We start from the raw sequence: 121,896 nt of genomic DNA on the forward strand, positions 1-121,896 counted from the left end.
CAACAACTGTGCCAATTCATTGAAATTCCCCTCTTTGTCTGTCTAATTATGCAAATATATTAACCCTATCCAAAAAGAGATATAAACTTACCGGTATGTATGTAGGTGTGTTTCTTCATGTCGGACTTCTGATGGAATCGCTTGCCACAATACTGGCAGGGATATGGCCGGGTATCGCTGTGTATCAGCAGGTGAGTGGATAGTGTCGAGGAGCGTTTGAACGACTTGCCGCATTGTTTGCACTGCAACAGAAAGAAAGAAAAGAATCCGAATTGGAGCACGTTAAATATTGATACAAAATAAGTCAGAATTCCTCCCCAGCTCAAAAGAAAGAATTGTTTATTCAGCCTGAAATCGAAATGGAAACCCAAACTCGAAACCGAAACCGAACCTAAAAACGAAGTCGAAAACGAGTCACAAAACTGTCGCGCAATGTCGTGGCAAATAAAATCTCAAACAACATAATAATGTGTGTGTGCTAAATACTTATGAATTAAACTAGATTTGTGAGTGTGCAAATATTTGGCAACAGGTGACGAGAATATTCTGGGAAAAACCCCATGGATGGGCGAAGTGGGTAAAGTGGGGAAGGTGGACAGATCATGCACATGAATATTATAATAATTGTGGAGTTTATTTTTAAGAAACAGCTAAACAAACAGCAGATCGTCTCAATGCTAAATATGATAAATAAATGCTAAATCTCAAGTAGAACTCATTTCTCCGACGAACAAAAGAAATGATGGAGCTAAAGGCTGTAGATATGAAATTGAAATTGATATTAACTCGTCGTCGTTGTCGTTGTTTGTCGGCCAAACACAGCTGTGGGGCATTACTCGAGGACTGTTGTGTCGACCTATGTGTGTGTGTGTGTGTGTGGACAGGGACCACAAGCTATAAAGTTGGGGGATCGTAACATCTTCGCTGCGAGATTAAATGTTTGCACAGTTTGTGTTGCTGCAACATGCAACAGTATCTAAACATTGTCGCTCCCGTATTGACACAACTCAATCCCAATAGCCCCATGAGTTGAGCTGGCCTAGCAATCGAAGTGCTACGTGTGTGACATTTATAACAACAGCAGCAGCAGCAGCAACAAAATAATACTTAAAACCTTTCGAAAACCTACGCATATTGTAAATTGACACAAGTGTGCCTCAGAGAAACAACAATTTCTTTCTCTGACTCGTTTTTTTATTCCCATATTTAATTTGTTGTCGGTTTTTATTTTGTGTTTTGGGATTTTCTATTTGCGCATTGCATTGGATACATTGCTTGAATGTGTGGACTGTTGGCTCGAGATGGTATCCAATCCCATGTTGCCAGCCAGAGCTAGACAGAGGCCCAATTAGTTGGCCCATTGTTACATGCAGTCTGAGCCATAATGTCAATTTGCTCAAGTCGCCCCCAAAACGGAAGTTGGCAAAAAACAAAACTCTCTCACTGCGTAGCGTAGAAACCCCAACAACATGACTCAGAGCCGAGCTCTCAGACTTCATCAGACCCAAATGCTGAGTGTGGCCCAGCTTAGCGGGTGGCCCTCAAATTCAACGACAACAGATGTAAAGACTTACAAAAACGCGAGCTCAAAAAAAAAAAATGAAAGGACTAAGATGCGCCTGCGCCAAGGACTTGAGCAACTGTCTTTGACCATATGTCCAGGCTCTTGGAAACCCCATGAGGCTATCGCATTTCACTGCATCGACCCTTACCCCGACCCCGACCCCGACCACGCGTTGCCATTAAATGTGTGAAAAAATAAACGAAAACGTAGTTGGCCGACGCGGGTGTTGAAGTGCCTTTGATATAAACAACAACTGACAACGGGGGTAGTCAGAGCAAGCACATACCCTCTAGATATCTTTAGTACCCTTTTCGTATCAAGTTCAAGTCACAAGTCGCAATCGAAGCAGAAGTCGAGTTCGTGTGGTCGTGTGTCCCTCTCGTGTGGCTAATGTGGCAGAAAATGCTTAACAAAATGACAATTATGATTGGGCCCAACACAAAACGAAGAGAGCCAAGCTATTGCCGTAATTTCAACATAAATCTTCAGCGAGGCAAACTCACTCTAAATGAAATGACGTACACATTCAGTTCGGAATAATCAAAATTATTTGATTAACTAATTGCGTGATTTCGATTGTGCTTAATTGAATTTCCATAGAAAGAGTTTATTACACATTTCGACTGACGGTGCCACTTTTCCAAATTGAAATGGGTGGTTGGCATTACTGCCATCGATAGCTAAGCTGGGCGACAATTAAAACGCAGGACAGGACCTTCAAAATATGAAACAATTAACACGGGGGAATTGAACGAGTGGAAGTTCGAGTACCCGTAAGTGGGTCGGATAACAGACACGCAATGCAAACCGATTCGTTTTGAATATTTATATTTGAAGAAGACTTTTTGTGCAATTTATGAGGTTTCCCCAGCACAACGAAAGGAGTCGAAGGCACTCTCTGATGTCACGTAATATTATCATTAGTGGCAAAAGGACAAGGTTTTCACAACTTTTTGTCAGCAGAGATTGGCTACAGATTCAGTTCTTAGATTTCTTTTTGAGGATATTTGCAGTCTGTGCACTTCCGTTATGCTCAGCTTCCACAAAACATAAAAAAAAAATCTTATTGACTTCCCGTTTGTTCGCTTACCTGAAAGTTTCGTCCACTGGGTTTCTCCTCGCACTCGCTTTTTATATACGATGATGATGAGGAGGACGAACGAAGTACAACATCTGTGGCAGTTGAATCAGGATGTTGCTGCTGCTGCTGCTGCTGATGTTGCAACTGTTGTTGCTGCTGAGTCGTGTGTTGTTGCTGTTGGTGTTGATTACGCATATAGCCATACTCGGCGGCTGCCACAAGTCCCATGAGAGCGGCAGCCGAACGGTTGTTATCCTGTTCGGCCTCAATCTTAACCTGCTGCTCTTGTTGCTGATGCTTTTGTTTTTGTTGTTGCTGTTGATGTTGCTGCTGCGACTTCAGGTGCTGTGTGAGCAACTCCAGATTGTTGCCCGCGAGGCCAGCCATGAAAGCACTGCGATGCGCATACAGCTGCTGCTGCGCATTCTCAAACTCCAGATCCTGTGCCGCATTTGTTTGCGGCGCCAGCGACGACAACGGCGACTGCAGCGACGATATCGAGGCAGCCGAACGACGTTCGTACTTGAACTTGCGCACTATGGGATCCACTTGCTGCTCCTCATCATCCTCCATCGGAGAGTTCTCCATGCGCGTGTTGCGCTCACACATCGAAGCCGGCGACCAAATGATGTTGCCTTGTGAGCGACGCTGTTGCGGTGTCATCGCATTTGCCGTCTTTAGATTCACAGCCCTCAGAGGCGGAGGCGTCACATTGCTGAGTGAACCGAGTTGCAGTCGCTGCTCGGCATCGCTGAGACTGCGTCCGCTTAGACTGCCACTGCTGCTGCTGTTGCTGCTGTTGTGATCGTGATGGTGATCGTGATCCTGCTCCTGATCGGAGTAGACAGTGTGGCGTTGCTTGGTGCTAAGATTCAATGGCATATCCTCATCTACCTGCTGCTGCAATGAACTGTTGTTGCTGCTGCTGATCAGTTGCTGTTCTTGCTCCTTTTCGGGGGTCAACGCATAGTCGCGATCGCGTGGATTTAGTATGACGGAGGCGGGTGATTTTGGCGTCATGGGTGTCAGCGGTGTGCCCAGCATCGAAGCTGAGGAGAGCAGAAACTGTGGCCATAGCAAAGCGCTCGAGTAGAGCAGCGGATTGTAGAGGAAAGGCAGATCTGCAAAGCGACAGAAAGAACAGACACAGCGCACAAATTAAGCCTAAGATACTTTGCCAATAGATAGATACTTTTGTATCTAAGAGATTGCAGCTCATTTGCAGCGCCTTTAGAAGAGATCTTCGCACTTCGGGACTTACCTCTGTTGTTGAGCTTTTGGGCCGCGGCAGATGCTATCACAGTGTTGAAGGCTGAGGCTCGCTGCATCCATTGCTTATCGAGCCCTGGATTTGCGTAGCCCGCCGGACTGGGCTGCGAGTGCGGTGATGGCGGTGGCGACAAATGATTCATTTTCATTTCTTTTCAATTCAACTTTTATTTTGAACACTGGCTTTTTTACGTTTTTTTTTTTTTGCGACTTTTTGGTCTAGCCTTGGCAATATTTCTTCACTTTATTCACTTGGCTTGCAAAATTTCTTATGCGCCGCAAAAGATATTTTCACAATAGAAATTTTCTATAATTTATTTTAGTTTAGTTTTCTTTCTTTTTGGTAAAATTGTTGCTGAGGATCTTTGAGAAAAATCTTGTTGGTTTTTACTTTCTTTTTGGTAACAGATCAAAACTTGGCTCACTGAGAGACGAACACGTCTGTATCGCTCGGTGCTTCGCACCTGACTGAATCTTTGGCCGACTGTGCGGTTCTAAATTGAGCCAACGGTGAAGCGAGTGCCACAACCAACTTGGCCGAAAATCGAGGCTCTCTCTGTCTGTGTGTGTGTGTGTGTGTAAGCCGAATCAAAACGAACCCTCAGTGCAGTCGTATTGGTGGCTTCAATGTTGACTTTAGTGGTGGCTCAAGAGCCCTTTTGTACTTGAGTGTCTGTGTGAGTGTGTGTGTGTCTGAGTGTGTGCGTGTGTTGCCAACTCTGGTTTTTCACCTTTGGCAGCAGTTGGCGGCGGCTGTTGTCGTTGCTCTTGTTGTTGCTGTTGTTGCTGCTGCTGCTGCAGTTGTTGTTGCTGTTGTCCTGCATGTTGTAAGGGTCAAGACACACAGTTACGCAGCGCCTCTGCTCTCCCGTTCTTTATCTCTCTCTCCCTCACCTCTCTTCCCTTCTTCTTCTCTCTATCAGTTACTTTGATCGTGCGCTGCTCATTGTTGTTGTTGTTGCTGCTGCTGCTGTTACTGAGCTGTGGTTGTTGTTGTTGCTGTTGTCGCTGCTGGCAGCACGCGTTTCTCAACTAATTGGTATGCAGTTAAAGTTTGGCGGGCGTTTGTTGTTGTTTTTGCTTTGCTACCTTCGCCCCGCTGTCCTTTTGCGTAATGTAACTGTTACAGTTGCTGCTGCTGCTGTTGTCTTTGTTGTTGTTGTTGTTGTTGGCGCAACTGACACCAACTGTTGGCTAGCTCTGCGATTCGTATTGGGATTGTGACTCAGCTAAGTCGCATGCCTACTCAATTGAAACAGACGAAACGAACGAAGGATATTTGTTTGCGAGGGTTGAGCAACTGTTCAGCAAACAGTGATCTGTTGTTGTTGTTGTCTCTCGAGGGTGTGAGGCTTTCTCGGATATATACACACATAATCCGATTAACAAATGCTTAAGCAAATATACAAATGATCTTAGTCTTTAAATGGATAAACCCCATTTTGCTCTTCAAGTGTTTTATACAATTTCTAATACAATATTTGAAATGTTCGGAATTTGCAGAGTGTGTGATTATGTTAATATACTTATTTATTTATAAGCATATTTACTCAACATGGGTTTTTTATTTACCATATTGCACTCACTGGGCAAAGAACTTTGGCTGCACATACGAGTAGAACTTTCAAACTTCTTACCTGAAAATAATATTACAGATTAAGAGATACCAACAAAAAGTTAGTTCTTATTGTCAATAAGTAAGATTTAAAGCATTGTACACATCTTTTAATGAAAATATTGAATTCTTTTATTTTTCAAGCTCTTTGGCTGTTTCGGAATCATTTTGCTGTATACTAAGTTAAGGACTAGCTGCATGCAGAAGCCGCAAAAAATATTATTTTGGAATAAACTACTTTTTAATGAAATTTATTTTGAATGAATGAATCCATCTGGTAACTTATGTAAGAAAGATTACAAAAAATCATGATTTGAAATTTATTTAGTTTTAAAAAATTATACATTCAAATAGAATACATTTTTTTTTGCTTGAAATTATAGCTTAAAATACATAATTTGAAAATTTGTGGTATTTAAATTTGACTAAAGAGCAATACATTTTTGTTTGTTTCATTATTTATTTAATTTAGAAGTTGTTTGTTATTGTAATTATTTAGTAGCTATATTCTTTATAAATGTATGGTAATTAAATTTGACAAAAATCAATAAATTCTTTTTTGATTTTTATCATTTATTGTTGGCTTAATTTTGAAGTTCTTTATCGAAACGTGTTTCTTATTGTAATTACTTACATTGAAAAGTTATGGTATATGAATTGATGTAAAAAGCAAAAATTTTTGATTGATTTTGATTAGCTAATTGTTTACTTAATTTATACAAAGGTTCTTCATCAAAACGTGTTTCTTGTTGTAATTATTTACTTATTATATTATATTAAAAATTTATTTCTGCTAATCATCAACCAAAAACATATTTTTTGTTCATTTTAATAGCTACAAAGGAATTTTTGTAAACCGCTTATCATTAAAGAAATTATGAAGAAGTCAGAAAGCAATTAAAAATCATAGACGATCACCTGCCACTTGTTCGCATTCCTTTCCTTTCTAGATGCACCTTTTCTTATAAGTATGTGTTGCATCGTTCGGTTGGTTGCTTTTCCTTAGTCGTTCGTCCTGATCGCACAGTATAACATACATAGTAATATGTTCTTCGTCCTGAGTGCAGTGTATTTCAGACCTTGCTGCGCTTGGTCGCCTCGTGTGCTAAGCAATTTCCAGTTTATCTTGCTGTGGCCCACACCTGCCTAGGTTACGCCTGACAAGAAAACGCGGGCACACTTCTTCTTGTCATCCATTTAACGTTTCACATTTAGCGTTCCTGATCTTCTCTGCTGTCTGTGTCTTGCGTTTTTCCTTCCCTTTGGCGCAATTTTCTCAGTCGGTCGAACGCCTTTGCATGCATTTAAAGGACATGTGCACGGCATTACATCAGTCAGGCAGGAGTCAGAAGTGACGCCAGGCTGACCGACACCCCCGATGACATTCCAAGACACGAGCGTGCCACAAGCCACAATAGCTCGACCTACGAAGCATGCCAATAGGGTTTATGTTCGCTCGCTCGCTCTCTCTATGCATATAGTTTAGTTGCCCCGCTAGTCATTCATTATAACTACGATGAGGGCTGATGGTTGGTTGCTTGCTTGGCCGATTCCCCTCGTTGCGCTCGAGAGCGTAAGGAGCGCGTGCCGCTCTTGATGAGCAGATCGCAGTCGGAGGGTTGTCAGTGACAGCACATCGCGAACGGTTTTTGTAACGGATTCACCTTATGCCAGACGCGCGCACATTCATCATCGTTCGTTTGATATGCGCAGTCGCGAGTGGCACAGGTAAAACGTACAACAACAACAACAACAACAGCAGCAAAAAATGAGATACTGAGTGGAATCGTAAACAATTTCCATTTTGTTGTTTACGACTACGACACATTCTCATATTTTCATTCCCTCTCCGACTCTTTGCCAAACAAAAACAAATCCCACATTTGCTTCTCGAATGCCTTTACACTTGGTCGCTTGGCTTGTGGATTGGCGCGCGCTTGTCGCTGATTGGCCCAGCTACCGAATGGGCGTTGACTTCCTCGCCTCTCGGTCTTTCCAACCGACAACTGTCAAACGACAACAGCAAACGGGTTTGTCTGTGTGTGTGGTGATTGTTTTGCTTGTGTTGGTGTCGCTTAGCCGAATGCTTACCTGAATGGTGAAGGTGAGTTTTGAGTTTAGACCAAGTCTTTGTGCTTTGCTTTGCTTTGCGTTGTTCAATGCGTGCATTGCATTGCAGCTTAGTTGCACCGTTAGTTCAACTGAACTGAATTTGATTTGTGTTCAGCGGCTGCCAATGATGTCCCATTGAATGGCAGCTTTGCAAAACGGCTTTACTAGACTGCTTTAGGATCTACCAATGACTGGCTGAGAACGGCGCTATTATATTCCAGCAACTTTCCTAATGTTTTGAATGTCAAGTTTTTGTAACAAATGCAATTAATAAAGTAAAATGTTGGTTGAAAATTGCACTCAAAGTTAAATTTATAAATAGTAGAGCCTTTATATAAAACTTAATTAAAAGCGGGTTAATTCACAGAAAGAATCTCGATCTTAAAACATCATTTTTAGAAGCTTAGAGAGAATGCATTATATCATTTAATAAACATGATTTATTTTCAAATTAAGTATAGTGTATACGACTGTATTGCTTACTATTTCATTAAAATTGTATCCTAAAATTTGACATAAAACGACTTCTTTAAAAATATTAGGATAGATCAAAAAGTAAGGAAAACATAATATATTTAAACGTAATTAATAAAAATACAAAATATAAAATTTAAATGTAAAAAGATTTTTTTGTGATTTTTATATAAATAATATAATTTGCGATTTGATTTGAAGCTTGCAATTTTACTTAGAAATCTAAATTTTTTCATAAAGTTATCATTATCCTTTCTAATAAATCAAGGTTTTTAATATGCTCCATAACGAATACAGTTACCAAAGTCGGGAAATACTTGTCATTATTGTCGATTATATTTTTCTTTTTTTTTGAGCTCTTAGATTTATATTTGCAAAAATTACAATACATAGTTAAATAGTTATTGTAGCTTTGCAACCAATTTACTTTAAGATTTTTTTTTGGAAATAACACTTATATTATTAGTAATTCGCAATGTAATGCAAATATACCTTAAGTGTGGCCAAATGGATAGCAAATTTAGGATCAGCAATTAGTTGTTGGTTTTCAGAAAATTCAGTTGCTTTCGTACGCACAGTTTGCAATGCAATCTTCACTGATTTATCGCACAATCCGGCATCATGTTTTAAGTGGCCAGCCTTTTAAGTGCCTTCTATTTGTCTCACAGTGGGTGCTGGCAGTTTAGTCTTTTGGCTCGGGCGCATTGCACAAATTCTTAACAACAAATCAGACGGAAATCTGTAATAAATTTATTATTATGTAGATGTGCCCTAGCTAATAATAAATGCAAAAAGGCGCTGGCTACTGGTTATGAGCACGACCAGAGCACCATGAAGAGAGAAAGAGAGAGGAAGGAGGGAGAGAGAGAGAGAGAGGGGCATACTTCTTTGCTATGTCCACTGTCCACAAATCGGAATCTAAATGGGTCCTGGTCGGCGTCTCCAACTTTGCTGCTGCTGTTGCAGCGACGGTTCATATCGTGCAGATTGTTGGCAATTATTAAAATGATAATTGCACAAATCTGGCTATCAATTGACGACCATCGAAGACCTTAGACCATAGCGAGACCAAAACGAGCAAGCAGCCAGCAGCCGAAGCGAAAGCCACAAAACAAAACAAAGCATAAGCATAAGCACTCGGCAATACTGTGGACGTAGATCTCCAACGCATTGCAGTAGCTGTGGCAGCAACAGCGCCGCATGTTGCCGATGTTGCCAATGTTGCCCAGCCTGGGCCTAGGCTGAAACCTCGTTTCGCTCTTGGCCTGACTCTTGGCTGGCTCTCGGTCTTCGTCTTATCATGTGGCGTTGCTGCGGCTTGCAGCTTTTGCTATAGCGAACGTTGACAATTTGGTATTAATTTAAGACAACAGCAACAAGCCTCCTGGGCAGGCCAGCAGCTACTAGGCAACGCCAGCCGCTCGACAGTTGGCCACTTGGCTGGCCAACACACACACTCACACACACACACTCCAACAAGACGGACATTTACATGCTGTTGTTGCTTACTCTCGTTGTTGTTGTTATTGTTGCTGCTGCTGCTGATGGCGAGCTGCAAACAATGAAATCTGCGTAGTTTACTGTTGACCCGAGCTGAGTAGGACAGCAGCGCAGTGTGACCAGCTTCGTTTTCCGACAATTTGTTGGCGATTGCATAGCTTCTACATAGTGAAAACTGAATGAGTGTCGAAAGATTATGTTGGTCGAAGAAACCATTTAAGTAATTAATAGAGGGACAAAACTATGAGTTAATGCTAAAATGTCAAGCAGATAATATGATTTTCAAAATCAATATTTAAAGTAAAATATTAATGAATGAAAGCTTTGAATGGACAACACTATGAGTGTATGCTACAATGTTAAGCTTAGCAAGCAGATAATATGATTTTCGAAATAATATCCATATTCAGAGCACAATATTAATACATGTACTGTTGGGGTAGATACGTCAATATACATACATATACATAATAGCTACATATGTATATTAAGAGAGTCCAAATGAATTTTAATTTAATATCATAAAAAATAAATATTACAATATATTAATTTTCATCTGATTATTAATTACTCCAAATCTGACTAGGAAATTGCGTCCAGAAAAAAATAAATCTTAAGCTACTTAACTTGAAAGCTGAGAAAAAATGTTAACTTTGGATTTGATAAACAAGTTATCTGAAGAGCATATTCATATTGGGTTAATTCGTAACTCCTTAAAATATTCTTAAAACTTCAACACGTTTTTCGCACAATAATAGATTGATTAATTATTTGATTCTCCGTATGTATTTCCTATCATCTGGTCACACTTTCCAGGCTCAGGCTGAGCTTAGTCGCTGGCTATTGTTGTTGCGCCTGCGCGAACGCTTCAGCTGCGCACAATTATAAAACAAAATTGATAAAATTATTGTCGAGTCGAGGAAGCGAAAGAGAGCGAGAGCGAATGGGAATGGGAATAGGAACGAAACTGGGACTGGGAATACGATGGCGATTAGCTTAAAGCCAAAAGGTTGAAGTTGTCCACTGACCACCGCGAAGCGAGGCGAAAGCTTGTCTGCTCTGCTCTGCTCTCCTCCAGTTGCGCACCCAACGCATGATGAAAATCAGCGACTCGCAGCAAAACTTGCAACTGGCAACAGACAACAGACAACAGAAATTGGAATTGGAATTGGAATCGGAATTGTAACTGGGCTTGGGTTGAGCGCATGGAATGGAATGGACGTAATACGGTAGCAGAGTTTTGTAGGTGGCTTCGCAATTGCTACTTAAATTTATTTCAATTTCATTTGATATTAATTGCAAATGGCTTTAAGATTGAATTCCAATGCTACCATTTTTGGGAGACGACATACAAATGGACCGAACTTCTCACTCGACCCCATGAGTGACCATGGGACCATCGATGTCCCAATGTCCCGATGTTATGCTAGAGTTGTAGGCAACTGCTGTAAGTGCTTGTTAGGATTGTTTGAACTGTGGACTGGCGCCACAAACAATTTGCTACAAATAAGGCACCGACTGTGACTGGGCCACAGTTCAACAAGTTGGGGCAGGGACTGAGACTGGTCTTGCCACTGGCAGTTCACCCGCACAAATCTCTGACAGTTTGAATGTTGCTGTTGCTACTGCTGTTTGTCGTAATTAGCAGCAGTCAGCGAATGCAATTGCAATTGCAATTGCTGTTGCTATTTTGACCATTTAAGGCTGTGCGAAAGTTCAGTGGTCCCGCAATGCTAAACTTTCCAAATGCAAAAGCCCACACGCTGACACAATTAAGCCAAACACATGTCGTCGCACGGGCAGATAAGCCATTTATTAACATTTCACAAGACTCGAAATGATGCCATAATCTCCGCTTACGGTTGGACAGAGAGATCAAGCAACTGTGCGGCAAACTAAAGATGCAAAGATATATTGTAATGCAATGAAAGGGACACAATTGCCAGTCGAATAAAAGTGTCATACGTAGTACAGTGAAACTTGCCTAACTGCAACCCTAGTTCTCATTGAGTGAGTAATAATTGTATTTAGCATTCAATGCGATCACTTCAACTGTAGTTAGAGCAACTACACACAGAGAGAGATAGAGAACGAGACACTTAAGACTTAATGTGACTTGAGCTACTGTTTGTAGGGAGACCACCGCCAAGGAGCGCCATCGCTTGACAACCCCAAAAGCTAAAGCTAAGGCCATGCCAGGCCCAACAATTGAACTGCAATAAAACAATTTACCCAATATAGCGCAGCCCAAGAGCAATCGCAGTGCCAGTTATCCAGCCATCCCAAGCGCTACAAGCTGGCCAAGCTGGCTATCCAGGCTATCCACGGCAACTCTCTGAACATTTATCATTGAAATGTGGCGTGCTGTTGCTGTTGCTGCTCTGGCTGCTGTTGCTGCTGCTGCTTTACGCAGCGACTGCGGCGTTGGCGGCTTCGTCGGTAGCTTTGCGGCACCAAAACGAGACCCGATCACAGCGTCTCTTGACTTGGCGGTCGCTTTGCATATGCCTCCTAGACTCCCAGTCTCAGTCTCAGTTGCAGTTGCTGTTGCTGTTGCTCTGCAGTAATACTGTTCTGGCCCTGTCTCGCAGTCTCAATCTCTTCTGGCCTGTTTGCTGGGCGGGCGGGCGATAAACTAGGCGCACCATTCGATGCCGGGGCAATCGCGTAAGTCAGTGTCAGCGTTGCCCATAGAAAATCAATTCATTGCTCTGAACAGATTTCTCTCCATAGCTCCCCTTAGCTCTCTCTCTGCCTTCCGATATCTCTTTGTAGCTTCTTCGCGCATCTTCATAACGATTGTTAGCCGCTCTAATTTGCATATGTTTTGGTGCTTGCGACAAAGGCTCTCATAATTGCTTGATTTAGCGGGCCATTCATGAGCTGACGTCGACATGAGGACATGGGGACAACGTGGCGGATGAATGGCGGCGGCGCCAGACGCATCCATTTGACTCTGCTTTGTTTGCTAGTGTAAATTGCAGACCAGTTTAGACTGCAGCAAACGTCTCGCACTTCTCTTTCTAGCCTTCTATCTTCTGTCTCCTTCTAAATGTTACGCGGGTGTCTCAGGTCTGTCGTGTAAATTGCCAAGCAATTCATAAATGTCAACGCGTTTGGCTTGCAACATGCAAATGGAGTGGAAACTCCGACTGCGACTGCGACTGTGACTGCCTGGGCTGCAAGATTTATGTGCCCTCTTGCTGGGCCTTTGGCAATTAGAACTGACTATTCTTAGCAAACACAAAACAGCTAACTGCTTTTCAAACTTGCTTATATTAAGACAGTTGTATAAATAAATAACTTATGAATGTTATTATTATTATGTTTGAAGAATTAAAAATTAAAACTTAGGCTTAATTAATAAATCGTTATTTCTAGCACTTATTAAACTTAAGTTCTTACTACAAAGGATTAGGAACTTATTAACAATCATTAAATAAAAGTATACAAGAAAAGACTTCATTAATTGAAAAAATATCTGAATGGAAACTAAAATAAACGAATAGCTTCAATTTGTCCAATTTAAAAACTGATTTTATGTTTTCTTTGAGCGTGTTTCATTTAAGATACACTAAATTGATAACTTCGATTCTCTCCAAGTTACTTTTAAATTCTCTTCCCTTTTTACTGCTTTGACATTTAAATTTAATAAAGATACTCGTTGAAAATATGGCTTCATTGACATGATCTTATTACCATTGCAAAAGTTTTGTGAAACTCATCAACATATTACCCTAATCCCTGTTTTGAGTTTTACTAGTCAAGACCACATCTCATCATTTGGCTTTTTGGTTATTTAGTCAATTATAACAACGTTTCATTGATACTTCGATGCTGTCCTCAGTGCTATCAAAATATTTGCATAAGCAAACCTGAATTACAGTTGCTGCACGAAGCGTTTATTCTACACACATAACATAGCAGAGAAAAAACTGGAAGTACGAGAGCGCAGAGAGGTGCAGGGGAGGACGAGGCATCAGCAGTAGCGGCAACATGCCGCGTCATGTGTTGGTCAAAATCGAGGCAGAGGCCGAGACTGAGACAGAGCCGCAGTCAGAACCAGAGCCAGAGTCAGGGTCCTAAGCTGAGAGCTGAACGACGACAGCAGGCACGCGCCCCGATCTCAGGTACACAATGCACAGCTCGGATACTCGAACAGCAGCGCCAGAGAAGCAACAAAAAATGAGCAACAAAAAAGGGAGTAGGGGCAACTCAAAAACGAAAAAAAAGACTGAAAAAAAGGACACAGAAGAGGAAACAAATGCAACTGTTGAGCCAAGCCGAGCTGAGTTGAGTTGAGTTGAGGGTGAATAACCCAAAGGAAGGCAGAATCTCATTCTAGCCGGGCTTAGTTTATAATTTGGCAGGAAGAAAAAAAACTTCAGAGATGCTATCTAATATCTATCTGTTGGTGCTGTCGATCAAATTACAGTTCCGGCATGGTCAAGATTGGCATTTAGTTCCGCTGCGAGTTTGGGGATAGTCCACGAAAGTATGATGATAATGTTGAAGCTGATGATGCTGCTCCCCAGCAACAGCAGAAGCAGCAGCAGCAGTGAATGATTTAGCTGAGCTCTTGACTCTTTTGGACTGCCTGCTTACCTTTAGCTGAAGTGCAACATATGGCGTTCTTTTTGCTGCGGCTTCAGCACAACTGACGCAGGATACGCAGGATCTTGCTGTTGTTGCCGTTGTTGCTGTTGCTGTTATTGCTGATCTACCTACGCTGAGGCGAGGCAACTTCCTTCTTCCTTCAAGAAACTGCATGCGCATGCGCTCATTGCACTCACTTGGTAACAATAATGAGGACGAGTGCGAGTGCCTTTACACAGTTTCTACTTTGGGTAGCTCCAACTGCAGGAGATCAATCAAAAATTGGTTTCCACAAGGGGCGCTACTTCAACCCTCGTCCTTGTCCAGCTAGAGCGACTTTAGCTCGCGCATCTACGAGTTTGAATATCTCTCTTGACTTGCATTCACATTCGATTGTTGCCTATACAGTTTTTGTTTTTCCTTTTCTGCTGTTGTTGCTTCTGTTTTTTTTTCTTTGGTTTTTGTTTTGTATATCGTATATGTATTTGAGTGTGTGGTTGCTGCACCTGCTCCTCTGCGCCAGGAGCAGCAGGACGCGCGTCTTTTGACCGCAATCGTTGCAGGTCGTTGCATATACAAAAGCAAAGGCTGCTTACAACAGCAACATCAACAACAAAAAAACAACAGGTTACTTTGACTTAGGGCCAAAATCGTCGTCGTCTTTTAAGCTTTACTGTTAAGCTTGGCGCGCTTACATGACTAGCGGCTCTGCTCAGGATCTGGATCCTTCTTGTGTGCTCGTGCCACGAAACCGCACGCCGTTTGCACAAATCCCAGAGCCCCTTTTCCCAATCCCTTGCCCTTGCCCTTTTCTCTTAGCTTTGCTCGTTATCCTGCGTAAACCACTTTCGTTTATTTTAATTTAGCTTGCGGTCGTCCTCGTTGCCGTTGTCGTTGTCGCTTCGCAGAGACTGGGGAGCGAGTTTGCCGTTGAATCCACATTCAGATACAGCTACAGCTATGGCTAGAAGGTGCCTGCTGCAATCTGACAAGCCACTAGCCTCTGCCTGGCCTGCTGCATTTAATAACTGTTTTTGTTTTTTGTTGCCGGTCAATTCGAACTCGTATATTGGCCCCCGAGAGCTCACGACTCTTGACTCCCGAATCCCGAGACTTTCGTGGTTGCAACTGTGCAGTGCGTTCCACGTGCCACTTTTTTTTGCTTTTTTTTGCTTGCTTGCTGTTTGCCGCTCGAATTTGCAGCTTGCCACATAACGCGGCATCGCCACCGGTTGCTTTTGCTGTCGCTTATCGCATAAAATGACGCGTCTTGAGCTTAATTAATTTTTATTTATGTTAACGAGCATTCGCCTTTTTTCGCTAAATCAGAGCCAATGCTGAACGTGAAGCGCTCATTTCAGTTGATCGTAGGCTTGGCGCAACATTTGATTGCAGAGTGCAGCAAATGGATTGATTTCCACCAGCTGTAAAATGATGAACCATTAAAATGCATACTTTCGACGATTTTATAATATAATTATCACCTACCTGTTCTCTGGCGAATTTGCTGCCAAGCTGCGCGGCTGCTTCAAAGTCGGTGCGTGCAGCGTCCAAGTTTTCCAATTTTCTATGCAATACGCCACGTTGACAATAGGCGTGGCATTTGGTGCGCAGTTGTTGTTCGGTTGCAAGTGTCAGAGCACGATTTAGATCCTCAAGAGCATCTGTCATATAGAATTTGAATTGAGAGTACATTAAATATATATTTTTACGATAAATAATCGTTTCCGCTGCATAAATTCATTCAAATTTAACGGAAAACACACGCTTACACTGTACACTGCTTAGCTGCAGTGCAAGCAGTGCTAACTTCACTGGCGCCATCTATTGTTCAAAGATAACATGCAGTAAATACAGAGAGGTTGCTGCTTTAGATAAACTGATGGTGAGTTCCAGCAAACTTGATTTCAACCATATTTCAGAGTAGATATTTGGTGATAATAGTTAACAACTGTTTCTCGAATATTTACCGTTGTCACGTTTGGCCAAGCGCAATGTCTGCGCTCGATTATTAAAAACGGAGGCTCGTTCAGAGAACCGCAATGCCTCTGCGAATTTCAGTAGTGCCTCATCCAATTCTCCCTGCTCCGTTAAACGCACTGCGAGTAGTTCAAGTTCTCTAGATGCTTGCAGATTTTCCGATTCCGGCTCGACATCGATTAGCTCCATTTCGGCCTGGATAGCACCATTGTGGGGAACGAGGCCACTGAGCTCCAAGGGATTGAAGACGGACTCCAACACCTGCTGATCGTGTGCACTCAGTTTAAGATTAGCCTGCGGCATATTAACCTCGTTGTTCCGTATGGATTGAGATTCTATGTTAAACTGAGGCCAGTTTGTTGATCAAAACACGGCGCATTGCTATGTAAAACAGGCCGTTTAACCGGTTCATCAGTTAGGAATCGAAATAATCGAAAGATAACATAACAAACTACTCGAATGCACTGCAAGAAAATGGTTGTTATATAAAAAAACGTTTTGTTTTTATTTTTCTTTCTTTTTTTATGTATGTATATGTAAATACCAAGGACAATATCATTTGTTTTCTCTTGTTTTGAAATAATTTAATTAATAATATAATAATAAATCAGCGCTTCTTGAATCATTTCATATCATATATCATATCATTTGTTTGTTTTTTTTTAGTTTTTTTTTTCTTTTTTAATTTTCATTGCTATGCTAATGCGTTTACTTTTTTACGTTTTTTTAGTTTTTAGTTTCTTTTTTTATTTTTGTTACTTTGCTTTTAAATTTTGATAAATACAATTACATATTATTAATTTTCAATAAATTGTTTTCTTTCTTAATGGTTTCCTTTTAAATGTTTAACTTTATGCTTTCTTCAATATTTCTTGACTTTACAATATACACAACTGAAATAAATACTCTTTAACACTATGCACTATGCGGTTTAGCTCGATCTTTTGCGTTTATGCCTGGTGTTTTCGTCTTTCTGTTCGCCAAATTCTTGATACTTCCTAATTAGGTGATTAACAAAAGGGGCAATTGAGAGGTGTAAGAATAAATATATGTGTGTGTGTGTGTGTGTGTGTATGTCTCGCAATGAACCAAGTTAACGTAATCTGTGTGTACTTTAGAGGCAGAAGCAATGATGCTAGAAAGCTTTTGACTTTACTTCAGAAATTGTCGCGTTATTTCGATTCCGATCGAACCGAAATTTTACGGCAATTTCTATGCAAAGCCAATACAATATATGTACTATATAACATGTATAGTTTATAAATATGTTTCATCACTTTAAAGTTTACTATGTTTGTTTCTTAAGTAGTTCCATCAGGGTTGCATACGGTGCTTCGTTTTGTGTTCTTTTTCTTGATATACCTTGTAAGTACTACGAGTACGAGTATGTATGATAAAAATATAAAAGTGAGCATTGAGATTTCATCTTGTCTATATAATTTAGTATGAATGTATATATATATACATATATATATATATATATATATATTACAAGTCGTACGTGTATACATATATATTGCAGATATATAACTGTTTGTTGTTATGTACTAGGTGGCACAGTTTTTTCTTGTTTTTGTTGTTAGTTGTAATTGTAGTTGTAGTTGTAGTTGTAATTGTATTTTATGTAGTGTAAATGGTCTGGTCTGGTTTTTAAAAAGAAATATGAATATAGTAGTTTGTCAGGGTGTCCTCGAGTTTGTATTGAGATAAATCATATGTAGACAAATGAGGGACAACTAAAAGGCGAGACCTTAAATTATAGTATAGAGAAACTTTTCATTCATATAGAGTACATTGAAAACATTTGAATATGGGTTTCTTTTGTTTTATTTCTATACACATTTATCTACAGCATTCGATCTCAATTATATGTAAATATGTATATATTATAAACATGTACGTTTATACCATTTAAAAGTCTAGCTCAATCTTTTATACAACAAGTTTTTGCTGAGGCTGTAGCTCTGCTAATATCAACTAGTATACGCTATTGCTATTTACGTTACGATATTACGTGGTACGTGTTAAGTTATGGTATTTATAAGCTGGGTTTCCTTTTGGTTTGTTTGTTTTGGTTTGTATTTTTTGTTTTTGTTGTGTTTTGTTTGGTTGGTTGGTATGAATAAATGCCTTTTACCCTTTAGCATAGCATAATAGCTTTTGTTGCTCGTATTTTTAAATAGTAGCTTCATTATCGTTTTCATTATCAATATCATTAGCATTATCATTATCATTATCGTTTTCATTTACGTTTTCATCAACATCGTCGAATTGTTCTGAAATGTATCTGAAATTGAAATTGTTTCTTAGTTTGCTTCAAATTGCTTGTCATTGTCATTACTTTAGATATAAGTATATGTGTGAGTGTGTGTGTGAGTGTGTGTAGATACATAGTTAGTATACGAGTATGCTCTATATGCGACATATATGTATGCATTAGTATATTTAATGTACTTGTGTATGTATCCGCATGTGTGTGTGTGTGTGTATGTGTTAAAGTGTTAATCTTATGAATTTGGTATCGTGTTCATGTTGAAGTTAAGATTATGTAAGCCTTTTTTATCAGAATTCTTTTTGCTGCAATTTACAATAAAGTTTTTTTCGGTTAAACACTTTAAAGTTTAAACCATTTCTTTTTTATATACGTTTTTTTTAGTTTTATGTTTTCTCGACCAATGTAAAGTTAATTTTGAATTTCGAAATGTTGTAATTTTGTATTTATACACGAACAATTAATTCATATGATAGATTACTAACAATAACGTAACAGCATGTGCTTGTCCCTTATTGTTGTAGTTTAATTTAATTTAATTTAATTTGTTTTGCTTTAGCGTTTTAGTAATTTAGCTAAAAATGTACATAACTAATATACAGCAAAGCGTAATTACATAATAGTCAACAAAAGTACAATTACAATATAATTTAGCATTCTTTAAAAATTCATCGGTTCTCATCTGTGCTCACTTATCGAGTGGCGCATTACATTCAATACAATACAATACAATATATTACGTACTCGTACATACATACATATGTTATATATAGAGAGAAGATTTTGTTTTGCGGGGGAAGGGAGAAATACAATAATAGATCTTATCAGATGTAATCAGTTTTTCGTTTTTGTTTTTGTTTTTAGTTGGTAGCTTAATAATGAAAAAAACAAGCCAGGCATAATTATATTTTGTTATTTCAATTACACAATTAGACACAAAGATAACATGCTCTTGACACAAAAAGGAAAAAATTGCTCATACGTATAGTAATTGAAATTCCTTTTTCATTCTGGTATTTTCTTTGACTAAACACTTTATGCACACACGACAAACAAAATCAACAATTTGCCAAATGAATTTGGATAATTGGGTACATAATGTGTGTGTGTGTGTTCTTTTTGATTTTTTGTTTTTGTTGGCTGAGCGAAAAGACAAGATAGACAGAGAGAAAGACGGAGAGATAGAGGGAGATACAGCGAGGGAGTTAGTAACTATAAGAGAGCGAAAAATGTATTTTGTTTAGTTTCCATTTTCATATTAAAAAGTTATAATTTTTTTCATTTTGGTTTTCTAATATTTTACAATAAATGTATATTAAGTTCTTGCACACATTGTTGTTAAGTCGTGCTTTTTTTTAGGTGTTTCCATTTTTCATTGTTCTTAATATTTTGTTGTTTTTGTTTTGCTCGTTATCGCGCCCTGTCGGCTTTTAACATCGTTTTAACTTTTCTTTTAATGCTTTTACTTAATGCCAATCAACCTCAAATTTTAAGCGTTCGTTTTCTCTACTGCATATTCTTGTAAATGTTGTATTTTAATTTGCTAGTTGTTTAATGGTAGAGTAGCGTAGCTTTTTTTTGTAGATTTGTAGATTTTGTTTTTATAATTCGTTTACCATTTGTTGTGGATTTTTTTTTTGGTGAGAGGAATACAATTTTGCAGCTGTTGTTCTTGTTTCTTAAAACATTTAACAAACATTCAAAAAGAGTGCAGTGTGCAGTTTAAATTGTACTAATAACATTTTTCGATTAACTTCATTAAATTTTGCGCCATTTTCTTAGATTGTTTTTGCTGATAAGATTTTTCTTTTCATAAATTGATACTGTATTCGTGTGTGTGTGTGTGTGTAAGAGAGAGTGTGTGTATGTGTGAGTGACTGACGACGTGTTGAGGACGCACTGCTTGCACTACGCCTGCTTTATCGACACTTTGCCATAGTTTAATGCGCGGTATATTTATGGTATTTTTTTTCATATCATTCTCTAGGTTTACATTTTTACATATGTTTTGCAATTGTATGCGTATGTTTTACGTTAGTATGCATGGGTGTTTGAGTGTATGTATGTATGTTAATTGTGTGAATATTACGATTATTTTTACAAATTATTTGCTTAGGTGGGCTTCATATTTGTTTGTTGATGTTGTTGCTGTCGCTGCTAATTACATAAATAGTCAAGCATTTTGCGTGTCAGTGTCTGTTGCTGCTGTTGCTTCTCTTGCTGCAAGTGCGTTGTTATATGTATGTGTGTGTAATGTGTGTCTGTATGTGTGTGTGTGTGTGTGTATTACATAACAAAAGCAGTAATTTATTATTTGCTTGTTTCTTTTTTACAGTGTGTGGCTTTTTCTTTTGCATAATTTATGTTTTTTTCTTACGGTTTAAGGATTTTTATTTATAACTTGTTAAGCTCTGGTTTCGTTTCTTCTCTTCATCTTATTTAATTTAATGTATGCCATATTTTATTTGTTGTTGGTTTGGGGTTTGTGGGTTTATCTTAATTTTCTTTCGTTTTTTCGTGAAATTATATGTTTTTGCATTGATTTTTTATACTTTATGTTTTTGGTTTTTGTGTTTTAAATCATTTTTAACGACTAACCATTTAGACTACTTTTCTTGTTAATAATCATATTATTAATACGTAATACAATAATATGTTTCACAGTTACAGTGTATTTAGAGTTTTACACATTAGCGTGTGTTACGAGAGTTTTAGAAGTCCTAAGTTCAGTTTTTTAAGGGTCTACTTTCGGGTTATACTAAGTATTCGCTGCCAAGAGAGATTTGGCGAGCTCTGTAGGATAGAGGTTTCATCGGATTTCACAGAATGGGGCGTGACATGAAAGCTGCTCTGGGATTTTTATATTTTTTTTTTAAATTTATTTTTTTTTTTTCATATAATTTAAAACGTTTTTTTTTGGCAGTGTAATTTTGGTGTTTTGATATTTTCGAAAAAAAAAACAAATTAGTGGAAAATTTTGATATAGGAAATCTTTAATATAGAAATAAAGAATAAACTGTGTATTGAAATAATTGTATTTTTTGAATAATATAATTCCAATGCTTTTAAAATTTAATACATAATAAAAAAAATAATATATTTTGTATATATTTTTTTTGTAGAGCAGCTTTCGGACTACAACAAAAGTACACTGGCGTGAAGATTGTTTATGACAGATTCGTAGATCTCTCAAAGAGGAGCAGGGTGGGGGGCGGGAAAATTTATAACGAGAGCTCATACAACAACATTGAATTGCAAATTCGTTTACAGCATTTATCGAGTTTTCCAATTTTCTTTGGGGTTTTTTCCCATACTGTATTAAGCGATATTTGTGTGTAGAAAGGCGTGAGTGAGAAACATTGAGACACAGCGGGGGAAACCAAGAGGGAGTTGTAAGAGCAAAGAGACAGTTGCAGGTAGAAGTTGTTTGTTTGTTTTGTTTGTTTTGCAAATTTGTTAGCACAATTTAACTGTTTAATGCTGAAAGCCGTTTGAAAGAATGTTCCAAAATTGTTCCAATTTAAGCTGTTGTTGTTGTTGTTGTTATTTGGTGTTGTTTTGTTTTCAATTTGTTTACTGGTAAACGGAATTATTATGAGTTTTGTAGCTGTTGCTGTTGTAGCGCTGTTGTTGCTGCTGCTGCTGCTGATGATGATGATGGTGATAATGAGATGATGAGGATGATGATGATTGCTGCTGATGATGATCACGATGATCGTGGTGATCGCGATGATCGTGATGATCGCGGTGATCGTGAAGATCGCGATGATCATGGTGATCGCGGTGATCGTGGTGATCGCGGTGGTGTTGATGTGAGTGTTGTCCGTGTGGGTGTTGGTGGTGTTCGTGTTGGTGTTCACGTTCGCGTTGCTCGCGTTGTTCGCGCAGTTGTTGCTGCCGCTCGCGTTGATGTTGCTCCCGTTGCTGTTGGTGTTGCTGTTGGCGTGTTGGTGTTTGTTGCTCGCGTGTGGGCGTTGCATGTTGCTGCTGCTGTTGTTGTTGTTGCTGCTGCTGCTGCTGTTGATGCTGCTCACGTATTGGTGTCGTTTCCCGCGACGCTTTTGTTGGTGTGTTGGTGTTGTTCAAGTGTTGCCTTTGTTGTTGTTGTTTTGTTGTAGCTCCTGTTGGTTGCTGCTGTTGTTGTTGGTGTTGTTGAGTTGTTGGTGTATTAGTAGGCGTGTTAGTATGATAGTGTTGTTGTTGTTGCGATTGCGATTGATGATGATGATGATTGTTGAGCGCAGTATTACTGCCATAATTGTTGTTGTTGTTGCTGCTGTTGCAATGTAGCTCATGAGGCAGTGGCGGTGGATTTTTAGCTTTTGTCAGCGGTATTGGTGTTGGCATTGGTTTTGGCGTCTCCGTTAAATCGATGCCCCATTCATAGAGGAACTCGAGTTTTTGTCGTTCCAATGGGTCACTAGCCGGCAGGGCAAGCAAATGTTAGGCTTCTAAAAATATTAACGCTGTTGGCTTCGGTTCCAAATTTGATTTTTTTGCTTCGACAACTAAGAAGGTTATTTCAGCCTTTTCACGATTTGCAAAGCATTCGGCTATCAATCGAGCAACCTCCTGAAAAAAATGAAAGGAATATGCATTAGAAGGGTTCTACTTTTTTAGATAATGTATTCAGATTTATTCCACTCTATGATGCTTACCTGATGATGTAGACCTTCCACTTTAGTGCCGTCTACCTCCAGTATTAACTGCCCGACTTCTAAGCCGCCCGCTTCAAATGCCGCACCATTTTCCTAATTGTATTCGATTTGTATTAGAACATTTAGTATCTTAAAATACCATTTAGTGAAATACTTACATGGATATTGATTATCCTAGGAAGCGGGTGTTTTGTATTAGCACCACCTTCGATAGCAATACCTAAAATTGGTTTGGTTTTCTTAACTGTAATGTGTAAGTTGCCTCTATGATCAGGTACGACGTTTGGATTGTGTTCATGTGTTTGTTCAGTCGTTGAACCACCGTTCTGCTCAGCTGACAGACGCTGCATGGACTGAGGATCATGAAACGAGAGTCAAGCATAAATATCATCATTGAAAACTAAGTAAATTCAAATATGGTCCGCACTTTCATGTTGAGTTTCTTTTTTTTTTGTGTTTAGTATCAATCACTAGCCTACGATCACTAAATATTATTTGTATAATGTTAATTATAATGAAGATCAAATGGTGTTTATCAAAAAGTTAAAGTAAGGTTTTGTTGTGGGTTTCAAAAATGGCAAGCAAAGCTAACTTTTGTATCGTAAAGTAGTTTTGTACAACGAATTTGAAGTAGAGTTGTTATTGTTGTTGTTGTTGTTGTGTTTACTGTAGTAGTTGTATTTGTATTCAGGTGTATGTGGGATCAAACAAAATGCAACTTTGATTCTAAGGAGGCCAATTCAATGAATTTTTCAAATACATAATAAGTTTAAGTATATATTTTAATGGTTTTTGGTAAGATTTTTCATTTGGGTTTTCGTGTTTGAATGGATCATGAAATGTTGTTTGTTCTTGACCAAATTGTACATGATTTTTTGGCTTTCAAGTGTGTGCTCTTGTATGTGTTAGTTTTTTGTTTGAAGAGTTAAAATTCTAAAATAACTATGCTTAAATAAAAGTTGGTAGAGAGAAATAGAAAGAGAGAGATAGAGAGCGAATTTCAATGTCAAACCGCAAACATTCTTTGATTATTTTGTTGGCATTCTCTGCTGTCGTGGCTCGGTAAACACAATTAGTATTTTAGTATATCAATTGTTTTGATTTGAAGTTGAGTTTGGTATATTTCGTTTTTTTTGTATTTTTCTGGTATTATTGTGTGCTTGCATGTCGCACTAAATGGTAGCACTCACCTGATGCCTTCGTACACCTTTATCGCCCAGCAAAGTGCCGCCTTCTTCCTTCATATCGAAACTTCTTGAGAGTTTTGTGGCCAACTCCTAATTTTTTTTTTATTTCGTTTTTCAATATTTTGTTTTGCGTACGGTCACATTGTTTTCAAGCCAATTTTATGGTGAGTGCGCAAAGTTTGAAACAATTTTTTTTTGATTTTTGATTTTGTTCGATTTTTGTTGTTTTTTTTTTACAATAAGTTGAATGTAAAATGAAAATAGTAGAATATTTGCATAAGAATTTGATTGTAGTTTTATACTAAGAATTGTTGCTAGATATAAATTGTAAATGGAATAGTTCTGGTAGTAGTAGTAGTATTTGCTTCTCGAAATATTTGATTATCGTGTAATAATAATAATTTCTGAATTTGGCAACGACAAGACGATATTGTTTCCTTGTTTTTTTGAGAGTGTTGTTTGTTGTTGCTATTATTATGATACATTTGAAGTAGTTTCTTTACTTGCAAACATTCAGAAAGATCGATTGAATTGAATAAAATATATATTTTATTGTATGTATATGACAGTTGAGTTGCGTATAGACGTAGTTGAGAGAAGAGTGGAACGTACTGTAGAGTGAGGGGGGAGGTAACAGAGGAAGAGAGTGTTTTGGTGGTAAAGAATGCACTTTGAACAGCAAATGTAAAAGCTTTTTTCGTGCTTCGAGTGATATAATTCGATTTGTGAATACCGATTTAATTTGAAATACACTTGGGCAGTCAAGACTGAAATCCGAAACTTGAATACAGAATTTATTTATGGAATTTCTGTAAATTTATTACAGTTTTTTGAAAAGCAGATATAAGAAATATTTGATTGGACAAAGACAAAGCACATTTGTATTTCGCAGAGAAATAATCGAACAGGACAAAAACGTTTTCACAATATTAGAGTTTATAACTATGTTCAAATATTATATATATATAATTTCTATATAGATTATTGCCTAAGTGTGTGTGTGTTTGTTGTGATCGTGTGTGTGTATCTTTGGGTGCAAGTTATGAGAATGCGAGTGCTGGTGTTCTGTATAGAGTCTGTGTGCATGTGAGTTCGTAGAGGCATTACAGCTATACGGGATGTGTATATATAGGTAAGTATTATTATAGATTGTAAATATTTTACATAAAAACGGCTTGCAAAATGGCAACTAAGACACTTAGAATTTCGCTAGTAATTTGACTAAATATGTATTTAGCTAGAGTTTCAATTAGAATCGATTGTTATTGTTGAAAAGCGCTAACTAAGTAAAACTTCAGTAACTTGGAACTTATTTTACATATCTAAAAATTGAACTACAGCTATGTGTGTGTGTGTGTTATTAGTGTGTGTATTATGTCTGTGTGTGTGTGTGTGTGTGTGTGTGTGTGGAGGGAATCAGCAGCTAAGATTAAGATACAGGGAATAAGGAATCGATTAACGCAAATGTACTTACAAAAGATTTATGGGAGGGGGAAGAGAATCAACAGACTAATTATAATTACAGGGCAAATGATACCAAAATACCAGTTACATTTCAATATATAAAATCTGAGCTACAAATGAACACAAAAACGAAAATGAATTAATTATTTTTGCATGTGTGTCGATGCCATTTGGTGGGGGGGTGGTGACGGTGGCGGTGGTTTATTGGCGGTGGCGGTGGCGGTGGTTTGGTGGTTGTGGTGTTTAGAAATCAGAAATTAGAAATTAGGTTGACTCATGCGTAAATGTGCAAATGTATTTTTCAAGCTTTTTCTTTTTTTTTGTTTGTTTTGTTTTCTTTGCTATATTTTAGTTTTTAGTTTGAATTTTTTGACCATTTTCTTTAATTTGCTTTGACGTTGTTTTAAACGTGTTGCATTATTTATCATTCTTTTTGTTTTGTTGTAGTTTTTATTTAGTTTCATATACTTACATTGACAATTACTTTACAAGAGACTAAAGAAAACTCTAATTAACAAAAACAATCAAAACCATTTTAGTGTTTAGCTTCTGGGTGCGCCAAAGGAATAAATTAAATGACAAACATTGAAAATGTGTGTTGTAATTACGTTTACGTTTACGTTTGATTCGGCTCTATATAGACTAGACATAAACAAATAAATTCAAGTCAAGAGTGTGTGTGGGCAAGCAATTGAAACTGAAATGAACGACAAGACGAGACCAAATCGATGTCGATGTCGATAACGATCAAGAACAAAATTAAAACACAATTCCTACGATTACAACATAAAAAAAAGTGTGTGGAACAAATGGAAATGCAAATTTGTTGATTTTTTTTGTTTTTTAATTATTATTAAATTGCACTTGCAGTGTGCTGAGTCTTGCAAGGCACATACAAAACAGTTAGTTAGTTAGTTAGTTTAATTATTTAGAGAGAGAAATAGGCAGACAGAGCGTAGAGTGGTTAGAGAGTGTGTGACAGAGCATAATATAACATTATAGCAACAACACTATTTCAGGCTACATTTGATTGATGCGCAGAAAATGCAACGAGATGCAAATTCAAAACTCGTTCAAACATTGGCAAAGAAATGTTGTAACACAATTTTTGTTTTGTGGTTGCTGTATTTTTTTTTCCATTACTTTGTATTTCGTTTTTTTGTTTGTTTGTTAATTGTTTTTTTTTGTTGGTTTATTTTTTATAGGTTTTTATTTTCGTTAAACGAAAAATACATTGGCACTTACAAGAGGTCGTCCCCAATACCATGATTTGACACGTTGTGTTAAACCACCCAAATGTGAACGTAGTCCATCTAAGTAGCCGCCCTGAAATGCACACAAATGAACAAACGAGAACAATTTCGGGGGGAGCACGGGTAAAGGTTGAGAGAAAGAGCACACAAACAATTCAAATCAAAAACCAAAAACCAAAACTCGAATCAAATATCATTTGGACAAACAATAAAACTATGATCACACAATTGATGTAAGAGTATGATAAGGTGGTAACCAAAAAGGTGCCAGAGAGAAAATAAAAACAATCGTAAAGAGAAACTAAAACATTGAACGGATTCTGGAGTTGTCGTATGTGATTTTTTTGTGGGAAAACTGTTGAGCAAAAGAGCTACGCTATATTTCGCTCATCTTTTAAATACTTTGTTTATTAATTAGGCTACAATTGAATACGCTTTTAGCTCTAGCTAATGAGGATTTAATCAATAAAGTTTACAGGTATTTTACGAGTGTATCTAATGTTCTATATATATATGTATTTCTACTACCCTGCCGGGTCATGAGTTGCTAAATCTAATCAACTACTCGTATGACCAAACTGTATATATTTTTATGGGGGTCATTTTGGTAATTAATTTATATTAATTAGCTACTGGCATGTTGTTCTACGTATGTATTATCAACAAATTACAGTAGATTATAATTAGTTCAATTTCAATGTATACATAAGGCAATCATCATCAATGTTGCTAGCTGGCAACAATGTTGCTAGACACAATGTTGCCAACACACAAGTTCTTATGCTAAATCGCCGTTGCATACTTTCAGGGGGGCGTCGAAGTTGCTTTCGAAAAACTTCCGTTGCTTGGGGATTTCCTGCTTTAATTTTTTTTAATCGAAATTTGACTGGAGCTAATAAAAAAAACATGGTCTATTAGCTAATCAAGTGGGCGATGTTTTCGACCTTTTGTTTTTAGTTTATTTTTTGGTGGGGGGAAACTCATTAGCAGCAACACCATCTGGCATTGCATGGTAATCCGCATTTCCGCGACCATTTACAACTACAGCTAATGGTCGAGGAGTACGGGTATATAGAGAGCCGTAAATATCATCAACAACAATCACAGAGCGAGAGCGCGCGAGAGAGAGACAGAGAGAGAAATAGTAAAAATAGCGCTAAATATTTACAATGCACTGGGCGAAAGACTTTTTCAGCAAGTGAAGCTAAATTGGCTGCTTCCTTATTGTATTTCTTGTTGTTATGAAGTAATTTTTGTATTTGGTAGTGTTTGCGTGTGTATAAATGTATGTGTAAATGTGTGGAGATGTGTTTATTTTTGTGTGTGAATACAAGAGAGTATGTTGTTTGTCTATAAAAGATAGTTTTGAAAAAAGTGCTTAAATTTTAACAAACGACGACGCATACGAAAAACGAATGCAAAGCGAACGTAAAGCGCTTACCTGTTCCTGTTTTCATTTCATATTTGTTCATCATTCGTTAGCCAGCCCATGGAAATGGCGAAGAAAACACGCAAAAGAGAAAAAGAGAGAGAGAGAGAGAAAAACATAAATAATATTTAACAACAATTGCAACTGTAAATGAGTTTAACAATTAGATTTCAAGTAACCCAAAAACAAACCAACAGCAACAACAACAACGAACGAAAAATGTTCAGTAACAAAATAAAAGAGGAATAAACGCTAACGATGCTCATCTCTTTTCAATGCCAAACGTTGCCATCTTCTGGCCATCAACTGCGGCAGTAACTAAGCAGCAGAAAGAAACAAAAGAGTTGAAGCGATTTTCTGTTTACGTCATGCAAGAGCAAAACAAAAAACGCCGACAAACTGCGGCGACCAAACAACAGGCAAAGACAAAACGCATTGCATCCGCAGCAGCAGCAGCCACAGCGACAGTGACTGCAACTGCAACAGCAACAGCAGCCACAGCCACAGCCTCACAGCTGCAATGCGTCAGCTGCAGATACAGTATCTCATAGATACGCAGAAGCCCGCTGGCCATTGCGTAAAACTTTACACACTCGCTTACAGCTCACTTACTTGTATATCTATCTAACTAACTTACTTATACATACGTAACATACATACATAAGTGCATACCTAAAATGATATACTATACCAGAGATATAAAAAACACATTTACAGATACAGATATAGATACTCGTACTTATGTATTATTTTTCTATAATAATTTTTAGCCATAAATATTGACAATCTTTGGGCAATCTGCATCATTTATAATTGTTGTTGCCTTTGTTGTCGCTGTGTGTAATTTTTTATTACTGAGCCATAAAAAAGTAACTGAAACGCAGACCGTCAGAGCCGCTCAAAGAAAGCCACACACACGCAAAGAAAACTACAAGAGAGATGAATAACTCTAATGCGAGTTATTTAGTAGCAACTTTGCATACTCTTTCGCATGAGTATTATCATAATTATAGTTATTATTTCAATTATTTAAAGATTTAATCTTTGGCCTGTAGTTGAACTTAAAACATTTTGTAAAAGAAGCAAAATCAAATACTGAACTAAAGCTAAGGAAAAAGATGTTTCTAACAAATGAATAAAAAAATCATTCTACACATATTTAAAAGACAAATATTATTCTTTTGTTGATAAGTAAGTTAAGCATAAAACTTAAAGAATTGAATTCCACAATGACTTTTTTGCTGCCCATCGATCAGTCACAATTTGAATGAACTTAAAACATTTTGTAAAGCTAAGGAAAAAGATGTGTTTAAGAAGTGAATAAAAATCATTAAAATTATACAATATCAAAAAAATATAGTGCTGTCTTTTTTAATTATTAAGTTAAGTATAAAAGTAGTAAACACAAAATTAAGGAATTGATATCCATAATGACTCTTTTTCAGCTCATCTAATAGCTGTTGACAGACGCAAACTTAATGCTAAATTTCTTATGCCTTATGTAGAGCAGCGTCCAGTCGGTGAAGTTGTTACCGCAGCTGCTGCTGTTGCGGCGTCTAGCTCTGCCAACATCACAGTTCGGTGCTGTTTTGGCTGCGTCTGCATTTTCAGTTATTCAGTTTTTAGTTGCGCGTCGTTGCTTGAAGCGTAAGGTTGGCTCAGACTCAAGCTTAGCGAGAGAGATAGAGAGAGAAAGAGAGAGAGAGTGCTGGCTCACAAAGTCGAAAACAGAAAACCGAAAACTTAAACCAAAAGCCAAAACAATAAACACCAGAGACTCTGCGGCACACTGGGAGACAGCTTCTGCGGCTGAGTTCACAATTTCGAGATACAAAACGTGCGTATAAATAGCGAATTACGTGTAAATACTAAACAAAAATAATATGAAACTTGAAATTGTTTAAGCAAGTTGCTACAAGTTGTGTGGAGTTGACAAATTTCGCGTCGAGTTGCCGCTCATTTCGCGCTCTGTTTGCTGCAAATTGTTGCATAAACAACCGACAGAGCTTCACTGCCTAAAACCAAAACGAAAACCAAGACCAAAAAAAAAAAAAGATATATATACGAGTGTGTATCGTATATATTATTTTCTCGTACCCAAGTAGAAGAAGTTACCTGGCTGCGTTTACTTATGGCCAAGCGTCAATTGCCCCAGGCCGCTAGGTGATTTTTTTTGTGTTGTGTTTTGTTTTTGTTATATCATCATTGTCTGTTTGCGTTTCTTAGTTGTTGTTGCAATGTTTTTGCCGCAAGACTTCTGCAATCTTGACTCACATGTGTCACAACCCAAAAGAAGATGCAGATGGAGATGTGGAGCTGCAGTTGAAGGCAACTGTGGCAACGTTGTTTTTTTGTCTTTTGCATTTGCATTCAATTAACTTCTATTTCTCACCTTCTGCCAGTTTTAGTCAGTTTTTGTTGTTGCTGTTTGCGCGCTAATTTCTTTTGTTTATGGCTGTGTTTTTAATTGCCCTGAGCCACAGGCAAAAGCCTCAGTAGACTCAAAAGTCAACTTCGGATTTTTTTTTGCGGACTGGTTTTGCAATTAAGTTGCTTTCAGTCTTCTTATTACCCTCCGCCGCTAAACGAAGTTCAGATTCTAGTTGTCGTTGCTAAACATTTCGACCTAGAAAAGTCATTAACTTATCCAAAGGGAAAGCATTTTAAATCGCTTCAAAAGAAAACAGCTGCCGGATGCGCATTAAAATTAATTTTCACTTAGTTCGTAAACAATTAAACAATTGCAATTAAATATACTTATCGGTCATTAAGTGGTAGCGTAAAAGATGAATTCGTTTTCCAAAGTTTTTAAATGAATTGAATGTTTTTAATTTTTCACTAATTGTCAAAAGCAATTCATTATGACAAATCAAGCGCAGCGGACTTTAAAGTTAATATCAATTTAATGATACACAATCTCGAAAAATGTCATCAGACAAATTGCAAAAAGTTGCAACCTTGAAAAGAGGTTTTGAAATCGACTTTAAATTGGCAAGAGTATTGAAATGAAATCCATATACGAATATACAAATATAATAGCTGAATACGAATATTTTTCAATGCGTATCTAATAGCTGTTGGCAAAGTCTCGTCGAGCGTCTAACGGCGCAGATAGTCGAGTACTCGCTGCGTGTATCTATGAGATACAAATGCGACTTTTCAACCGCTACGCATTGAGGTCAATGGCATTAGTGTATCCGTGAGGCTGTCTGCGCTTTGGATTTGGTTACAAATCCCAACCAACTACACATACACACAGATACACACTCACACACACACACACACATACGAAGAATGCGACGAACCGCTGCGAAGTTTGCAAAGTCATAAATTTGATTGATTTTAAATTGTTTGCCCTAAGCGGCTTACAGAGGGGAGCGAAAAAAAAGAACTGCTGACTGACAAAACTGCGTGGCTGAAAAATGGATTTAAGAAATATGAATGAAAAGATGAAAAATAGTAATAATAATAATAATAATAATAGCAGGTACGTCAGAGCTAGAGCTTCGCAAGAGTGAAATACAGTTAAATGGGTTGGCATTTGGCGTTAGTTTTCATTATTGTTACTGCTGGAAAATTCTCTTTCTGTTATTTTTTTGTTTGTGAAAGTTTTTCGCCGCCTTTCAACGCGTCGTCGCATCGACTTTTCCTTCAAAAAGAACCAGCAACTTTTCTTCTTCACAAGTCGATTTTCATATTTTTTTTTTTTTGTTAACTTTTTCAACAGCGTTGCAACGCAACAACTGAGTAACTCTTTAATTTTTTGTAAACAAAAGGTGCTCAGCTAATTTGCTGTCCAATTCACACCATTGTCAGCTAGAAGATCATGAGCTCATGAGATATTGAGACACCGTCCGATGTGATTACTAATAATATTCCCCCTGCAGGTGGGGGGCAAAGTTGCGCATTGACCTACAAAATAAAAGCGAAGCGAAAGAGCTGCTGTCAGCTGACCGATCATTGAACTGTTTGTCAAATCGCCCCACACACACACAATACACAACAACACAATATCGCGTTGTGCAATATGATTAAATGGGAGATTGAGTAAAGTGGGTCACAGACCTCGATTTGAATAGATGGCTCAAAGAAAACTGTTGTTCAGTTGACATTGTATTCGCTTTGATGTCGATGTCGAGATTGAAAGCACAATACACAGCGCGATTAATATTTTAAATATTGATAGAACAGAGTTTGCGGGAGAGTTGAGGGAGTAGCAATCAATCAAATGGGGAATATTGACAGCAATTGCTAAACATATTACGTGCACACGTTTTAGGCCAATTAAATGTGACACTAAATGATGTGGGCCAAAAACATATACACACACACATAACCATAAAACTGAATGCTGGACAGCGATAATGTCACTTATTAAAACTGACAGCAGCAACCAGACAACAGCAGCAACAACGACAGATGCTTAAGGTTCGTAAGCAAAGAACGGTGAGAACTTTAATGATGTCTGGCTGGCTGGTTGGCTGGCTGGCGACGTAACAGTAAATAAAGTTGCCAGAATTGACACTACTACACACACACACACACACACATACACTCTACTGAATACAATTGGGCTTCATTAAGCTGGGCGCCGACAAAGAGTTGCGTCTTCTCTTCGTCTTTTGCTGGCTTAATAGGCAGGTTGTTTATGTTTTACAGCCATTGACTTTTTAGACCGGACTTTGGTTGTACGCATCAAAATGATTTATTTAGCGTCTATTTACATTATAAACAGCATTTTTCGAGTTGCTTATTTGCCGCTTTCGTGGTCGCAACAGCAGCAACAGCAACAACAACAACTATTTACTTTCCATTTATGCTGCTCAAGCGAGCAGCTCTGAGCTCTGAGCTCTGCTCTGCTCTTGACAAAGTTTTGTACCTTATTTAGTACGTTTCTCTAATGACCCACTTTGAGTTTTGGTCTTTTGCCTCTGCATCTGTGCCGAAGTCGTTGCCTCTGCCTCTGCTTCTGCTTTGCTTGCCTGTAATTTCAACAAAAAGTGAGTGTCGCATTGGCCAGACATCCACAACAACAGCAACAACAACAGCAAAGAGAACAACAGCAACGGCAACAAAAAGTTGCTTGTCTGTTTTAGTTGAAATCAAACTGGTTGCTTGCTCAGCCGGTCGCCGTTGTTGGTCACCGCTCAAAGAAGTCGAACTTGCTGCCGAAGTCCAAGTCGCTGTCGAAGTCCCCCCTCAAAATCGAATTGTGTCAGCTGTGTAAACAGGGCTAAGCGAGTACAACTCGATGCCAAAGAGATATGCCATCTGCAGTCGACTCGACTCGAGTCGACTTGAAGTGCAGCTCCCAAATGGAGCTAGACAAAAATATTTGAGCTAACACATTGAACTTGCTGTCGATGCGTTTGCCTTGTGTTGATTGTTGGCCGAACGCCTTTTGCGGAAATTATAGCAATTTTCATGTCTTCTGGCCGCACATGCAACAAGCCGCAGTCGCAGTCGCAGTCGGAGTCGCCTCAAATTTACTTTCACTTTTTAGCGAGCGAGCTCTACTCTCTGCCGAAGCATAATGACTTTGTTATGCGTCTTGTTGCAGCGCATATTGAATAACATGCTCTCTATATTTGATCTGATATCCAATTGAGGAGTTCAATGTATCAATGCAGCCCTGGCAAACTAGTCCGAGCTGCCAAAGCGTTTGTCAGCATTTGCAGCAAAGTCAACAACACTCCACAAACTGTTTGCAACTTGGTTAAACAACAACAAATCAGTCGGATCATTAAAACAACTTAACAAATCAACACAGGGGCGGACAGACAAAAAGAGACCAGACCGGGCAAGAGTTTCGTGCCAGCCATGGAAACCTATTTGACCGAGATCAAACAATTGCGCATACCACGCCCGAAATTCGAGCCGAACAGCTGCCATCAGCAGCACCAACATGCAACAGCAGCAGTAGCAGCGGCGACAACCGCGAGTATGACACCGCCCTCCCCCCATCACCAACATCATCACCACCACCAGCATCATCATCACGCCCATCATCAGTGGCGACACTTTGTTCGGCCCTTTACGCCGCCACGTGATTATCACTTGCCGGTTGTTGGAGCAGCCGTCGCCTGGTCGCCAACGGAGGACAACGCCACGCACGACAAAATGTGAATAGCAACATCGCGAGAGGTGGGAGGGGGTGTGTTAAAGGGGCGTGTGTGCGTATCTGAGTGTGTGTGTGTATGTGTGTGTTGGTTGTGCGGGTCTGCGGTCTGTTTGAGCTCAATTGGTTTGCATTGTGTTGCATTGGCGTCAGCAGCGATTACGACTTTATATCGTATTGATTACACTTATTGGCTAAAAACACTCACTCACACACACACTGTCTTACACATTTACATGCTATAAAATATACATACATATATATTAAATACATAAAGAGTTGAAAGCTCTCTCAATATTGCATAATTTAGTGCTTAAGTTTAGTGTTTACTGTGGTAGAGTTTAATTGTATTATGCAATAAAGAATCGAAAGTGTTTTGAATGAACAAATTTCTGAAAATTGATTTGGGTATGTAAAATACGTAAGTATATATTGTATATATGGTAGCATAGTAAAGTAAAGTAAGTATAATATCAGTGTGCTGACAATGATATGAGCTTCATGGCATGATGATCGAAAAGACAAACTTGGGAAGGCAACCTGTATACCATTCTCCTCCATTAACAACTCAGCAGAGTTTACTCTATAAAGTAAATCCAATTTGGCAATTTGCTTTTGCTTACTCACCGCATCTTGGTCATATTCCGGTAATAGGGTTTCGCTGCCCCGGCGAGTTCTATGCTCATCACAGCCGTATTCCTAAGCCGGGTGAGAAAAGCAAGAAATCATTTTTGAGGCTATTTTTTTTTTGTTTTGTTATTCGTATTTTCTTTTCATTTTTTTTTTGTGTGTGTTTACGATTTACTTTAAGCCAATTTTATTTTGCACAACAAAATTCGTTGCTCAATTAGTCTACAACTGTTTAGCAGCCAATTAGACAACAGTCAATAAAAAAAAAACACAAAACCGTAATAAAAACGATAAAACAACATTAGACAATTGGACAATTAGACGTTTAATGACACATACACGAACATTTAAAGAATTTCTTTCACCAAAAACGAAATAGAAATCAAAAACAAAGTGGAAATAGAAATTTAAAAGAGTTGAAAGAAACGAGAGGCAGAGACAGAGACAATTCACAATAAATGACACGAGACATTAGACAATAATATAGCAAATAACAATAGCAGAGCAGAGGCTTTGGACGCCTTTCGATTTTTCAATTACGAGACTCGAATGTCAATTTTTTATTTCTTAAAGGCAATACAAAAATAAGTATAAAAATAGCAAAGAAAGTGGAGAGTAGAGTAGGCAAAATAATTGGTAATACATAGTATAAAAAGAGTTACGAGATTGTTGAGAATAAAATATTATCGTAAAAATATGGATTATTAAAATAAATAATAACACGATTTCAATTTCATTGCGTTTCATTTCGATTTTTGAGAATTTCGCTAAACCAATGGGAAAGTTTTTGAAAAGTGAAAACTCGTCGATAGATCGTAGATAGATTATTGGTCATAGAGAGAGAGAGAGAGAGACAGTCTCTTCTCAGTGGAAACAAGAGTGAGTGAGAGAGAGGGAGAGAGGTTGATAGATTGTAGAACAGAGATTTAAGTGGTGCCAAATCGACGCTCAAGCTCACGCTTCATGAAGCACGATAGTTGCAAGTGGCAGTGAGCAGCGAGCGAGTTGCAAGTTGCAAGTTGCGAGTTCCTGACCTGTTGCTGATTGTCTTTGGCTTGCTTGAATTTGTATTGATTTGGTCCCAACGGCTGATAATGATGACGCATAGTGTTTCCAACGACGCCACCGGGGCCACCCAGATGACGCAATGAGGTATGTTGGAGTTGTGGTGGTGGTGGTGGATAATGTTGTTGTTGTTGTGGTGTGGATTGTTGTTGTTGTTGTTGGTTGCTTGCTGCATGTGATGTTGCTGGCTGATGATAATGCTGTGATGCTGGCTGTGAACGATGCAGTATTGGTCCCGCCGACATGGGACGATATGGCAACTGTAGAGCGGGTCTGTCAACGGAATTGGTAACGGAATAACAATAACGATAACGATAACAAATACAGTTACACAACATGTCAAAGGATCAGTTCTTTTTTATGTGTGTGTATATGTTGTAGTTGTGGTTGGTGATGGGTCATTTTTTGAGTTGAACTGAACTGAATTGAATTGAGATTGAGGTGCTCTCAGTGTTTTGTTTTGTTTTTTTGGTACCGTTTGTGAATATCCGTTACGGTCATGCCCAGCCCAGAGTCCGACGAGGGACTGCGTCCGGTGGCAGCGCTTACTTCCATATCGTCAGCTGTAACCTGTTGGAGGAATGGAATGGAACGAACGATTTTGTTTTGCATACGATTCAGAGACACACACAGAGCGATAGAGACAGCGAGTTGGTGACAGTGATAGTGAGAGTGATAGTGATAGAGAGAGATATAGTGATGGACAGTTTTGGAATATGAAATATGATGGCCAGAGCGAGAGAGAGAGAGAGAGAGGCATCTACTGAGCAGAGAGAGAGAAATGCTGATATCGTTGATCGAGTTGGGAGTATTGTGATATTCAGTGCAATTGTTCATTTCATTTCGTTTCGATTAAGTGCTTAGTTATGTTGTAAGCATAGTTGTTTAGGGGTGAGATATCGGTATCGGTATCGGTGACTGTTATTTCGATTATTGTATTGTTTCAAGTGCATTTCATAAATATTTATAGTACTTATATATCTGATTGGTTTATACATTTTCGCAATTTCATAATTTACAATTCGATTTTCTTACACATCTAATCCTAATCCGATGAAGCGCTTTTGTTATCGCAGCGCTTATCGATAAATCGAGTTTGGTGCTGCTTCCTGTGAAGCAACTGTACCCGCTACTTAAAAAATATTTGCATTATATATACGTTATATTGCCTAGAATAGAGAAGAATGAATGCAACTACGAAAAACTGCATTGATTTCATTTTTGTTTGCTGATTTTTTTGTTTGTAAATAAAGAAAGAAAATTGACATTCGTGTTTTGTTGTTTGTCTCCAAAACATTTCGATTTGGCTTTGTCAAATTAAATGAAAGACCGAATTGAATCAAAGAAAAGCGAGTCTGAAAAAAGCATCTCAAATTGAAGAACATGCAGCAAACAATAGATTGTAAAAAGCATTCACTACTCTTAAGTAAAAATAGAATATGTGTGTGTAAAAAAAATGGAGTAAAAAAGTTTTTCTTACTCGCACAACAATTAAACTACAAGTTTTGCTTTATCTGACAAGTGTATTTTGTATTTGCAGTATTAAGTATATTAGTAAGTAAGTGGCTCTAAGAAGTTTTGTTAGAATTAAACTAAAAATTACATCAACAGCGACAACATTGAACGTCAACAACAATATCTAGACAAAAATTTCGAGTTTTTAAAACACGTTTAGAGGGCGGAACAGAGACAGAGACGTAGACATATTGATACGATAAATAGTAAGTTATATATATTTAGAAACTAGGCGAGAACTTGAGTTATATATTTATATATAGTAGTTCATAGTCTTTGAAGTTGTTTAACATGCGCAGCTAGTTAGGTATATATTGTGTCTGTGTCGTAGAATAAATCTTCTAAAAAGCTTACCGGCAAATCACGTGTGGGGTCTCCTTTACGCTGTAATCGAAACAGAGAAAGAATTAATCATATTAATTCATGAATACAAATACTTAAGATTAACGATTTAGTGAATCGAACTTACCCTATGCCTATCCACGCTATATGGATCGCGTTCTCTGCGATACACAAGCTCATCGTACCGTGTACGATCCTCCGGAAAGACGAGCTCTCGAATTTCCGTCACTAGCGTGTGCTGCAAACGAAGTCGAAGTCGAATAAATATACCACAACTCTAAGAAAATACTAAATATCTTGGCTTACCTTTTCGTACGTATCTAACATCTCTAATAAGACGGCAACAAAGGCATCTATGGTCATTGCTTTCGCACTATATTCGGCAATATAATACGAAAGACTTGCAAAATGATGACGTGGCAGCAACGAGCGCGCCTTCTCCTCCACCATGGTGGCAATTTGACCTTTTCGGCGTGCTCTGCAGAAAGGATAAGAATCGTTTATATATACTATATTATATGTATATTCATTTATAGATAATCCTCACCTCGTGCCCGTTGGACTGTACGCATCCCAGGGCTCCATTTCAATGGATGTGCAGGAATGCGGCACTTTGCCCACGTCACGTATCACCAGCGACATGCGCTTGTGATACTTCAGCTGACCAACGGCCTCGTCGTGCGTCACATCGAGAAACGACTGGCCATTGACCTCGAGTATCTCGTCGCCAATCATCAATCCGGCACGATCAGCGACGCTATCCTTGTCGACGCCCGTCACAAAGATGCCCAGGCCGTACTCAACGCCGCCGCGTATCATCAGCCCCAGCGATTGTCCAGGCTCAATGAGCAGCTCCACGCGGCGTATGCTGTTTAGAATTGAAGGATATACATGATAATTTGATGCACAATGTTATATGGGTTATTCTCTGACGCGACAGTGAAAATAACATAAACTAAAACAATTTTAAAAACAAGTGAAGGTTATTCTTAAAGGCTTGGATTAGCAATATATTTAGAGCTAAGATTGATTTTGGGAACTTGTTTTGTTTTACCAAAAAAATGTATAAATTCGATAATTTTTTGTTTATTTTTGCAATTATCAGAACAGAAAACAATTCCAAAACCATTCTTAGCTCTAATTAGAGTACTAATCTAGAGCTATAAGGATAACCTTTTCTTACTTTTAAAATTGTTTCGGTTTATATTTATTGTCACTGTAAAATCCGTCAGAGAATTACCCATATATGGTAAATCCTTACCGATCGCGTCGCTCGTTGCGTCTGCCACCATATTCCATGGGCGGCGAGGCGGGACGACCATGGCGATCCATCCAGGAGCAGGTCTGGCGAAAGGGCAGACCCGCTCCGCCGATGGCCGCCGCCGCCGCTGCCGCTGCCTGACCCGCCGCAGTCTGTGGTAGTAGAGGTGCCATCGATGCGTACATCGGATCGCGGGAGGGCGGCCCGAAGCCGTGGAGAGGCGCCGTCGAGTTCAGCGTAGGCGGCGCTCGCACCGTCATACTGATTTGACGTGACGATTTCAATATCTGCACACATCTCTGCGTTAAGAAAAAATGTGGCAATAGAAGAGACACAAAAGAGAGACAGAAGATGCAAGCAAAAACTAACGAACGATAGAAAAAACGGAGCAAAGAGGAGAGCAAAAAACGTCTTCGAAACCAACGAAAAAACTAAACTCGAAAGCATTGGGTGGCAAAAGAGAAACCAAAAACTCAAAAGAAAATCGAGTGATTAATCCAAAATGAAAATTCAAATAGGGTTTGCGTGTGTGTGTGTGTGTGTCCATTTGCTTATAGCATTCTACGTTTATGCATAGAACATATTTATTATGTGCTTTTGCTGTGGATTTGTCGGTGTCTGTCTGCAGGTTTTGAATTTGTTATGTGTCAGAAGTTAGTATCTCACATTATTTTAATTGTTGTCGAGTCTCTTTTGCGTTTAGCTTGTGTGCAAATTGTTTGCAACGTGCGGTTGTCTGTTTGAAATTGCATTTTGAAATCCCCTTCCACCCTCCCGTCCCTTGTGTTGACCACAGCAAGTTTTGTTGCCTTCTGTGGTTAGCCATTTTGGACAAATTGCCAGCTCCAAGTGATATTTGTGTTTGGTTGCAGCTTTTGCTAATGCTTTGACACTTGCCCAAATATTTTCCCAAAGATTAAGCATGTCTAATTTGAAGTATTTTGCCATATCAACGAGTTCAACGCGTCGTATGAGTAATATGCATTCTTTTTGAGCAAGGATTAGACTATCCGAGTGCGAGATGTGTGTGTAAGTGTGTGTGTGTGTATTTGTGTGTGTGTGTGTGTGTGTGTTTGAAAGGAACTTTTACTCAAATTCAAATAAATGGATATAAATAAATAAATAGAGATGTATTTTAAGAGTAATTAAAGTGAATGCGACTAATCTATTGCCAATTTTTTCTCAGTGTATATTTGTATTAGTGTGTATTTTAAACGTAAGTATTTTTCTTTATCGTTTAGTTTTATTTATACAAAAATGTTTCATGTTTTATATTACGTAAAGTGCACTGTATTCAAAAAAAAAAAATGTACTACAGAAAATCATTCAGAGCAAACGTATTGCGAGCGAGGAAGAGCGAGAGAGAGAGAGAGAGAGATAGTCATTTCGCTCTAATACTATTGGCAAACAAATTGTGTCGAAAATGGAAAACTTTAAATTGCCAGGCATCGTGAGAAATAGCACAACATGTGCTGTATGCCAGTCGACGTCTCCAAGTCTCACTTTCAGTCCCAATCCTAGTGTTAGTCGTAGTTGTAGTTGTAGTTGTAGTCAAATGTCCTTTGCATTTGATACAACCACGCACACACACACAGTGGTAGCTATTGCTTACTGGTAGCAATATGAAGAATTATATTGACTATCATAACGTGTCACATAAAATATTCCACAATAAATTGACTTTCGTTGTCAGACGGCAGCTGTCTAACTTTCTTGCCTGCCTTTTGTTGTCATCGTTGTTTTGGGCTATAAGTGCCAGAGGGTGTTACAGATAGAAAGGGGGCAGGGGACTGTGGGTACTTTTGCCAAAGTGGCGCACATAAAAAGCGATGGCCTGAAATGCAGTGAACGCCTCTTATCGCAACTATTAACAGGCAAACAAGTAGCCCATCGTAGCGAAATCACATTAAAAATCAATAAAGTGTACAATTAAATTATCTTTTCGTATATACACTATACTATAGTGTACTCATAGAATAGGCTTCTGACGTGGCCCAGGCCACTTTTCTAAAACTTGTAACCCCTTTTAACCTCACACTCTTTCTCTCTCACGTTCGTTCTTTCTCTTTTGATATTGCGCTGTTCTAATAAGTGTGCTCTAATCGATTTTCGCTAAAGAACAACATTAGCTACTGAAAGATATCAAAAAGATTGTATCGATAGCAACAAAAACCAAAAATGTATATATATAAAAAAGAACATATGCAGGTTTGCTCACCTTAAGCGCCTCCTCGTGATTGATTGAAGTGAATGGCGTGCCGTTCACCTCTAGGATTGTATCACCGGGTCGCAAGCCGGCGCGTTCCGCCACCGAATTCTCCTCGATGCGTGAGATGTAAACACCTAAGCCTGGTGATAAAAAATCAAAAAAAAGACAGAGCATAGAAGATGGGCGAGGGAGTGAGAGTGGGAGTGGTGAAATGGGAAGAAAAGCACACAAAATCAATTAGCAAGCTGTGCGTATTAAACTTTTAATAAAAGACACACACAACCCGCCACACCTTTCACCCGCCGTACAATTTGGCCCATTTATTTTTGTTGTTTTTTTTTTATTTTTTTTGGTTGGTTTTTGGTTTTGTAAGCCTTTTTCATTAAGCCTGGCCAAAGGTGTGCAACTATGTATGTGAGTGTGTGTGTGTGTGGCAACCATTTTATGTTTAATTTATAAAGCACGTGTGTGTTTGCCTGGCCTGAAAGCAGCTGCACAGCCAAGTGAAAACAGAGACAGAAAGAGACAGAGCGAGAGAGAGTTCATGGATACGATAAATTGATAGATGGAAGGGCCTCGCATAGAGGGCTTGGTGACTTAAATAGATTTTTTATCGATTTTAAAGCCGTCGCACGTTGAAAACTAAAAATAAAATGGCCGACAGCGTGTGGAGGGACCACAACCAGCTGGTGCAAAAGGTGGCGAGGTGGCAAGGTGGCAGCTGGCCAGTGGCAAGTGGCAGATGGGCATCGCATGAGGTGACCAGCTGCAAAATGCGCTGCGCTGGGCTGTAGTTGCGAAAATGTCAAAGCTGCTGCTGCTGGCGATTTGTAGCAGCAAAACGAATCGACAGACAATAAAATCCAATTGAAAATTAAATTGCATGAAATAGTAAAAAAGTTACACGTATGTGTGTGTGAGAGTAAGAAAAAGGCCAAAGCAATTGCACTTGAAGTAAACTGGGCGGAACAACGAATCAACACGGATAAAGTCTGGGAGTGACAGCAAATGTTGCTAGCTAGTAGCTATAAGAATAATCAAAGTCAAAGGCAGCGCTACAAAATTTGTTGCATACTTTCAGGCGGGCGCAGTAATAAAAAGTCTGAGAGTTCAAAGGCAGCGCTGCAAAAATGTGTAGCATACTTCCAGGCTGGAATAGTAAGTGCATTTGAAGCTCTTACCTGAGTCTTTGCCTCCTTTGACGCAGATGCCGAAACCATGATCGATTTGCTGATCACGCGACATGGAAACAGTGCGCGTCGTAAGTTCGTGTATATTGGGCACACTTCGATCCCGATCACGTTCGCGATCTCGATAGATCTGCCAAAAAGGAGATAATACAATAGTATTCAATTGTTTATGAAATACTTTTTAATTACTCACCTGATGCGTCGTCGAGGGCGGACTGCTGGCTGGACTGCGTCGCCCTGTACGCTCTCGATCGCGATCCCGCGTCCCGCCGTTGCTGTAGTGATAGCTACTCGTAGGAACTGATGACGACTGTGTGGCGCCAAACATGCGCAGCACCTGCTCCGGTGAGATGGGCCGCTTCTTGTTGCCATTGCCCATCGCCGAGGCGCCATGACGTCCGCTGGCCGCCGTCGATGTGGGCAGTGTGCCCGCCGTGCCAGCGGCCATGTGACTGGATGGTGAGGAGCTGAGATACGCCGAACCGCGACCCGGCAACGAGCCACCCTTCGTTGGCACACCCGCCGAATTGTAATAGTAATGCGGCGAATGTGGTCGCTCAATGATTGTGTACGATGTGCCCGGCGGCGAATAATAGAGTCCAGAGCGTCCGCCGCCTCCAGCACCGCCGCTGCCACGCAACGAACTGGTGCTATTCCCCACACGGGAACCAATGCCGCCGGCACTCCCGACGCCGCTGCCACCGTAATGGCCGACGTGCCCCTGTCCGTGTCCGTGTCCGCTGCCAGGTGGCGGACTGATCATGCCAAAGGCCAGACCAATATCCTCGGCCTCGTAACTGTTTGGCGCTGCCGCGCTGCTGCGTAAATGGTGTGCACTGAGGCCGGCTGAGCCGCCCGTGGGCACGCTCGATGATGACTGTGTGGCGCCCGGAACTCCGATGCCTCCGATACCGATACCGGCCGCATTTGCTGCTGCTGTTGCATGGTAACCATAGGCGCGTGCACTCCAGCGTGAGGGTCCAAGATCGCATAATTCGGCATAGTCATTGCCAGCTGCGCTCATTGTCAGGGGGTCACCGTCGTATGGTATACCACTGCCCCCAAGGCGCATTACACTGTCGGCGCTGCTGTTGTGAAAGGAATGAGAAGGCGAAATGTTAATGGAATGGGCACAGTTAGTTGGCTCTTTTTGGTTTTGGTTAAACAACAGAGAATATAGGTTATGCCCCAGCTCCTGCAAAACGGCTGCGAGTTGCGAGCATATAAGTCAACGAGACTTTTCTTTTATACCCGGCAATCAAATGGGCACAAGGATGCCATAACTTAATGGGAGTTTAGGTAACTGCCAAGTGGAGACTGTCATAAATTATGTGCAATAGATGTTCGGCTATTTGCATTCTAATGTCTCAGAAGCCATAAAAGTTAAATGCTTTCAATTTGAAGACAAACAGTCTTTAAGCTTAAGTGAAAATACAATTTATTTTAAAACTTTGCTAAGCATGAATCATGCAACAAAATCGTCGATGAAACTCTTTTTGTGGAATCATGTTAAGCTGATGCAATCAAATTGTGCTTCGTTTCAAGCTATTTATTTTGGATTTCGACCTGGTGAAAAGTACAATACATTGCATTATCATTTGTTTATTAGCTGGTGTCCTTCATAATTTGCAGAAATAGTATAAATTAGTCGTAGACACTGAACAGTCGCTTGCAAAGTTGTTTTGTTTGCAAACGCAGTCACTAAGCCGCAACTCAGCCAGACTCTAGCTGTGGTTCCCATTACAAACAATGGCTTAATCTCCAGAGTCATATGTTTTCACACACACACACACACACACTGAGATACATTTGAATACGCACAAGTATGGCCCAGTTGCTCAATGGCTGGCTGGCTGACTGCTGCCACTAACTGGGTACAAAACCATCCTTTTGTTTGGGCCTTGCCGCGCGTTTAAGTGTGTGTGTGTGTGTGTGTTCGAAATCAATAGAAAGAACTTGCGCCCCTCGCTTCATTCTTCATTATTCATGCGCATATGCCAACTTTGTCCCAAACAACAATGCCAGTCCACCGCCCTTCTCCAGACCCTTCTCCTTCATCAGGCCATCCGACCATCACACAATCTCTCGCCCAGGCGGATACAACGTCAGCGGCAGCGGCAGCAGCGGAAAGCGTCGCTCATAAATTCACAGACAAAATTGCCCAGCTCACACTTTGGCACTCACTCGCCGGACCTGCTCAGATATTGTTGTTTGCCGAGCACATCAGGCTCTTTGTTCGCTATTTGCACTCTCGGTTGCAAGCGATTGATCATTTGGTAAATATTCAATTATCGACATACAAGCCAGAATATGCATATATAACACATTTATCACAAAAAGTCAAACGAACTGCTCTCGATGTACTTTGCAATTATTTTAGAAATATTTCACCACTGATACAGCTAATAAAAATTGGAAGCATTCAAGTATTTAACCTTGATGCCATTTATAAATAGATAAATTGCAATTTTAGCTAATAATTGTCGCAACCTGCAAGAATTTAAAAATAAATGAATGTTAAAATTATCACTGATTTAGCTAATATAGTTTGCAACTTGAAACCTTGAATTCATTTTGAAATAAATAAATAAATTTCCAATTGTCATTGGCAACAAATATCTCAATTGCTCAAAGCCATTCTAAACAACGGAGCTCCTAAATTCGACAACCATTTTGTTGATTATTTAAAATAGTTCATAGTATCTGTGCCACCATTTTGTTGATTTGATTAACCGCAGTTTGCGTGTTTTGAATCATAAACGACACAACAACTGAACAAAGCAATCAATCAAATTGCTTAGATATGGCCAGAACACGTAATCGCTAATTCACAAATTAAAGCAATTATAATGATAGCATTGATCTTATCTGCAATTTATTTTATGTTTTATTTTTTCTTTTGCTATGTCCCCAGGTACCACAGAGTGCAAAAAAAAAAAAAGCAATTGCTTGCGCTGCAAAAAATTCACTTTTATTGGGCTACCAGGCGTATGATGAATGTGGCAATTATATTTGATTTGACCCACAGGAAACGAATATGCTTCGTTTTATCTTCTTTTCCATTTTAAATTGAAATTTTAAAATTTAACGACTATTCACATAAAAAATAAAACATGTTTGATATTTGAATATTTGCCAAAAATTGTTTATTGCTAGCCTTAGGGAGAATTTTTTTCACATATTCTGCGAATATTGGCTCAAGCTTTCATAATTCATAAACAAAGTTTATGAACCTAACAACAATTAATAACATATAACTATTACTAGATTAAGAATATATTTCTCTATCTTGCGTGGAATATTATTGTGAAATAATCATATAGTGAAAATAATCATATACCAAAACATTTTTTTAATTTTGAGTCTTTATGAATCTTATTGCCCTTTTATTAGTGCTAAGAATTATTATGGAATTATTTTTCTGTCTTAGGATAATTACTAAAATTAAAACAAAACAAAAACAATTTTTACAAAAACAAAACAAAAAATGAAGAAATCTATATACTTTATCGTAAAGAAGAAAAAGTTCTTGAAGTCAATCTTAGCTCTAAAATTTGAGCTAGTACAGAGCTTTAACAATAACCATAATTTATTTCTAACATTTTTCCAATTAATGTTTGTTTCACTGTAAATACCAGAGACTTTTTTCGCCAGAGAATTACCCATATTTAATTTTATAAATAAAGCCTTAAGTTTTACTTGCTCGATAGAATTTCGCCAATCGAATTATAAATATTTACTAGCGCGTGTTATTTCATTAAAGTCTTAAATTATTAAGGCCGTGTTGTCCAAACTGCTGGTTCTTGATACAATTTTATTATTGTTTGACCACTGCACTCTGACTGCTAAATGGTAAATGGTAAATGGCTTTATGACGGCCAACGTCAATGCGTCGGCCATTTGAAATATCAAAAGCAAGTAAAGTGTGAGTGTGAATGTGTACATATTGTACGCATATGTAAATGGCAAGCAATAGTGCTTAGCCCTAACAAGCAGCCAATAATGTCCTTTTTGATTTACGGATACACATTTGCATTTGTTTCCACTACAAATTGGCAAGTAAGCACTCAATACAAGCAAACAAATGAATATACATATGTGTATTTATATCGTCCGTATGTATCGACATCAATAAGAAGCATCTGGCTACCATATTTGGTATGTGTACACACATATGTACATACATACATACATACATGTGTATGTGCATTTGTATATTTAACAATAAATTGTGAGTATGTGTATTTTTTTTGTGCTTGGCTTGGCTTTGTTGTAGAATAAACAGCATGCTCCAGCGTATTTACTCATGACCTTGCTTTGCAAAGCCAACAACAATGCACACACACACACTCACACACGCACATACTGGCTAACTGGATACCAGGCCACACACATACACACACACACATACACACGCTGGCGTTTGGCGCTTTGCGCTGCTGTCACAAGGACATTTTTCATGTGCGCAATGTGACATTTTTGGAATTTGTTACTCTGGTTTGTGCCAGGCGGCGTCAACGACAGCAGCACAGTGTGGCAAACACACACACACACACAGACAAAAATGCACTGCGCAAATAAATATTAATTAATACCGCGACTTTTCAATCGATAACCGATGTCAAAACGAAACTGTGTTGAAAAACGCAAAATTATTCAGCAACTCAATTTGCAATGATTCTCAATTGTTGTCTGCATAAATTTGCATTTCGGTTCCACTGTGCATTGTTTTTGTGTCTGGCTGGCTCTCACTGCTACTGTTGTTGTTGTTGTTGTTGTCATTGTCAATGGGCGCTTGGTTTTTGTTTGATTTGAAAAATAACTTGTACCTACACACACACACACACATGTGATTCTTTCTGTCTCGCTCACTCTTTTATTTTGCAGCTTTTTGGCATTTGCATTTCATGATTGTCGTGTGTGGCTGTTTGTTTTCTCATTTTATCTGTGGCTGCTTTATTTATTATTCGCCTTATCGTTTTGTTTCGTTTCGTTTCGTTTCGTTCTCTGCTAAACTGCAATTCTCACTCTCGTTGCTGTTGCTGTTGTTGTTGTTTGCATTTCTGAAATAATTGCAAGCACAATTATGTCGGGACATTTGTTGCCGCCTTGGCTTCATTGTCCTCGCTTACTTGTCTCTGTCTCTCCCCCTCCCTGTCTCTCTTTCTCTCTCACTTGTTGGCGCCGCCATAAGTATGCTATAAAATACTTTGTGCGTAAGTGAGCTGCGCTTTTATTTATAAATAATTGATGTTTAATATGTGCTTGGCACTTAATGCCAACTCCTCTTAATAGTTGCTGAAGGCATATTAAAACATTAAGCAGTCAGCCAGTTTGCCTCCATTTTATATTGCTTTGTGCTCTTTTTTGCTCCCCTCTTTTTTTTTTGTAAAATTTAACGCTGACTTTTTTTTAAAGGCTGCGGGGACTCTGCGTGCGACATGTTGCATGTATGTATGTATATGTGGATGTGTGTTGTGTTTGTGTGTGCGCGCGTGGGGAACGTTGTACCCGAAGCATTCATCAACATTTTCAGCCGTATTTTGGCAGAGCAACAAAAAAAACGAGAAAATATTCTGGGAAGTAATTATGATAAATGCAGGATGTCTATGTGTGTGTGTGTGTGTGCGTGCTAGCGTGTGTGTGTGTGTGTGTGAGCTTCTGTGTGTCTGGTTTGCGGCATGTCGAACTTGTAACTGGGTTAATTGCGCGTAAAAAAAGGTAGCGCAGCACACAAAACCCACACACACACAGACAGAGAGAGAGAGAGAGAGTCGCAGTCATGCGTCAGCATGTGAATGCGCCCATTTCCGCTTGCTGTCAATAAATCTTAAAGATCTGACATCTAAAAGATTGCCATAAGCCAAGGATAGCCAGATAGCTTGCGTAACTTGCAAAACGTGAGATCACAATAAATGTGTTCAACACGAAAAAATTCATTTAAATTAAAGTGGAACAACAGAAGTTCATGCCAACTTTAATGCGGCGCAAAATAAATAATTCCACATACAGACAAAAACAAAAAAAGAGATGAAGAAGATGGTGGCCAACCATGCCAACATTTCTACACACAAGCTGACGATTGCCAAGGGGATTTGAGCTCTCAGCCTGTGGGATAATTATGTCACATAACACACTCAACTGGGCAGAAGACCACGACGAACACAGAACACAGAACACAGTACGAGAGCAACAACATTGAATAAAAATAAACGCAAGCCAAACAAAACAAAGCTCCATAAAGTACACACACACACATACACACTCTAGCGTGTATGTATACACACACAGACACTCCCAAAAATAATGCTCACGTACATGTATTAATAAGCTTTGAGCATGTTAAAGCTCAATTACCTGCACAAGAGCCCGTTGGCTATTTAAGCGAACCGAACTCTGAATTACGAGTACAACACACACATACATTCATATATTACAGTATTTATGTATGTGTGTGTGCGAATCTGCTAATAATCATAACGAAATTTACTACAAACACACGTGGGCAAGCGTAAAAAAAGAAACCATCGAACTGTTGAAATAAACGCTTGTGTTTGACCAACAGCGAGTTGAACAACATATCACGGCTGAATCTATTGATTTTTAAAATGTAATTATATGTTGCTTTTATTACAAAGTTAACAAATAATTGTATCTATGGGACAGGCCTTTCGGTTCAGGAAGTCAACACAAAAAAACGAACTAGAACTCTGTGCTTATCGAACAAATATCCTACAAAAAATGGCTGCGACTGAAGGGTTTTATTTTCTTTGGTCGAAATATAATAGTATATCGATATACCAAATAAAGCTTTAGGTATATAAACTTGCAAAATTATAAAATTATTATCTCTTTCACGCTGTTTTGTATTTCTTGAAAATATAATAATATTATACATCAGTATACCAAATATATATCTTGGTATATTTTAGTAATTTTTCAGTATAGTACTTCAATATACCAAATACATGTCTTGGTATATTTTTGTAATTTTTCAGTATAGTACATCAATATACCAAATAAGTATCGTGGTATATTTTTGTAATTTTTCAGTATATTATTATCATCAATTTTAATGTACCTGTTGATGTTTTTATATTTCTTTGGTATATTATAATTGCAAGTTTTAAAAAAAAGTCGCTTTCGCTCTGTTTTCATATTATTGAAAATGCTTTGCTTTCATGTTTTTTACACTTTAGAGAAAAATGTAGACCCGAAAACGATTTAAGCAAGCACATTTTCAATTTAAAAATAAAAGCAGCTTTTGCCGTAAATTGAAAGCGCATTCCTAATGCCAATGAAGAAAATTCATCACGTACAAAATTCGTAGCGTATTTGCAAGCTTGTGTACGTGTCTGAAAATATTTCTGCGAATATATAAATTGAATTCTATTCCACCACAGGGTATCTCCAAGTCGTGAACACGAACACACGTACTTTCAAAATGCAATACTGAATTTCCAATTGTCATTTATTATCGAGATTATACATAACATATTTGTAGCCACGACGAAGCGAGTGCAACCCAGTTTATCATAGTCAATGCAGCAAGAAGCACAAGAATTTGTCAAAGAATATGTTTATTGCGAATAATCAAGATAACATATGCCATTTTTAGCCAAGTAGTCGTTGCTGTAACTAATGCTGACAGTAAGAATTTCACATGACGCGCCTCTTGGATATGCAACACATTTTTCACTTTGAGTTTTTTCAATTTGCTTTTGAAAGGAAGCCGAAGAAAAAACTGTAGTAAGCACGAAGAAGAAGTGCAAAAGGTTCCGGGGTTTAAAAAAAAACACTAAGAAATGAAATAAAAAGAAAAAGTGGAGCGTCACGTAGCTGGCAAACAGGGAAGGCAAAAGAAAATCTGTTGTAATAAGATATGCGCCATGCATATGCATAAGTTAAGACAGCAAAGGTATTTGAAAAGTGTATGTAATATGTGAAGAAGAAAAAACCAAAAACAACCGAAGAAGGAACGAGAAAAGCAACAAACACAGCCACGAAACGTCGCTGACTTACATGTCAACTATTGATTTTTTAATTAAATATTAATGAAGCACGAAAAAGAAAAAAAAAACGAAACGAAAAGAACAAAGCAGAAAGCACGCTTCAAAAGCGAAATGAGAAATGCGAAAAGTAAAAAGCACAAAACAAAAAGCGAAAAGCAAAAAGCGAGACTGTCGACAGTTCAACTGCCTGCAAATGGTAAAGAGAATCGCCCCTAACTTGGGAATGTCCTGACATGCCTGAACGCCTTAAGGTATGCTCCTCTAAATAATGAAAAGACAGCCGCGTGACACAAAGAAAGAGAGAGCCATGTGGCCCAAAAAAGAAGAAGAAAAAGTATAAGAAAATAAGACAAAAAGTAAAAGTATGAATACGAATAAAAATAGACATAAATACAAAACAGCGACTAGGGAAGCGAACAAATTACGAATTTTTAATCACACGTCGCGTTATGCAAGCCAAAGAAAGGCGTGTCCCTTGGAATGGGGTCCCCACGAATAATACAAAAAAAAAGAAATATACCAAAGCAAATCAAATAAAATAAATATGCAAAGCGGCGTCTCTCGGAGCTCGGAGTAGGTCGACGTCGACGCTGCCTATGCACAGACACGCAAACAAGCCAAGGAGGAAATGTGGAAATGTAAAAGGCAAATGAAAACTACTGCATACTATCTGGCCTGTGGATAAGGATGAGAGCGTGTGCCAAGTTGTGCCAACCCGCAGGAGCAGACAAGCAAGGAGCAAAGGAGGGGCGCCGGCTGTCAGACAGAGACAGTGAGACCAAAACCAACTGGCAACTGGCTGTCTATGTCAGACACTGTGTTCCTCCCAGCTCCTGTTCCTCCAGTTGAGTCCAGTCCAGTCACGAAAGTTAGTTTAACAACTATGAGTGCAGGTTAGCAAGGCGCACTCGAGCCAACAGCCGACAACTATAGACAACTATGGAGTGTGTACAATGTCTGAGAGTAGAAGAACTCACGCAACTTATAGACACACTCAGACAAATACACAAAAAAAAAAAAAGCAGTCGCGTAGGCGCAAACAGCGAGAACGAAAACGAAGACGAAGTCGAGGACATTCCCATTCCCATTCCCATTCCTATGTCATGGCAGTTCCATATATCCCATCCATGCGAGAACTCTTTCTCTGCGACATGTGCAATTCTTTACGTGTCCTTTACAAAAAATAAAACAAAAATCCCACTGTCAGTTCTGTCCTGTCCTGTTCTCTGATGTCCTGCCAGCGATAAACTAGAATTGTGCTCGTTCAACTAAAATAAAGTTTGCAGCTTACTCAACTTTTAGTTCAATGGCTTTTAAAAATGTTAACAAATTGTTGAAATCAGTTGACTCAGTATATGTTTAATACCAAATCAAAGTATATCACACACTAGTTTATTACTCAAGTACGCATTTTAGTTTATTATTCGAAATCATTTGAATCATTTTTGTTGACTGTAAACATCTGAAGATATTTTAGCTCCTTAAATTCCATTTATGTGATTCTAATCATGACAGTGACATGCTAATATGAAATGTATAAAACTTGGAATTATTTATCAAATACTGTTTTTCATTTGTGAAAAAGTAAAGAATATAATAATCAAAATTCAAGTCAATCTTCTTTCAAAGTCCAATTGTTTTATTAATTCATTAACAAATCCTCTATTGTATTTGATTTCTAAGAGCTTCAAATTTATTTTTGTGGGGAAATAAATAAGTAATAAATAATTCGGGGCTTATGAAACATAAATGAATTTAAATTAAATGAACGGTAACTGAAAAGTAAGTTTAACATTAACAATTGAAAATCTTAAGATAAATTTATTGTAGTGAAAAAAAATTAGAATTAATTTAATTGATTTATATTGATGATATAATAACGTGTTAACGTGTTTTAAATATAAGAATTCCTCTTCATAAAATTTGTATATAAAACTATCTCTAGATAAGTATCAGCAAAATGGGAAATTCGCTCGAAAATTTGAGCATGCAAATCGCTTTTAAAATGGAATTTATGGTTCATTTTGTAGACGCAATAAAACATTTTAATTGCTGGCAATACAAATTAATAATGGAGAGACATGCCAACTGAAGAAAATGCTGGTTTTGGCTTGCATGAAATATATTTACATATATGTACATATATATGCCAATATTTGACCCGTTCTTTATCCTTGACCAAGCTGTTGCCTTTTGCGGCTGGCAGCAGGCTCCGAAGACCGCAAAATGTGCTCGATATCATTAAGTGGCTGCTTTTGGCTCGATGCCTGGCATCGCTGCTTGGCTGCTTGGCTGCAGTACCAAAAAACAAAGGCCAAAAAAAGAATCAGGGAAGAGTGACAGACTGTGCACTGTGGTTAGATTGGTTTCATAGCCAGGCCATAACAATCAATCTTGTTATATTAAAAGAGCAAGTATACGCCACGTTGTACACTTGAACTTACAGGCACGCAACAACAACAAAAGCAACTGTAACTGAAACACAAACTCGAACTCAAACTCAAACTCAAAGTGAAACTGAGTCTGAGTCTGAGTCTGAAACAAAAGAGAAACAGCAACTGACACGAGGCACGAGACAGGAGACAGGTGAAATAATGTGAGCAGGTGGCCAGGGGGGAAAAAAAATCATTAATAGGTATTTACTGGGCGCTGGTCGGGGCCATAAAAGTAATCCTTTTTTATTTACGAACTCAACTTCCGAACACTTCACACGCCGAAGACTCGCTCATTAAGTGCAAAAACCTTGAGAGTCCACAGGGAGAAAGAGACAGAGAGACACACACAGAAAGAGAGAGAGGCGGAAATAACGAGGTAAAGAAAATGTTACAAGTTTTGCTCTTAATTCACTTAAGACTTTAGTTTTGGACAAGGACTTCAATAAGAGGCATAAGGAATGAGAAATGGGAATGGAGAATGGGGAATAAGGAAAGGGAGGTGGCAATTGTGAATGCCGCCTTACAACATCATTTGTGTGCGTCCTTTAAGTATCCTGTCCTAATACGAAAGTTCTTCAGCATCAGCCACTCAGCCTTGGCGATGCCATTGAAACTGTGTAACACTGAATGCGAAATGGGAATGTGGAAAATGCTTACATACATTCGACTGATGGCAAAGCAAAATGAAAAGAGGAAGTAGGGAGCATCACACACACAAAAAAAAAAAAAAAGAAAAAGAAAATAAGAATGTTCAGTAGTTTTCCTTCCATTCAGTGTCGACAACGAACGTGATGGAGGAGAGGAGCAGAGGAGTGAACTCTGCAAAACGCATAGGCAAATAGAAATATTAATAAAAGTGGAATTGCGATTTGCCCTTCGTCCTTCGCCTCGACAATTTTTTCAATTTGATTGCAAAACCAGACAAAAATAAAAAGGGACACACACACACAAAGAAGAGGGAGCTAGCTCCATTGAACTGCTAACTGGACTGAGTAACCTTTTAGCCCCGGCATTTATGCAGGCTTTTAGCCTGGACTTTAATTTACACAACTCAAATCCAGTTGTCGGTCTTATCAAATCTATCGAATGACACTAATTGCGGGCTTATTACGAGTCCTGTTATCCCAGCTGGCTCAGTGGGCTTGAGCCACGCGAATAAACGATTATTATGATTGGAAAACTCACACAGACAGACGCGAACACACACACATACGTACATACACCCACTTCAAAAAGTACTCGCACATTGTTTATTATTGGATGTCAATTTGGATTGTTGAATTATGTTTTTGGTTGCCTTTGTTTATTGATTTCGCATTTGGCTCATTGTTTACTGCTTTATTTCTAGATTATTCCTATGAACTGCTCTATATTTATTGCCATCATTGAAATTCTTCTAACTTGACTATTGCCAAAAGTATAATTATCATGATACGAACCTATAGTAAACGCTTGAAACATTTATTGCATTTTCTCAGTGCACTTGTCGTATGATTAATATCAGGAGAATCACTATGATTGTTATTATCACAGGGTCATACGAATTATTAAAAAAGATCTACATCGAAAGAACGAAACAGAGCTTAAATAAACACGTATAATCATAACTACATTATGTGTGATTCCTGAAAATCTGGATGCGATCAGATAAATATTGTATAAGTTATTTACGGAATACTTTTGTAAGGCAAAGAGCGCCTACTAATTACCGGTGTAAGCTACTTTCGATATATTTTCCACTCTAAGGTATATCAATATACCAAATATATCCTTTGGTGTATTTTAATATTTATAGGATATATTAGTTTGGTATGTTTTTAGATTAAAACCGCACTCACAATCTCACAATTGATACTTGCGTGTATCATCATCTGTTATCTAAATAGTTATTTCTTAAAAAAAAACAATAATTCTTCTCTTCATTTTGATAAACATCAGCAAAGTTAAACATTTTTAAACAGGTACAAAATAGAATATATTCATTTTTTAGTTGTTATACACATATAATAAAGTATATCGAGTCAATAATTGTTTGATGAATTTGGCTGAATATTCCACAAAATAGCAAAAAACGACTTTTTTAAATGACTGAACAGTAAATTAGAAAATAAGATAGAATATTTACAAAGAAAAAGAAGTCTACAATCCGACTTGGGCTTTTCCACCTAAACAATTACCTTAGCAAAAACTAAGAATACAAAACAATTCACAATGCACTCCTAGTAGAGACTCAAATATTTTTTTTTTTTTGAAATTCTATATAACATTGCAATATAAACAACACTTATAGAATTTCTAGAAGAAAGTGTATTAAATATTTTATATTTTTTAACTTGCGGAATATAGTAACTATATAGAAACGATCGCTTATAAGGGTCAAGAAAATAAGTATGCTCTTTTTCAACCGTCTTAATGACTTTATTTGGATAAGCAGCATATTAAATTGTATTCAGTGTGGGAAACTGAGTTCTTGAAGCTATCAGTTCCCGTTTATCCCAGCGCGTTTGAAACTGCAAACACTTGACTGCATCATCGACGATCCTCGACTGTGGCAGCAGCTGCATTGTGGCAGCATGTCGGCGGCAATTAAAGCTCGCATTTCGCATGCATAAATTGCACACTAATTGGTGCTGATGCCGTCGCCGCACCTCTCGACACCTCCTCCACTTGGAGTAGAATTCTCGGCACCCGTCTCGCTCGATTCTCCAACGCACTCGAAACCTCAACGCAGTTTGCAATTAAAATACTCGACCAGCAATTAAAGCGAGAGCGCACAAACAAAACAAAATATAAAAGCGAGTTCATATTCTGAATCCTTGGAAATGGTTTGCACCACAGAGAAAGAGGGAGAAACATAGAGAGAGAGAGAGTGAGTGAGATGCGCAAAATGGGAGCTGCATTATTGTAGTTTTTTTGGGGGTAAATAATTTCGACATAAGCTGCCAATGGGAATCAATCATGGAACACACTCATAAATACTCGAGAACATAAGCATTTCCGCAAATTTCAATTTCAGTTTGAATTCAAATTCAATTTTAATTTGCAATTAATGACAAACAGCGAATGCAAATGTACGCAAATGACAGGCGGCTAAATAGCTGATTTATATTTTGAAATTGAAATCTATAAAAGTCAAAAGAGACACGCACACCCAGATAGACAAAACAGGATATTGGTTGGAGGACATGCAAATCACTCATTCGCCTAGTAGGGCCAGCTGTTTGACTTGCTGCCGCTGTTTTCAGTTCACGTTTGACGTTTAATTAGGCGCAAATTTTAATTAAATGCCATGGCGCCAACAAACAAGTTTTTGGCAAACATTCTGACCAAAAACTCATTAAATAACTATTACTTATGCGTCGATGTCAGCGAGCAACGGTTACGTTATTAATTTCCTTTCCAGTCCTTTCCATTCCTTTTCCCATCTTCGAGCCACGTTGACAAAGTAACATAAATAACAGAGGCAAGGTAGGCCCGAATGATAAATGGCTCAATGACGAAACCACATGAGGCACATCCCCACATCGCCAGCGAGAGAGCTGGAACACAATTGATTGGTAAACTAGTGAAACAACAGCAAATTTGATAGAGCACTAAAAGTGTCCTTGCGGTGCCAAACAAAGCCTTGAGGATACAGCTAAATCTAGCACTTTTTTTGTGATCCGATCACAGTGGTAATTTTTGGGTAATTTCTAGATTCTTATTATAATTTTTTGATTATAGATAGGATATTTTCTTTTTGCATATTCGTTGTATGAATTCTCTTAAAAACTTAAAATATACTAATTGCTGACTGCTAACTGGGATTATCTTTCGACTTGAATATATTAAGTATACGCACAAATAAAAAATATCATATTCATGTCATAAGATACAAATTAATAAAAGTAGCTGGCAATGATCTGATATATAAGTAACTGTTTTTTAAGCTAAGCGTAGACATTTCAATGATATTATCATTGTGAAGTGTGAATATTAAGTATACGTATATTATGTATCTCATGTTATATTGTTTTTATTTAATTATTTAATAATTAATCTGTTGAATTATACTCTTTTCGAATTTAAGCCACGTTCACTACTAACATTTTGCTCATTCAAAAAAAACACTTTTAAAATGTTCAACCCCAAAGATTACGTATACGCTCACTTGTAAAATTTCTTTTGTTAAAGGTTTAATAAAGTTATCCAGTTATAAATTAAAGACAAAAGCTATGAAGCTTATCAAAAGCATTGAAATATAGCAAATATAACTATTTTGTGAACTTTTTTAGAATATTTGTTCTTTTAAAGACCTTAAAACTTAACACCGAGAATACTCGTATGCTAAATAAATTTTTATACTTTTGTGTGGGCAAAAACGTCTACTTACTTTGGGTCTTAGTTGCTTTCGCAGATTATCTGGTATATTTTCTACTCTATGGTATATTTTGAATGTAGTACTATATCAATATATTATACCAAACATATCTTATGGTATATTATCAGTATTTTTGGGGTATATTAATTTGAAATATTTTAAAATTAAGACCGCACTGTTTTGCTTTTATTCAAAATGAGTAGCGGGTATCTCACAATCAAGTACACTCGACTGTAGCTTTCTTACTTGCTTAACATGAAATCACTTATTCTTCGCATAAACTTTGATGAAAAGATATATTGATAATTATTTCACATCCTCATATCAAATATTTACGATGTCTACCAGCATTTATCATATATTGAGCTATCAAATCACAAACTTTTCACTAAGCTTTTTTCAACAAAGATGTAAGCCACATCGAGCACAGAAATCTAGTCGTAATTACTTTATCTCGCACAAAAGCGAATCACACTTGAACTCTGGACAATGTTGTGAATCATTTGATCGATTTGAGCAATCGGAATTCGTTTAATCGTGAACACTTGTGCAGAATTTGATACTTTTTCACAATGTGCGAGTTGAATAGGATACTGCTGGATGGCATGTGGATGGTTGTGTTTTCCTTTTCGGTTTCACTTGCACAATTAAGTTGGAATATTTGATAAAGTTTGCGGGGCTTTTAGTTCGTTTCCCATTCACAGTGTTGTCATAAGCATTGAATCTATTTTTTTTCTACTTTTTTGTGTCTGTATGTGTGTGTGTGTGTGTTTGTTTTGTGTTACTTCCTCAATGAATGTCGCTCACCTGTTTGAAATTCTAAGGATACATTAAAATTGCGTTGCGTGCGTGCTCGGCCCGTATCCTGTGCCCAGTGTTCGTGTTGAAGAGGCCTATTCAATGGCTGTGACAGGGAAGCAGTCAGCACCGGACTGTCCGCTGCTGTTGTAAGCTGCTTCTGCTTCTGCTCCTGCTCCTGCTCCTCCTTCGTGGTTGCCGTTGCCGTTGTCCTGGCACGCTTCCTGCAGGCAGTCAGCTGCTTGCATGCAAAAGTTTTGCTCTGCTCCTTGCTTCGACTGCGGATATTCGTGTTGTTTAGTTTAGTTTTCAGTGGGCTTTCTCCCCGTTTTTGCTGCTGCTGTTCATTTCTCGATATACATACGTATTACGTATATGTATGCGTGTGTCTGCGCGCTGTGTCTGTGTGTGTGTGTATGTGTGTGAGTGTGTTTGTGTGTCACTTTTTGCGCTTCCTGCTCGATGCTTTCGCACCGCCCGCCGCCACGTTGTGCCGAGAGTGAAAGTTTTCTTCAGAACGTTGCCAGCGACATGGAAGAGAGAGGCCACAACTCGTGGTGAGTTTCCGCTGTCGCGTTCTCCCCCCACTCTCTCTCGCACTCACTCGCGTGCGCTCTCTCTCTCTCTCTTTCTCTGGTTAATTTAGTTAATTCTTTTGCTTTTGCAAAGTTTTAAATAACGAAATTTGTTGCATTAAAGTTAGTTTATATCTTTGGTTTTATATTTGTGGGATGACTAATTGCTGTTGCTTGTTATCGTGGCTTTCGTTCAGTTGTTGTCTGTTGTCTGCGCAATTCACCACGATGGGCAACAACATTCACTCCGAGTCGGAGTCGCTGGGCCTCTTTGTTATTGCGGGTGGCGTTGCTGCTGCTTCTGCTGCTCCAAGCTTCGCCTCGTCGTCTCGTGTCTCGGGAGGTGAGCTGAGCTGGAGTTGAAGCTGCTTATAGTTGGTCGCACGCCTATAAATCGCCAACTTGCGTGCTGCGATTCGGTATTGGTATCGGTTTTAATGTTTTCGGACTCCGAATCCGAATCCGAATTACAGTACGTGGCGAATTTCGACAGTAGCCGTTGTCGTTGTTGCTGTTGTTGCTGTTGTCGTTGCCATTGTAATTTAACCTTCTGCCCTACTCTCGAATGCGTCATCGAAGTTGTTATTGTTGCTGTTGTGTTGTTGTTGTTGTTGAATGCCACATAAATACGATACGATAAATAGTGGAAACTCAAGTATTTATGTGCATTAATTTGCTTAATAATTTATTTGGCACCATCACACATACGCAGTGTGTACACTAACCCGAGACAGACACGCACTCACGCACGCACGCACACGAACGCACGTAGGCACACACACACTCTCGCACTCGCACACACTGTGTGCATGTGTGTGTGTATGTGTGCGAATATTGAAACACACGGCCGTCTCGCACATTAACTGCATATGTCGAGCTACCACACACATTCATTACCCATACGCCATGTTGTACGGCGCTATGTTTTTAGTGCACACGCACTCTTCACTGCCACCTCTGCTACTTGCCACTTGCCACTCGCCACTTGCCACTCGCCTCTTGCCCCAAAACTTGTCGCAAAAGGCAATCGCAATCGCAATGCCAATCGCAGATGCTTTCAAGGTTATTTCCTGTTACCCAAAAAAAATAATCTGTTAAATTTTTTTTTCTGTATTTTCCTCGATTTTTTGCACAATTTACTACTCAAGTATATCGCTGGCTTTTCGCAGTTCTACTCTGCACATGGCTTGAGGCTGCCACAATGTATCTACATTTACATACAATTCGCATCTGCAATTCGCCTCGAGCTCTTCAGCATTTTCGCATTGCTGGCATTCAAAACGCTTTTTTGCTTTTTGCACTTCACGTTTTATAGAAATTAAATTTTGTAGTTTAATCTATTCTTTAATTTCTTGTTGTATTTTGTACATCTCTTTTTCTTTATTGCTTGCTTTATTTTTTCATTCTTTTTTTTTGCGTTTCCACAGTGCGCGTTGTTGGTTGTTGCGTTCGCGGAGCGCCCCGTCTGGACCGTGTGGCTCCACTACTCTGACTACTTGGGCTCAACTCTGTCGTCCTCGCATATGTGCTCGGGCCAGAAAGCTTTTCCCCAAAATGTAGGCTTTGTCTGAGACCATGAATCGCACCCGAAGCACACACGAACTCGACACGAAGCCTCGATTTCACCTCCCCGCTGGATTCGCGAGGCTCAGAGTCGCGATTCGTTTCACGGGCTCACTCGCAGTCGCAGTCGCTCGCTCTCAATCGCATTCTCAGTATCAGTCTCAGTCTCAGTTTAAGTTTCAGTTACTGGTCTCTGGTTTTGTTGGGTTTGCACTCAAAAGTTTGCGTTGTTTGGATTTTGTTATTTTAATGTGGCGGGTGTAGTCTCGTGTCCCGTGTGCTTTTTGAGGATTTCTTTCGTGTAATTGTTTTCGTTACGTTCGTTACTTTTATTATGGGCGCCAGAAGCAGCAGCAGCAGAAACTTAAACAGACCAAAGACGAGACCAGACCAGACTCCTAGTTAGTAAGTATGTGCCAAATGTAGACGTAATTGTGCACTGAAAAATTTCTGATAAATAAAAAAAAAGAAATAAAACTTAAGAATATTAGTAATATTTTTTTAATATTAATAATAATTTTATAATTGAAAATATAAATATACTTTTTTTTTTTGCATTCTACAAAATGAGATGCAAAATTTGAAGAATACAAAAAAAATTGAGGTATAATAAAGACTTAACTTTAACAAATATTAATAAAAATTAAACATAAAAACAAAATATATTTTTTTTTAATCTACATAAAGTATAATACATTTAAAACATAAAAAATAAGTATAATAAATACTCAGCTTGAATAAACATTTTTTTTAATTTTTTGTATTCTAGACAATTAGATACGAGATTCAAAATACATAAAAATTATTAAAACATAACCTAAAATAACTTTTATCCAACAAAGTATAATATATAGAGAACTTAAGTAAATGTTTTTTTTTATATATCATACGAAATTTGAAACATTTATTTTCGTAGTTATTATTCAAGTTTAGCATCGCTTATTTTGCACTCAATATTCTCGAATATAAACTAAGAAATCTTTCAGATAAGACAAAAATAAAACGTTGGCAGGAAATTCGAATATAAAAAGTATGTTTATATTTTTTGTCTCAGTAAATCTTAGTACTTTTACTTTTGTATTAAAGATTTCTTTATTCAATGATCTCTAAGTGTGGTAAGCTCAATAATCCTGCAGAAATTCAACTACAAAAAACTATCAACGGAAATGTAATGAGTAAAGCTTATGAAGGCAAAAAGGAAAAAAGCAAAACATGAAAACGTTTTGCGATTTTCTTACGCGACGCGACCCACGTTCTCACTATTTGCCACCTTTATAATGCCCAAAGGGTTTGAGCGCGAGCCAGCGCCAACTGAAGCAATTGTACTTTGTGTATCCGCGAAAGCAGCTGCATAATCTGCACAAAGTATTTAATATTTAATTGGTTATTATGGTGCTCTAGTATTTCTTTTAGTGTCCCATAAAAAGCATGCAGCAAACGGCACGCAAACTAACCCACCAAACAAGAATGTGTCCCCAACCATCCAGTTACCACACCCGCACTCGCAGCCGAAAGACCACCCAACCACCCACCTAGTGCCTACATCTCCACGCCTAGCTTGCACGAATCTCACTCAATAGTCCGAAAAGTCCAAAAACACAATGAGACCAGATAAACGAACCAGGCAAGCAAGTGTGTGTTGAAAAGCTCTCTCGCGATGGCTCTCCCTCTCTCTTTGAAAGCTTACTCTCGCAGTGACGCTCTCTCTTCTAGTGTCAATGATGTGTCGCTCCTACACAAAAACTCAACACACAATCGTAGGAAATGTCAAAAAAGCGCGTGACAGCCAGGCGAATATTGAAGTAAAAGAAGCAGCGCGAAAGCAAAGCAAAGAAAAGCAAACTAAAGTTTGCCAGGTAGAAGCAGCAGCAGCAGCAGCAGCAGCGGGAGGACAGCCCGCATTTTTGGAAGCTGCGAGAGAGCAGGCGAGAGAGAACAAGCAAATGAGAGAGAAAGAGGAAAGAGTTGAAGGCGTGAGTGTGAACGACACGTTGTTGCATTTCCCACACTAGCACGCTCAAAAAAGCAGGCAGCATATTCTGCAACAGAAAACAGCAACAGCGACTAGTAAAAATAACGGGTTTAGGCTGAACGAAGGTTGCTCCAAGGTGTTGATGATTGTACGAACAAACGAGTACACGTGCTCTCACATGCGGAGGGGTCGACAGAGCGGTGGGGAGGGGAGATGTTTTGTAGTTATGTAGTAGTTCTGTTGAAGGCTAAGCATTGCGCTGTCGTCATGGACATCGACAGATGAGATGAGTTTGGTCGTGTCAAAGTTTTCTAATTGAATTCCATGCTGAGGCTGTTTACGTCTTCGTTTGACCTACGACCACCCACCCGCCACCTGCCACCTGCCACCCGCCACCCGCAGCCACCCGCGACCTAACCCTCGCGTTATCAGCTAGCGCTGTTCATGGGAATTATGTCACGTTGGCTGCGTCATTGTGTCTGCCTAGGTTATTGATTATTCTCGTTTATGACGAAATGCGTACGCCAAAATAGTTTGCACAAGCACAACCATGACGTCATGGTTAACCCCAGAGCTTTTAACCCCAGCACACTACACACACACACACACACTCTCAGTCGTGCACTACAAAACAACACTACAAACTACAAGCATTGCCCTCAGTTTGTTGTCAACTTGTCGCTCCTCACACTCCTTTTGCTGCTGTTCCTTCCATCCTCCAACCTGCTGCGTCTGACAGCCAACGTCAGTTCAACTCATTTCCATTTCCCTACTCATACCCACTACTGCTCTCCTCCCTCTATCCCTCATTTTTCACTGACTAGTTTGTGAAAAGTTTTTGGTCGAGAGCTTTTCAAAAGCAGCCATCTAAAATCCCCCGCCAAGCCGTCAAAACGAATCCGGGTTTAGGATCTCAATCTCAATTTGTTTGGCTGCCTTTATTATTGCGGCAAAAGATTTATTTTTGTCATTCGAGTGATCTAATTAAAGTTTTGTGTGAGGACCAAATTACGACTCGAAAGCTAGCAAAAACGAGGACAACGACTTGATTTTTGTTTTTCTCGCTCTTTCAATGGAACTTTTTAGGTGTAACTTGTTTTCATCTAACCCCAACGATAACGACATCAACAACGACAACGACAACGAAAAAAACAAACTCACTCGAATTCCAAAAAGTAATTTATTTAACTTTTACTTTTACTGTCTTGACGTTAGTTGCCCTGTCGTTTGGCAAATGTAATGAGATGTGCTGACCCGTTAACTTGAATTCTAGCATCCCTGGGATTTGTCGCCATCTTCCTCACTACCCATCTCTATCTTTCTCTATCTCTCCTCACTTCTCGCTGTGCTCGCTGAAAGGGTTTCAAGCTCTGCCAACGGACAGATGACATTGCTGATATTAAAAAGGTAGATGATGTGGTAGGCAATGGGGCTTGGGCTTCGGCTTGGACTTATTTTTGAGCGACCCTCTTCAACATAAGCCTAGAAATTTGTTTACGTTTTCAAACGCAACGCGTTAAATGAATCACCCAATTTAGTTATAATCCCAAAATAAACCAATTCAAAGACCAAAAGGTACGGATAGGTTACTTAGCCGGCCATTATAAGCTCCATAAGGCAACTGATAGCACTGCATCAATTATATTTTGATATCAACTCGTATTATCACGCACTAATTCGTGTGTTTTCTTTATGGGTTGTTTATCAAGACGACAAAGATTTAAGCTATTATACCCGCTACCCATAGGTTAGAAGGCTATTATAATTTTGTGCCGGCAGGAAATTTATGTAACAGGTAGAAAGAGGCATCTCCGACCCTATAAAGTATATATATTCTTGATCAGTGTCAACAGCCGAGACGATCTAGCCATGTCCGTCTGTCCGTCTGTCCGTCCGTCCGTATGAACACCTAGATCTCAGAGACTATAAGAGATAGAGCTATAATTTTTTTCGACAGCATTTGTTCTATTTGCACGCAGATCAAGTTTGTTTCAAATTTTTGTCACGCCCCCTTCCGTCCCCGAAAATCAAAGAAAAATAGAATAACAAGCGTAATTTTAAAGCTAGAGTTGCGAACATACAATAATAACTATAGTAGTTATACTTGTAATTCCTAAAAATTTGATTGCGATCAGATAAAAATTGTCGAAGTTATTAAAGAAATACTTTTGTATGGGCAAAAACGTCTGGTATCTCACAGTCGGGTACACTCGACTGTAGCTTTCTTACTTGTTCGGCATTTTATATGCATTGGTCCAATTCCAATTATCGACTTGAGCTCTACAACATTATATTTATCAGTTATAAGTTTATCATTATATATCTGGATTAAAGTAAACCATCTCCCATTAATATAGTATCCATACGAATCCTCTACCTTCTCAACAGTATTAATTGCTAAACAGTTTAATAACCCTATGCCTATAAAATTGCAATAGCAATCAACCTATTTAAAATCAGCAAACGTGATAGCTTATCAACTACGACCAAATTTGTATTGATTGATCTGATTGAATAACTTCCTGGTCTTAAATTGCTTAATAATCAGCATCGTCTGATAATCACATCTTTTGGAATTCCCTCAGAATAACGGTATTTATAGTACCGATAATTCATAACGATTGTTAGATCTATTTATAGGATAATTACCTTTTTAAAATTGAACTGCACCGATTAAATAAAAGACATTTCGTTTCGTTTTTATATTTACACACATTTTGTATTAAATGTATTTTACTTCATTTCGTATTTAATAATAGCTCTATCTCCGATTCTCTCATATTAAATATGCGCTTTCTCCTATTTGTAGGTTTTGGATATACATATGTATAATTCTGGTAATTGTACTGTACTGCTTAAATATACAAAAACACATCGTACAATATCTTACCTAAGTGTAAAGTGTAGAGAGCCTATAAAAAATGTAATGCAACCCACACTAAATAATTAGTTACAACTCGTATTGTTCGATTCACAATACACGTGTACAAGTACAGCAATAAAACATCTATATAATACATATATAACTATATATGTATATAACTATATATATATATATATAAAACTGATGTTTTTGTTGGTTTTGTGGGCTGGCGTAATAAAGTACATACATGTTTCGTGGTGACAACGCGAGTCGAGTCATCGTCATCGTCATCGTCGTTTGGTTCCTCTTTAATCTTTAATCTAACATAATATCGATTCTAACCTCAAAATTATTGTACCACATTTTGAATATCAATCGCTTAATAATCATAATAATTATATGTATATACGTATGTATGCATATCGTATCAGTAAAAAGTATATCATTTATAAATATCAGCAATTATTCCAGTTTTCGAGTCTACAATAATACAATTAGTAACATATACAGGATAATCATCCGAGTATGTGTCCTGGATATACAATTCCAAAAACTCAGTGGAGCAATTAAAGGGGAAATGGAGATTACAAAAGTGATAAGCTAATTGACGGATCTCTTTCATCAACTTTTCTCGATGCAGGTAATAAATAACTATTTTAATACATAAATCGTATCAACTAAAGATTTGTAGTTGTTGTTGTCATGTGCGTGTTGCTCTATATATATATGTATATATGCTGCATTCATTCATTCCTCGCCCTCGTATCCCAAGCACCACAACTGGGATAGGGGCACAGCTGCGGACTAGCTAGCTCCGCCAACGCCTCCAGCATCATCCTTGCGTGGTCGCAGTATGAAATTGAGATTGTAATTCGTGTTGACCGCATAGTAAACATTCGCCGTCTTCGGCATGACCAGCTCCTTGTCGGGCAGCACCTGAGCCAGTGTATATCGATCGGGATCATCCTCCAGTCCCAGCTTCAGCATGGCATTCCTAATCACCTGCGGCGTCCGTTCGTTATTCCCCAGCATAATGCTCTTGTACAGCACAATCCCGTCCAGCTCAATGTTATCCGTCTCATACGTCACACGTATGATGTAAAAGTCTGGCGCCGATTGCGTCGTCACGCCAGCCGGCTGCACCAGCTGAGCATTGATGTGCGTATGCGGGGATCCTCCATTCGAGGTGCCATTGCTCAAGGCAGCATTCTTCAGTCCATTGCCCAGCGACTGCGAATGCGTGAGCTTGCTGTGAGCCGACTGACGACCGCCGGAGTTACTCGAGTCCATGGACAGATTGGAGGTGCTGCTGGAGGCGGACATGAGCGAAGCGTGATGTGCATCGCGATCGAGCGAATTGTGCCTCGAGCTATTGCTGCTGTTTAGCTCACAGTAGAACTGTGAACCAGCTCCGCTGCTCGAATTGGAGTGTATGGAGTCAGTCTTGCGATGCCCTTGTCCACCGGCGCTGCCCATGATGGAGGCTGTCGATGAGGCCGTCGTATTCGTCAGCGATGTATTCGTGCTCGCCACCGATTTCCGAGGCGCCGGTGGCGGCGGCTCCAGCTGGCAACTGAGCGCAAATGCCTGACGCTCGTCGAGCAACGGCATCGAACCGAACCAATGATCGAAGAGTGCATCCTCGTGCAGATTGTACGTGTTAGCGGCGCCCTGGAGCAGCTTGATCTGTGCCAGCACCTCGAACTCCTTGCGCTTCTTGTCGAAATTGATGAGCTTGTCCTCGGTGAGGTAATCCGGATTGGCGGTGTGTATCATGGTTAGATCGGTGAGAAATGTCCCCAGATAGGGAATGGTCCCATGCGATGTCTGTGTGCCCAGGTTCTGTATGAGCTTCTGCAGATGGCGATCGGTTTGATCACCGGCTGGATCCGGATTCTTGGCAGTTCCCTCGCGCTTCAGCACCTCGCGCAGTGTCCACGCATTGTTGTCCTCGGAACAGATGCGCGCCAGCTCCGTAAAGATTTCCATCTGAAAAAGGTTTAGGAAAATTAGTAAGTATTTTTGAAAGAGAAAATACACGATAATTAAAGGATTAAAAATGAGCAAATTGGATCTGATGAATCGAATATAATTCTAATCATCCCTTTAACTATTCGAAAGATTTCATCTACGATCGTTTAATAATAATCATAATATTTGCGTATATTAATTGTTTATCATAATATTATATAATATTATAAATTGTTGCTTGATTTTAAAAAGTTTTCCGGTACGTCCAGGTATTTTAACTTTAACTTCAAATTTTAAACTTTCATTCCGAAATATTCTTCTATTACTTAAGGGTTGCAAATTATGCTTAAACTTTGTCTTGTTAAAATTACATTTTTAAAAAAAAGAAAGACTTTTAGGAAGATTCGCAACTTTTGCCAACCAGAAGTTTTAAATTGAAATTTTCTACTGTTTGCATAATAAATTTATAATATTAAATAGAAAAAATGAAAATTTATACTTGTATTTCTTTTACTATCAAAGAACAACATTTATTTAAAGGAAAAAACTTTTTTTTTAATCACTTCGTATTCCAATTATCCTAACAAATTCTTATTCAGTTAAACCATTGGAAAATTACCCATATTACTTAAAAATAAACTTAATAAACTCTTTTTCACTTTCAATTAAATGGATTTCAACAACATTTCCCTTAACAACTTACGCGCTCTTTGGGCAAAAACTCCCACACTTTGGACAGTCTGTAAATGGAGTTGGAATTGAGTGCCGAGATGATGGCCTTGAGGGAACTAAAGTTCTTGAGCATACGCAGCTCCTGGGCAATATCAATCCAGCGAGATATGTTCAAGGCGCGATCCTGCAAAATCAAACGAAGCACTAAAATCATTTAAAACTATGACAATATTAGGGGAATACTCACCTGTGGCTTCAGACGATCGATGAGGATGCTGGAGACCACACGGAACAGCACTGCGTTAAACTGGTTGATGGTGGCCACCACAGTCTCGGAGCCACCGCTGTCCCTTCGCGCCCACGTGTGTCCCAGACACTGATGCGGTATCAGGCGCTTGAAGAGCTCCGTGTCCATGCGGGTCAGCTGCTCGGCAAAGTGTCGCACGGGGACGTGGGGAAAGCGAAAGGCCTGCATAAAGTGTGTGGGTCCACGATAGATGGGCGCCAGGTACATGCCGCTGAACTGTTCGCTCAAATCGTAGGTGGAACCACACGGCGTATGCATCATAAACTGTTGGCCAGCTTGCGCCGCCAGCCAGGGCAGCGGCGTGCTCTCCACATTGTTGGTGGCGCCACCTCCTCCACCTCCCCCGCCATAGACCTGTTGGCGTAGCAAACGTTCCAGGCGATTCAGCACCTTGATGTGCAGATCGGAGCGTTTGAGCCGCTTGCCGGCAAATGCCAGAATCTGCTGCAGATTATCCTCATGCCAGTCCTCGGGAAAACCATCGAGCCACACATGCAGCGCCGAGACTAGAGTTTTCTTGTGCTGCTCGTGTATGGACGCAGGCGAGTCGTAGCTCTGATCCTCCGAGGTGCCATTCTGTTGGGCCAACTCCAGCTCCTCGGCGTGCTTCTCGTGCAGCGCATCGTAGCGTTGCGTCAGCAGACTAAGCACTTGCTTGGGCGTCGAGAAGGTGCGATATGTGGAGAGGAATACATTGATAAACGTGGACTCCAGCTCCCCATCATCAGTGGCCAATGCCTCGACCAAGCGGGCCAAGGTGGCTGCCTTCACGAAGCGCACTCGCACCGTTTCCCATTCCAAGTGTGAAATTTCATCGTCCGAGTCCTGCTGCAAAGAGTGAGAATGTGTGGCAGGCAATTGCCAAGGCTATCGAGGTAAGTAATTGCTTTTGGGACTGCTCCAACGATGCAGCTGATAACTTACATTGCTCGCCGTGGGCGTGGGTCGATGGTAGCGCACCTTCTTCAGATAGACCGTGAAAATTGCATTCTTCTCGTGCTCCTCGCCCCAAAGGCGCCACGTGGGCTAAAAAGGAAAAGCAATCAAAATGTCAAATTAGCAAAAGTGCTGACTGCCTTCATTCAATAATTGAAATTATATTTATGTTCTATATACATCTCTCTTTCTATGAGTGTGTTTATGTGTTTGTATCCGAAATTGATTCAATTCATTGCCACAATTAATCATTTGGCTAATTTTAGCAACAATTTCCGACTATTTTTAATTCATTATTTCTCTTAATACGAACACGCAAATTTTTAAATATTTCTCAATATAAACAATCTGTCTTGAAGGCAACCAAAATGAATTCCCCGTTGTCCAAAAATTATTTTTGTAAGTATTTATTTTCGCCTTTTCGACTTTTTGTTGTTATGGAAACTGGCGGACATTTCCATATACCATTTTCCATTTTCATTTCCCGTCGAATTTGTTTTGGCAATATTTCGACTAAAACACATTTGTTCCCGTCCATTTCATGCAGTTGCCTCTAGTTGGTATTTTAATTGCTTCATAAATATCTATCTAATTGGCCAATGCGACTAAGTTTCGCAAAGCCTACGACGAACCATCAAAAGCATTAACATACTATACTATACTATGTTTATATTTTCAAGAATTCTTTAGTTTTTTTCATCGGAATTCAATTAGGAAGAATTGATTACACATTTTTTGCCATTTTTTATAGATTTTTAAAGTGTTTACATTTTATAGAGCTTGTTTTGTGTTGATCTTAACTGTGGTAAGCTTTGTTTGCAATTTTACAAGTCTTTTTTCTCAAATATCTTTATTTATATGTAGAATTATATATTTACTTTACATTCTTAAAAAGGAGAATTAAGATAATGTTTATTTTTAATCTTTGGTGAATCACCTTTGTATATCTGCTACTGGGATTGCCTTTTCTTCAGAATTCCGGATATTTTCGGATAATCAAAGTTCAATTTATCGTCATAATTCTATGGAAAGAGTTGTCTCATTCGATTCCAAATTTAGTCTTTTTCTTAACTTAATCAATCCTTATATTGTGTTTTATACAAACTTTATAAATCTAAACAGGTTTTTATTTAATTTAAACTTTTGAGAATTACTAATGATGACACTCATAGAATGATTCTCTTTACGAAACAAATATTATTTTTTCAAATTCAAAATCATAAAAAAATAGATTTTATGAAATTGTGAAATAGGTTATCAAAAAGATATTCAACTTCTCTTCTTCATAAAATATTCTTCTATAATTTGCTCAAGTTTAAGAATAACGAACACGCTCATGTAAATAATTGAATTAATAAATGCAATAAGCAAAACTATATTAATGAGTGCTGCAGCGCTTCCTGTTTTAAAATTGCCGCTTTTCAATATTTCCGCAAAATCATACTGAGCGAGCATGAATTTAGCTTGAAGCATGATGAACGTATGAAAAATTGAGTTTGCAATGTCAGTTCGTCAATTACATGGCCAATAAATTGACATAAATATTTATGAGCTTTACTCAGCGCATCGCCCAGCCCCAGATATATGCGAGTTTTGTGTATGTGGATCAGAAATAGCTTAAATATTTGCGCTTAATCAACAAAAGCATAAAAAGAATTCTAATTGTGAAAACATGCTTAACAAATGCCTTTGTTTATATGTAAAACTATGTAAATGAAGCACACGCATCGACACACACACACACATATAAACAAATGTTTTGCCTTAAAAAAATTGAAACGAATAAAAGTAATGAATTTAGTGGAAGCGTGAAAAGGCATTCGACGCAAAATGAATGAATAAGCTTGAAGAAAACTGGTGAATAAAATGAACAACAAAAGCAAAATCACGCAATCTACAACTGAGAGTGTGTGTGTGAGTGTGAGTGTGTGTGTAATGCCACAAACAAATTAAAGGCTGGCTGCGTCCCTCCCTCGATTTATAAATACGCATATAAAAAAAGAGATTTGCCCAGTCAGCGATGACAACGCCACTTACTCGAGTTGACCCCAAGAGAAGACCCCAAATACGCAAAACATAAACATGGCAAGCTACTACATACATATAGTAGCATATATATACATGTTTGTACATGCAGCAGATCTGGACATAATGCTCACAGAGATCGAGGGACTTACACGAAGTTCATGTTCGACCAATTAATTGCCCGCATGCGCTTTAATTACACGAACAAATGCGAAACATCAACTAGAAGACGGCGGAGGCACAACAAATGTTGTTGTTTAAATGTTTAGTTTACTTTTTGTGTGCCGGGTGCTGGGCGTCTGAGGTCTGGCCCCATTTCGTAAAGTTTCGTGGACTGTTTCTCGAGTATTTCGTAAAGAAGACAACAACGAAAACATTTGAGCGTTAAGTGGTCGGCGCAAATTGTTTTATGTTTCTTTCAATACCCTCACAAATCACAAACAGAGAGAAAAAAGGGTCTAACAAATTCGCTCACGCAATCTCAATTCAAAACACATACTACTTATACTATATATTTATTCATAATCGGAGCGCTTTAATGTGATAAGAAATACACAAGAATCTGTTTAGTTACTAAGTGACTTTTAATTACAGGAAGTAAATGATTAACGGAAAAATTATGTGAGATAATTTCTTGATTATGTGCAGGGTATTAACACTACAGCAAATCACACTCGTCTTTCTCTCGCTCCCTTTCTTTTTTTTTGGTGTGTAATTGTGCATAAATTTGATTGAGAGATAGTTGTAAACAGCTGAAAGTTTTTTTCCTTTTTTCTCGAAAATGGCCTTGCCAAGTTTTTTCCTCTTTCTTAAATTGTTGTAGCAACATGTTGAAATAGTACTTGAAACTAATATATTTGTAGGCACATTTGCAGTTACTTTCGTAAAGAAGCAAAGAAGCAAGCGCGAATTGCTGGAAATTAAATTAATACCTATATTAAGCGAAAATGTACAAGAAGAAAAATAACAACAGCTGCTTCCTGCAAAATACATAAAACAAAAAAACAAAAATATATGTATACACGAAACAAAATAAAAGCAACGAAAACAAATGGCAATTGTTTTTATCTAATTGCTGCCGTACTTTTAGCCTCTAATTGTGCGCTGTTTTCTTCGGGTGGTTGATCTTCACATACACACGCACACAGATGTACTTCTGAATCTACTTCCCCAAATAAATAAATACATCGTCGTATGTATAGAGAGAATATGAAGGCAACTTTTAATCAATTCACGGCAAAAGATCAGCCAAGTCGCTTGACTTTTTATTTTCTCAGCGGCAGCCAAAAAAAAAGAAATTTCTGCTGTTGATGTTGTGTGTGTTGCGTGTGCATGTATTTATTTAATTTATTTGTTATTTATTTGGTATTTTGTAGTTGTTGTTGTTGTTGCTACCGATGCTTAAATGCTGCTGCCGGCTGTTTGCTACATTTGTTTTGTTGTTTAATTAATGACGCACTCTGGCAGCTCAGTTCGGTTTCATTTGCGTCAAAAATGCGCAATTTTTATTAAAAAAAAAAGTAAGTGCAAAACTAACGCCACAACTAATTGGCACTATTTATGAATTCAAATAGGCGTTAATTAGGCAAATAACAACAAACGTTTTACAACACTGAGTAAGGGCACAACAACGATAAGCTTGCGCTATATCGATAAGCATATGTGTTATCGATTGACTTTGAGCTGCAAATAAAATAAACAAAGATGGCGACGTCACCGGCGTCAAAACGACAGCGACGGCTGACACAGCTGCGCCCAAAAGGTAAAAGGTAAACAGAACAAAACACAAATCAGCAAATAACAAATATATATGTATGTATGTATATGTTTGCATATTAATGGCCGGGTACAAACAAACAAATTGAATATAATTTGCATGCATTCTAATTTGCCATTTGGCAATTTACCTTGGTGTACGTATAGTTCTTGGCATGCAAATCTTTCGTCTTTTTCGATAAATTGCGCAGCGTGGCGCCCGTGCAAGCGCACAGATACTTGAGGCTGGCAACAACTTTGCGCTCGGCATTGATCACCGCCGACGTTGCATCCAAGTCATCATAGGAATGATATGAGCTATTGCGACGCTGTTTATTCCCTGCCGTCGCCGTCGCTGATGTGGAACGTGAGCGTCGCTGCTGCTGCTGCTGCTGCTGTTGCTTCTGCTTCTGCTGCCGGCCCAATGTCGAGGTGGGCGTTGAGCATGGCGTCGTTGTGGGCGTGACTATGGACGATTTCTTTTGTCGCGGACACGTGTGATGATGATATTGCAGCTTTGGCTTTGCCTTTGCCCAATGTGGCGACTGCTGCTGCTGCTGTTGTTGTTGTTGTTGATGGTAGGCGCAGGGCGTGGTTGTTTTGTTGTTGTTGACATGTCGCCACGTGCTGCTAAAGTCTGTGTTGTCCAGCGGTGGCATCAGCGCACGATTGTAGCCAGCCAAATCCTGCAACTGATAGGCACAAGTGTGACTCTTGATCAACGTCGGATGCTGCTTCTGCTGCTGCTGCTGGTGGTGGTGGTGATGATGGCTGTGTTGGCAATTACAGTTCGCTTGGCTTGTGAAATTCTGTAAATGTTATGTCGCTGAGTCAATGTTTGTCACGAGAGCGAGTGACGACTGCGTTTTGTACTTGATCTTGCTACATTGATTGGCATTGGATGGCATTCAACTAGCCGTGAAACGAGTTCATTCACATTCAATTCATTTCATTCATTGAGCACACAGACTGAGACGCACTTGAGTGCCGAAAAATCAACGAGTTCGAGAGTCTGCAACAATGCCTAGGGCTTGTTTGTTGTATAGCCCGTGTTGCTGCTCGCCCCTGACCTTGGCTACAATTTAGCTTAGACATCGTCACACACACACAGTCACACACACGCACAGCTGCGTCAACGATGACAACGTCTCCGGCTTCTGGTCGACAAAACAATCGACGTTTTTTTTTGACAACTCAAGTGGCGTCTCAAGCGACTCACTCGCCACCTTCTCCATATTTGGTTAAATGCTTTCGCTTCCCCAAACTGCAATTATAGTCAGGCAACAGCAGCGGCAACAATTTTATGCTTCGCCTTTGTTTAACAAAATTTTCATTGCCCCTGTTGTTGCCATTCATAAACAACAACACAAGGTTTTCGCCCCAAAACGTGCAACGCAACTTTTCCAGGAAGTTGTTTCGCTATTTTTTTCACGCCCATTCAGCGAAAGGAGAATGGGAAAGTTGGTTTTTCTTTTTCGAAATTGTCGTTGCAAAAGTTTATTAGTTTAGCATAAAACCACAAACTAATTTCAGGGAAAAGTGCATTTGCAATTCGGTTTGTATTATTTGCTATTTTGTGGCATCCATGCCGGAAAATGTGTTGCGCTTATGGCATGGTGACAGCCCATTTCATGTCGCATTTGGCCATAAATTTAGGCCAACAATTTCCAGAGAGCTACAAATTATACACACTATAACTTGTTTCTCTTAATAGCCACACTTTCAGCAGAAAATGTCACATGCGCTGACCAGTTATCTGCGTAAACAGATCAGCAGGTCAAAACCCAAGACGTGCGTGATATGTTTCTGGGGTTGCTCTTCAAACAAGAGAAAGGAAGTGAAACGGGGAGCTTTAATATGAAACGTGCCCCATTTGGCGGCAAGAAACAAACGCTGAAATCACTCTGACTGCCTCACAGCATCCCAAAATAAACGCATTAAGCTAACCACACACACACACACACACACTCACTCAGTCATAATAAAATTAAATCGCGCACAATAAAATATATAAAAATTGCCAGTTAATCAGACACGTTCCGGCATGTGCTGAGAGGCATGACAAAAAAGGCGACCCCAAAAACTCAGCTGCTGAATTGGAGCAAACGAAAAATGAGTCGCAACCCCATCGATAGGGTTGTAATAAAAGACCTCATGCTACATAATATTTCATATATATATATATTAATCATGGAAATTTACTTTGTACAACTACAATTGAATTGATAGAAGCAAGTGCACTAAAGGTACTAATGGATATGTTCTAAAAATAGCTTAATGGGCAGGACAACGCAGTGAAATGTCAGGAGAGCATTACTAAAAAAGTTACACGACTTGAAGATATCCTGCATTAAGTATAGAAATTATGGCATGATTGCGCATGACGAATTATGAATTATGAATTAATTTTACAATAGCTCTTGTGGTTATAGTGCGATTAAAATTATATATATATTTAAAGTCACACTCTTATTGAAGTCTAGATTTATAACCACACTATATTTAAAAGATTTCTTTTGTTTTTATACCCACTACCCATAGAGTAGAAAAGTATAATAACTTTATGCCTCCATAAAATGTTTATAAATGGCAGAAGTCATCTCCGACCCATTAAAGTATATTCTCGATCAGCCGAGACGATATAGCTATGTCCGTATCTCTGTTTGTCTGTCTGACAGTATGACCACCCACATACTATATATCTCAGAGAATAAGATATAGAGATATATGTTACTTTTGTTTAAACGCCATTTGCAATAGGGTCTTATCTGCTTTGGCTGACAATTTCGTATATTTTTGTATCTATGGTATATTTTGAATGAGGTCTATATCAATATACCAAACATAGTCTTTGATATATGTATTTTCGTATTTTTGTGATATATTTTCAAAATAATACTGTGTTTCTCTTATTCAAAATGGGTAACGGGTGTTTCTCAGTCGAGCACACTCCACTGTAGATTTCTTACTAGTTTTATTCCTGTAGTATTATCGAAGTATTATTATATAATCTAAAATGTATGGTGACATCCCTTAAATACTCAAGTTGCTTTTAAAATAACTTCTCTGGTTATTATAAATTTATAAATTTATATTTAGAGTTTTATATAAATCTTTCTTTTTAAGAATTCTTATAAAATGGTTTCTAAAAGCGTTACATTTAATCCTATTTTATAGAGCATACATTTTGCCATTATAAATGTTTCATCCACAGCTACAATCATTTAGATCATAACCCGGAAGTTAGCCTAAATAACTAGACTAAGCACATGTTCTTCATGCCTGTCACATAACTCGGCGCCCATTATAGTCATTGTTAATGGTCACAGGGTATAACTAGGCTAGGAAGTCAGCACTGATAAGCAGACAGAACTGAAAGAGAGCAGACCGCAAACAGAAGCTGACAAGCTGCAGCAGTGACATGGCAAGTTGTTGTCCCCATTATGACAGGACAGCATAAAACAGAACAACAAACACACACACACACACACACAGACTGAATGACTCTCCCTTCAGCTGACACATTGAGAACTTATCAACCTGCATTGAGGTCAACTGTATACAACAACAAGTCACCTGTCGTTGGTATTTCTAATTAACTATTCAGTCGATTTGTGTGTACCATTTGGTGCCTGCACCTGAATTATGCCTTTGATTATGCTGATGTGTAACAATGTCTGATTGACACTATCAAGCTATACTGCATATATATGCGTAATTATAGCCCAGACCTAGATCCAGTTCCATATACTCACAATACATGACTTGCCCCCCCTTCAATCAATATGCACATACATTGCACTCACTCATTCGAGTTTATTATTACTCGGTAATAATGCAAATCGAGTGCGCGTCGAGCCCCGTTGGAACACTTCTCGATTCAGCTGACCGAGACTTGAATCAACTCAACTCGTTTAGCATACAAAACAAAAACAAAATTGTGAATCAAATGGCGGAAAAAACGCAAAGTTTCAGCTTACGATAAATGATTCATCCGAACAGAGAATAAATACGAAATTGTCCAAATAATAACACACAAAAAAAAAATTATATATTTATACAAAATGAATACTACTCGAATTATATAATTTTCTATGCGAATTGTCAAATGTTCTTAAAGTAAATTTGTGTGTGTGTGTTTTATTTTTGCGACAATTATAATGAAGTAAAGTCGAATTGTGTCAAATGATGATGATGGGGGAATGAGGATGCTGATGACGAGGCACTTTGCATGAGTTTTATGTCTATATATAGATCTGTGGGATTTGACCTTTGTGCGGTTTTATGGCTAATGGCCTGCTGTGTGTGTGTGTGTTGTTGGAGGTGTGTGTGGGCAGCTGATGTGGCTTAATTGACATGGCTGCGACGCAAATGCAAAAGATGTTGCAAAAAATAGCACGACAGCAGAAAAAAACACCTACAACATGAGCCACCCCCTCGGTCTAACTAACTAACGAACATCAAAGCGAACAATCGATGTCGATGGGGGAGATTCTCGCTCTCTCTCTCTCTCTCTCTCTCTCTCCGCTCTATTTATAACGATACGACCCGCAGTGCCCTGTGACGAGCTCTTGGCTCTTTGCTCTTGTCTCTTGCATTGATAAACAGCACAAACAATGCAAAAGCACAAAACAAAATTGAAAATTGAAATTGAAAACTATAGGAAGCAAAGCAAAGAAAAATCTCTAGCTGCGACACGCCGCAAATTAAATACGCTTTTCAGAAGTGCACTCGAAATGTATCTCAAGCAATAATAGAACAAGTAAGAAAGCTACACTGTGCTCGACTTTGAGATACCCGGTACCCAATTTGCGTAAAAGCCAAATTTTGCCGTATTATTATCAAAATATAGATAAATAATATACCGCAAAAATACCTAAAAATATACCGAATGGTATATGTGGTATATCTTATTATATAGATTCATTCTAAATATACCATATACCATATATATATACTGCAAAATATACCAGATTGTCAGCCAAAGCAACTAAGAAGAAAACGTTTTCCCCATATAAGAGTATTTCTTGAATAACTTCGACAATTTTTATCTGATCGCAACCAAATTCAGGAATTAAAAAGACTATAGTTATTATTGTTTATGCGGAAGTGGGCGTGGCAAAAATTTGAAACAAACTGCGTGCAAACATAAACATTATATCTCTTATACTTCTAGGTGCTCATAGGAATAGACGGACAGACAAACAGAATATATTATATATACTTTATAGGGTCGGAGATGCCTTCTTCTGCCTGTTACATATGTTACATTTCATGGAGGCAAAAAGTTATAATACCATTCTACCCTATGAGTAGCGGGTATAATAATTAATGAGTACTTCAAACAGTCGTGAGCTGGCATAAGTTTCATGGCAATAACTTCAAAGCAGAGCGTGTGATTTACATACAACGAATATTGACTCAGAATGCTATGTTGATTAAGTATATAATTGCCTTATCGCTTCTTGCTTGGCAAAACATAATAATAAATGCATTAATCCCAATGCTCAGTTAGAGTATGTGAATACAACTAAAACGCTGCACATGTCTCATGTTTGACTGACTGACTAAATGAGTGAACAACAACAACGAACGAACGAAAGTGTCCCGTGTCCATTCGTTTCGTCAGTTACAACTGACTGCACTCGCCCCCCTCTCTGTCTTTCACGGTAGGTAGTGCCATCTCTCTCTCTCTGGCAGAGGCTATTATCAAACCACATCCGCTGTGCAGCAGAGAAATGATATATACTGAGATACTCAGATGCTCGCAGTGGCATAACAAACAGCGGATATAAAAATATCAACTTGAATTAGAGCTTCAGGCAACGAGCATAACAAGAAATGAAAGCAGCAGCAAAACTTTTGTTGTAAATTACATACAAACATAAATAAACATATAGTACACATATAGTATGTGTAGTATATACAAACTAGAGGTGTGTTCAGAGTCGTAAATTATATTTATGCATTCTTTGTTTGGCTCGCAGCTCAATGAATGGGCTTGAGAAACCTATTATCATTCACACACAAATGTAACTCGCTTAGATTTTGCTGATAAATGCTCTGGGAATCTTGTGAATGATGAATGAAAATGATGCAATATAAATATACAATTGAGCGTAACATTTTTCTGCCAGCTACGGCAAATGAATGCCAAATCAGACAAGAAAAGTGTTAAAGATCAACCACGATTCTACACATAAGATTAAATATTCGGGGTGAGCATAACATTATACAGATATTTTTACGTACACTGAAAAAAAACCTAATTTCCGTAATCAAGAATATTTGTCTTAAGAAAATGAGACCAATCTAAGTACACCCTCATAAAACTATGAACTTTAGACTGAAAAATTGCCAAATTCTCAAAATATCACCAAAAATATTACACTTATGTTACAAAATTTTGTAATCCATCGAAATTCCCATTAAGTTTTTATTTAGGTTTAAGTGTTTTCAAGATGTGCTTTCTAACATTGACATTTTCATGTTTTTCACGCACTTTTGAGACCAAAATTCTTAATACCAAATTCTTGATTTTAGGAATCTTTGTTTTTGCAGTGTAAAGTTTTCTCCCACGTGCAACTCTCAATGATTTATTTTTATGCCTCACAAAGACCTTGGGAATCTTATTGGGCCCACTCGAAAGTCCTCTCAAGTGTAAATACTTAACATTGATTACCACTGAATGGGGAGGGAGCTTAATTTTCCATGCCACTGGCTATGTCTATAGTTTCATGTGTTTACACATAATTGTTATTGACATTTTCTGTGAGACACGCAGCAAGCAACAACTCAAGGAAAGAAAATCGTAGTAATGTGTCTTGTAATCGTATGTATGGGCCATAAATAGTCTGTCCGAAATGCCATCAAAATCAAGTACAAAACACACGCCGATCCAAGTTGGGATGGGTTTGGGTTAATGGGGTTTCAGGGGTCTGGGAGCTTGGAAAAACATCACACAAAAAAAGTGCGCATAATATTGGCGTAGGTTCCCAATGAGTGTAGTGAGTAGTTGTTGCTGGCATTTTTGTGGTGGGTTGGGTTCCCCAACAACAACTACGATAACCACAACAAACAGAACGCCAGCTAAAAAACGTAGTATATTAGGAATAATGATATACTAGCTTGTGGTCTGTTGTTGGAATTTGATTTACAGTATTTACTATACTTATTATTTTAAATATATCGGAAATAAATGTAGGAATTTTGTAAATATTTCCAGTTCTGAGCTTTTACAATTAAGTATTCAAGATTTTTTAATAATTATGTTTTCTGAACTTTTAAATTGAAGCAAACTCATTATTTTCATCGAGAATATATATTAAGAATCTTTCTAAATTCTGAATTTAAGTAAATACATAAATCAAATTCCAGAAAGTGTATCCACACTTCGACTTTGCCAATCCTAAGCATTTATTGCCTTTCGCACACACTTTTTATGCGCGCGCCTTTTGTGTTCATATCTCCGTAGACAAGTTGGGTTTTTATTTGCCGCTTTACCATTTGAGATTGACTTTTTTCCTTGGGAAAATGCCGTAGAGATGTTTTTTTTTTGTTTTTCTGTAATTTATACACGCTGTCCAATTGTTTTTGCTATGCTGTTGATGTTGTGATGTTTACTTTACAGATGCAGTTCAATGGAGTCGATGGATAGAATGAGAAGTGTGTGTAACAGCAAAATCAATAAAATTTACAGCTCCTTTACTTCTTTTTCTTTTCTTGTTTTTTTGGTTGTTTTTTGTTGTTTTCTTTGGTCGTAAGCTGAAGCGAAATTGATGTAACGTTGCGATAAGAGAAGCTTTGGCTTTGGTTTTGAAGCTTTGATTTGAGTTTTCGTTACGTTTTGGTCTCTTTGAAACGCCAGCTTCTTCACCGCTCTGATGATGGATGAGTCAGAGACAGTCGATGCGACAGTCAGCTGTGCTGGGGGGTGGCTGGGCGGCAAAGCAGTCAGACGTGCAACCCTTGTTTAACGAAGGATTGGTCTTCGTTACGGGTTCGTTGCACTACGTTCAATTGGCAAGCAAGTACACTCCTCTTGCGTCTCCTCCTCCGCCTCTTCGTGCTTTTCCTGCTGCTTGTCTGCGAGTCTTCTGCCTTTCTTCGACTTCAACTTTTATTCCTTTGCTTATTTTCGTACTTAGTTTACACTGCACTTTATCACACGTTGTGCGCCTTCTTCGCTCACCGCGTGAAGTCTGCTCGATTCACGTTTTTATTTATTTATTTTCACGTTCTTTTTACATACACAAAAAACACAAGCAAATTGCTACAGATTTTGTATGCATTTTACGCGATATTTCTCTCTCGCTCTTTATTTCTTTCTCTCTCTCTCTCCTTTAGATTAATTATGAAAACATTGTACAACAAAATTTCACAATTCGATTGGGGGTATTTTCTAAGATTTTCGTATCACACACACCGTACATTTACACTGGGAAAAAACGTTGTGTAGCGAAACCGAGAACGGTTGACGGGACAACCTCCGCCAACAACTGTCGAAAACGCACTCATCGGCCAGGTCGAACCCGAGATCCGTGACAGCCCCAACATTGCCGTTTGCCCGTAAAACAGCACTCGGCTTTTGTTCTCGTTCTCGTGTTCTCGAACACTCGCCTCTCTCACTCTCTTAGAACATCACGAACGAGGGTTGTTCGAGCGACCTCTGCCTACGCGTCGGCGTCAGCGTCGCTGATTGTGCATCGCAGTACGTTGGCTAGCGTACAACAACATCTGCCTCCACTCTTTGCTCTCAGGTAATTTTTGTTTGCTGAGGTCGTGGGAATTTCGCACCCACTCGCTCTGTTTATGTTTTTGACGGACGTCTCTCAATCATTGCTACGTTCTTTGCTGTCCCACTCTCACCCGCTTATTTATATACTTACTTGTACGTGAGCACGTTCTCGCACACTCGCGCAAAACGAAATGGGAAATTTGAATATTGGGGATATTGTGCTCTTAAATTATTTCACATAAAGAGATGCCTCAGTGAAATTTCAAATTGATATTTTAAATGTGCAATATCAATGATTGTTTGATTATGAAACAATTAATAAATGATATGCCATTTAATTAGCATAATAATTTATTTGCTAATTAGACTTTTCCATTCACAACGCTGCCCATTCCCCCCAAAAACGAAACTTGACATTGGTTTTGTTTACGATTATTTATGGGTCTCTTAAAACGTCTAGACAGTCGCAGCATTATTTATCTAGTTTGATTTATGTGATGAAGGAAATTCAACATTCTTCCACATTCCGCCTCGAGTGTGTGCCAAATAACCACACTACTTTATACTCTATGATATAATTATGTAAATACGCATGGCTAAAAACATTGGACTCTTTGGCCAAGTTTGTTTTTGTGCCCAAAACCTGGTCGAGTCTTTTGAGCCGACAATAAAAGAGAGAGCCAGTCGAATGGTCGAATAGCAATGCAATAAAAGAAAACACAAATATTAATAAATTTTAATTTACGTAACTGCCAATCAAACGTTTTGTTTTCTTTCGTTTTTTTTTTCGTATTTGTGTGAGGTAAAAACAAAATTGGAACACAACTCAAGTCAATTGATCAATTAAGGATGCAATGAGAAAAATCGACATGCAATCAAGTGTGGCATGCAACAAACTAAGGTTTGGACAAGTGGCAAAAGAAAGAAAAACAATACATCAAGAAGCGAAACGGAATCGTGTTAACCACATTTCTTCATGAATTTCATCGTGTGAACCTCGATAAAAAGAAACGAACAAAGCTTATAGTAGAAATCGATAATAATGCTATAAAAACATGGCTTTATTAAAATGCAAATTTTTGTAGGTATTTGCTGAACCGTTTAAAGAAATTGATTTAAATGTGAATAACATACAAAAAATTAATGAATTGTACGTTTTTATTGTGCATTTTATTTGTAAACATTTGGCAAAAGAGTTTGCGTGAAAAAAAAAACAACAATATAATTGAAATTTTTCATTTGTTAATATTTGGCAAAAGTGATATCATGAATGCATTAAAAAAAAACAGTTTATAAAATTAATAAAAAAAGAGAATTAAATAATAATTTTAAACTTTTTTAATGTACAATTCAGTTAGCGTGTATGATAAAAAAATATGAATTCCAACTGAAGCTTTTTTGTGTAAATATTTAACAATAGAGTTAGCGCCAAAAAGGTTTTTTATAGACCAAGCAAAAGTTTATTTATGCCCCAAAGGCGTCAATTAGTTGTATTAGCCAGAGTAATTATCGGCTCGAATGGGACGCACCTTTCTCGGCCCAAAGATCACGAGAAGAAATGGTCAGATATAGATACAGATACAGATACAGATACAGATACAGATACAGATACAGATACAGATACAGATACAGATACAGATACAGATACAGATACAGATACAGATACAGATACAGATACAGATACACGTATGACCTTAAAGCTACTTTCGCGTTACTTTCTATGCATTTTCGCTATACTTTCTATGTAATTTGGATACAAACACAAACACAGACGGATAAATAGAGATATGTATGTTTGTAGCTATGCATATTGACGAGCTACGCGTCGTATACGTAATGAGTGTGGTACTCACCAGACTATCGGCCACATTTTGACTCATTATACGAGTACTCGATGGCGTCCAGCTGCTGCAATTACTTCAATGTGCGTGCTTAGACTTTGGTAAGATGCAATTGCTGTTGCTGTTGTTGTTGCTGTGGTGGCTGCTGTTGTTGTTGCTGCTGCTGCTGCTGCTGCTGTTGCTGATGATGATGACGATGACTTGTATCTGTTGGATACGCGCATTTTGACTTTGACACGGCTTTGCGTCTAACGACGACACTCAGATAATTTGTTGTTGTTATTGTTGGTGGTTTTCTTGTTTCTTTTATGTACAATTATTATATATATTTATTTTTTATTATTACTACTAGCAGTTGTGTTTGAATTGTGCAACTGCTGTTCACTATTGTTGGCAAGCGGATGTGAGCATCTGACGAACAAAACTTGCAATGCGATCGATGCGACGACGACGACGATGCGACGCACTAAATTTCAAGTTTTCTTTGGTTAGCGCAACTCTGTAAGAAAGCGACGAAAAATACAAAAATAAAGCACATACATAACAACACACACACACAGACACAAACACAACAACATCAACACTTTGGTAAAAGCAGTGAAAAGCATTTAAAAGTCGCACAGTAAACGCGTTTTCTATACGCTCAAAGGAAAGTGCGCAACGTTTGTGGCCCGCGCAAATGAAATGGCCAATAAAAAAATAAAAAAAAAAGTAAAGAAATAAAAACAACAACACATTGCTCGCATGCCAAAGACCATACCCCCAATAACATCAGCCCATAGTCCAGAGACCCCCAAGCTATAGCATGGGGGATTTATTATTATAGTAGACCGAAGCGACTCCCAGCGCCCCACAATCGCAACTGAGCGCAGCCGCTGTACGCTGAGCGTTGAGCGTTGAGCTGAGCTGACGAACGTGACGAGCAGCTGATTTACGATATTAAGCCACAGAAAGTAATGGCATAAGTTGCCTTGCCACTGTGCACAGTGGTGTCAGCTGAGCTTTAACACTCAGATTATCTTTGCTCGTTTGTCTGTCCGGTTTCCTAAATTTGTTGTGTACTGCGATAATGAGTGATAGAAACTTTTAAATTGCTCTGCGCTTACTGATCTTTCAAAAGCTATTATTGAATTTCTTGAAATTTTGATAATTTTTCTTTTTTACCAGAATTAAACTAATTTTGGTTTATTACTTATTATTTGTTTTACACTATTTTTATTATTTTATTATAATTATTTTTTATTATTATTATAATAACAAAGTAATATAATATAATAATAATAATAATAATATTTAATAATAATAATGAAAAAAAAAAATATAATAATTAAAATAATATACAAAAATATATGAAAACCAAAAAAAAAAACAAAATTAGTTTAATTCTCTAAAGTCTCTAAAACTTCATTGAAATTTCATAATAACTCAGGATCTTCTATAAGTAGAAATGATCTATCATCGTTCGTATCTTTCATGTGCATTAAATTGTTGTGCTTAGCTATAATAATAGCCAGAAACCTCAAGATTGGTAATTTACACATATTTTTAAATGTTAATATAGAAACTTTTGAAATTTGTATGTGCTTAGACTCTTTAAACAAGAAATTTTTGGAGTTCTTTGGCAATATTAATATAATTTTTCATTTATCTTTAAGAATCTACCCAGTTTCATCTTTAGCTTTACATTCACTTGTGTCCCAAAAACGTTACGAAAACCAAATAATAAATACAGAATTCTTTTAACTATTAAACGATCATTTGCTTACAGTTCGTGTAGAAGTAATTTCAGCATTCACTCTAGTTCAAATTCTTTTAACCATTAAATTAAAAGAAACATAGCAATTTTAGCTATAAAGCTTTCTCTTCACTCACTATTCTAAGAACTTCACCACAATCCTGATCAGTTTGTGAAGAAGCAATTTCAGCTAGTTCGAATTTCTCTTAATCATTAAATTTATACAGTAATTTTTAGCTATAATGCTTAGTCTTCACTTATGTACTTACTATCCAACAATTTTTACTACAATCCTGATCAGTTCGTGAAGTTCGTAATTCGAATTCCTCTTTACCATTAAATTAAAAGAAACATAGCAAGAAATATTTGTATTTTTAAAGCGTACTCTTCACTCACTAACTATAGTCAGAACTTCACTACATTACCATCTTAATCGCAGAACACTTTTAGCAAACTAAGATCAGTTACCACTGTGCGATTGCGATGTCAACGTCGACAGCGTTGTGCTTGTCACTCGCACAAATGATGAATTTCTTTTTTACCACTCGTAATCGCATTGCCCGCTTGTCCGTACCTTGTCGTAAGTAGTTCCAAAAGATAGCGGGGCTTGTCAAAATGTTTAGCAAACCCGCAACGCTAATGAAAGTTCGTCATTTTTTTTTTTTGCCAACTTCGTCTTGTATTAACTCGTATTTTGTTGTTGCTGTTGCTTCACTGTTGCTTGTGGTATGTGTTCTGAATACCTCAACAGTGGGCACATGAAAAAATGCGGAAAATGTATGCACAAAAGCAAACACAGCAATCAAAACAAAACTCAAAAAGAAAATAAAGAAGCAACAGGTAGGAGTTTAGTTTTGCGCGAATATCGTAAGAGAAAGAAAGAGAGCGCACGCAAGAGAGCGAACATGCAGAGCATCGCACATCAGGTGAGTTTTTGCTTAAGCGGATCTGTATCGTAAATTTGAGAATACAAAGCGCAAGCGTAGAATCATTTGACTGTCAAGCTGTGAAGCTTTTAAGTCAACGGATTTATGACGTAGCTAAATATATACCTGTTTGGTATTTACAAATTCCGGATATAAGATATGCAGAAACATGCTAAATAAATGCAAGATTACACGGCAAACTGCTTCCTGAACTTAGTTAGTCATTGTAATCAGTTGTGCTTACGATATTCAATGCGCATTAAGGGCAACACGGTTTTTGTGTGTGTTTGCCTCTAAACAAGCCATCATCAACCTTGATTACCTTGAGAGCTAAACTGACCCTTTCACTCACTCGAATTATGTGCAAAAGAATACACGATAGAGGTCTTAATTATGAGTTGGCAGCCACTTCATGCATCTAGCATTATATATGAATATGAACGATCTTTTGTGAAACTGCTGTTGAGCATCAATTCATTAGCATTTCAAATTAATACAAAACTTAAAACAAGCTGCGCTGCTTACGGCGCTGCCCACATACATTCATACGTCGTGTTCACAGTTCTGACAGCCAAAGCGAGCTTTTTGTTTGGTTTGCTTGCAAAAACAAAACCCAAAACGAGACGCGCGCTTTTTGATCGTTTGTGTTTTACACCTCCGCACACTCACACACACACACACAGGCTGGAACATTTCCATATACGATACGATATAAGAACACATATATTTATTGTATAATATTCCACTTGTTTGTTTGTAGTGCACTTTTTAGTGAAATGTAAGCGCATTTCGTTGCCTTTTCAATTGTTTTTTTTTGTTTTTCATTTTCGGACAACAACAATTGGGCTGGCCTTTTACGCTCCAGCAGAGCACAGCTTGCGCTCTCTCTCTCTCTACCTGTCTCTCATTCAGTTCTGTGTGTTGGTAGTTTGCTCTCTTAAAATATTAATGATCTCACTGCTTCGTGTTCGTGTGCGCACTGTTCTCAATTTACGATATCAAAATTGCTTTATTAGCCAAAAACAAAAAAAGACAATACCCAAAAAAAGCAGTTAAATCTTTTATATACTTTGCTCATACCAATTCTCTTCACATATTTGGTGGAATTTTTTGTGTGTGTTAGTTTTTGTTGTTGTTGCGTTGTTTTGTTGTGATATTCTTTTTATTTTTGACTTGTTTCGGACGTGTTTTTAGCCAGATTGGCCAACAAGGCAGCAAAAATAAATACAAGAGTGAAGTATTTGTAGATTTCTAGAGTTTATCGAAGCAGTTTGATTATTAATTTTTGCAAATTTTCTTTTCTTCAGTTTATGAATGGATCTTGTAGCAAGTTGACCGCATCCCAATTTTCCCATAAAGTCTCTTGCTAGTTTTATGGCCAGGAAAAAACACGTTGCAATTGGCAACTGGTTTACAGCTATGCAACGACACACACACACACTCATACACAGCGTTGCCTAGCTGCACTCATACACACACACACACACACACATAGAGCAGACTGCAGGTGTGTAAAATGGCAAAACGCTTGTATCATATTTTTCAAGTCGAAATCTTTTCATGCAATGGTTGTTTTTTTGTAGCGCGCACAGCAATTTGACAATTAATTTTAATAACATTTGATTATTTTCAACATTTTTGCAGATACTTTTTTCGCATATACCTTTTACATTTTCATTTGTTTGCCATTCATTTGCTACTTTTGTGCACTTTTCACACACAAACTCGAAACGAAACAGAAAATGCCATTAATGATATGCTGCCTGTTATTGTTGTTGTTGGTGCTGCTGCTGCTGCTCGCTTTTGTTGTCTTGAAAATTTTCGTTACGCTTTGGCAGACATTACGAGCCACGCTCCGCACTTTCGCGTCCCGCTCACCGCGCTCTCTCTCTATCACACTCTCCCGAAACGTAAGCGAACCCAAAAGCAAAACGCACTCGAGGGGGACTCGCGATACTCGGCACCTCGTCTATCTTTGGTTACACGTAGATTGCGACTGAAAAGCCAAACCAGCAACCGAAATCGAAACCCCCAGCACACAAGACTGAAGCTGGCCACGAGAGAGCGAGAGAGTTTGTTGTGGTGCACCCAGAGTTACTCTTAGCACAAAGAGAGTGAGAGCGAGATCACAACACCTCGTTTACCTGTTGAGCGATGAACGTAGCAGGCGAAAGAAGAAGTCTGTCCGTTAGCGTTAATTAAAGATAACTTATAATATCCTATTTTCTTTATAAACTATTAAAATCGAGTCTTGTTCTTATACCTTTACGCGTGTGACAATACATTGCAAAGTTTCTTTTTGAGTTTCTCAAAAATTATCACATAATCAACGATCATGTCGAGATTTTTTCGAAGTGGCAGCACATTAGCCGTATCCTCAAAGGATTGCTTGGCCTGTCGCAAACGCCGCTGAATCTCTGGCAAACTATGCAATTGAGCGCAGGACAATTCCATATCGGTTGATAAGAAGGCCGAGAGCAGAGCAGCAAGATCCTGACTTAATTGGAATTTGGGCATTACAAATGACACTACATGCTGCTCCACGAGCATTGTGTGTGAGTCGTCAGTCGCATTTAATTGAAACTCCTTCGGCCGCTTCGGCTGTGAAGACTACAAAACAAAAAAACAATTTCGCAACTTTTCTAACCTTTTGCATCCCTACAACTCACCAGCAAACGAGGCAAGTTGTCTGTCAAATTGAAATCGCGTCCAAGTTTTAAAGTAAATGGCGTCTCATTGCTCTTTGATACATATTGATAGCCTTCAGGGGTTTTACGAAATCCCGGATGCAGATCGAGTAATTTCAAACGCTTCTTAACAGCTTCTGTTAACTGGTAGCTATGCACCCTTGGCAAAATGTCTCTCAATAGAATCTCACTCAGCTCCATCGTGGATAGTTCGTTGTCTGCATTGCCCGGCGTGAAATCGGTGAGTGTTGCAGCATCCTGTATAAACAGCAAGCGACAGGAAGTTGTTGCGTACTCAATAAGTTCCATGTGCAATGTGGTATCCTCGTTGTCACTCATTTCGCGACAACAATGTTATCGTGTGTTTTTGTTTTCGCACTTATGATCGAACTGTTTGTGGCATAAACATATGCTTAACAGCTTGCTACACTGTTAGTTAACAGAGACGCTGCATCATATATACTCAACCATTTCGGCAACTTGAAATAAATGTGAATAATAAAAAAAAAAAAATAAATAAATACAAAGAAAAAGTTTGTGTTTGTGCTTTGGGTTAAAATTAGTTGAAATTTGCATTAAATTTAAATTTTAACTGCCATGTGCAACTAAATCGATAACAAATTTCTGTTCACAGTTATCGAAATTGCGATTTATCAGTGCTTTCTTTGGAAACGGTATTTTTGGCATGGTGTCAATCACACACACGGTCACATTGTATCGTTATAATTATGGACGAAGAACTGAATTTTATAAACAAAGATTTAAACGATGTCCTGCAGCAACTTGTCAACGATAAAACACACGACATGGCTGCAGATGTGCAACAGCGAAAGGAGAAAGTTGCCATGCTGATCAAACTACATGTGCGGCACCTGCAACAGACGGTGATTACGCATCGTCGCCGTCGCCAGCAGCGAGCACGACGACGTCTCAAACAGATGCGTTCGTTCTTCATGCAACAGATGATACAGCTGCAGTCGAAGTACATGCACATGTTTGCCATGATGCGGCTTAAGCACGCCCAACTAGACAATCTGGAAGAGGAGGAGCCAATTGCACAGAATTGCGAATCCCCGACAGCTGAAATTGTGCCCACAGCGCACTCCGAGTTCTGGGAACTGACTGTGCCGCAGTTCAGCGACGAACAGTTCCTCAACAGCTTACATGTAACCCGCAGCACCTTCCAGATGCTCTGCAGCCAATTGGCCCCGACGCTGCAATCAGTGCCCGAGCTAACATCACCTTATTTGGAGCATATCTCCGCCGAGAAATGCGTGGGATTGGCGCTCTACTTCCTAGCCAGCGGTGAACGCATTTCTATCATATCGGAGCAGTTTGCACTACCACGAGCACGCACCATCAAGTGCTTGAAGGTCTTCTGCAATGCAGTGATGAGCAGCCTGGGCAAAGCGTTGCGTCTGCTGCCCCAAAGCCAAACGGATTGCACAAATGTCTTGGCCGGATTCCGCAGAGAATGCAACATGCCAGCTGCTCTAATTGGTGTGCTCGCCGTCTGCTGCATTCCACTGCGTGGCAAGGGGAAGGGGCAAGGTGATGCCACGCTACGCATGGAGTTTCTCCTAGACGATCGCATGCTGTTCCGTGAACTGCAGCTGGGCAATGCAAGTGGCAACAGGGCGCCATTGTCACCACTCTTCGCGCACTCTCCCAATCCTCTTTCGCAGTTGCCGCTACGTTGCATCAATGGGCGTGAGGTGCCCACCTTTGTGCTGGCTCCCGTTCATCAGAATTATCCCTTGAGACCTTGGCTGCTACAGCAATATACGGATCCTGTGGCGCCGCACGAATACGATTTCAATGAGGTAGCCGATCATCTGCAGGAGCTCAGTGATTGTGCCTTACATCGCCTGATGTCACGTTGGCGTTTCCTTAGTCAACCACTTGACATCAGCTTCCAGACCGCTTCTTGTATCATTACGGCAGCCACCGTGCTGCACAATCTGCTCGAGGAGCTCAGCGAGCCACACATGCTCGAGTGGGGCAATAGTGTGGATGTCTCCAGGTTCAGGCCACCTCCCATTTTCCCAAATCAGCCAGACAACAATGAGGATTCCATACGTGCTTTAGATGTGCGTGATTTTCTCGCGAGGACAATTAGCTCTACGGAAATGTGATAGGGATTTATATTTACGGATTGTAAATAAATTAGCTAATAAAAGAAATATTTATCTGTAAGCGAAGATTCTTTAATTTGTTATTCAAAACTTGAACGAAACACCTCTATGGATTCTTTCGATGGTGGAGAAAACTTCTTGTATACTGGAATAAGAGCTTCTTGATGTTAATTTAATTATACATCATTAAAGAGTGGAAAATTGTAAATAATTTAATTGACTAAATAGAAATATATAGTTTGTCTTTACTCAAAGCTCGTTTAATTTAATAGAGTTCTAAGAACAGTTGCATGATGAAACTTTCAGCTTGTACGATTTTATATATTCAAAATAACATCTTTCACCATATAATAGTAAATTAATATTGATCTGCAATTCTATCTATTATTCTATCAATTATTTAACAAAACCCCAGAATTAACTGTAATATGTTCGAATAGAATCGAACTAGTAAAATACAAGGAAAAATCCCCAAATTAAAAGTCTTGCAAGTACATTAGAAAAACGTAAAATTTATTTTGTATTTTATATTGTTAAGTGTAAAACATGGCTCAAACGATGTTTAGTACAGACGCTGAGGGGGACCCATCGACGACTTAATGTGCAGAGAACGCACGTTCTGCCAGTTCTTCTTGAGCAGAGAGACCAAGAAGTTGATGGACAAACTGACGTTCTGGGAGAGCTCATCCTGCTTCATGCCGACGTGGCCAACGGCAACGGACAGACACAGCACCTTCTTCATCTGGAACTTGATGGTGGACTTGACCTCCTCGATCTTGGCCAACATCGACTCCTGGTGGGAGAGCAGACCAGGGAACTTGCCAGCCTTGTTAAGACCGGGACCCAACAGACGTGGGATCTGCTTGATCAGAGACTCGGAAGCCAAGAAAGCATCATAAGACTTGGCCAGTTTCTTGACCAGCTTCTTGTTCTTGTTCAGCTTCTTCAGAGCCTCAGCATCCATGAACTCAACGCCGTTAGCCTTGGCTTCATCGCAATGCTGCTGATCGCCCAGAATGCACACCTTCATCTTAGGGCGGGGCACGTGCTTCAACCTATAATAAAAAGGAAAATGTTTACAATAAGTAACTGAAGTTGTGGGAAAGAAGACAATTTAAATGAAGCTAGCTAAAAATCGAGCAACCATTTTCAAATGGGAGCAAAACTTACACAGCATGTGTGTCTTGTTATTACGTATTAATCTAGGGTTCGGTATCATTTCTGATACCTACTCAATTTGATTTTAAGACCCTGAGTGCAGGTCTCGTCGAGTTGTGAATCGAGTTGACATCACATCATCGACTTCCTAACACTGATGATGCCCGGTTTAAGGGTAAAAATGCAGTGCAGGTATTTTGTTGTTTAGCCAACGTACTTAACAGTGCCTGAGAAACGCTTGTCCTTTTGGGGATCGTAGTTCTTGAGGCCAATTTGGAGTTCCACAGATTCCAAGAAACCGCGCTTCTTTTTCAGCGACTGCTCCAGAAGAGTAGTGACGCCCTCAAGGAGCGTGTCACGAGACACTTTCGATCTGCAATTGTTAAAAAGCATTCATTAGTTTCACAAACTTTGGTAGAAATATTATTGTTGATGTTGAAGTAATGTGTAAATGGTTGCAACTTGCATGAGTAGTCACATATTTAACACAAAAACTCGCAAGTTTAATATTGCAATCATTTCCAAACTGATGTGGTCATTGATATTGGTCCAAAAAGCTGGTTTCTGATTGCCAACCGCGCAAAATATTATGGGGAAATTATATACCGGCATATAATCTCTTAAAATGTTCTATAATTTTCCAATTATTTGCGTGGATGCACTATATTTTTAAAGATTTTGTTGATAGAAAAACTTACGCCATGTTGATCCCTTGACGACCGATTCACGAAAGAAAGAATGGAGTTGCAGCGATAACAAGTATGGCTGTCGTTTCGATTACAGCGCGAATACAACTCTGAAGCAAGGCAGTGGCAACGTTAGTTTTTTGGTTTTAATTTTACAATGTATTACTTTTAAACAAATTAAATTTGTTTTGAAAGAAAAGGCACTTCTAATAAATAAATATTTATTAAATATTGCAATTAGTTCAGTTCAGTTTGGTAATTTTCTGAAATTAGATAAAGCAACTTGCCTTTTTTTGCATTTTGTGTTTTAGTATATGTATATCCGCCTTTAACTGTATGTTCAGTATTTCAAGTGCGGCCACATTACTGTCTCTCTTAAAAAACAAGTTTTTCTACATATTTTAAAAGTATTGTTTGGTTACAATTCTGTAATCTGTTTGCATACTGAGATCTTGTTTAGCAGCATTTATTTGTACTTAATGATCTCATGACTTAATAACGCATTTCATTATTAAATCTTTAATTAATCAGCGGTTCGAAGAGTATTGAAAGAGACTTAGCGAATGAAGTGCTCTCGTGGTCGTGGTAGTTAAAAAGAGAGTCAATAATTCGTGGTCAAACAAAACAATTGCTTTCACTATCAGCACTCTCTCTCTATCTGTCTGTCGTGTCTGCGTTCGCATTTCGCGTTGGGCCTGCGTTGCGTTTTAAAATAAAACTGCTGTGCCTCCGACAGTGTCCATTGAGTGGGTTGCTCCATCAGTGCAATTCACGAATTATATAATTTATCCAAAAGTGCACTCATTGATTTTCCACCACAGAGAATCCAAGAGAAATAAACAGCATTCAAACTCCAGCAATCAGCAGCGTCTCCAGGCATGGCGCGGTTAATTGAGAGCAATGTAAGTTACGAAACACGAATTGCAACGAAACTTTTGCATAATTCTTAAAACAAAACTGTCTCGGTTAGTGACCGCATTATACATATGTATTATTAAATACTCGTCTCGTACACCACATTTCGCTAGCCATTTCATAATTGTTAAAAATATCCATTTGTATGTATGCTGCGATTTGGTTGTATGCATGTGTTAACCATTTGGCATCTCCCACAAAAGAATTAAAAACAGAACAACATGCGGATAACTTAAAAATCTACACACACCTCGATATATAGGAATTCCAATTGAACAACAAATATTATGACGTCATGCGTCTAATGTAGCCAACAAAATCTATTACGACGATCTTATAATTATGTCAAGTGTGTAACAGCAGCTTAGAAAGAGACAGGTAGCTGAACGTATTTTCGGCAAGTTACTTAATCAATGCGTAAGAAGTTACGCACTGCTGTTACTATTATGATTCCTTGTTGTCTGCTGCGGCTGCAAATATTAATTAGGGATTTTACGTACTTGTGTCGTATGCGCAACGTCACGATACGGCTAATCGCTCACAGCCAATCAGCTGTTCGGCACTCAAGTCTACTCTTTGGCTAAACATGCCTCTCGTTTTCTCTTTAACAAAATGAACCTGAATCAGCTCTACAAATTTATTCAACTGTCATTGTGCTCTCTTACGACTTTTGTGCTTTGTCAGCTCTCGCAGAGCAAAATTGTTTGTTTTTTTGCTTATCATCGTTAGAAAATACTTACTGTGATACAGTCAGTCACTTCAGTATGTATTTACCTTGCAAATGACTTGAACTTTGTAATGTTATTAAAAATAGAAAACGTGTTTTATTTAATTATTCTGTCGCTATAAAATGCTTAGCAAACTTTCGAAATCTGTTATTTGAGTCGCAAACTGATCAAGTTGCCTTTTAGCTGACTGATAAAGTATTCATACTTATCAGCTTACTGAGCCAACTCACTGTTTGGCGACGCGTGCTGACTCGGCACCGAGCCCGAAGCCCTCGTGTTGACTTCACCGCGTTGACTTCATTTCAATTGGAAATTGTGCGCGACCGCGTTCGGTTCACCAAGCGTTTTGCTGCTTTCAATAAAGTGTCGGTCAAGTTCAAGAGCTGGAAAATTTAAATTGGAAATCCAAATAACAATATTAAACAATTGCATAGCAAGTGTTGCGAGTGCGTAAAATGACCGATTTCGATGTAAGTTTATTTCCTACATTGTCAAAGAGCAAGAGCGTTTCAGCTTTCGCTCGCTCTCTCTTTGGATAGCCCATATGGGGGCTCTCTGTTTATCTTGCCTGCGAGTCAGTTGTGACGTCATAGTTAATTACATTTGCATCACCCGGAGAGAGCGCATCGAGTGCGCCTCATGCAATAAAAAAACGTCGTACTCCTAAAATGGACTATGACTTCAAGGTCGCTGCCAAGTCGGTTGGTTAAAAGTTGCACGCAGCTTGAATAACCTCAATTAATACGTTTGGCTTCAATCGATGTGTGGGGCTTCAGTTGGCAGCGTTTAAAGTTCACTATAACCACTACTAAATATAGATACGATGTGGGTGTTTATAAAATATATTCTCTAATTTTCATTCAGTAATTTTGCTTATCATAACATTAATGTATTCACATTTAGTTAGGAAATGTCTACTAATACTAATAAAGTATTCTTTAAACATTGAATTCAATAGATAAAGATACTATTTAACTTTGTTTGCGTGTAGTTTTGTTGACAACGTATGATTTGGGTAATTTACTATCGGTAAAAGGAAAATTTTCATAGCACACCATTCGACCTCTTATCAGCAAAGGCATCTGCTCTGGCAATCGCAATAGGAAACGTATTGGGGTCTAAAATGCGATTATATGTTATTATAATATGTACATACATAAAAAATAATAAGTAGCGCCACAACTATTAAGATTAAGATGAAATAGATATAACAAGTAAGAAAGCTACAGTCGAGTGTGCTCGACTGTGAGATACCCGCTACCCATTTTTAATAAAGGCAAAATATTGCGGTATCATTTTCAAAATATACCAAATATACTGCAAAAATACTAAAAGTATACCAAATGGTATACTTGGTATATCGATGTAGTACACCATTCAAAATATACCATAGACGGCACAATATACCAGATTGTCAGGCAAAGTAACTAAGACCCCTTGTAAGTAGGCGCTTTTGCCCATACAAAAGTATTTCTTTAATAACTTCCACAATTGTCTGATCGTAACCAAATTTTCAGGAATCATAACTACTATAGTATTTATTGTATATACCAAAATTCGCAACTCTAGCCTTAAAATTACGCTTGTTATTCGATTTTTTTGATTTTCGGGGGCGGAAGGGGGCGTGGCAAAAATTTGAAACAAACTTGATCTGCGTGCAAACATAACAAATGCTGTCTATCTCTTATAGTCTCTGAGATCCAGTGTTTCATACGGACAGACACACAGACGAACATGGCTATATCGTCTCGGCTGTTGACGCTGATCAAGAATATGTATACTTTATTGGGTCGGAGATGCCTCCTTCTACCTGTTACATACATTTCCTGCCGGCAGGGTAGCGGGTATAATAACAATGCGAAATACAAACTTAATAGTTTTATTAATAGGTATCTTGAAGTATAAATTTAAAAGATTATTAAATTAGGTGTTCGTTCCCTGTATTATTAATGTCACGCTAGATAATTTCATTATATAAATGGATGAACTTTAGCTTCAAGCTCTAGAAATTGCAATTCATAAATAAACATCTAATATGTATTTGTATTATTTTTGTGGATTTTCAGTTTGTACCAATTGCGGTGGGCGTAATTGCTGTGGTCGCCGGTGCCCTCATTGTTCACTATTTCATCAACAAGAAGTCAACGAAACCCCGCCGCGAACCCAACAGAACCGCACGTCTGCGGACTCTGGTGGATCCCAATGACAAGTACCAGCTGCCGCTGATCGAGAAGGAGGTGCTCAGCCATGATACGCGTCGCTTCCGCTTTGGACTGCCCTCGAAGCAGCACATCCTTGGCTTGCCTGTGGGTCAGCACATTCATCTGATTGCCACAATTGACAATGAGCTGGTTATTCGTCCCTATACGCCCATCTCGTCGGATGAGGATGTGGGCTATGTGGATCTTGTGGTGAAGGTGTACTTCAAGGATGTGCATCCCAAGTTCCCAGCTGGTGGCAAGATGACACAGTATCTGGAGCAAATGGAACTGGGCGATAAGATCTCATTCCGCGGTCCATCGGGTCGATTGCAGTATCTGGGCAATGGCACGTTCTCCATCAAGAAGCTGCGCAAGGATCCCCCCAAGCATGTGACGGCCAAGTATGTGAACATGATTGCAGGTGGCACGGGCATCACGCCCATGTTGCAGCTGGTGCGTGAAGTGCTGAAGCGCAACGAGAAGGACAAGACGCAACTGGCGCTGCTGTTTGCCAACCAGGTGAGTGGAAGTCATTAATTATTAACGATCGCAACAATTATTAATAACGTTCTATATTTTACAGAGTGAAAAGGACATTCTGCTGCGCGAAGAACTTGATGATTTGGCGAAGAAACATCCTGACCAGTTCAAGGTCTGGTACACCGTGGATAAATCAGCCGAAGGTGAGCAGCAGCTGCAGTTAACAAATCAGGCATCCATACATTGTTCATTCCACCGATTCATCAAAGTTTTGGGCATATAATTGAGAAGTTTAGTTAAAGTTATAGTAGTAATGTTTAGCGAGGATATTCTCTATTTAATATAAAATACCACAAGTGTAGTTAGCAGTTGTAAAGTTATTTTTAACACTGACATCGATGCCAAGTGAATTTTGTATAAATTCAAATTTAATGCATGTTTTGTTACGTCTTTATTATAAGCAGCAAGCAGCTATTTATAGGCATTGCGATTAGATAGATTTGTGTTTAGATGTTTAGCTGCATTTAATAGTAATCACAAAATATATGTAGCTAGGCGAATGATTGAGTAATTTATATAAGTCAAATGTATGAAATGAATTGCAAATCACACTCGGAATGCATCTCACATCGCCACAACCACAAATCACAATTAGTTGCCATCAAATGTTGTAGTTGTAAGCGTAGCGCACTGCTAAAAAGCCATCTATTATGTTGAAAATTTCGTGTTTGCCCCCCCTTCGCCACATGCTGCCCTCAAACGGATGCCGCGCACGGCGCACGCGCGCTTTATAGCCTGGTCCTACAACACTGGCCATGTCAATGACGATATGATGCACGAGCATCTGCATCCGCCCGACCCACAAACGCTGTGTCTGCTCTGCGGACCGCCTCCTATGGTCAACTACACATGCATACCGGGTCTGGAGCGTCTGGGCCATCGGTCTGAGCAACGTTTTAGCTATTAAGTTCCAATTAACCAAGCTAGCCATCTACTTAGAATGTAAATTTGCAACACAAGTGTTTTGCTTTTCATTTCACAAAATACAAAAAGGGAATTTGTGAACGCGTGCAGGTTCTGCAGTTAGTACTAACAAATCATATAATAAGAGAATATGTTTACTAATCTATTTACCATTTCTATCTTTTAATACAGGCTGGAACTATAGCGTGGGCTTCATCAATGACGAAATGATTGGCGCTCATCTGTTGCCGGCCAACGATGACACGATCGTTCTGCTTTGCGGCCCACCGCCCATGATTAACTTTGCCTGCAATCCAGCGCTTGACAAGCTTGGCTATCATCCGGACACACGATTTGCGTACTAGATGGAACACGGGACGGATGGACGGACGGACCAGTGGAATCCATGTGGCATCAATATACACATGCATTGCAGACAATTATTTGCATTTCTGTTTTGTCGATTTCTTTTACGCTCAAGAGTTGCATTTGTAACTGTATCCGAACCAAGACGAATTAACAATGAATACTCCCAAATCGAGTATCCACTTCGGTGGATCTGTGTGTGTGTGTGTTTGCGCGTCCAGCTCCAACTGAGGATACAAATGCATCCTCTCAACTATTTTACTTTGTTTTCCTTATTTTTTTAAATAAACTGTTACTATAAAAAACGAATACAATTTCTATTTCCATTTCAATTTGTTTTCGTCGAATTTCAATTTGAATTCGATTTGATTCAGCTGAGTAAATAATATGCTAATTTAGGTAATTTACAATCGGAACTAATTGGGTGGACTAATTGACACTTTTAATGTTCATCAATTAAGTCAATTCAATGCTAATTTTGAACTGCAGACAGCACAAAGGATAATCCGATAGTGTATCGGATAGTATATAGTATACGGATAGTATATAGTATACTGATAGTATATAGCATACTGATAGTATATAGTATACTAACAGTATATAGTATACTGATAGTATATACTATAGTATACTGATAGTATATACTATAGTATACTGATAGTATATATAGTATACTGCTAGTATATATAGCATACTGCTAGTATATATAGTATTCTGCTAGTATATATAGTATACTGATAGTATATATAACATTTTATCCTGTTAGCTATCATAAAACAGGATTCAGTAGTTTCAAGCAAAAGAAAAAAAAGAACGTAGTTTGGCTTTCATGGGTTTATTGACGGTTAGTAAAATTCGCAAATGTGATTACAAATACAACTGATTCTATTTAAATGTAAATAATTGTTGAAGCGAATTAAACATCATCCAGCGCTTGCCAAATTGATTTTCAATTTACTCTGCACTAGGCAAATAAATAATCATACAAATACATTAAAATGTTGAACTAAATGTGTAGTAAGCGTGATTAGTTTAAATATGTATATATGTAATATATGTACGAACTAGTATTTTTGTATTTTGACAAAAACTCAATGCCTAAAAAAATAAGGTATGTGTTAGTATAGCTTAAAAATTGTTATTTTGTCGTTTTAGTTTTTTGTTTTGTTTTGTGAGGTGCTTTATTCCATGTTTCTTCTATTAAATCATTTGCTGCTGCGCACGCTTGGCGTGACAAACTCGCGCTGAGGACTTCAAATCTTGTGTGTGGTGTGTGTGCGTTGTTCTCTTGATAGTAGCAATGATGTTGTTTGTTAGCTTAGTCAGCATATTAAATCGTCCAATACCTCGCCAGAGTGTAAATTGATCAAAATTTGTATCTAGATGGCAGTGACAGTGCTTGCTCGTTTCATTCCGCGTGCGTCGCTTTGGCAGATGATGATAGCTGGCAGCAGTTCTCAACTTAATCGTACTTACATTAATCTATAACGAATACAACTAGATATGTAGCAGAAGGGTTTTACAATGCAAAACGCTAACCTACAAATTACAATACAATATGATCATGGCTGATGCTGTTTTGTAAAAAAACACTTAAAACTTATAAAACAAATCGACTTTCGAATCCTCATTCAGGCCAAACAATAAGTCCGTTGAGCAGGCTGCCTTGTACGCCTGCAATAGATCCTCCATGTTTTCCTTGCTAAGTTGTATGCTCTCGATGTTTGCCACCTTCTTGTATCTGCAAGAAAGTAAAACGTATAATTACTCAAATTGAAATGTTTGCTGGCCAGTTACAAACTTACTTGTCTCGCTTGTATTTCTCCTGTATGGCCTGAGTGCTGAGGTCCTTGGCGCCCTTGTGTGTTTTGCAGAGCAGCACCACCACATCCATCAATTGCTCCAACGAGTATGTGGTAATCTTTTCCAGCTCTGGCGTCCACATCTGCATACCCAAAATGTGACGTGCCAAAGCGAGCGAAGCAGACGACATCAGTGATGGCAAATATTGCATATAAGTCTCTCCCTCCAGCAGTGACAACTCGCAAATGTACTGCAATACACAAGTAATTCAAATTAGTTGATGTTAAAGAGGAACTATTGACATCGCCTTACCAAGGCCAAGCTCTTGAGTTTCTCGGGCATATCGCTCATCACGCCATAGGTGGTCATGAAAACGTAAGGTGTTGGTGTGGACAAATTGAAGGTGAGAATCTTGAGGAACACTTGCTCCATGCGCAGCACTTGGGCCTGTGTATAGCTGTCGTCAGTGAGGAAGACAAACTCACTAGCGTTCGGTGGGTAGACCTCCTCATATTTACTACAAGCAGAATAAACATACGGTTACAATTTCAATTGCCAAAGGATGAGTGTGTAAATGATGACCACTTCCTTCCCCTGACACACACAGCAATTTGATTAGCTAAGTGTGCTGCCATAAACTATGAACGAATCAATCATCACAGAGCGGCGTTAAGTGTTGACATGTTGTGTCCCTAAGCTACAGCTTGGGCATACGAGAGTAGTGTAGGAGGGGGCGGGGACTCATTGGATTACTTACGCAGCGACATACATGGCCGCAGTGCCAACCAGCTGAAGCTTGGCGCGCTTCACTGACATGTGGCTAAGGAAGCGGTCCAGATAGGACACTGTCAGATAGAGAGTTTCCGTGTCCAGTTTGTATTCCTCGGCGACCTCAACAAGCCAATCAACCAGAATGGCGCGCATCGAGTGATTGATGTCAGTCTGGCGACGCATGTACTGCGGCTTGGGGCGATGCTTCTTCTGCAAATACGAGAAAGCGATGCGGAGATGTGAGTTAACAAGTCATAATACCTAAGCAATAGTCTGCCACAAGTGTGAAGTGGTAAACAAAAAAGAGCGTTAAACAATCAGCGTCAATCAAACTCGTATTGTTTACACATACAATTATAGGCTGGTAAAACTAAAGACTTTACGTTTAATTTTTATTTGTAGATTTCACACTCGTTTATATTCGTAGTTGGTTCTTGCACACAAAACAAAAAAAAAGTAACCGAAACTTGAAAAAACAAAAACAAAACTACGCTTGGGAACTAAACTCGTTCGCAACGCAATTTCCCTGCACAACGTTTTGCTTCCCTTCTCGTTCTCTCTCGCCTGAAATCGAATTTACCAATTTTTATTTGTTTATTGGTTATTTCGCAGTACGTGAGCCGCATCCAAATACGAACAACGCTCTCCGAGCACAAATCTTGGCCGAAACGGCAATACGAGCCCGATATGTACATTAGGTGTTTATTTAATAGCCAGCTTAACGATTATTGGACACGTCAAACGCCACCGGAAAAGCCACTAAAGAGACCATTCGGACAAACTGCATGAAATTGTGATTTTTACCTAAAGTTTGGGAGTTCTACGAATCGGTTTAGGGTTCATTTTTAAAATCCATTCTTATGAAGTCATTAGGCTGGTATTGCTTTCTTTGTAGCATAATAGAATAGGGAATGTCTTAGGGAAATTTTAAAATACATAAGTAATATCATTACATTGCAGCTAAGTAAGCTGATAATGAATGAATAAATAATGAACTAGCTTAATATTCTAGTGAAATTCTTTATTAAAAGCATTTCTTTCTTTCGATATCGGATACTTTAAGCTCCTTTTTTCAGGTAGTATCGTATTAAAAAGTATTATAAATAGTTAAGAAAATAAATATTTAATATCCTATTTAATGGGGTTGTCACACTATAAACAAAGCTACCTACCAACAATCGACCCGGCAACCAAGCAACAATCAAACTCGATATACTAAAATTTCCTTTGAATTTCTGTTTCAGAAAGCAAACAAATTTCACACGGAATAGACTACATTTGAAGCGGACAAATAGGAGATTAAAGCTGCAACATGACGCTCAAAATGGCTTTGTGTACCAAGGATGATCTCAGCGAGGCGATCAAGCTGCAGAAACGGGAGCAGTATGAAGAGGAGCGCAAGAAACGCATCTTCAACGCCAAGCAGCGGCTTTTTGGAGTAAGTCTGGGGTAAACTAAACCTTTTTCCTCTTCTAATGTATTCTTTTCTTCAGCTCGACTTGGATACGCTGGAGCGACAGATAAGGGAGAAGAAGAAACAGGCAAGTGAGCAGCTGGAGTGCGATAAACGTTACGAGGAGCAGGAGCAGCTGCAAAAGCGTCTGATTACCGCCAAGGAGAAGGAACTGGAGAAGGAGAAACGCATCATGGACTCGGATCTGAATTTCTATCGTTGTCGCTATCAACGCAAGGATCAGAGACGCGAATTCGATCTCAATGATCCCAACTACTTGAAGAAATCGACGCCAGTACGCATCTCCGATGCAGACATCACACTGGGCATTTCCAGTGCGCAGATCTTTTACGGCGAGGATCTCAACAAGAGTGATCGTCAGGTGCGTCAGCGGGAGCAGCAACGCGCCTGGCTCGATCAGCAGGTGATGGAACGCAAGCAGGCGGAGGAGGCGCGTCGCCAGGCCGACAATGTGTACATGGAGAGTGTTTGGTGTCGCGACAAGCATCTGGAGGAGATGGCCAAGTCGGATCACCGTATGCGCCATCAAATCATACACAAGATTCGGCAGTTCAACATCAACTTGGCCAAGCAGAAACAGGAGAATCGCCAGCGCCAAAAGCAGGAGACCTACGAGGATGACATGGCCGAGATCTATAACATGTTGTCCAGTGACATGCTCACGGAGAATCCCGATGTCGCCCAGTCGCGCACCAATCCCAACAAGAAGATCGCCTTCATGTATCGCGGCATGACTCCAGATGAATTGCGCGACTTCCGCAAGGGGCAGGTGCAACAGTTGACGGACACGCTGCAGCGCAAGACGGAGGCACAGTTGATGGACAAGCAGTGGGAGCAGTATGCCATCAATATGGATCGCTCGCTGATGCACAAGCAGATCGACATGGATCGCAAGTACAAGCAGCAGCTCGATGATCTGGTGCGCGACAATGCGAAGCTGGCCATTGAGCAGGAGAAGCAGCGTAAGGATTCGCTCGAGCAGCTCAGCAATGCTGTCTACGACGACTTTTACGATCAGTTTAACAAGACATCGCGTTAACTTGATCACTCTTTTATTGTTGTCGTGTGTGGAATTGCTTTGGCAGCACTGTACTTGAACTCTACATTACTCTCAGGTCAACTGCGAATGCAGTTCCACACACGTGCAAGAGAACAGGGCAAAAACAAGTTAAATAAAGCTTAAATTAAATGTTGACGTGTTTTGCAGTTGTAGTTTTAAATAGGGAATCTCTCTGGGTGGACACGAAACCAAATGGACGGCCAGCTGCGCTCGTTCCAGTTGCGCAATCATGCCAAGACTGGAAAGCAGCCTTCCAGACAGAGTGGGACAACAATAGAGAAATGAAGACGGCGCCGGGTTATTTCGAATGGTAAACGATAAACAGAGCCAGCGATGCAGGCAACAAAAAGGAAGAAAGAGGCAAAGAAAAGAAAAAAGGCAACGACGCGCGAAGACATCGTCACCATTAGGGTGCGGACAGGGTTCTCTACACACACATACAAATATGCAGTTGAGTATAAATGTGTGTGTAAGTAGACAACATGTATACACACTATTAGTTGACGGAAATGGAAAATGGTTTTGGTTAAGTGCGTGACAAGATACGCACCAGATGGAGGACACAACTGCAGTTGTGATGAAATTCTTAGATACAAATTAGAAGAGAGGGTCTAGGAAGATTGATAACTAAGCATATACTTTATAAGATTTCAAAATATTTAATAAATAGGTAAAAAGGGAATAAATTGAACTAAGCTAATCAATTATTTTTATCATAAACCTTTTTTAGTTTAAGTTGATTACCAACTATAATCGAAATATATAATTTAAAATGAAAATAAACATAAAGCTATGGTATAGTAATTGAGTTAAAATTGTAATTTATAATCACTGCCCACTTTTTTTAATATTTAAATTAAAAAATATATATATAATTGCCTATATTTAGAGAAAACAAACTACATATATAAGTTTAGTCACTCACCTCGCTCTCTCGGAAATTCTCCAAGATGTCTTGTTGATACTGAACCACCTCAAAGAATCGTTGCCGATCATTGCGTGGCATCAGCTCAGCTTTTGCGACCACAGAAGCATCGCTGGCGTTTAGCATGTCCTCAGTGAGGCTAGTGTTGGCTTCAGCGATAGAGCGGTCAACGGACATTGGAGACAGCACATCGGTGACGGACATGGGCGTGTTATCCAGTTGAAAGCCATGTTGTTTTGGCATCGATTCGCTACAAGAAGTAGGCAAAACCACAGCGTAAAGTGGAGAAATGGAGAATTTGTATCAATGTTGTTGGGCAGCACTTACAATTTGCCATTGTCTTTTTGAATATTCTCCTTATCGGCAGCATTGGCATTGAGTTGGGACTGCAGCTGCACCTGTGTATCGATATTGTCCTCGTATACCGAGAATGTCTTGAATTGCTCCACGGGCACAGCATTTGATTTTTTAGGGCCGCCACCGACGCCATAGCCAGCGTTTTCCACCCCAAGATCACGAAGAGGCTACATAGAATACAAAAAACAAACACACACGCACACAAATACATCAATTAGTAAAGCGCACTCGCTCAAAATATATATATGTATGTGTGTGTGCGTTTGTGCAGCGAACAAACAGTCTGACAACAACGAGCGAACGCCAGTTGCTGTCTTGCCTTGCGTCTATTCGTGTTTTCCACTTTTGGAAAAATCCTGTTACGGGAGTTGCGCAGTCGCATTTCGTTGTTGTTGCTGTTGTTACTCTTTCACTGTGCGCGCCCTTTGCAGGCTTCCCTGGGTCTTCTTTATCTCGCTCTCCCTCTCTCTATTACATGCACGCACACACACTCGCTACTCACTGCCTGCGCATGTGTATGTGTGAGGTGAGCATAGCAATTGCATTGCAGTGCACAAGAGCTCGTTTGCCTGTTTGCTATTATTACTCTCTCTGCAAGTCCCTGTGCTCACTTTGTTGTTGTTGGAAGAAAAATGCGCGCCAGAGTAAAGTATTGAAGTATGCATTTCTAGGTTAGTTTTGCAGATTAGGCGCGATTGCGCGCAAAAAGTGCGAATGCATATCAGTAGGTTTGAGTTTGGGAATAAAAAAAAAATAGTTGCAAAAGCTTATCTACAAAAATAATTATTTAGCATACAAATTTGTTGGAACACAGATAGACAGGCAGACACAACATGAAACCCACCACCACCGCTGTTCACAGGAACAACGATCGTTGCCACCACTAAAGCTGAGTTAGAGTGAGAGAGAGAGCAGGAGGGGCAGCTGCATTTTAACGCACACAACAGCAACAAAGTTTTGGGATGGAATTGTGATGGAACCTTACCGCTTTGCCGGAGGGTGCGGGAATGCCGCGCGGCACGTTGGTGTTGTTCGTAGCCAGCACGCCCGAATTGGCGCGCGGTGCAAGCACATTTGCCTTAATTTGCTGCTTGCCACCAGCTCCCAAAACTGCCTTCTCCTTGAGATTCATAATGTTCGGATTCTCCTTTCCGTTGATGTCACGATGTATTTGAAAGCTTGCCATTATTGAAAACAGTAAGTGAATTTACACGGCAATACGAAAGTGTTGCTGCAATATATTTGTATTGTATCCAAAGGCGCTTTGACTTTCGACTTGCGCCTTGCTCTTTTTTTCGATACTGTAAAATGGTGGCTTTATCTACGCTTCTCTTTATTTTGTGCGTGAGTATGTGTGTGTGTATTAAAATTTGTTTCTTTGGCTCAGCTGCTGCTGCTGCGACGGCGTCGTCCACTTCGAAATGTCGTCGTTTGTTGAGTCGCTTCGGCTTACACTCACACTAACATTTATGCTGCTATATGTGCGTGTATATGCTCAACTTCGCACACATGCACACACACAATAAAGATTTATCAAGTACAAATTGTGGCATTCGACACTAAAGACGCGTACAATATATATATATTTTTGTAATTTATTTAACTTTCACTAACACCTTAACGTTTTCAAAGCAATTCCATTAAATTTCCAAATACACAAAATACGACAACCACGTTTAAATTAACATTAACATTGCTTTCTTTTATATTCCGTCACCGTGTGCGAGTCCCGAATTAATGCTTGTCGTTCGCACGGAGAGCTATGAGTTTTTGATTTTTTCCCGGTCAACTACAAAGCCAACTCGCATTAATTCGATCATTTCAGTGTGACCACAAGTTGAATTTAAAATGTGCTATTTTACTTCGAAAAAGTACCAAATATAACAAATGCATATTTGTTTACTTGTTTGGTAGCGTGAATTTTTCGAACTTAAATAGTTATCGGTTATCGAAATGATCTGATAAACTATCATTATTGTTATTTTTTAAATTGCTTGCAATTATTAAATACTCAAATTCAATGCATAATGTAAAGTATTAAATATTTTAACTTAGAATTTTATGTAAAATTAATCCAATCTTTTTTGTTGCCGAATTTTTATTCACATTGGAAAAGTATTTGTCACTTATTATGTATATTTATCGCTTTAAGAGTTTTAACGTTAAAAATTAAATCTAAGTATTTTAATTATTTTTCTTTCGATCTGTTTTAACTTTGTGAATTTCAATTTTTTGAATTTTTAGGTATACGTCTAATTGAGTTACAGTTTTAAATCATCTTATATTACATTGAGAGTATTTCCCTTCAATAATTTATTTATTTTAAATTAATATTTACAAAAAATTAATAATTAATAGTTTAATTATTATGTTGAATTGAAGTTTGCCTTATTTAAAGACAGTTTAAGGAGATATGGCACGCGGTAAGGTCTTGAGAACCACCTTGATCCAGTTATTGTATATAATGAAAGTACATAGTCTATATTTGCTAAGAATGTGATAAGAATAGCAAAAGGGATCTGCACTTTTCTTTTGTGCATTTTGCGCAACAATTCTCTGTTGCAAATCGCAGCAAACGACCTGACCCAACCTCAGGTAGAGACGACCTCAGAGAGGCGAAGACAAGGGAAACTTCTGGTCACACAGCTGCCATACAGTCGCTTGTCTTTGACTCCCGTTGCCCAATGATAAACATCTGCAGCGCGGCAAATCTCCGCAATATACAGACTTACCTATATGTCTTAGCAAATTAGCCGGGAAATACTCGGAGTCTATGAAAATCCGAATGTGACTGTGGCTTAAAGCGACGACTCGTGTCAGCTTGCAGCCTTGACCCAGTTAAAGCAATGTGGCAAAGAGTGGCGTCAATTGGTCAGGTTGTGGGTGTCCTCCAAGCAAAAGTTTTCTTGCGGCTTCGTTGGCGCCTGTTGTTGTTGAGAAACCGCAGAAACTTCAAAGCATTAGCTGGGCTTATACCCTTAACGCATTAATGCTAACAAGAGATTAGATACCCGATACACAAAAGAGAGAAAGGTGTGCCGATTTTTGGTTTATCAGAAATGTAGGAGAGAAGCAGACATCTTTCATAACTATGATAATTCTTGCTGAGTTAATATTGTTTTCTTTATCTCTCAGACCGTTTGACCATTGATTTAAACACCTATTTCTTAAAGATTATGAGAGCTAAGGCAACAACATTTTCAGTTGGTACTCCTTTGTGTGTTATTGTCGATTTTAACCAATTTCAGATCTAAGGAATATTAAAGTCTTTTTTTATGTTTTCTAATGTAGTTTATTGATGATATAATTTAATGTTATTACCATTTAATGATAAAGGTGCGAATCTGCATGGGGTTCAGTGTGACACTGAATTTGGATGAGTCATCATCGGCATTGACAGCCAATGGCTCGAATGGAGTAGTGTAATATTCAAGAGTCTTGGGCAGAGAACCGTCGTGATGGAACTTAAAACGTTTCACCTCATCGAGGGCCATGTTGCCATCCAGAGTGGTTTCACGAATCTCCTTGCCGCCCAATGAATCGAAGATGTGGCGAATGTTAAAGCTGACAATGTGACCCTCAGTCTCATCCAAGAAGTTCTCCACACGGAAAAGGATCTCATCGCTAGAGTATGGCTCCAAGGTGAGCAGATTGACCGACTGTGGGAAGTCGCTGAAGTCGGGAAGCGATTGGGGCTTCACCGAGCTGGCAGTGTTTGAGTTACTGAAGAATTTCCAGAAGGGCAAATGAATCTCATGTTGAGCAAGGCGTTCCTCAGTCGAGGCCTTAGCATCAACAGAGTTGAGGATCAGATAGACCTTGCCGCGAGCAATCAGTCCAGTGCCAAATTGTTCCTCGTTCAGGGCTTCGCCTACACCGAAAGCATCATCATTGAGCAGACGGCGATGCAACATCAACTCGAGTTGACCATCATCCAGACTGGAACCACCTTGAGCACGATCGTTCAACAGGGCAATGCGTTTCTGCTGATCCTCGAGAGCAATGCGAGCAGTCACAGGGTAATAATTGCCACTCACAGACTCACTCATGTCGGGTTCGAAGTATTCACGAAGGTTGCGCTCACGCTTGATCATCTCGCGGCCATTGGAATCGGTGTAGAAGACGCCATTCGAGGCGAGATCGCTCTTGAAGCGGGTGACAATCTCACGACCAGTATCATCATCAATGGGAATTGGGCCAACCAGCCACTCGAACTCCACACGATTGACACCCTCGTAGATGCGAACAACTTGCGAAATCCATTCGTTAAAGTGCTGATGCACTTCCTTGACGCGTTCTCCATCGTAAACTGTATAGTCAACGCTGTCAGACAGGATGTTGATGTCTCCATCGGGACGGAAGATGTAGGCACCAGAGGAACGTCTCTCGGAGGCTCCATTGTCACCACGTGCGCCCTTGTAGATGGCGAAAGTCTGCTCAATGTTCTCCGAGACGCCGTTCATCTCAACGTTCTTAAGGCGGCCAGAGTCGCTGTCGAAGGTCAGCTTGACAAGCTGTAAAAGGGAAAGGAGAAGTTAGTGGGTGATTGACGAATTGATGGGGTTATGCAGAAAAAGTCAAAGTGGTTAAAGATAGGAGACTCAGTGTCTAGGTATGTATGTCTTTAAGGACTGAGTTCAGGTTTTTTTAAATTTGGATTTTAAGGGGTTTATCTTGAGGAATGGAATGCGTTTAAAGTGAGCCAACTTACCGAGTTCTGGACAGTGAATTCATCATCGTCATTCTCATCAGCAGGCACCGCCTTGGCCAGACGTTGCTTGATGGCATGCAGCTTCTCGAAGCGACTGCGGGTCACTTGGTTCTCGGACAGCGATTTTCCTCCAGGCAGCACACGAATGTAGAAGTTGGCAATCTTGTCAACGGTGGCCTTGAAGACCAACTCATGCTGAGTGTTGTTCGAACGGTGTTGAATGGAAAGCACTTGCCATGGCACTGGCACCAGCTCGGATGCGACCTCGCGACCCTTTTCGTCCGTGACCAGATAGTTCTCCTCCTTAACGGGTATGCGCACATACTGCGAGGAGGAATGCGCCAATGCATTGTACAGGGTGACCACCACATTGTTGGCACTGTCCTTGGTGAAAGCACACACACTGATGTTCACCTCCAGACAGCTGTCGAATTCTCCAGCAGTCAGATTGGTCAGCACACGCAGAGCATCGCGAGCATTGTCCTGGGCATGGACCACGGCATCGTTGAGCAGACGATCGTAATCCCTGGCTACAGCTTGTTTCTCTGTGCCCGTGATGGCATCGTGGTGCTGCATGATACCCATCACTTGACGCAATTCATCCAAATCTTCAGTTTGCTTCTCGTTGGTCAATTTGGCGAATGCGCTCAGTTGCTTGACAGTTTGCAGCAGATGATTGCCGTCGCGTTCAAAGCGTTTCTGGGTGGGACGTGAGGTGAAGTAACCGGTCCAGTAGGAGTGCGAGTCACTGGCATAGGGGAAGAAGTCCTGTGTCTTGTTGGGCCAGGTGAGCATCATCTGATGCAGCTCATAGACGTAGCAAGAGGGCGTCGAGTAGAACACATTCACCTTGGAGCCGGAGACCTGACGTTCGTTGACATATCTGGAAAATTATTAGCAACGGATTAAAAACCAATTATATTGCGAGTCTATCAAAAGTTGTTATGCAGTATGGTGTCTCCAGCTTTAACAGTCGCTGAGAATAACAGGTTCATATAGACGGACAGACAGAAAGACGGATTGACAGGGTTGATTGTATCTGCCTCGTATTTGCTCGTTTTTACCCTCGTACTTACTTGATCAGCTTGTCCATGTTCTTGTAGTTGATTTCGGCATCCTCGTACTGGAAATCGTCACCCATGGGCACCATGATGTGGGTGGCCCTGAAGGAGTTCGACATGGTCTTCACATAGTTGATGAAATCATCCACACGGGACTTGACATTGTTGTCATAGCTCTTGCTATCGATGATGGGCTCATCGCTGCACAGAATATCAAAGCAGAAGCCGGGTGGTGCTGAGTAGTGACGGTAGAGAAGACCGGTGAAGATGTCGGAATCCTTGAGAGCAGCACTCGATTGCCAAATCATTTCGATGGCCACATCTTCAAGACGTTTGCTCTTCTCCCTGTGATCCATGCGGGCAAAGAATTCGGCATTAAAGCCCATCTGGGCGAAGATCGAAGCCATCTCACGAGAGTGACCGAAAGGATCGATTTGCCAGCCAATTTGTGGACGAGCACAGGCGCCAAAAGTATCGTTAAGCACTCTGCAGGGAAGCATGGTTAGCAGCTTTCATTAAATGTCACTTCGTTTTTTTTACTTACTTCAATCCCAGCGAGAACTGATCGATGACGCTCTGGTAATGAACAGCAGCCTCATCGTTCATGCTCCAGGCGCCGCCAGTGAATTCCAAACGACCTTCATTGACCAACTTCTTGACCAGACGCTGCACTTGCTCGGTTTGCTCTTGATACCACTTGAAGAAGAATGAGGTTTCCACCTGGATAAAGCGACGGCTTGAATCCTTCAACAGCTCCTGAATGACAGAGTCCAAAATGTACTGAACACCAGCATGCTGAATGTTGTTGCGGGCGCCATAATAATACTGATCCACGGTCTTAAGCCAGCCGACATCGTCATGGGAATGTGGCACCAAGTGCACATTGATCATGTTCGCCTTGGTGGCTGGACATGACTGCAAAGCGAGAGAGAGAGAGACAGAGAGGGAGTTTATGAAGTATACTTATTAAATTTCGATTTGTTGTAGTATTTACCTCATAGCCACACATTGCTTGAGCTTGGTTGGCCAGCAAGAGCACAGCCAGCAAAGAAACGATTCCCCAATGGAACTTCATTGTTCTCAATCTATTCCAACTACTACTTAATAATTCACTCAGCTCCACTGAACGACTCTGAGTGACAACTGGAAACTAAGGCAAAGTGAAACTGCTTTTATAGTCGCTATTTGCGAGCGACCCCAACGATTAGACCCCACGATGAGCCCCTTCTACCGATAACGCTGAAACGCGCCCGGATTAGAGGCACACACTCATGCTTACATATCGCATACAGTATATAGTATGTAGCACTCAAGAGTGTTGTATCCATGTACTAGTGAGTGCATATAAAGTATATTACTATTGAGCTCTTTAAGTTGTTGATAAGCGCTCGACAGTAGGGCTTAACTAGCTTGGATACAATTTTATGCTCATTGTCAGTTCGGGGAGATCAGTCTGGGGTTAAATTGAGGGGATTTTCTCTAAGACTATGCGTAGATTGTTGCTATCAATAGCCATTGATAGTTAGAAGTAAATTCAATAATTTAAACAAATCTGAAAAGTAATATTCCGTTGAGATAAGTCTATGACTAAATACCCTTCTTCACAAAATTATCAGACAATTCCGAAGAAATAACATTGTTTGTCATGCAAGAGATTGATTTGAAGTGCATCGTTCGTATATTATCTGTTTTAAATTGTAATTAAAAACGTTTCACAACAATGGTTTCAAGTTTGAGAGAATGTTTAGAATAGAATCAGCAGAACGAATGAAGTTGAGCCTTGAGTAATGAATTTTGTTAAATTAGTTTATATTATTATATTTTTATAAGATTCTTTTTAATTTTTATCGGAAAAATGTATAATATATATATATATATTTTAGAATATAATACTTATGATACTTTCTGTTTATATACTAATAATCAATCTTGGGTAAGTGGTATAAAATTGTAGATTGTAAATTAATAAAAAAATAATAATTATGGCTGTGAATTTAAAAAAAATAATAAGCATTAAAGAACAATTTCATTTATTAATTTGTTGTATTCAGCAATCTGTTTAGTTTTTTTTGTATATTAAAAAGATTTCACTGTTATGTTTTCAAGGCTGCCCGATAGCTTAGTGCAGAAACTGAAGAACGAATGAATGGAGTATCATTTTAGTAGTCTGAATAAGAGTTGGGTTATGTTCTTAATATTTCGAATATAACAATAAGTTTAAAATACAATTATAAATAAAGAACGCATTGAATACTTTTAACAGTAGACTTTGATCCACCTTCTCTAAAGAATAAATAAGTAAATTGCAAATAAAATGAATATGGAATATAAAATAAAATTAAATTAATATAGAAAATAAGAAATTATTGTTATTGATTTGTAAAATCAATAATCTTTAAATTAAGAGCAGCTACATAAAAGTGGGTTAATAAAGCAAAAATTTAAAATATACTTTATTATGTTTGGAAATCGCTTTAATTTTATGAGCATTTTACATCTTTATTACCTTTATAAAAGTAACAATATTATGGATTGGCCTAATGAAAGTTCTTTTCCGGGTAGGGGTCTTTGGAGTTCTTCATGTGGGTCGTATTTGCGTATGGCGCTCATAATAAGCGTAATCTCAAGTGGCAATTGCAATTATTGATATCTCGCATGGCAGAAGCACTTGAAAATTCAAAGTTATACTATTTGTAATCGATGCCTTATTGGGTTTCACTTAAATGGATTTTAATTGATTACTTGCCAAATGGCATTACCCTTTACTATATTTTATGAATTCGTACCAAGTTACCAAAGAGCGATAATCAGCGAACTATATACACTTTCATTCTTGAAAGATTAATTTGTTTATTGAACGGAATTTAGACTCTGCTTAAGTGTTTTTATTCACCAAAGACACTTTAAATGTTGTACTCAAATTGGCATTCGATTGGGGGCTGTGTTGTAATAAACATCTACAACATTCGTGATCTGAAAGTGCAAAACATAAATAAAGTTAATAATACCATATACAGAATTTGAAAGTGGTTCACGGAGTTTCCAATTTCTAAATTCAGAAAAAATGTTGCAATTAACTACGATGATTAATTAACAGAAGTTTCGCCAGGTGACTGGCATTTAAAATATATGTTATGTCCTTGGCAGGACATGAGAGGAGAAAAGCTTTCACGCTTAATGTCCTGCTCTCAAGGGAGTTGACTTAAAAGTCTATTAAATCATTCGCAATGGTGTTTCACTTTCTCCCCAGTCCTGAAGCTGTCTCAACAATTCAGGCAAAGAGCATTAAAAATTTATGCTCAATTAAACCGAGTAAGTGGAAAAAGTGGACAAATCGACGGATGAAGATTCCCTCTGCCCGACAATGTACTTCTGCTTAGGATACAAATTTAAGTAAAATATTTAAAGTTCAAGAGAATAAATAAATCGTTAAAGTGTCGCAGTCAAATTTAATTATAATACAATCTGAAATAAATAAATTCAATTTTGAGAAAATTACAATTGCAGCCCATTGTTTATAAAATAAAACGCTTAGTAGGGTCCGACCCTTGTGCAAAGTGAGCTTTATGTGCCCAGTTGCTCTTTTGCCAAGTCAGAGCATTGTGTTTTAAGAAGGGAGTCGGACAAATAAATATGCAGATGACTTTGGCAGTGAGATACCCTGCTTTAAAATACATATTATCAGATCGATGGAGAAAGCTAAGTTAGATAGCAATTACTTAATTGATTCAATAATGACCAACTATATTTATACTTCGTTTATGGCATCGTGGACAGAATTACTCATTTTATGAGCCTCTTCATCAACATAAACACTGCGAGCTTATCTTGAGATTAAGAATGATTATTGCTATTGCTGTATATATTAGCATAAATGGTAGTATAATTTATGGTGTTTTGGTTAGTTAACTGTTTCCGAGTCCAAGATATTATGTCCACTCATATTGAAAGGGTGTAAAGACTGCAACTCAACGAAATTCACTACAAAAAAAGATGCAAGAAGTATGCAATTTAATTGGATTTCTTCCGAGTTGAGAGCACGGATGAGAGAAGCGGTGGAACTGAGGAATTACAGAAAATGCGCTTAGCTGCCCTGCAGTTGCTCTGGCACTTAAAAAAGTATTTAGTAGAGGAGCCACTTGAAAACGCGACAAAAATGTGTCCTTTTAACATCGTCGACAAAGTTGCGTCAGAAGCGCAATTCCTTCTATGGTTCTATGCAACCGCCACTTGCCCCAAGGCACTTCTTAATGCTCTGGCTTTCACCTCTCTTTATGAAGATTCAAAGCGAATTCTTGTGTGGTTTCATTTAATTACGATGTATGACCTTTAACGTAAGATATGTGGAAATCCGGAATGGGAATTTAATGAAATTAAAAGTAAGAGTTTAATGAAATTAAAAATAAAGATTATCCTTTTAAACAACAAAATACCGTTAATCTGTTTGTAACTCAAGCTAGCGTAGTGTCCTTCATCTAGTCCTCCAGACGTATACTTAATATTACTTTTTCGTTTTAAGCTTGTACCTGCAATGCAACGGTTATAATAAAATATGTGTAAGGCAGCAATAATAAGTGAACATTTGCACAATTCTCCCATTTTCATTTTTTTGTTTCGTTGACTTCCTTACTTCCAAAATGTCAGTAAATCACAGTTAAGACCCAAATGCAGAAAAGTCAAAGGGCTAGACAGAGACTGAGAGGAGGAGCGGAAAAAAGTTTAGAATTGAAATGTGCAACTTGGAGACTTTTTGAAAGGATGAAATTGTTATGAGTGGATGGACGCTTTGAATGAGACTGCGGTTTTCCATGCAAATAATAATAACGGCCAAATAGCCGAAATAAAGGAGCCTCAAATAAAAGTTCTTTCAGCGGCATTTTGTCCCTTTTTAAGGGTTGCCACTCGAAAATGTCGTCCCAGTTGCAAACTGTTTAACTGTTGATAATTTGTACAAAGTTTCAGCTGCCGTTTGGGTTTTCTCTCAATGTTTTCCTATATTGTTCCCCGGATGGAGAGAGGGAGGCGCAGTCAATTCGGGGGCGAAAAGGGGGGGCTCCAGAGGTTGGCCACTTTGCCATTTCGCATTGTTGTTGAGCTGATTTTCGAGAAGCACTAAATGTTGATGGTCTTTTTATTGACTCACCTGCAGCCAGGCTGGGCAGCTCAGGTGTTTTCTTCATCTCTGCTTTCATTTAAAATGATTTGAGCTCTTCAAACGTTTGGGCACCGGCTCTCAACTATCAAAGAAACTTGGCTCTTTCTATAATCAGATTAACATTCTTGATCTAAGCAATTATTTACCTAATCGCAACTAAGTGTGTCGAAATTGCTATTTAATAAGCACTTGAAGGGATTACACAAAGGTCTGCTAAATCCTTACATTAATGCTCAACTTTTACTCTTTCTCTTTCTTGATTTAGCATTATTCACTTTAATTTACAGTTAATCTGTTTCTCGTATTGAACCTTGATTATAAGTAAGAGGGATTAACAGTAATATGGATTGCATTTTAAAGCTTAACAGCTCAAGAGAACCTGAGAGCGAGCGAGCGAGCTTTTGCTTTGGATGTGCGTTAAGAGAGAGTTTGGGGATGAAAAATGTTGGGCGCTTAGTCTTGCTTAGTACTCGGCTGCCTTTCATTCATCATACATCATAAACAATAGTCATAAGGAGGCACATCTCTCTGTTGTGTTTGCCACAAAATTAATGGCATCATTTGCAAATCGTCATGCTTTGTTATCGGCAAATGTGTAAAGCGCCAACAGCGGTGCCCTCAGAAATATTGACGAAGGGATTTGGACAGGTTCTCGAGAATCTTTTGTGCAAATACTTGAGCGTTGAGGGCGTAAAAAATACGCCTCCGGCAAAAAAACATTTTGGGGAAAATATGCTCGTTGACAGCGGTAAATGTGTGTTCCCTAAGCCTTTTCAATCGAATCACACAAATGATTCATGGGACTTGAAATTCCTAATGTTACTGCAGAGATGATACTTAGTTAAACTATTTGGCAAAATATTAGCATATATTGTAAAGGACATCACAGTTTTATAATCAACATTAGTCATTTTAACAACTTGAAAACAAATGATCAACAATAAAAATTACAAAGTTCGCTCAGTCAGCATTAAGGATCATTGCGGCAAATGATGGATATGCGACGTGTCTTATTGATGGGATTGCCCAAGAACTGCGACTGCTCCTTGGCCAGGATTTCATGAGTGAAATTGTAGCGTGCTGAGTGCCTCATTATGTAAAGGGAGCGGCGAGGCAAAAGGATGTCTGCATAGAAATTGTTTTCCAGCTTTGCCTCCGGTTGATGGCGATACGCGTCATCGGTGGTGTTGTCACTGGTGTCCTTTGAGGGACCATCTCCAGCGTTACCCTGCTTATACTTTTCGGCACTTGTACGCACCAGGCGCATGACGCTATCACTGAGCAAACTGATGCCCGAAATGGTGTTACCGCAATACTGTGAATGGCGTGAACTAATTAGCACTTTTTATTTGTTTTTGCTGTTGTTCGACTTACGCGAGTGCTGTCCACATGGGGCTTGATAACGCCGTCAGCAGCCAGATCCAGAACGTGCACATATGACATAATTGCGCCCTCAAAAGCCGTCTGACGGACACGTTCCAGGACTTCCCGATTGCTGGGATACCACTTCTTGCGTTCCGTTTCCCTAAATCCATGAATTGCCTGGAATAAAAGATTAAGATTTAGTGGTGCCCCAAAAAGCATTGACTACACTCACGTCATCCCAATGGTCGAACTCGTACCGCAATCGACTCATGTAGGGCTCCACTTCCTCATGAAGCTGCTGTTCCTCTGCTTCGGTAATAAAATCTGGAATAATGCGCATGTGCTGCTCGAAATCCCGTTGCTCTGCAGTCGGCCATCGTCCATGAAAGCACGTCAATTTATTATTGTTATTCTTTGCTGCAACTAAAGCAGAAATTGAATGTCATAACGCTACGACAGCGGGTTTCACTTGGGTTAATACAAGCATGAAGACGTTGACAACAATAATTTCATAATTAATTATACTATTTTAATTACCAGCACGATGACAACGTCGCAGAATTTGTCCAATTGCTGCACTTCTGTTAAAAATAACCATTTTTCTATTCAAAATATTATTTATTTTGTTAAACTTAAAGCAGAGTGACCGCAGACGAGCAGCCGGCTAACTTGGTATATACCACTTTTAAAATGGCGAAATCTGGTTACACTCTTTTAGGTATGAGAGAATTGTCGTTAAAACGGTTTTAAGAAGGCGCAACTTTTTGAACATATTTTTGCTTTACAGTTTCAAATGCTTAAAATATTCATTACCTATTTTCTTATTATCAAAGAAAAAGTTGAATACGAATAAAAATCATTGTGCGGTGGTCACATCAAAGTGGATTAAATAACTAACCCAACCCTGAGCGCACAATTGCCTGCTGACGAGTTATCGTTATCGAATATTTAAAATAATTTTATATGAACAAATTGTATGCTAACATAAAAAGGGATTAAATTGTAATGTTATTACTTGCTTACTTGCACGAATGATGCCATTATGAATACAATTTTCTGCTTCAACGTGTTGGTAAAATTATAAAAATTAAACGTCTCTGCCAACAAGATGCAAAAAGCATATAATTCAATCATTTTTATTGGATTACAATTTACGTATTCGGATTTTACCTGCCACAAAATTAAAAGGGTTCCATAGAAAAGCAAACAATTTGTAAAACAATATAAAAACGGACGTTGGGGTAAAAAACGTGATGATGGAGAAGGGTGCGAAAATGTCCGCCCCACAATTGAGTGGAATGCGGGTTGGTATTTTGATACCCTTTACACTAGGGAAAGGGCAAAAAAGGTTCTAAAAAAATGCTGACATTTAAATACGTTTCAAGTGTGTTCAATTAAGGAAATATTACTCTTGTAAATAGTTGAAAACATTTGTAGGTAACTGCAAGTCGGTCACGTTTATTTGTTTTGGACCAATTTGGCGAACTCGCCCGCAAGCTGATTACATCAATGCAAATATTATGGTTTGTTGGTGGAAAGCAAAGAAGGGAGTGAATAAAAATTGGGCTTCCGAACGGTCGCAACCGAGACCGGGACTCTCTTCTTTCGCGCTCTATGGGCCACTCCATGCGCCTATATTAAATGTTAATGGCATTTTTCTTTCAGTCTACAATAGAACTCTCCGGGAAAAAAAAAACTCTCGCCTGTGTATCTGGCATTGTTCATCTGTGTTAACGTGCGTTGGTGTGTAAATGATAAATGAGCAACACCGTCATCCGAACGAAGCGTCGTTCGTTCAACCGCTCCGGCACCTAAAGCAACGCTACACTAACGGCCCATTACGCGCTATTGTCCTTTCGTTCTGTTTTGTTTCATTCTGTGTACTGCTCGTGTAGTATTCTGAATCCTGCCGTGAGATGCTGTTTTTCTGGCCATTACCCTGTCTTTTACTTTAGTGAGAAAAGCTTCTAGGTGTTGCGGGATACCCGGTACTTATATATTTATTGCTTAAATTAGCTATACACATATTCTTAGAAATATACGATTATTAACGAAATATTGTACTTCACTTGCTTATGGTTACCAGGTATACAAGTTCAAACAAAAAGTTACTGACTGCGAATTCAACTACGCATACTTGTGAAATACTTAAAACTAATAATTGACTTCAGAGATAATGAAATTTCAAAACATCAAGCTTAAGTCAAGTTCTTAGTATAGAATTAAAGTGGGTAAGAAATATACGATTATTAACGAAATATTTTAAAGATCAAATAACGAATTACTGACGGTGCGAATTCAACTATGCACACTTGTGGAATACACAAAACTAATAATCGACTTCAGAGTTAATTAATGAAATTCCAAAACATAAAAATGACGTCAAGTTCTTAACATAAAATGAAAGTAAGAAATAAACGATTATCCACGAAACATTATGCTTCACTTGCTTGTGTTTACCGGATACAAAATATGAAATTAAAAGTTACTGACTGCGAAATCAACTACACATTCTTGTGTGCATACACATAAAACTAATAATTGACTTCATAGATAATGAAATTTCAAAATATCAACATTAAGTAAGTCATGTTCTTAGTATAGAATTGAAGTTAGAAATATTTACGATTATCCACGAAACATTATGCTTCACTTGTTTGTGGTTACCGGGTATAAAATATGAAATTATAAGTTATTGACGGTGCGAATTCAACTATGCACACTTGTGTGCATACACATAAAACTAATAATCGACTTCAGAAAGAATTAATGAAATTTCAAAACATCAAGCTTACGTCAAGTTCTTAGCATAAAATTAAAGTAACTTAGCGAACGATTACAGCGCAGTTGATGTAATAACTTAACAATTAGTTAAAATATGCTTATCTATTTGTGCACCAGCTTCTGCTTTCGTTTCTGACGATGAGCTTGGGATGACTTCATGGTGTTGTATTCGGAATGCGTACAAAGACCAAAGCCTTGAAGAAACAACTCTTGTGAGTTGTTTATTTTGGTTTCGCATGCTGGTGGTTTTCCTCCAGCTCCTCCAGCACCTCCAGCTCCTCCAGCCCCTACAGCTCCTCCAGCCCCTACAGCTCCTCCAGCCCCTACAGCTCCTCCAGCCCCTACAGCTCCTCCAGCCCCTACAGCTCCTTGTTGGTTTAAACGGGCGCGCTTCAATGCCTGTTGCAAGTTAAAACGACTGACGTTTACCGCCTCGTTCTTGATGGCAACTTCCAGCAAGGGGTTTGATGTTCGATTCACAGTTGGACGCGGTGGTGCGGTTGGCTTCGGGGTTGCGGCAATTGCAGCAACAGTTGAAGAAGGCTTCTTGTTTGGCGCAACCATCCTTGTTGGTTTTGGGCTTTCATCTTTGCCGTTTAACGAAGTTTTTGTCTCTGTGCTAAAGTACTTGCGAAGCAACTGACTTTCAGTCGGTCTCTCTGACACAAAGTGTGGCTTGAACAGCGAGAGACTGGCGCAGACACGAGGAACAACTGCTTCGCTAACCATTTCGCTGATCAGGTCAACATTTGGCTGCATTTCTTGCTCTGTAAATGGCAAACAGAAATGTCCAATATTCTCCTCCAAGCAGATCACCAAATATTGACACTCTGCATTGAGCTCATACAATATGTCTTCTATCTCCACTAAACGACTTTTCTTGGTGGCATCGTCCTACAAATTTCAGTATAATTAAAATCAGTTTGCATAAGGAAAATAACAAATTACAACTTACTATCATCGAGTTATTGGCGTAGAAGTTTGTTATTCGCTGTAAGATGGAAATTAGTTACATTGTTGGGATTAGTAATTTAGTAACACTTATATGGATTATCCATATTTATACACACCTGATGAACACTGAGATAAGTTTTCATAGCGCGTTGACAATATATAATATCGTCGATTATGTTGGATGGCAGTTTATAGAAACGTTTCAAGTAATATTCGAAGAAACGTTGCGCACTCTGCATTGAATTCGCTGTACGCATTTTAATAAGAAACGCTTTGATGATTTCATGGCGCTCTTCTATTGTGAAATCGTTAAAATTAATGGATTCCATTTTACACACAAGAGAGATATTAACGCGCCGTGATTTGGCTGTGATTGTTTTGATGCCAACTTTTGCCGCTAATATGCGCCAGAGTGACACTAATTAAAATGTTCAAAAATACCATAACGACGATTTAGAATTTTAGTATGCATGGTCACACTCATCGTGTATTCTTGTGATCGCTTGTATTTCTTTGCATGTTTTTACATTTTTAATTATTTAGTTAAAAGAGTATTTATAGTAATATTATGTCCTTTAATTTTGTATACATCTAACAAAAGATTAATTTTAAACCAGGGTCGAACGACAACACAAAATACGATATATATTTTGCTGGTGCTTGGCAGCATTGGAAAACCATATGTAGCCATATGATCGCAGGCCAAAGTTTTGCTGAAACTTGGCAGCATTGAAAACAATGCAACCATATGAATGCATGGCCGTTATATTCAAATATATTCTCAGGTACTTGGCAGCACTGCAAAACAATGTAGCCGCAATATTTAAATGTTACATTTTCAGCTTAAATAATTAAGTCGAACTGCAGAGTAATTATGTTATGTTATTGGC

The 121,896-nt window shown here is 38.8% G+C and overlaps 14 protein-coding genes across 20 annotated transcripts in view; 4 read left to right on the forward strand and 10 right to left on the reverse strand.

Moving 5' to 3' along the window:
• Nucleotides 1-4,766, reverse strand: part of LOC133844172 (zinc finger protein sens) — a 6,070-nt gene extending 1,304 nt beyond the window's left edge. Inside the window, exons 1-3 of the mRNA XM_062278052.1 lie at nt 3,907-4,766; nt 2,655-3,766; nt 92-242 (exon numbers count right to left, since the gene is read on the reverse strand). Of these exons, the coding sequence (XP_062134036.1) occupies nt 92-242; nt 2,655-3,766; nt 3,907-4,063 (1,420 nt within the window). The 5' untranslated portion in view covers nt 4,064-4,766. The remainder of the gene's footprint in view (nt 1-91; nt 243-2,654; nt 3,767-3,906) is intronic.
• An 8,373-nt stretch (nt 4,767-13,139) lies between these two features.
• On the reverse strand, nt 13,140-16,715 carry LOC133840641 (tetratricopeptide repeat protein 36 homolog). Its single transcript, XM_062272588.1, has 3 exons — nt 16,182-16,715; nt 15,700-15,875; nt 13,140-15,635 (listed from the first exon to the last, which is right to left on the reverse strand). The coding sequence occupies exons 1-3, from the start codon at nt 16,492-16,494 to the stop codon at nt 15,564-15,566; spliced, it is 561 nt and encodes a 186-aa protein (XP_062128572.1). The 5' UTR covers nt 16,495-16,715; the 3' UTR covers nt 13,140-15,563.
• Nucleotides 16,716-19,576: 2,861 nt separating this feature from the next.
• LOC133840643 (uncharacterized) lies at nt 19,577-60,850 on the reverse strand. The gene is given in 17 exon segments (XM_062272590.1): nt 19,577-23,035; nt 23,122-23,214; nt 23,280-23,474; nt 24,312-24,398; nt 28,467-28,472; nt 35,200-35,271; nt 36,237-36,540; nt 36,743-36,837; nt 38,137-38,166; nt 38,252-38,362; nt 38,431-38,602; nt 38,672-38,992; nt 39,386-39,684; nt 41,604-41,734; nt 42,776-42,914; nt 42,978-43,872; nt 58,399-60,850. Coding segments are annotated over 16 exon segments (3,933 nt in total). The 5' UTR covers nt 43,857-43,872; nt 58,399-60,850; the 3' UTR covers nt 19,577-22,036.
• Nucleotides 30,079-34,953, forward strand: LOC133840642 (uncharacterized histidine-rich protein DDB_G0274557). The gene is made up of 2 exons (XM_062272589.1): nt 30,079-30,291; nt 34,225-34,953. The coding sequence occupies exon 2, from the start codon at nt 34,275-34,277 to the stop codon at nt 34,578-34,580; it is 306 nt and encodes a 101-aa protein (XP_062128573.1). The 5' UTR covers nt 30,079-30,291; nt 34,225-34,274; the 3' UTR covers nt 34,581-34,953.
• A 4,336-nt stretch (nt 60,851-65,186) lies between the features above and the next one.
• LOC133843723 (ral guanine nucleotide dissociation stimulator-like 1) lies at nt 65,187-88,266 on the reverse strand. 4 transcript variants are annotated; one of them, XM_062277380.1, is made up of 6 exons: nt 87,931-88,266; nt 83,619-84,105; nt 69,237-69,338; nt 68,253-69,137; nt 68,037-68,189; nt 65,187-67,351 (listed from the first exon to the last, which is right to left on the reverse strand). In XM_062277380.1, the coding sequence occupies exons 2-6, from the start codon at nt 83,643-83,645 to the stop codon at nt 66,167-66,169; spliced, it is 2,352 nt and encodes a 783-aa protein (XP_062133364.1). In that variant the 5' UTR covers nt 83,646-84,105; nt 87,931-88,266; the 3' UTR covers nt 65,187-66,166. The 4 variants fall into 4 exon arrangements, with proteins under 4 accessions (XP_062133364.1, XP_062133363.1, XP_062133362.1 ...); XM_062277379.1 differs by having other exon boundaries at nt 68,253-69,140; XM_062277378.1 differs by lacking the exons at nt 83,619-84,105; nt 87,931-88,266 and adding exons at nt 73,181-73,837; nt 80,532-81,546 and having other exon boundaries at nt 68,253-69,140.
• Nucleotides 88,267-88,532: 266 nt separating this feature from the next.
• LOC133845899 (uncharacterized) lies at nt 88,533-89,293 on the reverse strand. Its single transcript, XM_062280535.1, has 2 exons — nt 88,937-89,293; nt 88,533-88,877 (listed from the first exon to the last, which is right to left on the reverse strand). Exons 1-2 carry the CDS (start codon nt 89,291-89,293, stop codon nt 88,533-88,535), a joined length of 702 nt encoding a protein of 233 aa, XP_062136519.1.
• Nucleotides 89,294-89,632: 339 nt separating this feature from the next.
• Nucleotides 89,633-92,079, forward strand: LOC133843725 (uncharacterized). Its single transcript, XM_062277383.1, has one exon. It carries the CDS (start codon nt 89,683-89,685, stop codon nt 91,087-91,089), a length of 1,407 nt encoding a protein of 468 aa, XP_062133367.1. The 5' UTR covers nt 89,633-89,682; the 3' UTR covers nt 91,090-92,079.
• LOC133843728 (large ribosomal subunit protein uL1) lies at nt 91,582-93,105 on the reverse strand. 2 transcript variants are annotated; one of them, XM_062277387.1, is made up of 3 exons: nt 92,946-93,105; nt 92,465-92,620; nt 91,582-92,144 (listed from the first exon to the last, which is right to left on the reverse strand). In XM_062277387.1, the coding sequence occupies exons 1-3, from the start codon at nt 92,948-92,950 to the stop codon at nt 91,652-91,654; spliced, it is 654 nt and encodes a 217-aa protein (XP_062133371.1). In that variant the 5' UTR covers nt 92,951-93,105; the 3' UTR covers nt 91,582-91,651. The 2 variants fall into 2 exon arrangements, with proteins under 2 accessions (XP_062133371.1, XP_062133372.1); XM_062277388.1 differs by lacking the exons at nt 92,465-92,620; nt 92,946-93,105 and adding an exon at nt 92,260-92,386.
• A 273-nt stretch (nt 93,106-93,378) lies between these two features.
• On the forward strand, nt 93,379-98,888 carry LOC133843726 (NADH-cytochrome b5 reductase 3). 2 transcript variants are annotated; one of them, XM_062277384.1, is made up of 4 exons: nt 93,379-93,835; nt 96,643-97,296; nt 97,361-97,460; nt 98,413-98,888. In XM_062277384.1, exons 1-4 carry the CDS (start codon nt 93,812-93,814, stop codon nt 98,583-98,585), a joined length of 951 nt encoding a protein of 316 aa, XP_062133368.1. In that variant the 5' UTR covers nt 93,379-93,811; the 3' UTR covers nt 98,586-98,888. The 2 variants fall into 2 exon arrangements, with proteins under 2 accessions (XP_062133368.1, XP_062133369.1); XM_062277385.1 differs by lacking the exon at nt 93,379-93,835 and adding an exon at nt 94,813-95,046.
• Nucleotides 98,889-100,170: 1,282 nt separating this feature from the next.
• On the reverse strand, nt 100,171-106,745 carry LOC133843724 (G2/mitotic-specific cyclin-A). Its single transcript, XM_062277382.1, has 7 exons — nt 105,962-106,745; nt 104,947-105,143; nt 104,620-104,869; nt 101,147-101,370; nt 100,702-100,906; nt 100,392-100,639; nt 100,171-100,327 (listed from the first exon to the last, which is right to left on the reverse strand). Exons 1-7 carry the CDS (start codon nt 106,160-106,162, stop codon nt 100,180-100,182), a joined length of 1,473 nt encoding a protein of 490 aa, XP_062133366.1. The 5' UTR covers nt 106,163-106,745; the 3' UTR covers nt 100,171-100,179.
• On the forward strand, nt 102,365-103,823 carry LOC133843594 (RIB43A-like with coiled-coils protein 2). The gene is made up of 2 exons (XM_062277216.1): nt 102,365-102,598; nt 102,654-103,823. The coding sequence occupies exons 1-2, from the start codon at nt 102,473-102,475 to the stop codon at nt 103,671-103,673; spliced, it is 1,146 nt and encodes a 381-aa protein (XP_062133200.1). The 5' UTR covers nt 102,365-102,472; the 3' UTR covers nt 103,674-103,823.
• A 1,498-nt stretch (nt 106,746-108,243) lies between the features above and the next one.
• Nucleotides 108,244-111,903, reverse strand: LOC133841309 (lysosomal alpha-mannosidase-like). Its single transcript, XM_062273695.1, has 5 exons — nt 111,743-111,903; nt 111,293-111,663; nt 110,764-111,234; nt 109,688-110,570; nt 108,244-109,490 (listed from the first exon to the last, which is right to left on the reverse strand). The coding sequence occupies exons 1-5, from the start codon at nt 111,821-111,823 to the stop codon at nt 108,294-108,296; spliced, it is 3,003 nt and encodes a 1,000-aa protein (XP_062129679.1). The 5' UTR covers nt 111,824-111,903; the 3' UTR covers nt 108,244-108,293.
• Nucleotides 111,904-116,741: 4,838 nt separating this feature from the next.
• Nucleotides 116,742-117,958, reverse strand: LOC133843045 (alpha-ketoglutarate-dependent dioxygenase alkB homolog 7, mitochondrial). Of its 2 annotated transcripts, none has more exons than XM_062276402.1 (4): nt 117,806-117,958; nt 117,501-117,691; nt 117,278-117,445; nt 116,742-117,218 (listed from the first exon to the last, which is right to left on the reverse strand). In XM_062276402.1, exons 1-4 carry the CDS (start codon nt 117,864-117,866, stop codon nt 116,874-116,876), a joined length of 765 nt encoding a protein of 254 aa, XP_062132386.1. In that variant the 5' UTR covers nt 117,867-117,958; the 3' UTR covers nt 116,742-116,873. The 2 variants fall into 2 exon arrangements, with proteins under 2 accessions (XP_062132386.1, XP_062132387.1); XM_062276403.1 differs by having other exon boundaries at nt 117,501-117,718; nt 117,806-117,943.
• Nucleotides 117,959-119,882: 1,924 nt separating this feature from the next.
• LOC133843046 (uncharacterized) lies at nt 119,883-121,414 on the reverse strand. The gene is made up of 3 exons (XM_062276404.1): nt 121,123-121,414; nt 121,008-121,043; nt 119,883-120,946 (listed from the first exon to the last, which is right to left on the reverse strand). The coding sequence occupies exons 1-3, from the start codon at nt 121,333-121,335 to the stop codon at nt 120,155-120,157; spliced, it is 1,041 nt and encodes a 346-aa protein (XP_062132388.1). The 5' UTR covers nt 121,336-121,414; the 3' UTR covers nt 119,883-120,154.
• Between the last annotated feature and the right edge of the window lie 482 nt (nt 121,415-121,896).

The sequence above is a fragment of the Drosophila sulfurigaster genome, chromosome 3, assembly GCF_023558435.1.
Source record: "Drosophila sulfurigaster albostrigata strain 15112-1811.04 chromosome 3, ASM2355843v2, whole genome shotgun sequence".
Lineage (NCBI taxonomy): Eukaryota > Metazoa > Arthropoda > Insecta > Diptera > Drosophilidae > Drosophila > Drosophila sulfurigaster.

Excerpts from the sequence above, each read along its gene's own strand:
- LOC133840641 (XM_062272588.1), bottom strand. The coding sequence starts at position 16,494 with ATGCCGCAGGCTAATCTTAAACTGAGTGCACACGATCAGCAGGTGTTG. Across the intron at positions 15,876-16,181 it reads CTTGGCCAAACGTGACAACG|ATGCTCTTGAGGATCTAAAT; the intron begins GTAAATATTCGA and ends TCTATATGACAG. Across the intron at positions 15,636-15,699 it reads GCAAATTCGCCAGAGAACAG|CTGGTGGAAATCAATCCATT; the intron begins GTAGGTGATAAT and ends ATCATTTTACAG.
- LOC133840642 (XM_062272589.1), top strand. The coding sequence starts at position 34,275 with ATGGAAACCTATTTGACCGAGATCAAACAATTGCGCATACCACGCCCG.
- LOC133843723 (XM_062277378.1), bottom strand. Across the intron at positions 69,339-73,180 it reads AGAACTATACGTACACCAAG|CCCACGTGGCGCCTTTGGGG; the intron begins GTAAATTGCCAA and ends TTTCCTTTTTAG. Across the intron at positions 67,352-68,036 it reads AGTTTTTGCCCAAAGAGCGC|ATGGAAATCTTTACGGAGCT; the intron begins GTAAGTTGTTAA and ends AACCTTTTTCAG.
- LOC133845899 (XM_062280535.1), bottom strand. The coding sequence starts at position 89,293 with ATGAGTGACAACGAGGATACCACATTGCACATGGAACTTATTGAGTAC. Across the intron at positions 88,878-88,936 it reads ACAACTTGCCTCGTTTGCTG|TCTTCACAGCCGAAGCGGCC; the intron begins GTGAGTTGTAGG and ends TTTGTTTTGTAG.
- LOC133843725 (XM_062277383.1), top strand. The coding sequence starts at position 89,683 with ATGGACGAAGAACTGAATTTTATAAACAAAGATTTAAACGATGTCCTG.
- LOC133843728 (XM_062277387.1), bottom strand. Across the intron at positions 92,145-92,464 it reads CGTTTCTCAGGCACTGTTAA|GTTGAAGCACGTGCCCCGCC; the intron begins GTACGTTGGCTA and ends TTTTTATTATAG.
- LOC133843726 (XM_062277384.1), top strand. The coding sequence starts at position 93,812 with ATGGCGCGGTTAATTGAGAGCAAT. Across the intron at positions 93,836-96,642 it reads CGCGGTTAATTGAGAGCAAT|TTTGTACCAATTGCGGTGGG; the intron begins GTAAGTTACGAA and ends GTGGATTTTCAG. Across the intron at positions 97,461-98,412 it reads CGTGGATAAATCAGCCGAAG|GCTGGAACTATAGCGTGGGC; the intron begins GTGAGCAGCAGC and ends CTTTTAATACAG.
- LOC133843594 (XM_062277216.1), top strand. The coding sequence starts at position 102,473 with ATGACGCTCAAAATGGCTTTGTGTACCAAGGATGATCTCAGCGAGGCG. Across the intron at positions 102,599-102,653 it reads CCAAGCAGCGGCTTTTTGGA|CTCGACTTGGATACGCTGGA; the intron begins GTAAGTCTGGGG and ends TCTTTTCTTCAG.
- LOC133843724 (XM_062277382.1), bottom strand. The coding sequence starts at position 106,162 with ATGGCAAGCTTTCAAATACATCGTGACATCAACGGAAAGGAGAATCCG. Across the intron at positions 101,371-104,619 it reads AGAATTTCCGAGAGAGCGAG|AAGAAGCATCGCCCCAAGCC; the intron begins GTGAGTGACTAA and ends TCGTATTTGCAG. Across the intron at positions 100,328-100,391 it reads GAGAAATACAAGCGAGACAA|ATACAAGAAGGTGGCAAACA; the intron begins GTAAGTTTGTAA and ends ACTTTCTTGCAG.
- LOC133841309 (XM_062273695.1), bottom strand. The coding sequence starts at position 111,823 with ATGAAGTTCCATTGGGGAATCGTTTCTTTGCTGGCTGTGCTCTTGCTG. Across the intron at positions 110,571-110,763 it reads AACATGGACAAGCTGATCAA|ATATGTCAACGAACGTCAGG; the intron begins GTAAGTACGAGG and ends ATAATTTTCCAG. Across the intron at positions 109,491-109,687 it reads AATTCACTGTCCAGAACTCG|CTTGTCAAGCTGACCTTCGA; the intron begins GTAAGTTGGCTC and ends TCCCTTTTACAG.
- LOC133843045 (XM_062276402.1), bottom strand. The coding sequence starts at position 117,866 with ATGGTTATTTTTAACAGAAGTGCAGCAATTGGACAAATTCTGCGACGT. Across the intron at positions 117,446-117,500 it reads AGTTCGACCATTGGGATGAC|GCAATTCATGGATTTAGGGA; the intron begins GTGAGTGTAGTC and ends CTTTTATTCCAG. Across the intron at positions 117,219-117,277 it reads CCCATGTGGACAGCACTCGC|TATTGCGGTAACACCATTTC; the intron begins GTAAGTCGAACA and ends CGCCATTCACAG.
- LOC133843046 (XM_062276404.1), bottom strand. The coding sequence starts at position 121,335 with ATGGAATCCATTAATTTTAACGATTTCACAATAGAAGAGCGCCATGAA. Across the intron at positions 121,044-121,122 it reads CTTATCTCAGTGTTCATCAG|CGAATAACAAACTTCTACGC; the intron begins GTGTGTATAAAT and ends TCCATCTTACAG. Across the intron at positions 120,947-121,007 it reads ACGCCAATAACTCGATGATA|GACGATGCCACCAAGAAAAG; the intron begins GTAAGTTGTAAT and ends TGAAATTTGTAG.